Source organism: Erythrolamprus reginae, chromosome 7 (assembly GCF_031021105.1).
Source record: "Erythrolamprus reginae isolate rEryReg1 chromosome 7, rEryReg1.hap1, whole genome shotgun sequence".
NCBI classification, from domain to species: Eukaryota; Metazoa; Chordata; class Lepidosauria; order Squamata; family Dipsadidae; genus Erythrolamprus; species Erythrolamprus reginae.
In genome coordinates, this window is record NC_091956.1 from 80,139,510 (window position 1) to 80,255,388 (window position 115,879).

A 115,879-nucleotide genomic window follows, 5' to 3' on the forward strand; every position below is an offset into this window, starting at 1 on the left:
TCAAGCATGTACTAAAACACGGATGATTACTTTTTGTGAACACAAATCAACTGCTGAGGTTTCTGGATGGGCTTTTCCAAATCAGCTGCATGAAAGTTAATATAGGCCACTCTACAAAAGTACCTAATAAATTACGGCCCCAAATGTTTAGATTATCTCTAGCCCATTTAATACTAATATTACAACAGCTTTTCTCATTTGCAGAATAACAGCACGTCTCTGGATCATATGCCAGCTTTGTTAGAATTTTGATTTTAAAATAATATGCCTTACATTAAGGTTGCATATTTATATTTATTTGTGTTAGTTTATATATTTTCTTTATTTCTTTTCACTGCACCAAAATCTTTTGGTTTGGGAACTGCTGCTCTTATGACTAGGTATGTATGCACCTGTGTATTGCTATATGTATTTCCTAGCATCATACCTCCAAATTGTGATTGTATGATATTGTATGACTAAACATGAGCAGAGGACAGCACAGGTAGTAGGGATTTGAATGTCATGACAAAAATTGCCTGGAAATTGCCATTCCTTTTCTTTTCTTGATAATCTTGCCCTTCAGTTAGGATACATATAATTAGCTGAGAGTGAGGTCTGAACCGTCACTGCAATGAAACACCCTTGGCTTATGTCTTTGTTCCCACGTAATGCATATAAGGAGACATGAGCAAAAAATATTGATCACTTGCAAAGAGAAAGTAGAAAAGAAGAAACTGCCTTCTATTAAGATTGCTCAGTGCAAAGGTTGTGTGCAAATTCATCAGTAAATATTACCTATGCTCATAATGATAGTTTGCAATAAGAACCTCTGTGGTTTCATAACATGTAATTAGCCAATTTTAATGCTAGTTCAGGTTTTTCAGATATGTTCAAATGTCTATGTGTATGGGAGGATATTCTGGATAAAGAACAATCAGAACTAAAAGCAAGTCAATTCTCTTTTCCTCTTAAATTTCTCTCAAAATCTGTTCCAGACAAATTTTCTGAAAGAGATATTCATGTAATACAAAAATAAAAACAGTTTGATCATATGAGCAAACTTTTGCTCATGAAACTTTGGGTTTCACCCTCTTTTAGTTCTTACAGAATCCACTGTTAATTAAACCTGTGTAGATTTACTTTTTTCTAAAAGCTATACTTATTTTTCCATTAGAATAAAGTGAAATAATGGAGATCTCTTACCAACAGATATTTCTTATCTATTTGCTAACCTTTCACGTAGCAATCTGACAATCTTCAGTTTGTTCATACGATTTTATAAAACTCGATTAAATATGCAAGTTTCAGTTGGCAGGAGCACTTTGTGAGTATAAATAAATTTATTTTCAAGTAAATACATTTAGAATTTGTTTGATCTGTTTTGTCTGCTTTAAAAATCTAAATGAACTTCAGTGTTAATTCTTGGGAGACCTGATAATGTTTTCAAATCAAGCTTAAAAATCTGTCAAAGATGCCCAGTAACAAAAATCCTTTAAAATTTAGAATGGCATCTTTCAAAATAAATCTTATTTTATTTATCTGTACATTTATGGTTAGGAATAATGGTAAGGAATAAAGAAAATAAAATTTTAATTTGTAATGTACCTAATATCAGGCTTATATCAAAATAAAACTATTTTCAGTGTGAATAGTCTCTATCTAATTTTTCGCCTGAACACATTCAGATACTAGCACAGTACATGGGAGCAACAGTACGGAAACTGTTTGTAAACTTCTCTTAAATCCTACATCAGAATTTACCATTCATGATGTTTGAACCAAAACTGTAAGTCTTAAGCCATCGAGTTAATGTGGTTTTGACATACTATATCAATATAAACATATTTATCAAGTACAGTTTAATGTGTTGGGCAAACAAGTCTTATGCTTCTAATCAGATTCCTTTTATTTATTTATTATTTATTTATTTATTACTTAGATTTGTATGCCGCCCCTCTCCGAAGACTCGGGGCGGCTCACAACATGTAGAAACAAATCATAAGTAAACAGACCAATTTAAAAATATTTAAATATTTAAAAAACCCCATATGCTAACAGACGCACACACAGACATACCATGCATAAATTAAACATGCCCAGGGGGAGATGTTTCAGTTCCCCCATGCCTGACGGTAAAGGTGGGTTTTAAGGAGTTTACGGAAGGCAGGAAGAGTAGGGGCAGTCCTAATCTCCGGGGGGAGTTGGTTCCAGAGGGCCGGTGCCGCCACAGAGAAGGCTCTTCCCCTGGGGCCCACCAACCGACATTGTTTAGTTGACGGGACCCGGAGAAGGCCCACTCTGTGGGACCTAATCGGTCGCTGGGATTCGTGCGGCAGGAGGCGGTCTCGGAGATATTCTGGTCCAATGCCATGAAGGGCTTTAAAGGTCATAACCAACACTTTGAATTGTGACTGGAAACTGATCGGCAGCCAATGCAGACTGCGGAGTGATGATGAAACATGGGCATACCTAGGTAAGCCCATGACTGCTCTCGCAGCTGCATTTTGCACGATCTGACGAGATTGAAAAATGAGATATTTTTAAAGTATTCTTAGTTTATATTTGAGTTAGTCATGCTATACTATAAAGACAGTTTATTGCCTTTACAGAAGAAAATTTGATTAACAGAATACCTATTGAGCTGCTTTTGCATAGCTAGTTATGCATTTGCTCCCCAATTGCAAATAGTAAGTTGCATCCTTGGGGTCCCCCCCCCCTTCTTATCAACACAAGTGGCCTTTTTTTCCTTTTATGATTACCTGAACTTCATTGCACAACTATCAATCAATGATGCTTTCATTTGAAAGAATAGCTATCCCAAATTATTGAGCAGAAAACATTTCTTTTTATGCTTACAAAATGTATGTATCACGATTATTTTAGCAAGCCTTTATTATTTTAACTCTATTGCCCGGTTGAAGGACACTTAAAAGTCTCTTTCTCCCTGGCTGCCATCTGCTCTTCCCTCCTGGCATGCCCCCAAATTTGACTTGTTGGGGCATCTCTGGCTTTAATATTGGGCTGCTGTTTTCTATTCACCTGTGAATATGCATCATCAAATAGGGGCTCTGAACAATACTTGCCATTCTTAACTTTTGAATTTGGTTTTGGAGTCTTCAAAATTATAACACAGCCTAAGCAGAGAACAGCAAGGTGGGAGGAAGGGGGTGAGGGTGCAGTTTCCAAATGTAAACACCACACCATTACAAATCCCGTGTCAAGGCCATATAATTCTTTTTATTACAGTTAGCACATGCATTTTTAGAAATTACATGTTTTAGACCTGTGTTTCCCAACCTTAGCAACTTGGAGATATTTGGACTTCAACTCCCAGAATTCCCCAGCCAGCATTCACTGGCAGGAGGATTCTGGGAGTTGAAGTCCAAATATCTCCAAGTTGCCAAGGTTGGGAAACACTGTTTTAGACAACCCTGCTGTGTATATGTATACTTCTGTATTTTTCAACTATTAGAAAATAAATTATTTCGTTATATATAAAAAAAGATGTGGAATTCAAGCAAAGCTGGCTGAGGAATTCTGAGCGTTAAAAGTCCACAAATCTTAAAAGTTGCCAAGGTTGGAGAGCCCCGGTTTAGACAAGACAAATCTTTTCAGTGAAGTCTGTGACAACTTGTTCTTATTTCATGTATTGGGGTATTTTGATTTTGTAATCATTTTATTGTTGTAAGCCGCCCTGAGTCCGCTAGAAGGGCGGCCTATAACTTTGAAAAATAAAGAAATAAAAAATAAACTCGCCACGACCAGCTCGCTGCAGGACAAGAGTTGCATTAAATATCAAAGCAAGGGCGGAATAGAGTCATTAAAGAAAAGGAGGCAAAAGGAGGGAGGGAATGACAAGTGAATGGCAAAAAAAATAAAATAAAATAAACCCGTTTTTCTATTGATTTTAAATTAAACAAAATGGTTAAATTGTCCCACGACGAGTTATCTCGCGGTTGAGTTAGCCGTGGCGAGTTTGTCCTGCGCCAAGTTGCCCGCGGCGAGTTTGGCTGTGGAAAATTGTCTGGTTCCTCATCCCCACACAATCTCCTCGAACGCCTCTTACGCTCCCGCCTTTTTTTTTTTTTTTTTTTTTAAAGCAACGTCGCCCGCGCGGACTCTGGCAACACCATGAGTCACGTGACAGACAGAACGCGTCTTCTCGCGCGCGCTCTCAGGACCCCGACGCTTTTTAGCATCTCTATCAACGGCGGGGGGGGGGGGCGCGCTGACCGGATGTGATGAATCACGTGAGAGAGAGAGGAAAGGGCGTATTCGAGAGTCACGTGACGGCGGGCAACCCGGAAAACCACTCACTCGGGTGCTGTAATAAGGTCGGTCGGTGTAAGCGTCAAATGCCGGAAGAGAGTGGAGGTTGGTAATGCCGGGGGGGGGGGGGGGAGAGACGTGTGTGGAGCGGTCGCCATTATTCTGAATGCCCCCAGGGAGGCGTCGGGGCGTGTCGTCCTTCCTGCGTGTTTAACTTCGGTATTAGAACTCCTGATCGTGTCCATATTTCGGGGGGTGAGAAACTTCTCCAGCCTCCTTTTCTGGCTTTCCCGGGAGGACAAGTGTAGTTTAAAGGGGCTTCCTTTCGGATCGGAACCGGTAAATACCCGACGTCCTCATCGCTCCGAAAACCTCGTTGCTCCTTCCCAAGATATGAAGATGGTCTTTCTCATTCTGTGCATCCGTTTCATTTATATATGTATGTATGTACATATACATATATAGAGAGCTAAAACAGTTTAAAAACCCTTAATATAAAAAGCAGTCATACATCTCATACAAACCATACATAAAACGAAACGGCCCAGGGGAATCAATTTCCCCATGCCTGACCTCCGGGGGGAGTTGATTCCAGAGGGTCGGGGCCACCACAGAGAAGGCTCTTCCCCTGGGTCCTGCCAGACGACATTGTTTCGTCGACGGGACCCGGAGAAGGCCGACTCTGTGGGACCTAACCGGTCGCTGGGATTCGTTCAGCAGAAGGCGGTCCCGGAGATATTCTGGTCCGGTGCCATGAAGGGCTTTATAGGTCATAACCAACACTTTGAATTGTAACCCTGGGGAGGGTGAAAATGAATTGTAAAGCATGGGGAGGGTGAAAATGCCCTCCCCAAAAATACCCTCCCTGAGCCTCCGTGAACTGAAAATCAGCTGGCCGGCGCACACATGCACACTGGAACTAAGCTTGGGCAACAGCTCACATCATCATTATTATTATTATTATTATTATTATTATTATTATTATTATTATTAGATTTGTATGCCGCCCCTCTCCGGAGACTCAGAGCGGCTCACAACAACAAAACAGTACAAGTCCAATGGTTAAAACAATTTTAAACCCTTAATATAAAAAACAATCATGCAACCTCTGACACACGAGCCATAGTTTCCCCATCACAGACTTATTGTCTTTCGAGACAGATGACTAAGCAATCTCTTTTTATTTTTGATTTTTAGTGTTGATATATATATATATATATACACACACACACATACATACATACATACATACATACATACATACATATGGTTTTTTTCTGTTGAATCATGGGAGGGAGCATATTGCTTCCTTTTTGCTGCTCTGCCCCTCCAGGGGCCATTCAAGGCAGTCAATATTTTTTTAATAGCCGACAAACTATATTCTATATGTGTAACATATTTTTGCTGATAATGGAAAGGAAGGGAGAAATGGATCTATACTAGTTTCCCTTCCTTTTCATTATCAGCAACAATATGTTCATATATAAATACATACATACATATACATACATATATACATATATGCTTGAAATAGGTGTATACTAGTCTCCCTTTTCACTTATCAGCATATGTATGTATGTATGTATGTATGTATGTATGTATGTATGTATGTATGTATGTAAAACAATTGTTGCCAACCTGCCTTCCATTGAGGACCTGTATACTTCACGAGTCAAAAAGAGGTCGAGGAAAATATTTACTGACCCCTCACATCCTGGACACAAACTGTTTCAACTCCTACCCTCAAATCGTCGCTACAGAGCACTGCACACCAAGACAACTAGACACAAGAAAATATTTTTCCCGAACGCCATCACTCTACTAAACAAATAATTCCCTCAACACTGTCAGACTTTTTACTAAATCTGCACTTCTATTCTACTAGTTTTTCTCATCATTCCTCCCACTTGTGCAGACAGGTGGAGAGAGGTGGAATACTTCTACATTTATAAATTATATATATTTGGTCAAATACATTTGACACAGAAAGATAAAAGAATAAATATAATTACACTACAACCCTTATTCTGGAATAGATTGATAAACCATTAAATTGACTCCCCTATTAAATTGTACACTTGTAGTAGCTTCTGGATATTGACATGTACAATAAACAATATTGTTTATGTTGTAGTCTTCTTTTACATCATTCAGTATTTTTCTATCTAGAAAGACAATGGTCCGGTTTATTTTAACTGGGGTCAAATATAGGCACTGTATACAAACACCAATCTTTTAGCTTCATAAAGAATCATACTTGAATATACAGGTATTGGTATTTAGTTTTATTATCCCTCCACATGAGCTTGTACAGTTGATCTCAGAAAAAGGTGTGTTTGAATTAAGGTAGTATTAACAATTATAATATACTGTACATACATTTTAAAAAGTTACCGTGACTAACAGCATAATGAAAACATTAACAAAGGGTAATTGTTTACAGGGCTGACAAGGATAAACTTAAGCAAAACAATACAGAATCTCAATGGGCTATCTAACCTCCCAAACTCAAATAATTTTGAATTATTTGAATCCAGATTGTTGTGCAGGCCAGTTTTTTTGTTTGCCATAGAAACAGCGAAGAGTCTGATATCACTTTAAAAGTGAACATATTATCTTTTCTAAACATATATCATTTTGTCTTTTCAGTGGGCTGGCAAGTTGTAATTTTTTGAGTATCATGGCAGATGTAAGTACGAATAACCTTTTAATTATTGGAAACTGTTTGTAACAAGTTACTGTATTTTTTGGCCTATAAGATGCTCCGGACAATAAGATGTCCATTAGCTTTAGAGGAGGAAAACAAGAAAAGAAGCCGGGGTGGCGCAACAGGTAGAGTGCTGTACTGTGGGCCACTGAAGCTGACTGTAGATCTGAAGGTCAGCGGTTCAAATCTCATCACCGGCTCAAGGTTGACTCAGCCTTCCATCCTTCCCAGGTGGGTAAAATGAGGACCCGGATTGTGGGGGCAATAGGCTGGCTCTGTTCAAAAGTGCTATTGCTAATATGTTGTAAGCCGCCCTGAGTCTAAGGAGAAGGGCGGCATAAAAATCAAATAAATAAATAAATAAAATTAATAAAACAAATTCTGCCTCTGCCTCCCAATATCCATTCATTATTGATCTGCCTATCATCCTTGCAGCAAATAGTTTCACCAGGTTATTGCAGCCCCAGTACGTGACTCATCAGGGCTCTGCTCCGTTGTGCCCACCACCGGTCAGCTGAGTGAGAGCTGGATCCTGCCCTCCCATAACCCTGCTGATTACTGGGCTGGCCAAACAGAAACACTGCCATTGCTCCCTTTTCCATGTCTACTGCCGCCGCCTGGGAATACTGGAGTTTTGCTGCTGAGCAGCTGATTGGCGATTGGATCAGCCTTCTGGAATACCACCAATCAGCTGTGCAAGGTGATGCCCCAACCTATAACAGCTGATCAGTAGTATTCCAAGAGGCCAATCCAACCATCAATTAGCTGCTCAGCAGTGAAGGTTCTAGCGTTCTCCAGCAGCAGCAATGACAGGCAACGGCATATGATGTTTCTGCACAAACCTCCCTCCAAGCCATAATTTTTATTTATTTATATTTATTTATTTACTTTGTCCAATACACAATGAGGGTTTTAGTGGGTATATACACATAGTAAAATACATGATGAAGGTTATAGAGGAGATACTCATAGTAAAATATATCTAAGAAAGAATAGAAAAGAAGATATAGGAATAGAACATATCAATGAAAGAATAGAAGAAGAGATACAGGAACAGAAGAAAGGTATAGGAGATATAGGAGAGCAATAGGACAGGGGACGGAAGGCACTCTAGTGCACTTGTATTCGCCCTATATTCGCTCTATAAGATGAACAGACATTTCTATCCACTTTTTGGGGGGAACAGGCGTACTATAGGCCAAAAAAATACAGTACATGCTGAACAATTTCTACTAATGTTTATGGAATATTTATTTCTCTTATTCTAGTCTGTAACCTATATTGAATTTATAATTCATGAGTAATTGATTTGGATAGGAGGAACAATCTGGCCATATGGCATCTCAGTAGTACAATTTTTTTTTTAATTTATTTATTTTGTCCCAATACACAATAACACACAATGAAGGTAATAGAGGACACCTTTGAGGAAATAGAATTAGAGAAAGAAGAGAAGAGAGAGTCTAGGATAAAATAATCAATGAGAGAATAGAAGAAAGATATAGGGATAGAAGAGAAGATATATGGGATATAGGAGAGACAATAGGACAGGGGTCGGAAGACACACTGGTGCACTTATGCACGCCAAGAAGCTCGGCATGAGAAGGTCAACTACTATTTACTTGTTTGCCTATAATGATTAAGCTTAGGATCCCCACAGTATTTAGGAATTACTGGCAATTCCTAGACAAATATCATCCTTCCTAATAGACAACAAAGCATCGTTTCTCCAAAATGTAGCTTAATTCAAATATTAAGGACTGTGTGAGCTCTTCTAAGTAACATGGCTAAAAAACCTGTTTGCTTTGTTTCCTTCTAGGATTTGAAAAGGTTCCTGTATAAAAAACTACCAAGGTAAAATACTCATTCTTTTTTATGCCATATTAGCATGTAAATTTATCAGTGTAAAAATGCTCTGCGTAATTTCAAAAACCTCTTGAAATGGTCTTGCTGTTCGGACTCGGAGCGGTTCACAACAACAAAACAGTACAAATCCAATGGTTAAAACAATTTAAAACCCTTAATATACAAAACAATCATGCAACCTCTGACACACGAGCCATAGTTTCCCCATCACGGACTTATTGTCTTTCTGGACAGATGACTAAGCGATCTCTTTTTATTTTTTTATTTTTAGTGTTGAAGGACTTCATGCTATTGTAGTATCAGACAGAGATGGCGTACCAGTAATTAAGGGTAAGGAATGATCAAAGGGGGATAAATTGGTGAATTGTTCCTCTGCACATTGATTACCGCATGCTTGACATTGAACTGTCTGCTGAAGAACGACACACCAACCAAAAGTGAAATGACAAAAGGAAGAAGTTTCATCTTATATCTTACCTCTTACATCTAAGTTTTAGTATGCAGCTTCAGCTTAATTCCAAACTGGATTTTTTCCCCCTAGTACTGTATAAGCTTCACAAGCATATACAGTGATCCCCCGATTATCGCGAGGGTTCCGTTCCAAGACCCCTCGCAATAATCGATATTTCGGGATGTAGTGATGCGGAAGTAAAAACACCATCTGCGCATGCGCGCCCCTTTTTCCATGGCCGCACATGCGCAGATGGTGGAGTTTGCGTGTGGGCGGCAGGGAAGACCAGGGAAGGTTCCTTCGGCCGCCCAACAGCTGATCTGCTCCGCAGATGGGGTTTCCCCGTTGCCCAGGCTGCGGAGCAGATCAGCTGTTGGGCAGCCGAAGGAACCTTCCCCGGTCTTCCCCGCCGCCCAGGCAAAGGGGAAACCCCAAGATTGCTTGCCGCTTGCCCGCCCGCCTGCTCGCTTGCCGCTTGCCCGTTCGCCTGCTCGCTTGCCACTTGCCCGTTCGCTCGCCCGCTCGGCTGCTCGCTTGCCGCTTGCCCGTTCGCCTGCTCGCTTGCCGCTTGCCCGTTCGCCTGCTCGCTTGCCCGCCTGCTCGCTTGCCGCTTGCCCGTTCGCCCGCCCGCTCGGCTGCTCGCTTGCCGCTCGAGAGCAAGAGGGGGAGAGATAGAGAAAGAGAGAGAAGGAAAGAAAGAGATGAGAGAAGGAGGAAGAGAGTGTGAGAGAGGAAGAAGCAAGATAGAGAAAGAGAGAGAAAGAAAGATGAGAAAGGAAGGGAGTGACGTCATCGAGTGGAAAAATCGCGATATAGCCTTTCGCAATGATCGGGATCGCGAAACTCGGGGGATCGCTGTATCTGCATTAATCATAATTTGGTTACTCCATTCTCGTTGGCCTTTGAGCAGGAAGCGTAATGCCGGTTCATCAGCCATGATGCACTTCCTTAATGTGACTTAGGGAAACTCTGACTTTGAGGAAATCATGTGCCAACTTTTTTTGTGGGTGCTTTGAGCTTGACTAACATTATCTCATGGTCTACGGAGGATGAGTGAAGGCAACTTGTACTAAAAACTAAGCTATACATCAGAGGTCTTCAAGGTCTACTTGGTCTGCACTAGTATTGCTACTAGTTTTTTCTCATCATTCCTATGACCCATTTCCTCCCACTTATGACTGTATGGCTGTAACTTGTTGCTTGCATCCTTAAGATTTTTATCCATTGAAAATTTTGAATCCATTGAAAATTATAAATCCATTAAAAATTGATAAAATTCTTCTACAGTACTACCGTACTCTATTAAAGAAACTGGTAGGATATCACATGTAGTTCCAGCTGAGAAACATTATAGAATGACTCTTTAATGCAAAGGGTGGGTTTTAAAAGTCCAAACGTTCCTCTACTTCAGTAATTTTCAACCTTTTTTGAGCTGCGGCACATTTTTTACATTTACGAAACCCTGGGGCACATTGAGAAGGGCGGGGGGGGCTAAAAAAGTTTGGCCAAAAAAATTCTCTCTCTCTCTTCCTCCCTTTCACTCTATTTCTCTCTCTCCCTCTTTCTCTCCCTTCCTTCCTCTCTCCATCCCTCTTTCTTTCTCTTCCTTCCTTCTTTTTTGCTCTCTTTCTCTCTCCCTCCCTACCTCCCTCTATGCCTTTCTCTCTCTCTCCTTCCCTCCCTCTCTTTCTCTCTTGCTTTCTTTCTCTTGCTTTCCCTCTCTTGCTTTCTTTCTCTCTTGTTCTCTTTGTCTCTCGCTCGCTTTCTCTCTCTTGCTTTCTCTTTCTTTCTCTCTCTCTCTGAGCTTCGCGGCACACTTGACCATGTCTCACGGCACACTAGTGTGCCGCGGCACACTGGTTGAAAAACACTGCTCTACTTCATGGAAATTCATTTTTCACTGGTGGTCTTGGAACGCATCCCCCGTGAAAAACAAGGGATCACTGTACATCAAATTTATCTACTAAAGCTTCTTCTAAAAAGAGGAAGAAGATTGTCAGATCTCCCAATTTCTTTTGATTTGTAACTTTAAAAAGTACTGGTTGACTATATATTTAGGATTTTGATCAATAGCCTCTCACAGAGGACTTCAGTGGGTCAGGTTTTGGAGCATACTGATGTAGAAGCCATTATATTCCTTGTTCTTCCTTGCTTTGGCCAGAGTTGTACTGTATTCACGGAAGAGCCAATCCTGATTCCCAAATTTTCTCCAAATGAGTGGGTCATTTTTCAAAAGTCATGCTGAATCTGCACACCCAGAGGGTGCCCAAGTTAGAAAAAACTGAGCTATGTTTTTGGACTGCCAGTATAGTGTTCCCTTGATTTTCGCGGGTTCGAACTTCGCAAAAAGACCATACCACGGTTTTTCAAAGATATTAATTAAAAAATACTTTGCGGGTTTTTTCCCTATAACACGGTTTTTCCCGCCCGATGACGTCATATGTCATCGCCAAACTTTCATCCGACTTTAATAAATATTTTTTTAATAAACTTTCATAAATAAGCATGATGAGTAATGATCTAAATGGTTGCTAAGGGAATGGGAGATTGTAAATTTAGGGGTTTAAAGTGTGAAGGGAAGGCTTGTGATACTGTCCATAGCCAAAAATGGTGTACTTACTTCCGCATCTCTACTTTGCGGAAATTCGACTTTCGCGGGCGGTCTCGGAACGCATCCCCCGCGAAAAGCGAGGGAACACTGTACTGCTTTTAAAACTCGCTAGATCTTGTCTGGGGTTTATACTGCTACCCAAGAAGATGCTGCTTTGCTTTTCTGTTTATTCTGTGAACAATTACAAAATGACTTTTTTTTCTAGTTGCCAATGATAATGCTCCCGAGCATGCTCTCCGGCCTGGCTTCTTGTCAACGTTTGCACTCGCTACAGATCAAGGCAGCAAACTTGGGCTTTCCAAAAACAAAAGCATCATCTGTTACTACAACACTTACCAGGTAAGAAATTAGCCAGCGAAGGTTGCTTGTTAAGTGAGAATGCCAACAGGTAAATAAGTGTAAAAATACTGCAAAAAAAAGTTTTGGAACTGGTTCAGTTCAGGTGCTACAGAAAGGCCTGTCCAAAATCTATCTATAATTTAATATAATATATGTTCTGTCAGGCTCTCTGGTAGAATCCTCCCAAAAATTCACAGGTACAAATTTCAGACACAAACATTTTAAAAACCCCATTATTAATCAGACACACATACAAACATACCATACATAAATTGTATAGGCCCGGGGGAGATATCTCAATTCCCCCATGCCTGGCGGCAAAGTTGGGTTTTAAGGAGTTTACGGAAGGCAAGGATGGTGGGGGCTGGTTCCAGAGAGTCGGGGCCGCCACGGAGAAGGCTCTTCCCCTATAAAACCCAAATACCATATTTCCTCAAAAATAAGACCCTGTGTTATATTTTTGAACCCCGTAAATAAGCACTTGGCCTTACCTGATTTCCAGCTCAGTCTCCCTAACCAGAGGAAATGGCAGGAACCAGCCGCGCATGCATTTAAATATTTTTGGAGAGGGCTTGTTATCAGGGGAGGTCTTATTTTCAGGGAAACCCAGTAAGTAAACTGACCATAACAAAACGCTGACATCGAATGTTGAAGTTGTATTTCTGTTCTTGTAGGTGGTTCAGTTCAACAAACTTCCGTTGGTAGTGAGCTTTATCGCCAGCAGCAACGCCAATACAGGTATATTTTCCAAATTCAAAAGTCCGGTCTATTCAGCATTTCAATACTTAAGAGTTAAAGGATACTGCCCGTGCCCATTTTTTAAGCTATATCTAATTTTTGCAAATAATTTTGAATTTAGTCGTTCCTATCATAAGGAGTAACAAACAGGAAAGCCTTGCACCAAAGTTTTCACATATTATCTTCGGTCAACCAAACATTTCCATTTTATTCCAATAGAAAGAGAAATTATATCATGCCAGCAGTGATACTTGTGGAACTGCTCCTTACCCAAGTAATACGTTCGTCCTAACACTGTAAAAAGTGAAGTAACTCCCACTTGTGCCAGTTATAGATTCAGTAGTGCCTGTATACAAAATCTTGGGCAAGGGTGGACATCTACGGGCTCTTTACAACCTGCGGATTTCAACTCCTAGAGTTCCTGAGCCAGCATAGAGTTGATTGATTGATTGATTGATTGGATTTGTATGCCGCCCCTCTCCGGAGACTCGGAGCGGCTAACAGTAACAATAAAACAGTGTACAATAGTAATCTAATACTAAAAACGATTAAAAAACCCATTAATATAAAAACCAGACATACATACATACATACCATGCATAGAATTGTAAAGGCCTAGGGGGAAAGAGGATCTCAGTTCCCCCATGCCTGGCGGCAGAGGTGGGTTTTAAGCAGCTTACGAAAGGCAAGGAGAGTGGGGGCAATGCTAATCTTTGGGGGGAGTTGGTTCCAGAGGGCCGGGGCCGCCACAGAGAAGGCTCTTCCCCTGGGTCCCGCCAAGCGACATTGCTTAGTTGACGGGACCCGGAGAAGGCCAACTCTGTGGGACCTAACTGGTCGCTGGGATTCGTGCAGCAGAAGGCTAATCTGGTCCGGTGCCATGAAGGGCTTTATAGGTCATAACCAACACTTTGAATTGTGACCGGAAACTGATTGGCAACCAATGCAGACTGCGGAGTGTTGGTGTAACATGGGCATATTTGGGAAAGCCCATGATTGCTCTCGCAGCTGCATTCTAATTGTGAGATTGCCCTTCTAAAACAATAGATTAAGATGGAATTTAAATCTTCCCTTGCTTGCTTTCATTCCTGCCTGAAAGACAAATGTTAATCTTTTATATCTCATCTTCTTTGCCTCTCTTTACGTAGGTCTGATTGTAAGCCTGGAAAAAGAGTTGTCTCCTTTGTTTGAAGAGCTGTGCCAAGTGGTGGAAGTCTCATAAACTCAGTAGTTATATCCAGAGCCCAGCAAGTCTTTAATATGAAACAGGGAAAGATTCAGTCAATTTTTCACACTGTATAATGAATGTCTTGGAGGAAATGTCACTTTCTCTTGTTATATGTTAAAAACTGGACTGAAACATAAGGTAAGATTGGGAATAAATGGGCTGTAGCTCTTCCTGTATATCTTAGGTTGCTGGGTGTATTAGTGAGCATAACAACTCCCATGGAGTTAACTTCATGCTAGCCCATATTCCGTAGTACAAAACATTTTTTTGTGTATAATATGCCATCCACAACTTTTTCACTCTACCAGGAATATGTTGTCTTCTCTAGATAAATGAAGACTAGTGCAAATATACATTTTTCAAATCTTCCTTTGTGCTTAGAAGAACGTCATTTTAGGGGAAATTTACGTTAATACTGCTATGCAATCAATGGTTCTTTGTTTGGATAACAGAATTTTAAATCTCAAGGTAGTTTATTTGTAAACAAGTAGCTACATGCTAGCTGTTTTCACAGTGTTCAAATTAATCAGTGCATTCTCTTTTCTGTATTCTTTGCAAAGCTGATGTTTTGAATACATGTAATTATGGTACTTTGCTGATTTATCTGGCTTTGTATGTTCCTAAGCAAATCTGAATAAAAGGAAGCAGGCAAGATGTACAGTCTGATCATTATCACGGAGTTAGATATTGCAAAGCAACATTATTGCTGTCTTTAATCTCAGTGTGTTGACTTATTTATTGATTTATTTATTAATCAGATTTGTATGCCGCCCCTCTCCGTAGACTCGGGACGGCTAACAACAACAATAATACAATGTAAACAAATTTAATATTTAAGTTAATTTAAAAAACCCAATTTAAGAAACCATTCATACATACAGACATACCATGCATAAATTTTATAAGCCTAGGGGGAAGGGAAAGTCTCAATTCCCCCATGCTTGACGACAGAGGTGGGTTTTAAGGAGCTTACGAAAGGCAAGGAGGGTGGGGGCAACTCTGATATCTGGGGGGAGTCAGTTCCAAAGGGTCGGGGCTGCCACAGAGAAGGCTCTTCCCCTGGGTCCCGCCAAACGACATTGTTTAGTCGACGGGACCCGGAGAAGGCCAACTCTGTGAGACCTAACTGGTCGCTGGGATTCGTGCGGCAGAAGGCGGTCCCGGAGATATTCTGGTCCGGTGCCATGAAGGGCTTTGTAGGTCATAACCAACACTTTGAATTGTGACCGGAAACTGATCGGCAACCAATGCAGACTGCGGAGTGTTGGTGTGACATGGGCATATTTAGGGAAGCCCATGATTGCTCTCACAGCTGCATTCTGCACGATCTGAAGTTTCTGAACATTTTTCAAAGGTAGCCCCATGTAGAGAGCGTTACAGTAGTCGAACCTCGAGGTGATGAGGGCATGAGTGACTGTGAGCAGTGACTCCCGGTCCAAATAGGGCCGCAACTGGTGCACCAGGCAAACCTGGGCAAACGCCCCCCTCGCCACAGCTGAAAGATGTTTCTCTAATGTGAGCTGTGGATCGAGGAGGACGCCCAAGTTGCAGACCCTCTCTGAGGGGGTTAGTGATATATATAGTACTGTTGTCTTGGAGTAAAATAAAACACCTAACTCGGAGTATTTTTTTAAAATAAGATAAAGAATTTTGAAAGTGGAAGGTATAAAAACCAGAATACATAAAAAGGAAAATTCTACATATGGATAAAAGTCACTTTGACAGGACATTAGCAGCTACATATATGTTTCCTATGTAACAAATCATCTTCAAGTGAAAAACAGATCAGGCGTACCGTGGAGTCTAGATCAGAGGATTGTTTATCAATCATGGCACCTTTCAGGTATGTGAACTTCAACTCCCAGAATTCTCTATCCCGTTGGCCATTGTTGAGAAATCCAGAATTTGAAAGACAGCTGGGGATTGCCAAGATTACAAGTAGTTGATAATAATTAATAATAATAATTTATTGGATTTGTATGCCACCCTTTCCGCAAACTCGGGGCGGCTAACAACAATGATAAAAACAGCATGTGACAATCCAATAATAAAACAACTAAAAACCCTTATTATAAAACCAACCATACACACAGACATACCATGCATAACTTGTAATGGCCTAGGGGGAAGGAATATCTCAACTCCCCCATGCCTGGCGGTATAAATGAGTCTTGAATAGTTTACGAAAGACAGGGAGGGTGGGGGCAATTCTAATCTCCGGGGGGAGTTGGTTCCAGAGGGCCGGGGCCGCCACAGAGAAGGCTCTTCCCCTGGGGCCCGCCAAACGACATTTAGTCGACGGGACCCGGAGAAGGCCAACTCTGTGGGACCTAATCGGTCGCTGGGATTTGTGCGGTAGCAGGCGGTTCCGGAGGTAGTCTGGTCCAAACCCATGTAGGGCTTTAAAGGTCATGACCAACACTTTGAATTGTGACCGGAAACTGATCGGCAGCCAATGCAAGGTAGCCCCATGTAGAGAGCGTTGCAGTAATCGAACCTCGAGGTGATAAGGGCATGAGTGACTGTGAGCAGTGACTCCCTGTCCAAATAGGGCCGCAACTGGTGCACCAGGCGAACCTGGGCAAAGATCCATTCTAACATTTATATATTATGATTTGGAAATTGTTGCATTTGAGAAACATTGAACCAAGAGAATACACAAATACCCTTTTTTTTAAAAAAAATCCAGTACTGGAAATCTCATTCAAATTAAGAACATTGCCCTAACCGTAGCCTCAGAACCCCCATTGAGAAAGGAGGATTAGTTACGCAAAGCTTGAAAGTATTTGTATTGTCATTATTGTCTTAATCACTGCACAACTACAATCGTGTTTTCTTTTTGTTCCTGGTTTATTAGAAATTTTATAATAAAAATATAAAATATGATACAATTGTTCCCAATACACGTTTGTGTCATCCTTCATTCACTCTTGTTCTTGCAAACTCTGACAACAGTATAACATTTTGAAATGTTCCTATTGGTAAACATAAAAATATTAAATAATAAAACATATGAGAAAACATGTTTTACAAGATTAAAAAATACAAGAAAATGTTAACAAAAGTCAAAGCCGTAGTTGGCTGTATATATTTTGGAACTCTTAAAATGGTATTAATTCTAAATAGTAAGTAATGGAAATTAATTAAATATTAATTCAACAAGAACGCCAATTTATTATGTATTGTGTTGTATTATATTTCTTGTTGCGCTACTTTTTTAAAAACTCAAGTCTGTGGTCCAAAATTATATTCTGTAGGTTTGAGTTAGTGGCATAGAATATCACAATATGTCAAATGCACACACAAACAGAAAATTTTATTCCATCCTTCCAAAGACATTACAGTTGATAACTGGAGGTAATAAAATGCTATGCAGACTTATTATTTGATTCTGCAGGTCTCTTGCGATCTAGCAAAGGAGGTGTGATCTCGCATGACTTTATGCTTAAGTATTGTTGTGGTTAGCTCTGGCCCTGCTCCTGCCCCAAGGACTGTGGATGTGGGGGAGACATCCACATGCTGCAGGCCTGTTTTGCCCCCGGTGGAATCTGATGATGAAGGCTCCTCTGACCAAGAAGACATGAGTGACAGGGACGAGGAGAGTGTGGCAGACAGCTCAGAAGGAGATCAATTCTCTAGCTCCTCCTTGGATTCGGAATAAGAGTTAATCATACAGCCACGCATGCGGAGAGCGATGCATAGGCAACAACAACTGAGAGATTATTATCAAAGAAGATGAGGCCACCTGTGGTTGGGTGGGGCTGTGGTCATTAGTGAGGCTGCTATAAATAGCAGCCTGTGGGTTTGGCCATTGTGGAGGATTATTTGATCATTGTGTTTGGTGCCTGCTTTGCTAACTTCGACCTTGGTGTCTTGCTTTTTCCCCGCTTTGAAACTAAAGCAGATTGTGTGTTTTACTTTGTGAAAGAAGAAGGGCTGTGAATTGCCTCACAGCTGCAAGCTAAGTATCTCAGAACTGATAAGGGACTTGTACCAATTACCAGTTTGTTTGGAGACAAGTGCTCTTTGCTATACAAAAAGAGTGCTCTGTTTATTTGCATTTTCAGTATGAAGAACATTGTTTTGAATTTTCAAACGTGTGTGTGTCTGAAATTGTGCATTTTTTTGGGAGGATTCTACCAGAGAGCCCGACAGAACAAGTATACTGAATATTTGCAGAAAATCTATTGCTGAACCAGGAGATATGAACACATGTATTAAATGTGCATTCAGCCATAAAGCTTCCAATAGGTACCAATTTCTACTATAGGGAAAATATATTTAAACAGTGTAACTGAAGCTACATCTTACCATCTACGTACTGTATGTCTTGAGACATGTGCAATTTATTTGTGTCTTGGAAAACAGCTCGATCAATTTGTCTGCATGGAGAATATCTTCACTGTGGCATTTTGAGACTTTGCAGTAAATTTAAAGGAGCAGCCATCGGTGGCAAAATACAGCCACTAATAAATGAGGGCCATAGACACAGAAAACAGCCCTTAGAAAGCACAGCTTTCCCAGTCCAGAATTGACTTCTAAAGTAGCATCTTATGTGTCACAATACAGTGGTGCCTCTACCTAAGAACGCCTCTACTTAAGAACTTTTTTAGATAAGAACCAGGTGTTCATAGAAGCATAGAAGTCTGGCGGCAGAAAAAGACATCATGGTCCATCTAGTCTGCCCTTATACTATTTTCTGTATTTTATCTTAGGATGGATATATGTTTATCCCAGGCATGTTTAAATTCAGTTACTGTGGATTTATCTACCACGTCTGCTGGAAGTTTGTTCCAAGGATCTACTGCTCTTTCAGTAAAATAGTATTTTCTCATGTTGCTTTTGATCTTTCCCCCAACTAACTTCAGATTGTGTCCCCTTGTTCTTGTGTTCACTTTCCTATTAAAAACACTTCCCTCCTGGACCTTATTTAACCCTTTAACATATTTAAATGTTTCGATCATGTCCCCCCTTTTCCTTCTGTCCTCCAGACTATACAGATGGAGTTCATGAAGTCTTTCCTGATACGTTTTATGTTTAAGACCTTCCACCATTCTTGTAGCCCGTCTTTGGACCCGTTCAATTTTGTCAATATCCTTTTGTAGGTGAGGTCTCCAACCTGGAAGCTCTGAAGAGGAACCATTTTCTACTTAACAAACTTGAGCCTCCGAAACTGTAACCAGAAAAGGCAGGGAGAAGCCTCTGTGGGGCCTCTCTAGGAATCTCCTGGGAGGAAACAGGGCCTTCACCCTCCCTGTGGTTTACCCAATTGCATGCATTATTTGTTTTTACATTGATTCCTATAGGAAAAATTGCTTCTTCTTACAAACTTTTCTACTTAAGAACCTGGTCATGGAACAAATTAAGTTCGTAAGTAGAGGTACCACTCTAGTTCTCAACTTATGACCACAATGAATTTCTGTTGCAATACAAAACAGTTGTTAAAAGTGGGTTGCACCACATTTTATACCCTGTTTTGACAGAATTCCTAAGCAAACCACTGCAGCTGTTAAGTTGCTACCACTGGTTGTTAAGCAAATCCGGCTTCTTCCATGGACTTTGCTTGTCATAAGCCAGCTGGGAAGGTTACAAATGATGATCACATGACCCCGAGACAATGCAGTATCACAACTCCATGCCAGTTGCCAAGCGCCCAAATTTTGATCACGGGACCACAAAGATGCTTCGATTGTGTGAGAGCCGGTCGCGAGTCATGTTTTTCAACGTTGTTTTTAACTTTGGTCACTAAACGAATGGTTGTAAATTGAGAACTACCTGTATTCCCAATATTTAAAAGAATACCTTGTCCATAGAAATGTCCCAGTAGCAGTAGATTATCTATTAATGATTGCTCGTCAGCCGTTCTGAGAAAATGATTTTGAAGTGTTAACAGACAGTTTGCAGGTAATGTGTCTTAATAGACCAGAGCATAAATGGTTTGAAGCATACAGAACAGCAGCCAGGGATGAGTGGGTTTGCAACTAGTTCAGGTTCATGCTATGAAACTTAAGTACTTTGCCTGAAATTGCTTATATGCCAGTAACTACTGGGCGTATCCAGAATAATGCAACGTTGAATAGGTGAATATCCATCTTTTGCAAAGTAATGATCTTCTGCTTTAACAGCATGTTCAGGAATTTCCTAGAAATAAGTTGTCAGTAAGTCGGCAGCTGCAGAGCTTAAAAGCCTCTGATCTGATCTGGTGCAATACTTCTTAACGTTGAATAACGAATCTGAATATGAACCGACGTTGGCTTCTACACAGTTAGTATTTGTAGCCAAAATTACTATGGCCTGAGTGTGACGTCATTCTGGCGTTTTTTTCTTATCTGGGACTAGAGAAAACATGTAAAGGGGAGAAAACATTAGTTGTTGAAATGAATTTGTAAATAACAGTAAATTAAAATACCATGAAATTTAACAGCTTCTGATATCCTCTGCATATAGCTAGGCTATATCTCCCATCATCGCTAATCGGTTCACTACAGCAGTGTTTCCCCAATCTTAGCAACTGGAAGATATCTGGACTTCAACTCCCAGAATTCCCCAGCCAGCATTCGCTGGCTGGGGAATTCTGGGAGTTGAAGTCCAAATATCTTCAAGTTGCCAAGGTTGGGAAACACTGCACTATAGTATACAGTGTTCCCTCGATTTTCGCGGGTTCGAACTTCGCGGAAAGTCTATACCACGGTTTTTCAAAAATATTAATTAAAAAATACTTTGCGATTTCCCCCCCTATACCACGGTTTTTCCCGCCCAATGACATCATATGTCATCACCACCTTTAATAAATATTTTTTTTAATAAACTTTAATAAAGAAACATGGTGAGTAATAATCTAAATAGTTGCTAAGGGAATGGGAAATTGCAATTTAGGGGTTTAAAGTGTTAAGGGATGGCATGTGATACTATTCATAGCCAAAAATAGTGTATTTACTTCCGCATCTCTATTTCGCGGAAATTCAACTTTCGAAGGCGGTCTCGGAACGCATCCCCCACGAAAATCAAGGGAACACTGTATATCATATACAATAACTATCCTTGTGGTGTGACCAGAACAATCTAGAACTGAACACACTCAAAACCGTAGAAATGGTGGTAGACTTTAAGAGAAACCCTTCCACCCTTCCACCACTCGCAATACTAGACAAGACAGTATCAACAGTAGAGACCTTCAAATTTCTAGGTTCTATCATATCTCAAGACCTAAAATGGTCACCTAACATCAAAAACATCATCAAAAAAGCACAACAAAGAATGTTCTTTCTGTGCCAGCTCAGGAAGCTCAAACTGCCCAAGGAGCAGCTGATACAGTTCTACAGAGGAATCATTGAGTCTGTCATCTGCACCTCTATAACTGTCTGGTTTGGTGCTGCAGCCCAACAGGACCGACACAGACTTCAGAGGAGAATCAGAACTGCAGAAAAAACAATTGCTGCCAACCTGCCTTCCATTGAGGACCTGTATACTGCACGAGTGAAAAAGAGGACGGAGAAAATATTTACTGACCCCTCACATCCTGGACACAAATTGTTTCAACTCCTACACTCAAAATGTCGCTACAGAGCACTGCACACCAAGACAACTAAACACAAGAACAGTTTTTTTCCGAACGCCATCACTCTACTAAACAAATAATTCCCTCAACACTGTCAGACTTTCTACTAAATCTGCACTTCTATTCTACCAGTTTTTCTCATCATTCCTATCACCCATTTCCTCCCATGTTGACTGTATGACTGTAACTTGTTGCTTATATCCTAAGATTTTTATTAATATTGCTTCTTCATTGCTTATTTGACCCCTATGACAATCATTAAGTGTTGTACCACATGATTCTTGACAAATGTGTATTTTATTTTATGTACGCTGAGAGCATAGGCACCAAGACAAATTCCTTGTGTGTCCAATCACACTTGGCCAATAAAAATTCTATTCTATTCTATTCTATAAGCCAATACGGATAGTCCTTGACTTACAACGACAATTGAGCCTAGAACCTCTGTTGCAAGTGATAATCCCAGTGTTGTTGCAACTTTGAACGGTCACTAAATGAACGGTTGTAAGTCAAGGACTACATGTATATAAGCAAAGAAAAAGAGTAGGGAATGTTTACATTTCCATGAGTGTGTGCTGCAATTTTCTCTCTTTAAATATTTCCAAGGCTGCCATTGTGGGATTAAATTAGAGAAACCAGCCCTGTCAGTATGAACTATTATTTGTCACTATATTGCTACCCATTTAATTCTAATCAAAACTGCTGTGGTTGATATTTCCTTACCAGTTTCCACTGCAAAATTTTAATCCACTCATCTGCTTCGACTCCAGTCTTTGCATACAGATAATACGTCCGCATTGGAAATACTAAACTGTAAAAAATATAAAATGATAAAACATTCTGTGTCACAAATATAAGGAAACCATCGTCGCTCCCAATTTTCAATTTTCCAGATTCCTAAGAGGTCAGTAAGGGGCGAGTACAAGTGCACTAGAGTGCCTTCCGTCCCCTGTCCTATTGCTCTCCTATATCTCCTATTCCTTTCTTCTATTCCTATATCTCTTCTTCTATTCTTTCATTGATATGTTCTATTACTTTATCTTCTTTTCTATTCTTTCTTAGATATATTTTACTATGAGTATCTCCTCTATAACCTTCATCATGTATTTTACTATGTGTATATGGATACAGTGGAACCCCGACATAAGAGCTGCTCTACTTAAGAGCAACTCGAGATAAGAGCTGGGAGGGGAGAGATATTTTTGTTCTACTTACAAGCCCAAATTCGAGATACAAGCGCCAAGGAGCTGTCTCCTGAAGCCAAACGCTAACTTCCGCGTTCGGCTTCAGGAGACAGCTGCGAAGCGGCGCGCGTGTTTTAAAAGGTTGCAGCCGGCCTGGGGGGCTCGGGGGGGTGCTTGCAGCTTTCTTTCTTGCTCTTTTTCTTTCTCTCTTTTACCTTCCCTTCCTCTATTTCTTCTTTTCTTTCTCCTTCCCACCTTCTTCCCTCCCTCCCTCCACTCATTCCTCTCTTACTCTCCCCTTTCATAAGTTTCCTTGCTTCCTTCCTCTGTTCCTGTCCCTTCCCCCTTTCTTTCTTTCTTTCTTTCTTTCTTTCTTGCTCTTTTTCTTTCTCTCTTTTACCTTCCCTTCCTCTATTTATTCTTTTCTTTCTCCTTCCCACCTTCTTCCCTCCCTCCCTCCCTTCACTCATTCCTCTGTTACTCTCCCCTTTCATAAGTTTCCTTGCTTCCTTCCTCTGTTCCTGTCCCTTCCCTCTTTCCTTCCTTCCTTCCCACCCTCCGTCCATTCATTCACCCATTCCTCTCTTGATCGCTTAAAGCCGGTCCCTGGTGCAAAAAGGGTTGGGGACCTCTGTCCTACAGGATTGGGTGGCAGAGAAGTTGAACATATGTAAATTTAAAAGTTTAAGAAAGATTACAAGTTAAGTGAAAGAAACTTCATTATTCATTTATATGTACATGTACATTTCTTCATTAAAAACATGTCTTTCTGCATAATTTAGACTAACTTTGTGAGTTTTTTGAGGGCTGGAACCAATTAAAATTATTTACATTAATTCCTATGGGGAAAAGTCGTTCGAGATAAGAGCTGCTCGACTTAAGAGCCCAGGTCCGGAACGAATTAAACTCGTATCTCGAGGTACCACTGTATATACCCACTAAGACCCTCATTGTGTATTGGACAAAATAAATAAATAAATAAAAATAAATAAATTTCTCCAAAGAAACGAGCTGCAAATATTATTTGACTCATTTAAAAAAAGAAATCCCACTTTTCTTCTTAGAAGAAATCGAAAGTAATTGAGGTATTTCAAATTTGACCAAAGCCTTATGACACTGATGGCAAACCATTTTTTCCTTAGTTGCTGAAAGTGTGTGCACACACACTATCACGCTTGTATGAGTTCCCATAGACATAATTCAATGTCTGGGGAGGGCAAAAATTGCTTCCGTCACTCCTCTAGAGCAGAGTTTTTCAACCAGTGTGCCACGGCACACTAGTGTGCCGCGAGACATGGTCAGGTGTGCCGTGGGGGAAATTAGCGCAGGAGATTTGAGCTGCGAAGAAGGAAGCTCAGCTTCCAGTCTCGCAACTTTTTGCTGAAAGAAAGCAAGAGAGAGAGAAAGAAAGAAAGCGAGAGAGAGAAAGAAAGAGAGAAAGCAAGAGAGAGAGAGAATGAAAGCAAGAGAGAGAAAGAAAGCAAGAGAGAAAGAGAAAGAAAGCAAGAGAGAGAGAAAGAGAAAGAAAGCAAAGAGAGAAAGAGAAAGAAAGAAAGAAAGAGAGAAAGAAAGAGAGAAAGAAAGCAAGAGAAAGAGAGAGAAAGCAAGAGAGAGAGAAAGAAAGGAAAGAAAGCGAGAGAGAGAAAGAAAGAAAGCAAAGAGAGAGAGAGAAAGAAAGCAAGGGAGAGAAAGAGAGAGAGAAAGCAAGAGAGAGAGAAAGAGAAAGCAAAGAGAGAGAAAGAAAGAGAGAGAGAGAGAAAGAGAGAGAGAAAGAGAGAGAAAGAAAGAAATGGTTGCTTGATCCCCAAAGGGGCCCTGACTCCCAGGTTGAGAACCACTGCTTTAAACAAAGACAACACAAAGTTGTATTTAAGCTTCAACTTACCAAAAGCAATTCACTTTTTCTTGGGAATAGTCAAACTGCACGGCTGAGCATTCCGTTAAATCAAGTGCTCTGATTGGCTCTGTGGACTTGAAAAAATGTTATTTTTGAAACAATTGCTCTGGGTTATCATTTCAGATGGTTAGCCACCTCGCCCCATCACAGACATCAGATAAGAACCAGAACAGTAAACAAGATTCTACAGAGAAAGATTATTTTGCATTCACTAGGAAATTTGATTTAATACAGTTTATCCTGCTATAGGGCTATAGGGCTCTTCTGAGTACATTTCTATAAAGGAGGGGCAGCCCACATTTTTGGGGCATGCTTTAAAAATTTGTTATTGGCCTCCTAAACCCACAAGATCTGCATTACTGTATTGGGGCTGTTGAGCTTAACATCTTGCTCCAATCATAGATGTGATTGTGACAGTTGTTGAGTGGATGCTTTTTATACTATTGGTGTTTTAATCCTTAGTTTTAGTGTTAGATTGGGTTTCACTCATCATATTGTATTATATTTTATTCTTATTGTTATAAGCCACCTGAGTCTGTGGAGAAGGGCGGCATAAGTCATTGCTCACAGGGAGTCATTGCTCACAGTCACTCATGCCCTCATCACCTCGAGGTTCGATTACTGCAACGCTCTCTACATGGGGCTACCTTTGAAGAGTGTTCGGAAACTTCAGATCGTGCAGAATGCGGCCGCGAGAGCCATCGTGGGGCTTCCTAGATTCGCCCACGTTTCTGCAACACTCCGCAGCCTGCACTGGCTGCTGATTGGTTTCCGGTCACAATTCAAAGTGTTGGTAATGACCTTTAAAGCCCTACATGGCATTGGGCCAGAATACATCCGGAACCGCCTTCTACCGCACGAATCCCAGCGGCCCATAAGGTCCCATAGAGTTGTCCTTCTCCGGGTCCCGTCGACCAAACAATGTCATTTGGCGGGCCCCAGGGAAAGAGCCTTCTCTGTGGCGGCCCCAGCCTTCTGGAATCAACTCCCCCCGGAAATTAGAACGGCCCCCACCCTCCTTGTCTTTTGCAAATTACTCAAGACCCACCTTTGACACCAGACATGGGGGAGTTAGGATATTCCTTCCCCCAGGCCATTACAAGTTATGCATGGTATGTTTGTGTGTATGTTTGGTTTTTATAATAAGGGTTTTTAGTTGTTTTATTAAATTGGATTTTTACATGTTGTTTTTTATCATTGTTGTTAGCTGCCCCGAGTCTGCGGAGAGGGGCGGCATACAAATCCAATAAATAAATAAATGAATGAATGAATGAATGAATGAATGAATGAATAAATAAATAAATAAATAATAACTAACTAACTAACTAACTAACTAACTAACTAACACCAACTATTGCGGTGATACCAATGGAGCAGGGCAACCTCATTTTATTTTGCAAAGTTGAGGCATGCATAGCAAATATGATTAAACCATGACACCTTGAAAGGACTATTTTGGTGTCCAAAATGCATAATTACAACGCAGAAAGTATTTTTTGCCAATAAATTTCAGGAGAGAATTTGGAAGCTAGGCAGAAATGTGCAGTTTGCATTTCCTTACTCCTTGCTGTAAAAGAAGCACAGTCATTGATAGAACAGAGGTGGCATTAAGTGTAGCCCACTAACTGAATTGATACACCATGGAATAAAAATGGCAGTGAGTACGAAGCCCATGTTGCTTGGCACTCAGTTTCTCAATAGCTATTTTGGGAACCTGTGACAAAGAGTATTTCCAGTATTTTGTTGATTGCTTTTGCTTTAGCTCTCACAAGGAACAGAGTAAAACACAACTCACCGTCTGATCTTTGTAGTATTTCAGCTCATTCCTATGCAGTGTAAACCACCTAGTTTTCCAGTTCTAGAAGAATCAAGAGAAGGGAAATTGAAAGAAATTCAACACGAACGAAGCAACAAGTACTGGGATGTATTGCCCACAAGATCATATGCTGCAACGTCCTGCCCGTCAGCGACTACTTCAGCTTCAACCACAACAACACAAGAGCACACAACAGATTTAAACTTAATATTAACCGCTCCAAACTTGACTGTTAACCGCTCCAAACTTGACTGTAAATAATACGACTTCAGTAACCGAGTTGTCGAAGCGTGGAACTCATTCCCGGACTCCATAGTGTCATCCCCAAACCTCCAACACTTTACCCTTGGATTATCCATGGTTGACCTATCCAGATTCCTAAGAGGTCAGTAAGGGGCGAGTACAAGTGCACTATTGTGCCTTCCGTCCCCTGTCCTATTGCTCTCCTATATCTCCTATACTTTTCTTCTATTCCTATATCTCTTCTTCTATTCCTTCATTGATATGTTCTATTCCTATATCTTCTCTTCTATTCTTTCTTAGATATCAATCATCCCTATCACCCCTGGATTCTGAACAAGAATTTATGACACATCCACGCATACATAGAGTGATGCATAGGAGAGAACAACTGAGGGATTATTACAGGAGATAAGTGAGGCCACCTGTGGTTGGGTGGGGCTGCAGTAATTAGTGCTACAGATAAAAGAGCAGCCTGCTGGTTTAGCCTCATGGCAGTTTATCTGATTCATAGTTTCGTCAAGATCCTGGTTTTTGCTGTTCAAGATTGTGTGTGGACTTTCTGGACTTTAGAATTGGACTATTGGGTGAGAAACTGGATTGCATTTCACCTGTGCCTTGTGTGTACCAGAAAATCCCTTTGACATTTAAAAAGTGAGCTGTTTCTGGTTTTCTGTTGATAAAGACTTTTGGGTTTTCCTTTTATCGTGTGGTGTGTGTCTTCCTGGACTAATTACCCTGTAATTACGGGCGGTTGAGCCACGCCGGCAGAACAGAAGGTACCAGGTTAGAAAAGGCTCCCTGAGATGAAGTTTAAGTCGCACTGGGGGTGGGGGAGAGGAAATGCTATGGTAGGATGGCTCAGAAGATGGTTCTAGAGGTCAGGAAGACCAAACAAGCAGATTTAGTAAGTGAAAAGGAAAGAGGGTGTTGCAACCTCCTACCCAACATGAGATGTGAACAGGAAAAGGCAACGGATGAATCTTCATGAAAAAAGGGAAGTGTGAGTGAGGCCATACACACACATTTATACGTTTACTGGCAAGGCTACCCATAGCTTTTCTCTAATCTTAGAACTGCGGCGCCTAAAACACAATTTGAGTATTGCCCACAAGATCATATGCTGCAACGTCCTTCCGGTCAACAACTACTTCAGCTTCAACCGCAACAACACAAGAGCACACAACAGATTCAAACTTAATATTAACCGCTCCAAACTTGACTGTAAAAAATATGACTTTAACAATCGAGTTATTGAAGCGTGGAACTCATTACCGGACTCAATAGTGTCAACTCCCAACCCCCAACACTTCTCCCTTAGACTCTCCACGATTGACCTCTCCAGGTTCCTAAGAGGCCAGTAAGGGGCGTACATAAGTGCACTGATGTGCCTATCGTCCCCTGTCCAATTGTCTTTCCTTATCTCATGTATCATATATATTCTCTTCTTATCTATCTATCTATCTATCTCTCTCTCTCTCTCTCTCTCTCTCTATCTATCTATCTATCTATCTATCTATCTATCTATCTATCTATCTATCTATATTATATATATATCATATATATTACTGGCCTCTTAGGAACCTGGAGAGGTCAATCGTGGAGAGTCTAAGGGAGAAACGTATTATGTTTGAATCTGTTGCATGCTCTTGTGTTATTGCGGTTGAAGCTGAAGTAGTCATTGACCGGTAGGACGTTGCAGCATATGATCTCTGCTCTACAACAAGAAAAATGCATTTTTAAATAAATATAAAATTTGCTAAATGAGCCATCAAAAGGAGCTTCATATGGTTCTCTAATTCAGTGTTTCCCAACCTTGGCCACTTGAAGATATTTGGAATTCAACTCCCAGAATTCCCCAGCCAGCGAATTCTGGCTGGGGAATTCTGGGAGTTGAAGTCCTGATATCTTCAAGTGGCCAAGGTTGAGAAACACTGCTCTAACTCATACAGCTTTCATTAAGATAGTATTCCCCCAGGAACGTTGGACAATAACTCCCATCATAACCATACTGGAAGGGGAGTATAGGGGTGACCCTCCAATATGCCTAGAGGCTGCTGAAAAACAATACAGCGATTGTTAAGATATTATACAAACAGGTATTCCAGATCCTATTTTGACCACACATGTCCAATACAATTTTCAAGCACTGCTCCTTAGCATGTTTGATTTTTTAATGTATAAGGTGAAAAAAACAATAGAACAATTTTTAGGTTGCTTACCTTAACTATTTTGCCTTGCTTTGTTAGATAACCTTCTTTGGTCCCTAACTGTAATGAAAGACAGGAAAGTTTATTAGGATGGTTGAAAAGGATGGGACCAGAATACCTCCGAGACCGCCTTCTGCTGCACGAATCCCAGCGTCCAGTCAGGTCCCACAGAGTTGACCTTCTCAGGGTCCCAGCAACCAGACAATGTCGGTTGGCGGGACCTAGGGAAAAAGCCTTCTCTGTGGGGGCCCCAGCCCTCTGAAATCGGCTCCCCCCAGAGATTCACACTGCCCCCACCCTCCTTGCTTTCCGAAAAAGCTTAAAGACTCATCTATGTCGCCACGCCTGGGGTCATTAGATCTTGCCCCTGACCAACGAGTGTTTTAGTATGTTTCACGGAGTGAATGGTAATGAATGCTTTCAATTATATTAGAATTTTTTAGGGTTTTTTAATTATATTAATTGGATTTAGATGTACTGCTATGTTTTCTTTGATATGTTGTGAGTTGCCCCGAGTCCCCGGAGAGGGGCGGCATACAAATCCAATAAAAAAACTCCTTAAAACCCACCTCTGCCATCAGGCATGGGGGAATTGAGACATCTCCCCTGGGCCTATATAGTTGATGCATGGTATGCTTGTGTGTATGTTTGCTTTTAATGATGGGTTTTTTTGTTTTTTTAAATTATTAGATTTGTTGTACATTGTTTTATTGTTGCTGAAGCCGCCCCAAGTCTACAGAGAGGGGCGGCATACAAATCTAATAGATAAAAATAATAAAAGTGCTATTGCTAACATGTTGTAAGCCACCTCGGAAGGATGGAAGGCTGAGTCAACCTTGAGCCGGTGATGAGATTTGAACCGCTGACCTGCAGATCTAGCGGTCATCTTTAGTGGCCTGAAGTACTGCACTCTACCCATTGCTCTACCGTTTTCAGCCTGGATGCTTTCTTCACCTCTGTTCAAAATCTTGTCCATAGTTAAAACTATAGAAAGCTTTCTTTTCCCTCCAGCCAATAGTCCAAATAGGAACTCACCGATGGAGCACTGGGAATGAGGTCAAATTCTGTTCTTCCTGTCTGCATAGCCGTGTGGACTCGCACCGATTCATAAATGGATGGCTCTTCTACTTTCTTGGGATAGGGATGCTTCAATACAATCAAAGTCCCTGTAAGAAAGAATGAATTCATAGCCTTTCCCCTTACATAACAGGATATCTCAAAGGTGCCATTTCAAGAGGGAATTTCTTGTTTTTCTCTTTCGCTTCTCACCCAGGTTCATAAACTTAAGGCACTTCATAGGTAATATCTCTGCCGCACGAATCCCAGCGACCGGTTAGGTCCCACAGAGTTGGCCTTCTCCGGATCCCGTTGATTAAACAATGTTGTTTGGCGGGACCCAGGGGAAGAGCCTTCTCTGTGGCGGCCCCGACCCTCTGGAACCAACTCCCCCCCAGAGATCAGAATTGCCCCCCCCCCTCCTTGCCTTTTGTGAACGTCTTAAAACCCACCTCTGCCGTCAGGCATGGGGGAATTGAGACACCTCCCCCGGGCCTATACAGTTTATGCATGGTATGTTTGTGTGTATGTTTTTTGCTTTTTAATAAGGGATTTTAGTGATTTTAAATCATTAGATTTGTTATTCATTGTTTTATTGTTGTTGTGAGCCGCCCCGCGTCTACGGAGAGGGGCGGCATCCAAATCTAATAAAATTAAAATTAAAATTAAAATTAGAATTAAAATTAAAATTAAAATTAAAATTAAAATTAAAATTAAAATTAAAATTAAAATTAAAATTAAAATTAAAATTAAAATTAAAATTAAAATTAAAATTAAAATTAAAATTAAAATTAAAATTAAAATTAAAATTAAAATTAAAATTAAAATTAAAATTAAAATTAAAATTAAAATTAAAATTAAAATTAAAATTAAAATTAAAATTAAAATTAAAATTAAAATTAAAATTAAAATTAAAATTAAAATTAAAATTAAAATTAAAATTAAAATTAAAATTAAAATTAAAATTAAAATTAAAATTAAAATTAAAATTAAAATTAAAATTAAAATTAAAATTAAAATTAAAATCCCATCAGGATAAGATCCACATTTTGAAGACAGCAAAGTTCACATTTTGGATAGAGAGGACTGCTGGTTTAAAAACGGGGTTAAAAAGGCCATCTATTATTTATTTATTTATTATTTATTTATTATTTATTATTTATTATTTTTTATTTTTTTATTTATTTTTTTATTTATTTTTTTATTTATTTATTTATTAAATTTGTATGCCGCCCCTCTCCGTAGACTCAGGGCGGCTCACAATAGTACTAGAAAAAAAACCCCCAATGTACAATACAAATCTAATAATTAAAACCAAAAACCCATAATTTAAGAAACACGCACACAACATAGTATGTCAAAATTGAACAGCTCTCTCTTAACGGGAGGAGGGGGGATATGATATCATCTACTGTATCTCCAGTTTACAACACAGTCCTTTGAGCAGTTCCAAGAAAGCTTCTTGAAAAAGCCCCTTTGAGACAACGATGACCTAGATGACTGAGAATCTCCTTAGATTTGTAACAGGATGTGCACGCACACAAACACACACATATAATCTTAGAAAGCCATTGCAACATATCCCTTACTGTATTTACCTAGATCTAATCTAGAATCCTGCTCTATAAAAATTAAACACTTGTACCAAAACATATTTGTCTATTTTTGTTTTACATTTCTCCCTTTATCTCAGATTCATCAAAAACCTACTGAGATCTCCTTCCTGGGCTTCGCCCTCACCGATCTAAAAAAAATACAATTTTCAAAATATGTCGACCTACAGGGAAATATAGGGGCCGTCTTCCCAGCTAAATAATAAATAAAGCCCCAACTAGATGCAGTACATAGATATCTTACCTTCTCTTAAATCTAAACAAGTTTCTGGTTGAAGCAGAGCCTACCAGTCTTAGAGTTGTCAGCTAGTTTAAGAATTGAACAAGCATCCCAGAAAAAGGTAGTGACCAGCCATTTCTAGGTTTTATTTATTTTTATTTATTTATTTATTTTTGTCCAATACACAATGAAGGTTTTAGTGGGTATATATATCTATATACACATAGTAAAATACATGAAGAAGGTTATAGAGGAGATACTCATAGTAAAATATATCTAAGAAAGAATAGAAAAGAAGGTATAGTGATAGAACATATCAATGAAAGAATAGAAGAAGAGATATAGGAATAGAAGGAAGGTATAGGAGATATAGGAGAGCAATAGGACAGGGGACGGAAGGCACTCTAGTGCACCGGGCCAGTTTATCTCAGGGACCGCCTTCTGCCGCACGAATCCCAGCAACCAGTTAGGTTACTGAAAAGTCATATTTTTTACAGTCAAGTTTGGAGCGGTTAATATTCAATTTAAATCTGTTGTGTGCTCTTGCGTTGTTGTGGTTGAAGCTGAAGTAGTCGCCGACAGGCAGGACGTTGCAGCATATGATCTTGCGGGCAATACTTAGATCTTGTTTAAGGTTGTTGCCAAGAAAACTACATGGCATCTCCATGAAATCACCGGCTGAATTTGACTCAAAGGATGCCTTGCTTATTATAGAGTCCTTGAAGTTCTCTAAGCTTGGTTCTTTACTTGCAGAAATTTTGTTACCTGACTTCTGCAGTACTTGTGAGTGTGGACTTTGTTGCCTGTTTAGACACCGTAGTTTGCTATGGCAATGTTTGGCAGGGGCGGGGAGGAGGGGGTGCTCACCTTAGAAGTTCCTTAATTAGGGTACTGTTTTCTGCTTAATTGTCTGGTGTTACTCCCTGCTTATCTGGGTGAAGATGTTTCGGGTCCTTACTTTTTTACTTACTTTTTTCTTTCGAACGGTGTGTAAATTGTGTTTATCTGTATGTATCTGTCGATGACTGATTTGTCTCAACGTGCAGGAATCCCCTATCATTTTTGGATTTATCTTGGTCTGGGAATGATGCTTACAGCCTCAGTTGAAACTAGGGTTGATACTGTCCATGTGTTGTGAAACTAAGGAATTGTCAGGTTTTTGCTTATTTTTTTAAAATAAATATTTAAAACGTTCCTTTTTAAAGTGCTTTTAAATATTGCTTCATGCTATAAAGGTTGGGGTTATAATGGAATCCTCAAAATCAAATGAAACAGGTGAGGTTTCAAATAAAATGATCCATTATCTGTAATTATGAAAGAGTTTTATTCCAGATAGTTCTCTGACCTATGGAAAGAGAAATATAGTCTATTGATATACAGTGTTCCCTCGATTTTCGTGGGTTCAAACTTCGCGAATAGCCTATACCACGGTTTTTAAAAAAATATTAATTAAAAAATACTTCGTGGGGGGTTTTTTTAATACCATGGTTTTTCCCACCCGATGACGTCATCCATCATTGCCAAACTAATAATTTTTGCAAATAAATAAGAAAAAAATAATTATTGTTAATAAATAATTATGTTTATAAATATCAGGATTACTAAGTGTCTTATTCAATGGTGAATACCAGTAATAATGGTGAGTAAATTGTTGTTAAGGGAATGAAAAATGGTAATTTAGGGGGTTAAAGTGTTAAGGGAAGGCTTGTGATACTGTCCATAGCCAAAAATGGTGTATTTACTTCCGCATCTCTACTTCGCGGAAATTCGACTTTCGCGGGCGGTCTCGGAACGCATCCCCTGCGAAAATCGAGGGAACACTGTAATCCAAATATGGATCAGTCACCAGGACCAGAATTTTTGTCTTCCTAGCTTTCTTATTCATGCTAGAGTCCATCTTCAGGGAACTGAAGTGACTGACACAGTTTGGATCCTGTAACATTATCCTTGGACCCTTACTAAACCTATGCTATGGAGTTTTCATTGATATGTTCTATTACTATACCTTCTTTTCTATTATTTCTTAGATATATTTTACTATGAGTATCTCCTCTTAGTTTTTGTGATGTTGCCTTGCTAGACCAGGTTAGAGAGAAAGAAAGAATAGGAGTAGGAGGAATAGAAATGCCCCGCAGAAAGTCCTCTCCATTCTGCCCAAACACACGAGGAAGATTTTAAAACAAAATAGTACAAAAATACGAGACCAGCTTTCACCATTCTGAAATACTAAATAGAACTAATTAGATACTTCACCAGAAAAGCCCTTCACTCCTCCATTCGAAACAGAATCCCCTACGAGACTAGACTTTCAATCCTGGGCCTAGAAAGCCTAGAACTAAGACGCCTTAAACAAGATCTAAGTATTGCCCACAAGATCATATGCTGCAACGTCCTGCCTGTCGGCGACTACTTCAGCTTCAACCACAACAACACAAGAGCACACAACAGATTTAAACTTAATATTAACCGCTCCAAACTTGACTGTAAAAAATATGACTTCAATAACCGAGTTGTCGAAGCGTGGAACTCATTACGGGACTCCATAGTGTCATCCCCAAACCCCCAACACTTTACCCTTAGATTATCCACGGTTGACCTATCCAGATTCCTAAGAGGTCAGTAAGGGGCGAGTACAAGTGCACCAGAGTGCCTTCTGTCCCCTGTCCTATTGCTCTCCTATATCTCCTATACCTTTCTTCTATTCCTATATCTCTTCTTCTATTCTTTCATTGTTATGTTCTATTACTATACCTTCTTTTCTATTATTTCTTAGATATATTTTACTATGAGTATCTCCTCTATAACCTTCATCATGTATTTTACTATGTGTATATAGATATATACCCACTAAAACCCTCGTTGTGTATTGGACAAAATAAATAAATAAACAAATAAACAAACAAACAAACAAACAAACAAACGCACAAGCGTGCCTCCCACCCCCTGTCCTATTGTCTATATCTCATATATCGTATGTACTATTCTTCTATTCTCTTCTTCTTATACTACTCTCATAATATACTTCTATTCTCTAATTGATATATGCTATTCCTAAATTTTCACTTTGATTCTTTCTCTAATATATTTTACTCAAGTATAACCTCTATAACCTCCATTGTGTATTATTGTGCATTGGATAAAATAAATGAATAAATGAATAAATGAATAAATGAATAAATGAATGAATGAATAAATGAATAAATGAATAAATGAATGAATGAATGAATGAATGAATGAATGAATAAAAAAAAGTTTGGGCTGTTATGGTAATTGTTTTTTCTGGTGTTAACTTTCCTTTTCAATGATTTCCTTTATGTAGAAAAATAGCATGGAAGGGTTTATAGGTATTATGAGGTCTAACACATATCTCCCAGCTGGTGGCACTTTCCATTTTAAGAACATGAAAGGAGTTTCACAGAGCCAGCAGAATCTGGTAAACCATGGGCCAAGTCCATCATTCAACACTGGAGATCAAATTCACTGTTATATAGTGTGAATTTCTCCGCTGTTAACAGATATAACAGATGGCAGGATAGCCAGTGGTGAAGGAAAACCACAATAATGTACAAGGTGCAATTGAAATACAATGATACCTCGTCTTACAAACTTAATTGGTTCCGGGACGAGGTTCGTAAGGTGAAAAGTTTGTAAGACGAAACAATGTTTCCCATAGGAAACATTGGAAAAGCGATTAATGCGTGCCAGCCCAAAACTCACCCCTTTTGCCAGCCGAAGTGCCCGTTTTTGCGCTGCTGGGATTCCCCTGAGGCTCCCATCCATGGGAAACCTCACCTCCAGACTTCCGTGTTTTTGTGATGCTGCGATTTCGCTGAGGCTCCCCTCGCTGGGAAACTCCACCTCCGGACTCCCTTCCCCAGTGAAGTGCCCGTTTTTGTGCTGCTGGGATTCCCCTGCAGCATTGCAAAAACACGGAAGTCCGGAGGTAGTAGATGCTTGGAACAAACTTCCAACAGACGTGTTTGGTAAATCCACAGTAAGTGAATTCAGTTACTGAATTTTAACATGCCTGAGATAAACATATGTCCATCCTAAGGTAAAATACAGGAAATACTATAAGGGCAGACTAGATGGACTGTGAGGTCTTTTCCTGCCGTCAATCTTCTATATTTCTATGTAAAACTACAATATAAAATCTTTAAATAAAATTCTCCTAAAACAATATTTCAAAAGAAAGAGAAAAAGAAATTTTTCCTTACCTGTCTCGCTCCCTATTAAAGGCTGATTCGCAAAATGCATGATCAGGTCTTTCAAGTCTGAAAATTCGTTGAAGCCAAATTTGTATGAATTCCCCGTGTATTCCACATGAAAATGCTTTACGGAATCCTTTGCTCTGAAATAAAATATAGGAAATGGTTAGCTATACAAAGCTGCTTGTTCCAGAAGACTTCTGCTCCGGCAATCTCACACTACTCACAAGAGCATACAAAACTTTTGCCAGACCCATCCTTGAATACAGCTCATCTGTCTGGAACCCATACCACATCTCAGACATCAACACCCTTGAAAACGTCCAAAGATATTTCCCCAGAAGAGCCCTTCACTCCTCCACTCGAAACAGAATACCCTACAAAAATAGACTAACAATCCTGGGTCTAGAAAGCTTAGAACTATGACGCCTAAAACACGATTTAAGTATTGCCCACAAGATCATATGCTGCAACATCCTACCATTCAATGACTACTTCAGCTTCAACCGCAACAACACAAGAGCACGCAACAGATTCAAACTTAATATTAATTGCTCCAAACTTGACTGTAAAAAATATGACTTTAACAATCAAGTTGTCGAAGCGTGGAACTCATTACCGGATTCAATAGTGTCAACTCCCAACCCCCAACATTTCTCCCTTAGACTCTCCACGATTGACCTCTCCAGGTTCCTAAGAGGTCAGTAAGGGGCGTATATAAGTGCACAAGTGTGCCTTTCCTCCCCTGTCCAATTGTCTTTCCTTTATCTCATATATCATATGTATTTTCTTCCTTTCATATTTTTTCTCCTCTATTTTTACATATTATCTTTATATATATTACTTCATGTCTATTCTCTTCCATATGTATTGTGTATTGGACAAATGAATAAATAAAAAATAAATAAAAATAAAATAAAAGAGTTAGCAACATGAAACTCCCTTGTTTTCATAAGCAACTTATTCAGGTTTTCTGCCTGTGATGGCATCATTGGGGAAAAAAATGGAATTGGCAAATATAACAGCAATGCCCTATTACTACTGAAGACATGTGAACAGGGGTGGGGAGCAGGCAGGATGGGGTGGAACACAGTGGAAATGAAGACTCGTGCAGCTCCAGCTGATCGACGGCTGTCACTTCCTGTATTATTGGTCTCGGCTCGGCTCTCCTTTTTTCCCCTGCTGCTGCTACTGCTGCATCTACGCTCCTTGCTTTTTTCTTCTTTCCTCCTTCCTGATCTCTCGTACGAGTTTCCCTCTCTCCTGCCCGGCAGAACAAACTTAATATTAACCGCTCCAAACTTGACTGTAAAAAATATGACTTCAGTAACCGAGTTATCGAAGCTTGGAACTCATTACCCGACTCCAAAGTGTCATCCCCAAACCCCCAACACTTTACCCTTAGACTATCCACGGTTGACCTCTCCAGATTCCTAAGAGGTCAGTAAAGGGCGTGCATAAGTGCACTAGAGGATTGTACAGGATTGCAGGAATCCTGGTTGAGTACCAAAGCAGATGAAATTCAGAAGTTTGCTGCCAGAGAGAACGTTGTTGTTGTTGTTATTATTATTATTATTTATTATTATTATCATTATCATTATCATTATCATTATCATTTATTAGATTTGTATGCTGCCCCTCTCCGAAGACTTTGGGCGGCTCACAACAGTAATATAAAAACAATATAACAGTGAGACAAATCTAATATTAAAATAAAACATATCTAAACCCCCAACAATTTAAAAACCATACAACACATACATACCAAACATAAAATATAAAAGCCTGGGGGAGGATGTCTCGGTTCCCCCATGTTAAATGATTTTATGAAGCCCTCGGATTCGTGTATGGACCTCATCCCTCAGGCAGCTTGCCTCTACTGGACACAGCTGGTGCAACTCTCATCACTGAAAAGCCCCTGATTCTACAGCATTGGGCCGAGCAATTCCAATCTGTATTGAACCACCCATCTTCCATCAACAATGAGGCAATCGACAGAATGCTCCAGATGGATATCAATCACAGCTTGGACTTCCCACCATCAAAGACTGAAACTCTACAGGCCATCAACCAGCTGTCCAGTGGCAACGTCCCAGGATCTGATTTACTTATTTATTTATTTTTATTTATTAGATTTGTCAGCTGCCCTTCTCCATAGACTCGGGGTGGCTCACAGCAACAATAAAACAATGTACAACAAATCTAATAATTTAAAAACACTAAAAACCCCATTATTAAAAGCAAACATACATACAAACATACCATGCATAAACTGTATAGGCCCGGGGGAGATGTCTCAATTCCCCCATGCCTGACGGCAGAGGTGGGTTTTAAGGAGTTTGCGAAAGGCAAGGAGGGTGAGGGCATGAGTGACTGTGAGCAGTGACTCCCGGTCCAGGTAGGGCCGCAACTGGTGCAGCAGGTGAACCTGGGCAAACGCCCCCCTCGCCACAGCTGAAAGATGGTTCTCTAATGTGAGCTGTGGATCGATAAACTCCCCCCAGGGTTATGGATGGACAGATGGAATTGTCCCTGAGAGGCAGAACCCACAGCCACTCCGTATTATCCAGGTTGAGTTTGAGTCTGTTGACACCCATCCAGACCCTAACAGCTTCCAGGCACCGGCACATCACTTCCAGTGCTTCGTTGACTGGACATGGGGTGGAGATGTACAGCTGGATATCATCAGCATGTGATGCGATACCAGCAGAGATCTATAAGGATGGTGGTGCAGTGCTTGTTGGCAAACTCTTTGGTGTCTTTATCAACATAAAGAAGACCAAAGTGATGCATCAGCCAGTTCCAAAAGCCAAATACCAGGAGCTCATCATCACAGAAAAAGGGACAAAAGCTACAAGCAGTGGACCAATTTACAAACCTTGGCAGCACCTTCTCTGGTGCAGGGACTATTGACATTGAGGTCAACTGCAGAATGGCCAAGGCAAGCTCTGTATATACTAATGACCAACGCGTGGAACCGATGTAGAATAAGCCTTGTTACAAAGCTCAAAGTCTGCCAAGCAGTACTGATAACTGTTGTATGCTGATGAGACTTGGACATGCTAGGCAATCGAACCACTTCCACATGACCTGCCTCCATAGAATTCTGAGGATCTGGTGGCAGGATAAGGTGCCAGACATTGAGGTCCTCTCCAAAGCAGGCCTGCCATCAATTCCCACCCTTCTGATGAAAGCCCAGACATGCTAGGCAGGCCATGTTGCTAGGATGCCAGACCATCACATCCCTAAACAGCTCATCTATGGTGAGCTGTCTAAAGGAAAGTGATCACATGGGGGACAAAGGAAGCATTACAAAGACACATTGAAAACCTCCTTCAAGTCCCTAGATATGACACCACTTCCTGGGAAACCCTGGCAAAAAAATCAACCAACATGGTGCATGTATGTTTATTGATTGATTGATTGATTGATTGATTAATTGATTCTGGGAGTTGAAGTCCAAATATCTTGAAGTTGCCAAGGTTGGGAAACACTGGAGTATAGAGTACAGTAGAGTTGAGTAGAACAAAACAGAACAGAACAGAATAGACCAAGTGTGATTGGACACACAAGGAATTTGTCTTTGGTGCATATGTTCTCAATGTACATAAAAGAAAAGATTATCTGTCAAAGTTAGCCTCTGATAGCGCAGACCATTTTTATCATTGAGCAACAACACACTGTTCCGACCCGAGTCGATGAAAGATTGATAGATGAATGTTTTATGATGAATGTTTATATGAAGGTTTTATGATGTTTGTTTGTTTGTTTGTTCGTTCGTTTATTTATTTATTTATTTATTTATTTATTTAAAAAACCCTTATTATAAAACCAGACAGACATACAGACAGACATACCATGCAAAAATTGTAGAGGCCTAGGGGGAAAGAATATCTCAGTTCCCCCATGGCTGGCAGCAGAGGTGGGTTTTAAGGAGCTTACGAAAGGCAAGGAGGGTGGGGGCAATTCTAATCTCTGGGGGGAGTTGGTTCCAGAGGGCCGGGGCCGCCACAGAGAAGGCTCTTCCCCTGGGTCCCGCCAAACGACATTGTTTAGTTGACGGGACCCGGAGAAGGCCCACTCTGTGAGACCTAAATGGTCGCTGGGATTCGTGCACCAGAAGGCGGTCCCGGGTAGGGAAAATTTTGGAATTTCACCCCTGGTTTTCACACTCAAATAACACCTCTTAGATATGAATGAATGAAACATTCCCATTGAATACTTTGTTCTGTACAAAGTTGAATGCGCACAACAGCAGGTGAAATTGATTGATTGTCAATCAGTGTTGCTTCCTAAGTGAACAGTTTGATTTCACAGAAGTTTGATTTACTTGGAGTTATATTGTGTTGTTTAAGTGTTCCTTTTATTTTATTTTTTTGAGCAGTATATATGACAGTAGTGGGAAAGACATCAGATATACTGAATTCAAAAATATGAGCAGGCTCACATGAAAATAATGTAAGAGATGTTCGTAATACTATACCTTACAGAAAGTGAAAAAAGTGTAGCCCTGCCATTGCTTTTTCGTAGGAGATAGCTTCCATCATTGCCATTGGAAAGAAGAAGAGCCTCTGCTGCATGACGTGTGAGATTGTCGTGATACCACCTAAAGAGACACCAAAGTTTGCATTGCATTAAATCCATGCCTATTGCAACAAGAGTGAAGTCCCATGCAGTTGGTCACGAAAGCAAGAATGACATAGGTTTCAATAGCATGACTTTAGCAGCCACAATAGGGAATTTCCAATTCCCCTTTATCAGTTAATTCATTAGAGTGGGGAAATCTCAGAACATTTCTTCTCAGGTTTGTTGACATTTGGATTTAGCTCCTGTTTAAGAAATGAATTGTCAACAGATTTGTTTCTTAGCCCTTGGCTCTTTATAATTGAAATTCCTTCTGTTAGTTTCCCTAGAATCTCTCAGGAAAGTTGAGGAAGCAAAAATGTCATGAAAATCTCATAGGTGTCAAAACAAAGACTTTAGAGCAACAACAACAACAACAATAATAATAATAATAATAACAACAACAACAAAACAATAACCATAACCGTAACCATAACCAGTGTTCCCTCTAATTTTTTTGGGGGGGGGGCGGAAAAGTATAGTGTCTGAGCGGCAGTCCCTTCGGGACTGGGTGGCACAGAAATAATAAATAAACAAACAAACAAACAAACAAATAAATAAATAAAAAACCCACCCTGTTTTGCCTCAGAGAATTTCAAAATAAAATACTGTACTGTGTGTCTATAACAGTGAGCTCATAATAGGGCAACTCTATCAATATCAAAATACCACTTAAATAGTTGAGCTAGTTTCAAACTAGATTTTGATTTTCTTTCTCTCTTCCTTACTCCCATTCTTTTTCTTTCTTTTTTCCTTCCTCTCTTTTTTCTATCTGTTTCTCTCTCCTTCCCTCTCACTCTTTCCCTCTCGGCTTCTGTGCAGGTTTGAAAAACTCTGAGTTGATGATGATTTTTAAGTGAGCCATGGCTCACTGCTCAGCTTAGAGGGAACTATGACCATAACCATAATCATAATAAGCAGTCCTTCTGCCAAGCAATAAGGCCAGCCTATTCAAGTGTTCTTAAGTGTTGGAAACCATCACAGTGACTTTCTAAATCGCTATTTCCTGAAGCCATCTCTCCAGGAAGTCTGCTTACTGGTCAGCTTCCTCTTTTAGAGAAATGAAGCAATCGACGTACACGCAGATACATATTACAAATGCTGAAATCTCAGACCAACTTGCATGCAGAATTCATACAAGTCAGTTTGTAGGCAGTTTGCGTGAGAAGTCATGGTTAAAAATGAGCATTATGAAATGGGAAGGGGGGGGTGTTTTCCACTCTTTTTGTAGTTCACTAGGTGAAAGTAATAAAGTTATGTGTTAGAATCTCAGATGTTGCCCAAATTGAATGCAAAGTTTCCTAAGAACATTGGAAGAAACATGCCAAGGGGAAATGTCTAGAAGTAATGCAGAAAGAGGAATAGAGTAGAGTAGAGTAGAGTAGAGTAGAGTAGAGTAGAGAAGAGTAGAGTAGAGTAGAGTAGAGTAGAGTAGAGTAGAGTAGAGTAGAGTAGAGTAGAGTAGAGTAGAGTAGAGTAGAGCAGTGTTTCCCAACCTTGGCAACTTGAAGATATTTGGACTTCAACTCCCAGTATTCCCAGTATTCCAGCGAATGCTGGCTGGGGAATTTTGGGAGTTGAAGTCCAAATATCTTCAAGTTGCCAAGGTTGGGAAACACTGGAGTATAGAGTACAGTAGAGTTGAGTAGAAAAGAACAGAACAGAATAGAATAAACCAAGTGTGATTGGACACACAAGGAATTTGTCTTTGGTGCATATGCTCTCAATGTACATAAAGAAAAGATTATCTGTCAAAGTTAGCCTCTGATAGCGCAGACCATTTTTATCATTGAGCAACAACAAACTGCTCCAACCTGAGTTGATGAAAGATTGATAGATGAATGTGGTTTTTTCTGTTTTTTTAAATAATATTTTAATTGGTTTTGCAAATTCGTATATAACATAAAACAAACATAAAACCGTGCATAGATGAATGTTTTATGATGAATGTTTATATGAAGGTTTTATGATTGGTTGATTGGTTGGTTGGTCGGTCGGTCGGTCGGTCGGTCTATCTATCTATCTATCTATCTATCTATCTATCTATCTATCTATCTATCTATCTATTAATTATGCCGCCCTTCTCCTTAAACTCAGGGCAGCTTTCAAGATGTTAGCAATAGCACTTTTTAACAGAGCCAGCCTATTGCCCTCCACAACCCAGGTCCTCATTTTACCCACCTCGGAAGGATGGAAGGCTAAGTCAACCTTGAGCTGGTGATGAGATTTGAACCGTTGACCTACAGATCTAGCAGTCAGCTTTAGTCGCTGAGTGTTTTAATTCATGGGGTTTTATTGACTGTATAATGTTTTTAAGTTTATATGCCACCCTGAGTCCATTGGAGAAGGGCGGCATAAAGGAATCTAATAAATTCAATTCAATCAGGTCTCTCTCCTGCAGAATTGAATATTTGGGGCAGGCCATCAAACACTATCCCCTGTGCAAAAAGGAAGGAGGGAGGGAGGGAGGATTGTAAGCTGTTTGGGACATTAATGTTAGTAGGGTAAAGTGGACAATTGGACAAGGCCCGCCAGAGAACATCCATCAGAGCAAACAAAGCAGTTTCTGTGCTGTAGCCAGGCCTGAATCCTGACTGTTGAGGGCCTAGATCAGGGGTAGGGAACGTTGGCTCTTCTGTGACTTGTGGACTTCAACTCCCAGAATTCCTGAGCTAGCATGATTGGCTCAGGAATTCTGGGAGTTGAAGTCCACAAGTCATAGAAGAGCCAACGTTCCCTACCCCTGGCCTAGATAATCGGCTTCTTCCAAGGACCACTGCAGCTGGAGCGCCACCACCTTCTCAACAACCTTCCCCATGAAGGGAAGGTTGGAGACTGGGCGATAGTTGTTAAGAATGGCTGGGTCCAGGGAAGGTTTCTTGAGGAGGGGGCACACAAGTGCCTCCTTGTAGGGATCCGGGAAGGACCCCCTCCCCAGAGAAGCGTTGACAATCTCCTGGACCCAGCTCCATGTCACCTCCCTGCTGGCCGAAACCAGCCAGGAGGGACACGGATCCAGCAAACAGGTGGCGGAACTCACAGCTCCAATGGCCTTGTCCACTTCATCAGGTGTCACCAGATCCTTCAAGTTGAACTGGGACTACTAATCTTACTTTACCCACAAAAGCTTGCTGTGTGACTTTAGGCCAATCACTCTCTCTTAGCCCAGCCCATCACAAAGAGTAATTGCTGTGGGGTAAAGAAAAGAAGGAAGATATGTTGGATGTATTTGCCACTCTGAGTTACTTGTAAAAATAATAAACACAGGATACAAATAAATATATATAAATTAAGGCTGAAATAAACCTACACCAACTACTCCATGGAAACCAAGCTACCGTTGTTTATGTGTAATAATACTAAAATTAGAAACTGCTCCAAACTCTGTCTATCCAGCATGCATAAAAAGATCAAAGGGTCATCTTGAAGAACACCTGTTGTTCCAAGTAAGCTCACTAAGTAAGTGTCAGAACAAGTTGAAGAGCAGGTATCTGATGAATGGATACTCTAAACATGCATTGATCTAATATAGTGGAAAAGACAGGACTTTAAGGTTCGTTTCCTGATGTCCTTCGTGAGACTATAATACAATCGGACTTGAGACTTGCATGATTAGATGTAATACGACGAGAAGGCAACTGAAATAAGATCACTTGCAAAATGCAAATACAGTGATACCTCGTGTTACGAACTTAATGGGTTCCGGGATGAGGTTTGTAAGGTGAAAAGTTTGTAAGACAAAATAATGTTTCCCATAGAAATCAATGGAAAAGTAATTAATGCGTGCAAGCCCAAAACTCACCCCTTTTGCCAGCCGAAGCGCTCGTTTTTGCGCTGCTGGGGTTCTCCTGAGGCTCCCCTTCATGGGAAACCCCACCTCCAGACTTCCGTGTTTTTGTGATGCTGCAGGGGAATCCCAGCAGGGGAATCCCAGCACTGCAAAAACGGGTGCTTCGCTGGCAACAGAAGTCCAGAGGTGGGATTTCCCAGCGAAGGGAGCCTCAGTGAAATTGCAGCATCGCAAAAACACGGAAGTCCTTGAAACCCCACCTCTGGACTTTCGTGTTTTTGTGATGCTGGGATTCCCCTGCAGCATCGCAAAAACACGGAAGTCTGGAGGTGGGGTTTCCCATGGAGGGGAGCCTCAGGGAAATCCCAGCAGCACAAAAATGGGCACTTCGCTGGCAACAGACATTCGGAGGTGGGGCCTCCCAGTGGCGGCGGCTTGGGTTTGTAAGGTGAAAATAGTTTGGAAGATGAGGCAAAAAAAAATCTTAAACCCCATGTTTGTATCTCGAAAAGTTTGTATGACAAGAGGTTTGTAAGACGAGGTATCACTGTACAGTACATTCCTCTCAGTTTCACTTGTACACAAATGTATATAAATTAATGCCCTAACAATTCAAAGTGTGGGTTATGACCTATAAAGCCCTACATAGCATAGGACTAGATTATCTCCGAGACCGCCTTCTGCCGCACAAATCCCAGCGTCCTGTGAGGTCCCACAGAGTTGGCCTTCTCAGAGTCCCATCGACCAAACAATGTCGGCTGGTGGGGCCTGGGGGAAGTGCCTTCTCTGTGGGGGCCCCAGACATCTGGAATCAGCTCCCCCTGGCGAGCCACACTGCCCCCACCCTCCTTGCCTTCTGAAAGAGTTTAAAAACACATCTTTGCTGCCAGGCCTGGGCTTATTAGATCTTCCCCTTGACCAACGAATGTCGTTAGTATGATTATTGAATGAATGCAAATGAATGTTTTAATGTTAGAATTTTAAAGAATCTTTTTAGTACTGTATATTAATTGGATAAACTCTATTGTTATATTTTTGGTATATGCTGTGAGCCGCCCCGAGTCCATAGAGAGGGACGGCATACAAGTCCAATTAAAAATATAAATAAATAAACAAATTAGATAGCATTAGATTAGAGCTGCGATTATATCTTAGAAACATAGAAGTCTGACGGCAGAAAAAGACCTCATGATCCATCTAGTCTGCCCTTATACTATTTTCTGTATTTTATCTTAGGATGGATATATGTTTATCCCAGGCATGTTTAAATTCAGTTACTGTGGATTTATCTACCACGTCTGCTGGAAGTTTGTTCCAAGGATCTACTACTCTTTCAGTAAAATAATATTTTCTCATGTTGCTTTTGATCTTTCCCCCAACTAACTTTAGATTGTGTCCCCTTGTTCTTGTGTTCACTTTCCTATTAAAAACACTTCCCTCCTGGACCTTATTTAACCCTTTAACATATTTAAATGTTTCGATCATGTCCCCCATTTTCCTTCTGTCCTCCAGACTATACAGATGGAGTTCATGAAGTCTTTCCTGATACGTTTTATGCTTAAGACCTTCCACCATTCTTGTAGCCCGTCTTTGGACCCGTTCAATTTTGTCAATATCTTTTTGTAGGTGAGGTCTCCAGAACTGAACACAGTATTCCAAATGGGGTCTCACCAGCATTCTATATAGCGTAATCATAAACTCCCTCTTCCTGGGAGATTATCTTAACTTTATTTAAAGGCAGGGACAACATGATCTGAAGAGAGGAGTTGTTGTTTTTAATTTATAGTCAGTCACCTGATTTAAAATGAAGCTTGAGTGGCTTACAGCCTTAAAAAATTGGATTTCGCCACTGGATGAAGAGCTTCTCTGTGGGCCTTCTCAGGGCCTTTTCTGTGAAAAGGGCTTAAAGCAGAAGAAAAATGGATGGTCAAGCTGATATTGCCTAAAACCGGACACAGTCCTCCATAGGGAAGTTATATGAGAGAAAAGAGAGGCAAACCGCTCTTTAATGCTGATGTCTAGTGAAGTAGGTTATAATGAAAATGGAAAGCGAAGTTGGCAATTATGACAAAGATGAATCGTTGCACATTTTAATCACAGCTGTCTTTGAATCTATTACTAAGATGTCCCATGATTCATTCTTAAGGTTTACTTTCTTTTCAAGTGCTTTTGAAACTCACTTGCAAAATAGTGCTTTGCAGTGTCATGGGCCCATTGGCCTATTGCTTTAGGATTAATTAATACCTGTCTCTGTCACTTCACATGTAATGCAGTATGTAAGAATACAGAGATACCTTGTCTTACAAACTTAATTGGTTCCAGGACAAGGTTCTTAAAGTGAAAAGTTTATAAGACGAAACAATGTTTCCCATAGGAATCAATGGAAAAACAATTAATGCGTGCAAGCCCAAAATTCACCCCTTTTGCCAGCCAAAGCGCCCGTTTTTGCGCTGCTGGGATTCCCCTGAGGTTCCCCTCCATAGGAAACTCCACCTCCGGACTTCTGTGTTTTTGCGATGCTGCAGGGGAATCCCAGCAGGGGAATCCCAGCATCGCAAAAACGAGCGGAGGTGGGGTTTCCCAGCAAAGGGAGCATCAATGAAATCGTAAACACAGAAGTCCTTAAAGCCCCACCTCCAGACCTCTGTATTTTTGCGATGCTGCAATTTCACTGATGCTGCAGGGGAATCCCAGCAGCGCAAAAATAGGTGCTTCGCTGGCAATGGAAGTCCGGAGGCGGGGCATCCCAGCGGCGGCGGTGGGTTTGTAAGGTGAAAATAGTTTGTAAGAAGAGGCAAAAAAATCCTAAACCCTGGGTTTGTATCTCGAAAAGTTTGTATGGTGAGGCATTTGTAAGACGAGGTATCACTGTATATGTTTTATTTTTATTTATGTATGTATGTATGTATGTATGTATGTATGTATGTATGTATTTATTTATTTATTCATTCATTCATTTATTTATTTATTTATTTATTTATTTATTTATTAGATTTGTATGCCGCCCCTCTCCATAGACTCGGGGTGGCTAAAAACAGTAAAAAACAATATAAACAAATCTAATATTAAAAGTAGTTTAAAAACCCCAATTTAAGAAACCAATCATACATACAAACATACCATGCATAAATTTTGTAAGCCTAGGGTAGAAGGGAATATCTCAATTCCCCCATGCCTGACAACAGAGGTGGGTTTTAAGGAGCTTATGAAAGGCAAGGAAGGTGGGGGCAACTCTAATATCTGGGGGGAGCTGATTCCAGAGGGTCGGAGCCACCACAGAGAAGGCTCTTCCCCTGGGTCCCGCCAGACGACATCGTTTAGTCGACGGGACCCGGAGAAGGCCAACTGAGCTGGCATTTTCACTTCATGTCTGCAATGGTTCCGCTTCTCTTGCAGAACAACGTTGTATGCCTGTTAGCACTCTACAACCCCATCATTGCAAAAGCCATTAATCTTCTAACGAGCTTTTCGTTGGACATATCTGATTCACTTGTGAGATTTTTAGGCTGTGAATCTATAGGTTTAACCAGACAACCAGAGTATTATTATTATTATTATTATTATTATTATTATTTAATTAAATTTGTATGTCTCTGGTGTGCCTGCGCAGGAAGCAAAACCTCACGAGGGGACACACACACACACATGTGTCAGAGACCCAAAGCTGCGCACACAACTCCAGTTTTACTACTGGTGCGGCGTCCTCATCTGTACCAGTAGGCACCCGCTACTGGTTTCACCAGGAATGTTCTTTATGCACAGTTGCACTAATAGACATTCTGGGAAAGCTCTCAAGGAACTAATGGTCCTTCAAGTTGAATTAGCTGCTTCAATGCTTTTTCCCAGCATTGTCTTGCATGCGCTAACATGCATTTAAAGAACCCCTTTCTATGTTTTGGATAATTACAGTCTACCGTGTATTTATACTACAAGTAGCCCTTGTTTCACGACCACAGTTGCTAAATGAAATTGTGACTATGCTTCTGATCTTGTCTCGGATTTGCTTTGCTTTATAAACCTGCAACGGCCATCCTGTAAGTGCAAGAATTGGTTGCAAACTTACTTTTTCATTTAATAATAATATTTATTTTATTTTACTTTACTTTACTTTACTTTACTTTACTTTACTTTACTTTACTTTACTTTACTTTACTTTACTTTACTTTACTTTACTTTACTTTACTTTACTTTACTTTACTTTACTTTACTTTACTTTACTTTACTTTACTTTACTTTATTTTTTTATTTGATTTGATTTGATTTGATTTGTATGCCGCCCCTCTCCGGAGACTCGGGGCTGCTAACAGCGACAATAAAACAGTGTACAATAGTAATCTGATATTAGAAATGATTAAAAACCCATTAATATAAAAACCAAACATACATACATACATATCATGCATAGAATTGTAAAGGCCTAGGGGGAAAGAGGATCTCAATTCCCCCATGCCTGGCGGCAGAGGTGGGTTTTAAGTTGCTTACGAAAGGCAAGGAGGGTGGGGGCAGTTCTAATCTCTGGGGGGAGTTGGTTTAATAATGATAATAATAATAATAATAATAATAATAATAATAATAATAATAATAATAATAACAACAACATTAATAATAATAATAATAATTTATTAGATTTGTATGCCGCCCCTCTCTGAGGACTCGGGGCGGCTCACAACAATAAAACATCATATACAAATCCAATGTTAAAACAGTCTTTTAAAAAAAAACCTATTAAAAACAGTCATGCAGCCCAAACACACCATCCATAAAATCAAGACAGCTAAGGATATATCAATTCCTCCATGCCTGGCAACATAGATGAGTTTTCAAAAGTTTGTGAAAGGCAAGGAGGGTGGGGGCAGACTTAATCTCCGGGGGGAGCTGATTCCAAAGGGCCGGGGCCGCCACAGAGAAGGCTCTTCCCCTGGGTCCCGCCAGACGGCATTGTTTCGTCGACGGGACCCGGAGAAGGCCAACTCTGTGGGAACTAATCGGTTGCTGGGATTCGTGCACATTTACTTTAGTAACTGTGCAAACAGTGGCTAAATTAGACAATCACAAAACCAGATCTATTCAGATTGGCTGGTCTCTACAGGTAGCTCACCAAAGTCATTAGCCATTTGCCAATGTCTTCCACAGAAGCAGATGCCCTCCAGCATATAAATAATCACTTTTGTGCAAGTAGGAGATGGAGTCAAGACACTTCATGTATAACAAAGACCTGAGATCCAATCCAATGTACTCACATATATTATTATTATTATTATTATTATTATTATTATTATTATTATTATTATTATTATTTATTAGATTTGTATGCCGTCCCTCTCCGCATATAGAGATGCAAAGAAACATAATAAAGCAGTGATAGCGAACCTATGGCACGGATGCCACAAGTGGCCCGTGGAGCCATATTTATTTATTTTATCTATTTATTTATTTTGTCCAATACACAATAATACACAATGAAAGTTATAGAGGATATAGTAGAGAAGAAATACGAGATATAGGAGAGACTATAGGACGGGACGGAAGGCACTCTAGTGCGCTTATGTACGCCCCTTACTGACCTCTTAGGAATTTGTATGCCGCCCCGAGTCTACGAAGAGGGGCAGCATACAAATCCAATAAATAATAATAATAATAATAATCTGGAGAGGTCAACCGTGGATAGTCTAAGGGCAAAATGTTGGGAGTTAGGGGATGATACTACAGAGTCCGGTAATGAGTTCCACGCTTCGACAACCCGATTACTAAAGTCGTATTTTTTACAGTCAAGTTTGGAGTGGTTAATATTAAGCTTGAATCTGTTGTGTGCTCTTGTGTTGTTGTGGTTGAAGCTGAAGTAGTCTTTGACAGGCAGGCCATTGCAGCATATGATCTTGTGGGCAATACTTAGATCATGTTTAAGGCGTCGTAGTTCTAAGCTTTCAAGACCCAGGATTGTAAGTCTAGTTTCATAGGGTATTCTGTTTCAAGTGGAGGAGTGAAGGGCTCTTCTTGTGAAGTACCTTTGAACATTTTCAAGGGTGTTAATGTCTGAGATGCGATATGGGTTCCAAATGGATGAGCTGTATTCGAGGATGGGTAGGGTTAGGGTTGCCTTAGCTCAGCTCCAACGCACATGCGTGTGCCAGCCAGCTGATTTTTTGCTTCCACAGAGATTCTGGGAGGGCATTTTTGGTTTCCAGGGAACTTCCAGAGGGATGAGGGAGGGCGTATTTATCCAGGGAAGCCTTTGGAGCCTGGGGAGGGCAAAACACAGGTCTACTGGGCCCACCAGAAGTTGGGAAATGGGCCATTTCCAGCCACCAGAGGGTCTCTGGGACACAGGGGAAGCTGTTTTCACCCTTCCCAGGCATTGAATTATGGGCGTGGGCACTCATGCATGTGTGATAGCGCACTCACACACCCTTTCGGCAGCCGAGAGAAAAAAGGTTCGCCATCAATGCAATAAATAATGGAAATGTTAAATAAAATTCAATATGTTGGACTGACATTTGACCCAGGATCCAGTCCGCTTCCATCCACAAAAGCCGATTTAGGTGACTCTGGGTCAGGCTCTCTAACACATTTCCCCATCCATGTCTTCATCGTTCTAAGCATGTTTCTGATAGCATGCAGAACAATTGTCTGAATGGGTTCTATGAGAGGAAGCTTCAAAAATGCCAACCCACCATTCCTGTAAGAAAGATCTGTGAAAAGGAACTACAAGCCAGAAGCCCAGTTCCTCGAAATGAGAAAATGAACAGCACAAGCTTTACACAACTTCAGAAATTCGAACATGAAATTTACCACTGTGAGGCCAGGAAATTCTAGAGATGGTCTTTTGTCATAGAGTCCTCATGGGGAAAGGCTTATTGTCTTAAGATCATTTCGAAATACAGTGATACCTCGTCTTACGAACTTCATTGGTTCCAGGAGGAGGTTCGTAAGGAGAAAAGTTCATAAGACGAAACAATGTTTCCCGTAGGAAACAATGGAAAAACGATTAATGCGTGGAAGGAAAAAAAATCACAAAAACGGCATTTCGCTGGGTGCTGCCGCCCGGCTGTCACCTTTTGAAACAGCCAGGGGCTTCTCGGCGTTCTCCCAAACCCAAACCCGAAAAGTTCGGCAAAAGTTTGGGTTCAGGAGAACGCCAAGAAGCGCCGCCGTCCCGTTGTCACCTTTTGAAACAGCCAGGGGGCTTCTCGGCATTCTCCCAAACCCAAAACTGAAAAGTTCGGCAAAATTTCGGCAAAAGTTCGGATTCGGGTTCGAGAGGCTGCCGAGAAGCACCGCCGCCCAGCTGTCACCTTTTGAAACAGCTGGGGGTCTTCTGGGCATTCTCCTGAACCCGAACCCAGAAGTTCGGCAAAGTTCAGGTTCGGGGTTCGGGTTCGGGATGCCGCCGAGAAGTGCTGCTTCTCGACGGCCTCCCGAACCCGAACTTTGCTGGTTCGGGTTAGGGAGAACGCCAAGAAGCCCCCCGGCTGTTTCAAAAGGTGACAGCCGGGCAGCGGTGCTTCTCAGCCGAACTCCGAACTTTTGACGAACTTCCGGGTTCAGTGTTCACGGCGGTGGGTTCGTAAGGCAAAAAAAGTTCGTAAGAAGAGGCAAAAAAATCCCGAACACCGGGTTCGTATCTCGAAAAGTTCATAAGACGAGGGGTTCGTATCATGTGGTACTACTGTAATAGTGAAAAGAATGGCCATACTTGTTTCTACTAACCACTTCGGCCAATATTAGAAAAAAAATACACATTCCAAATGGGGCAAATTCCAAAACATAATTATGTCATAGCAAACAGGGACAAAGTGACTCTTCTGTGCTATCTTAATCTTTACATAGATTTTGACTTTAAGATCATACAATGAAACTGCATCGAAAATCAGTTTAAGTTTAAACCTAGCCTAAGTTTTTAAAGAAGATATTTCCACCTACAAAGAGAGTTGCTGTAAGAGCACGTACAGTATTCTAAGTAGGAAGCTTTTATTGTATTTCCTTGTAAAACTACCATTATGACCATTAGTTTTCCAAGGAAAACTTTTGTTTAACCTTGCAAGAAGTAAATTGCTGATATTTTTGATCATGGGCTAATGAGTTTACCTGACAAAGATTTTTTTCCCCACATGATAAAAAATTGTTACGTGCAATTTGGAAAGTACTTAATTACTCGATTAGTCAGATTACTTGCTCAGATGTGACATATGTTTACTTGGAATAAAATAAGTGAAGAGGAAACTTTTAGGATTAATGTTGCAAGAATAATTAACTAGCGGAACACAACTTGACTTTTCACTTAGTATATTATCTAGATTTAACTTTCATTTCTGTTAATACTAAAACTTCGTGTAATCCTCGATTTATAAGATTTCATTTAATGACTGTCTGGCGTTAAACAGAACTGAAAAAAGTGATTTACTACCAGGCAGCTGGATTCCTCCCGGTTCGGACCAGATTTCCCGAATCGTTAGTGACCTCCTGGTGACGTGACAATAGTGTCACGGATCCAGTTCTGTCTGGGCTGGGCTGTGGCTTATTGTCTTAAGATCATTTCAAAAGAATACTGAAAAGAATGGCCAGAGAGCATCATAAATTCATCCTCAAATCACTCAAATCCTAGATTTTTCCTAATGAAAAACAAATCACAGAGCTCCCAACTTGATCCACAGTTAGTTGGCTGGTTCTAACAAATATATTAACCGTAGATGTTAGAACTGTTCTCATGAAGTCCTTATTAGTTTCCAGATATAATGTGAACCTACTCTATCTGATTATATAGCAGATGGGTAATAGATTTGCTTATAGGCATCTACCTTGGCAAAACCTCACACACATGAATGCATCAATGCATTCGGAGAACTGATGCCTGCAGTTCTAGCTTACACAATACATACAGGAGTCTAGAAAAAAATTGCTTAATATTCTGCATCTTTAAACCATCATTTGGAAAACGGATAAGGGGTAAATCATTGCATTTAACTTCCAAGAACACTTTGCAGATATTAGTTGCTGCAAGGACTTATCAGATTTCCCTTATTTAGGAGAAATCGCAATTCTTTCAGTAATACCATGACAATATCATACTACTCAGAAAAAAGCAGAACCACAAGATCAGTGAGTTCGTGCATGATAGGGGCTCCTATTAGGTAATACTGTGGCATCACTACAGACGCAATGATGTCTTGTTATTATGAAGTAGTCTCTCTCTCTCAATCTGCAGCTTTAACACCTTTTTGAGAATCAGAATGGCATTAGATACCACATCTCGGACATCAACACCCTTGAAAACGTCCAAAAACATTTCACCAGAAGAGCCCTTCACTCCTCCACTCGAAACAGAATACCCTACGAAAACAGACTTTCAATCCTGGGCCTAGAAAGCTTAGAACTACGGCGCCTAAAACACGATCTAAGTATTGCCCACAAGATCATATGCTGCAACGTCCTACCGGTCAATGATTACTTCAGTTTCAACTGCAAAAACACAAGAGCATGCAACAGATTCAAACTTAATATTAACCGCTCCAAACTTGACTGTAAAAAATATGACTTTAACAATCGAGTTGTCGAAGCGTGGAATTCATTACTGGACTACATAGTGTCAACCCCTAAGCCCCCAACATTTCTCCCTTAGACTCTCCACGATTGACCTCTCCAGGTTCCTAAGAGGTCAGTAAGGGGCGTACATAAGTGCACCAGTGTGCCTTTCGTCCCCTGTCCAATTGTCTTTCCTTTATCTCATATATCATATATATTTTCTTCCTTTCATATATCTTCTCTATTTTTACATATTATCTTTATATATATTAATTCATGTCTATTCTCTTCCATATGTATTGTGTATTGGACAAATGAATAAATAAATAAATAAATAAGTATTCCATTACATAGACATAGAAGACTGACGGCAGAAAAAGACCTCATGGTCCATCTAGTCTGCCCTTATACTATTTCCTGTATTTTATCTTACAATGGATATATGTTTATCCCAGGCATGTTTAAATTCAGTTACTGTGGATTTATCTACCACGTCTGCTGGAAGTTTGTTCCAAGGATCTACTACTCTTTCAGTAAAATAATATTTTCTCATGTTGCCTTTGATCTTTCCCCCAACTAACTTCAGATTGTGTTCCCTTGTTCTTGTGTTCACTTTCCTATTAAAAACACTTCCCTCCTGAACCTTATTTAACTCTTTAACATATTTAAATGATTCGATCATGTGCCCCCTTTTCCTTCTCTCCTCCAGACTATACAGATTGAGTTCATTAAGTCTTTCCTGATACGTTTTATGCTTAAGACCTTCCACCATTCTTGTAGCCCGTCTTTGGACCCGTTCAATTTTGTCAATATCTTTTTGTAGGTGAAGTCCCCAGAACTGAACACAGTACTCCAAATGTGGTATCACCAGCGCTCTATATAAGGGGATTACAGCAATAGTAAACAATCCCAAGGCCTTTATGAACGTCAAACTCCTTATTTGAAGTTTAAATAACTTCTCCACGACTGCAGAAAATTGGCAACTTGTTTTCCCTCCAGCCTTTGTCAGAAAACACATAACATTCATAACATACCCATTGTTGTAAATTAAAGTAAAAACCCAACTACTTAAAAAGGTGAGGGGAGAGGACTATAAACAGCAAAATAATTGGGATTGACTCCATCCACCACAAATGTGGTTTAACGTGCCCATTGATGCCCTCAGGTCTTTAAAAAAAAAATCCGAAACTCACTCGATTCATCAATGACCCACCACTGTTTCAGTAACTGTTGCATCTTGTTTTATGACATCAACAAAAGATTTTTCAAGTTAAATAAACGTTCCTCTAGCAAACCTCTTCTCTTGCTCAGAGCAATCACTGTCATTTCCCAAAGCATGTTCTCCATCCCTTCTGCATTCCTTAAAGCTTAGAACTTGTTTTTCTAATATCAAAACCAGTTGATTCTACAATTCTAAGTACATGCCCTGTTGAAAGAAGAAGGAAGAAAGGAGGAAACTGATTTCCTTGACTATCTGTCAAAACTCCAATCTTGGATAATAATAATAATAATAATAATTATTATTATTATTATTATTATTATTATTATTATTATTATTATTTATTGGATTTGTATGCCGCCCCTCTCCGTAGACTCAGGGCAGCTAACAACAATGATAAAAACAACATGTAACAATCCAATAGTAAAAACAACTAAAAACCCTTATTATAAAACCAAACATACACACAAACATACCATGCATAACTTGTAATGGCCTAGGGGGAAGGAATATCTCAACTGCCCCATGCCTGGCGGTATAAATGAGTCTTGAGTAGTTTATGAAAGACAGGGAGGGTGGGGGCAGTTCTAATCTCCGGGGGGAGTTGGTTCCAGAGGGCCGGGGCCGCCACAGAGAAGGCTCTTCCCCTGGGGCCTGCCAAACGACATTGTTGGATGTTGGATCAGAGCTCAGACTAAAAGAAGAAGATAGGGGGTGGATCACTGGGAAAGGCCAACCGGATAATGTCAGCCAGCTTTCATAAGTTGTTATTATTATTATTATTATTATTATTATTATTATTATTATTATTTATTGGATTTGTATGCCGCCCCTCTCCGTAGACTCGTTACCCAGAACCCTCCCAAAAAGAATGGAAAGACCCACAAACTACTGTAATTATAACTCCTGGTCTTACTCTAAGTTCTGGAGCTCTTCTTCTGCTTGTCCATGGATGTGCCGGTGGGTCATCCTCCTTCCGTCTTCCATCTCCACTATGCCCATCCACCACAGTTGTCGCAGCTCCTTTTCAAAGTACCACCGGCCACCGAAAGAAAGATAAGAGTGATGACAAACAGGTCGACATCCTTTTGTTCCTTGCTGCTCGTGATAAACAGCCCCAGCACCCTGTAAGACGAGCAATTCTCTCTGGAGTTTGAGCTTAGTTGAATGAGGAAGTGAAAACAGAGTCCCTCCCTGTCTTTGACGAAATGCCCTCTCCGGCCTCTCCAGCTCAGTGCAGGGAAAAAAGGGGAAGCTGCCTAGAGAATGCAGCTAGGGCTGTTTCATCTCTCCCTCTGCCCTGCATCACACACCCGCTGTTACAATAAACAGACAGGTTTAAACTAACAAGTGTTATTTGGGGAGGTTACGCAGCCTAAAGGGAAAACACCTATCGTATACCACTTCTTACCTGTTTGTGGACAGCAACATGGGTTTTCTTATACACTGCTCAAAAAAACCTCCAACAACAACAAAATATAACTCCAAGTAAATCAAACTTCTGTGAAATCAAACTGGAAGCAACACTGATGGACAATCCATTTCACCCGCTGTTGTGCACATTCAACTTGGTACCGAAGGAAGGATTCAATGAGAATATTTCATTCATTCAGATCCAGGATAGAAACATAGAAACATAGAAGACTGACGGCAGAAAAAGACCTCATGGTCCATCTAGTCTGCCCTTATACTATTTTCTGTATTTTATCTTAGGATGGATATATGTTTATCCCAGGCATGTTTCAATTCAGTGACTGTGGATTTATCTACCACGTCTGCTGGAAGTTTGTTCCAAGGATCTACTACTCTTTCAGTAAAATAATATTTTCTCATGTTGCTTTTGATCTTTCCCCCAACTAACTTCAGATTGTGTCCCCTTGTTCTTGTGTTCACTTTCCTATTAAAAACACTTCCCTCCTGGACCTTATTTAACCCTTTGACATATTTAAATGTTTCGATCATGTCCCCCCTTTTCCTTCTGTCCTCCAGACTATACAGATTGAGTTCATTGAGTCTTTCCTGATACGTTTTATGCTTAAGACCTTCCACCATTCTTGTAGCCTGTCTTTGGACCCGTTCAATTTTGTCAATATCTTTTTGTAGGTGAGGTCTCCAGAACTGAACACAGTATTCCAAATGTGGTCTCACCAGCGCTCTATATAGCGGGATCACAATCTCCCTCTTCCTGCTTGTTATACAGGATGGGTTATTTGAGTGTTCCCTTTATTTATTTATTTGTTTGTTTGTTTGTTTGTTTTTTTATTGAGCAGTATATTTACAGTTTTCTTTTTAAGAAAACAATAACTGAATATTCATGGAAGGTACAATATCATTCTAGATTTTTTTTTAAAATCAAGATGTGCTTTTACTGTAGAGTAACAGCAAGACTGTGTTGTAACTTTTATGTTCTCTCCCACCACATTTTTCCCGCTTTCCAAAGTTTTGGACTTTCATCTGAATATAAAGCAACAGAAAGATTTATTCTTCCTTTTTTAATTTTCTGGCATCCTTGGAAGTGGGGAAAGCTTAATTTAAACCCCTGTGAAGCATGATGTAAAACTTTCCACCCTGTTTTACTCTTCCTAACTACCTTCCATGCACAACTGCAGTAAGGTCAGAGAGACAATTCCTTACAATCTTGCAAAAATGAACAATGAAAAAATGAAGCTTAAAACGAAGTTACAAGTTTTGTTAGATTTGGTTTTCTTTACACACACACACACACAAACACACACACACCAAGACCAAAATAACCAGCCAGATTGTATCAGGGTTGCTGGGTTTTTGGCTGTTTGTTTGTTTGTTTGTTTGTTTGTTTGTTTGTTTGTTTGTTTGTTTGTTTGTTTGTTTGTTTGTTTGTTTATTTATTTATTTATTTATTTATTTATTTATTTATTTATTTATTTATTTATTTATTTATTTATTTATTTATTTATTTATTTATTTATTTATTTATTTATTTATTTATTTATTTATTTATTTATTTATTTATTTATTTATTTATTTATTTATTTATTTATTAGATTTGTATGCCGCCCCTTTCCGTAGACTCGGGGCGGTTGCATGTTATATCAGCTAGGTTCAGAGATGGCACTAGATTCTGCTGACTTTGCAGATTTGGACAGCAAACTAAAATAGACACCAGGACAAAGAATCAATCCAGTAAAGTGATTTTAATTGGGAGTTGACTTTGCTCTTGTCACTTACTTTTTTCATATTTTTTCTGTTTAATACTGGAGGAAGCATATAGGCCTCTGGTTTCTTTGAGAACATATTATTATTATTATTATTATTATTATTATTATTACTACTACTACTACTACTACTACTACTATTATTATTATTAATTAATAACAGAATTCCCTACGTAACTAGTCTTGCAATCCTAGGTTTAGAAAGCTTAGAATTACATCGCCTTAAACACAACCTAAGCATAGCCCATAAAATCATCTGCTACGTCCTTCCTTTCAGTGACTACTTCAGCTTCAACCACAACAACACGCGAGCACACAACAGATGCAAACTTAAAGTAAACCGTTCTAAACTCGACTGCAGGAAATACAACTTTAGTAACCAAGTAGTTGATGCATGGAACTCACTACCAGACTTTGTAGTACCATCACCTAACCCCCAAAACTTTACCCTTAGACTATCCACTGTTGACCTCTCCCGATTCCTAAGAGGTCAGTAAGGGGTTTGCATAAGTGCACCAGCGTGCCTTCCGTCCCCTGTCCTAATGTTTCTTTTTTTTACTAGTATCATGTATATAAATATTATGATATCTTTATATATCACCAATACTGTACATACTTGACAAAACAAACAAACAAAAATAAAATAATCCAACTTCCTACTACACCATTAAGCAAACTATCTCAGTTTGAGTCCTGTATGAATGTATTCATCCTGCTCATATAACCTAGTTAGATAGACTCTATTATAGATTATATAGTTGGGCCCTTCTATCTTAGTTTGTTCCTTTGACACCTTTTTGTTCAAATGTAACAAATGTCACATCACCATCAGAATACCTTTCCTGTTGTAAGAAGTCTGTTTACTCATTGTATGAATTGCCTGTGTACCATTAAGTTGGTTCTAAGTAGATGGATGTGAAAATGGTACTTCTTATAAGTAGGTGATTTCCAAAGAGGAAGTACTAAATATGGCGAGGGCCTTTCAATGTGTACATATTGAATTACTTTTTATTGGTAATCAAAGCCTCAGTTTACTTATCTTACTACTAGTTTATTGTTTGCCTGAACTCTACCAAAGGCTGGTTAGATATCATTTCCAACAAAACAGATGATATGTTTTTTTCTCTCTTCCATTCAATAATGTTCAGTTTACAAAGGAACTGTAAAAGAGAGAGAGAGACACACACACACCAAGGATCTGTGTTCACAATGACCTACACCAGGGGGGACAAACTCAATTTCATACAAATCTAAATAATTAATAAATAAATAAAAAATAAATTGAGGGTGCATCAGGGCTGTGTTTTTTTTGGGGTGGGGGTAAAAAATTTTTTAATTTTTCTTCTCCAATCATGTGTGCAGAAAAAAAGATACCATTAATTTTAAATTACATTACAATATATCATTTTTGCAAATGTCAAATGGTAAGGAGGTGGCATTGGTTAACCTATGTACATCAGGGCTGTGTTTGAACATAAGAACATAAGAAGAGCCGTGCTGAATCAGGCCAAAGCCCATCGAGTCCAGCATTCTGTGTCACACAGTAGCCCACCAATTGTCCATGGGGATCTTGAGCAGAAAGAGAAGGCAAAACCCTCCCTTTCCCTTGACCCCCAACAAATGGTACTCAAGGGAATCCTGCCTGCCTCAATCAACATAGAGATGGCACTTGTACATCCATTTCAATAACCACCGATACACTTGGCATCCATGAATCTGTCTAATCCTGCCTTGAAGCTATCAAGGCTGACAGCTGTCACGAGTGCCAAAGCCCATTGCAACAACATCGCCAAGAAGGCTTTAAGAGTTGTTAATCTAATCCTACGTAGCTTCCGCTCAGGCAATCTCACACTACTTACCAGAGCTTATAAAACTTTCGCCAGACCTATCCTAGAATATAGCTAATCTGTTTGGAACCCATACTGCATTTCTGACATTAATGCCCTCGAAAATGTCCAGAGATAATTCACCAGAAGAGCTCTTCACTCCTCTACCCGTAACAGAACACCCTACAAAACTACATCCTGTACATCCTGGGTCTAGAAAGCTTAGAACTAAGACGCCTCAAACATGATCTAAGTATTGCCCACAAGATCATATGTTGCAGCATCCTGCCTGTCAAAGACTACTTCAGCTTCAACCACAACAACACAAGAGCCCACAACAGATTCAAGCTTAATATTAACCGCTCCAAACTTGACTGTAAAAAATACGACTTTAGTAATCGAGTTGTCGAAGCGTGGAATTCACTACCGGACTCCGTAGTATCGTCCCCTAACCCTCAACACTTTACCCTTAGACTATCCACAGTTGACCTCACCAAGTTCCTAAGAGGTCAGTAGGGGGCGTGCATAAGTGCACCAGAGTGCCTACCGTCCCCTGTCCTATAGTCTCTCCTATATCTCCTATATCTTCTCTTCTATCCCTATATTTCATTTCATTCATTTCATTTATTTGATTTGTATGCCGCCCCTCTCCAGAGACTTGGAGTGGCTCACAACACAAAACATGATACAAAGCCAACAATAAAAAAGCAATTTAAAACCCTACGTATAAAAAACAATCATACATCTCAGACAAACCTTGCGTAAAACGGGAAACAGAGTCAATTTCCCCATGCCTAACGGCAGAGGTAGGTTTTGAGGAGTTTGCGAAAGGCAAGGAGGGTGGGGGCAATCCGAATCTCTGGGGGGAGTTGATTCCAGAGGGTCGGGGCCGCCACAGAGAAGGCTCTTCCCCTGGGTCTCGCCAGACAACATTGTTTCATTGACAGGACCCAGAGAAAGCCAACTCTCTGGGACCTAACCAGTCGCTGGGATTCGTGCAGCAGAAGGTGGTCTCGGAGATATTCTTTTTCTGCTATTCTCTCATAGTTATATTTCACTCCTTTATTTTCTCCTCTATTCCCCCTTTAATACATTCTACCTGATTATATCCTCTATAACCCTCATTGTGTATTGTTGTGTATTGCACAAAACAAACAAATAAATAAATAAAATAAAATAAATTGTCTCTCCTATACTTCTTTATATTTCCTTCTTCTATTTCTATATATTTTATCCCCATATCTTTTCTTCTGTTCTTCCATTGATATAATTTACTAGGAGTATAACCTCTGCAACCTTCACTATGTTTTGGACAAAATAAAATAAAAATAGAGGCTTAGCGGTGTCTCAATATCAAGATGGGTTTTATTTTCCTACGTTCTACAATCTCCTTTCCCTTTGCGAATGCGATAGCGACTTCCTCAGGAAGATCAAGCTCCCCCAACACAATCAGGGGAAATAGAAGTTATTGCATGAGCGATTCAGCAGAGAAAACTATTGGTGCAGATTAGTCAGAAGGAAGAAGTAAACAGGCCATTTCGAGCACACAGGATATAAAAATAGCTGCCACACAACAAGTTATTTATCTGACAAGTCTGCTAAGGGTATGGCAAAAATGCTATGACCAGTAGTGGGTTGAACCCAGCTGTACCGTGTTGTACATCTGGGTTTGGGGTTCCAGTAGCGTAAATGGACATGTGTGCTCATCTCCACACCTCTGACTCACGCGCCCACACAATCGCATGAGATTTGGCTTATGCACATGCGCCGGAAGAGAAATCTTGCACGAGGATGTTCGCACACACCGCACGAATCCCAGCGACCAATAAGGTCTCACAGAGTTGGCCTTCTCCGGGTCCCGTCGACCACCAGGGGAAGAGCCTTCTCTGTGGCGGCCCCGGCCCTCTGGAATCAACTCCCCCCAAAGATTAGAACTGCCCCCACACTCCTTGTCTTTCGTAAATTACTCAAGACCCATCTATATCGCCAGGCATGGGGGAGTTGAGACACCTTTCCCCCAGGCTATTTTTTATATTGATGTTTGGGTATGTGTTCTGTCGGGCTCTCTGGTAGAATCCTCCCAAAAATTCACAGGTACAAATTTCAGACACACACACACACACACACGTTTGAAAATTCAAAACAATTTTCTTTATGATGAAAATTCACTTAAACTAAGCCCTCTTGGTATAGCAAAGAGGACTCGTCTCCAAACAAACTGGTAATTTGTACAAGTCCCTTATCAGTTCTGTGATACTTAGCTTGCAGCTGTGAGGCAATTCACAGTCCTTCTTCTTTCACAAAGTGAAACACACTTTGCTCTGGTTTAGTTTCAAAGCAGGGAAAAATCAGCACACAAAAAGTCAAAGTCAGTAACGCAGTCATGAAACACAACAATCAGATAATCCTCCACAAAGGCCAAACCCACAGGCTGCTATTTATAGCAGCCTCACTAATGACCACAGCCCCACCCAACCACAGGTGGCCTCATTTTCTTTGATAATAATCTCTCAGTTGTTGTTGCCTATGCATCGCTCTCCGCATGCGTGGCTGTATCATTAACTCTTGCTCCGAATCCAAGGAGGAGCTAGAGAATTGATCTCCTTCTGAGCTGTCTGCCACACTCTCCTCCTCCCTGTCACTCATGTCTTCTTGGTCAGAGGAGCCTTCATCAGCAGATTCCACCGGGGGCAAAACAGGCCTGCAGCATGTGGATGTCTCCCCCACACCCACAGTCCTTGGGGCAGGAGCTGGGCCAGAGCTAACCACAACAGTATGTATATGTTGTTTTCTTTTTTAAATATGATAGGGTTTTATGTGCTTTTTAATATTAGATTTGTTTTCGCTGGAATATTGTTTTTATTATTGTTGTGAGCCGCCCCGAGTCTTTGGAGAGGGGCGGCATACAAATCTAATAAATTGAATTGAATTGAATTTCACCCATTTGGGGCATTTTCTTTTGCTTTCGGGCATGTGCAGAAGCAAAAATATCAGGAAAAATCACCGAAGTCTCACTCATGCATACGTCCTCATGTGAGATTTAGCTTCTGGTGTAGGCACAAAAGCCAAATCTCGCGATAGGACACACATGCGTATGCGCCAGTCTCCAGGAGAGTTCTGGTAGCAGCAAATGGTAGGAACCCCCACCTGACTATCACCATGGTGGAATGCTCAATGCTCTAGGGCAATGTTTCCCAACGGGTCCAAAGATGGGTTACAAGAATGGTGGAAGGTCTTAAGCATAAAATGTATCAGGAAAGACTTAATGAACTCAATCTGTATAGTCTGGAGGACAGAAGGAAAAGGGGGGACATGATCGAAACATTTAAATATGTTAAAGGGTTAAATAAGGTCCAGGAGGGAAGTGTTTTTATAGGAAAGGGAACACAAGAACAAGGGGACACAATCTGAAGTTAGTTGGGGGGAAGATCAAAAGCAACATGAGAAAATATTATTTTACTGAAAGAGTAGTAGATCCTTGGAACAAACTTTCAGCAGACGTGGTTGGTAAATCCACAGTAACTGAATTTAAACATGCCTGGGATAAACATACGGTATATTATTATTATTTACTCAGCTACTGTTTACCTAAGTTAATTAACATTCTTATGTTTGTCTACAGTAAAAGTATAGGGGTCAAATAAGCAATGAAGAAACAATCAATATTAATAAAAATCTTAGGATACAAGCAACAAATTACAGTCATACAGTCCTAAGTGGGAGGAAAAGGATGATAGGAATGATGAGAAAAACTAGTAGAATAGAAGTGCAGATTTAGTAAAAAATTTGACAGTGTTGAAGGGATTACAGTATTTGTTTAGTAAAGTGATGGCGTTCGGGAAAAAACTGTTCTTGTGTCTTGTTGTTTTGGTGTGCAGTGCTCTGTAGCGACATTTTGAGGGTAGGAGTTGAAACAGTTTATGTCCAGGAGGGGTCAGTAAATATTTTCCCCGCCCTCTTAGAACTGTCATTCCATCGCTTGGACATATAATTCTTAATGTTCAGCATATAATTTCTCCATGTACTAGTCAGGGCACCCTTTCAAACGTGATTATGTGATTTTATCTCCTCTTATTTTGGAAAGAGGCCACATAACCACTACTTGCATTTATGAAATCTGAAACCAAGAAGGGAACAAATGGGAATTTGAAATACCACCGGCATTTCCAAGTCACTGGCAGCTTGATTTGTTGCCAAACGCTTATTTAAAGTACCAAATGCTTTTCCTGGTCTTTTCACAAAAGATTTCTAAGATGAAAAGGGCCTGCATTCCATAAAGGAAATCAGGAATTCAAAAGACCCTCGTATACTTCATATCTCTATTCCCCCATCGTCCCCTGGCAGGACTTCTGGCCCTTCACAGTGGTTGATATGAATAATGAATCTCTGTTCTGCTGTCTTCCATTTTGGGTTAAGGTATTTGGGCCATGATAAAAACCAATACTTTGTCACATTAACACCTGGCTGCTCAGCCTATCAGGGTGGTTGTTATAAATAGAGATCCTCTCGAGAGGTGTAGTCTTACCTGGAACAGCCATGTAGGAATATTAAAAGCTACAATTCGTGCTTGTCTATTACTTGGCACTTCTTACTGGTTTTCTTTTTCCCTCTGTGGAGAAGAAAGAAAAATGTTTGTTGTACTGTCCTGAGTTACAATGTGTACATAAATACACACTTCGATCCAGAACAAATATTATCTTGTATTTCTCCTCTTGTGATCACTAGAAGCATTTATTGACCATTAGAAATATTCTGAAGAATAGCGAATGATCTACAGCAGTGTTTCCCAACCTTGGCAACTAGAAGATATTTGGACTTCAACTCCCAGAATTCCCCAGCCAGTGTTTGCTGGCTGGGGAATTCTGGGAGTTGAAGTCCATATATCTTCTAGTTTATTTATTTTATTTATTTATTTTGTCCAATACACAATGAGGGTTTTAGTGGGTATATATCTATATACACATAGTAAAATACATGATGAAGGTTATAGAGGAGATACTCATAGTAAAATATATCTAAGAAATAATAGAAAAGAAGATAAAATAATAGAACATATCAATGAAAGAATAGAAGAAGAGAGATAGGAATATAAGAAAGGTATAGGAGATATAGGAGAGCAATAGGACAGGGGACGGAAGGCCCCTTACTGACCTCTTAGGAATCTGGATAGGTCAACCGTAGATAATCTAAGGGTAAAGTGTTGGGGGTTTGGGGATGACACTATGGAGTCCGGTAATGAGTTCCATGCTTCGACAACTCGGTTACTGAAGTCATATTTTTTACAGTCAAGTTTGGAGCAGTTAATATTAAGTTTAAATCTGTTGTGTGCTCTTGTGTTGTTGTGGTTGAAGCTGAAGTAGTCGCCAACAGGCAGGACATTGCAGCATATGATCTTGTGGGCAATACTTAGATCTTGTTTAAGGTGTCTTAGTTCTAAACTTTCTAGGCCCAGGATTGAAAGTCTATTTTCGTAGGATATTCTGTTTCGAGTGGAGGAGTGAAGGGCTCTTCTGGTGAAGTATCTTTGGACATTTTCAAGGGTGTTAATGTCTGAGATGCGATATGGGTTCCAAACAGATGAGCTGTATTCGAGGATGGGTCTGGCAAAAGTTTTGTAAGCTCTGGTATGTAGTGTGAGATTGCCAGAGCAGAAGCTACGTAGGATTAGGTTTACAACTCTTGAAGCCTTCTTGGCTATGTTGTTGCAGTGAAACACTGATCTACAAGATCCACTATATTACCTTATTTTTTAGGAGGGAGTGCCCATTTCTTACCCAAATCTTATTAAAACATTTCACCTTAAAAAAATATAGTATTCTGTGCTGCATTACTTTGAAGCCTTGAATAAAAAGCAAACAGCCAATCTTATACTGACCATTACATAAAATTCCATTTCAGACCACTTATAACTCTGAGGTTTTGAGAACATACACTTGCATTTTCCAACAAATTGATTGCTGATACTATAGTACAGTGATGGTGAATCTTTCCGAAAGAGTATGTGTGTTCATTATCATATATGCGTAAGTGCCCACAACCACAATTCAATGCCTGAATTATCAACCACCCTTCCTCCTATGTATAGATTAAGATACGATATGAAAAGTAGTTTTTCTTTTGCTTTCTTTCCCCCCCCCCCCACTCTTCTTTTTTCACCTACAAAAAGATATGGACAAAATTGAACGGGTCCAAAGACGGGCTACAAGAATGGTGGAAGGTCTTCAGCATAAAACGTATCAGGAAAGACTTCATGAACTCAATCTGTATAGTCTGGAGGACAGAAGGAGAAGGGGGGACATGATCGAAACATTTAAATATGTCAAAGGGTTAAATAAGGTCCAGGAGGGAAGTGTTTTTAATAGGAAAGTGAACACAAGAACAAGGGGACACAATCTGAAGTTAGTTGGGGGAAAGATCAAAAGCAACATGAGAAAATATTATTTTACTGAAAGAGTAGTAGATCCTTGGAACAAACTTCCAGCAGACGTGGTTGGTAAATCCATAGTAACTGAATTTAAACATGCCTGGGTATCCATCCTAAGGTAAAAATACAGAAAATAGTATAAGAAACATAGAAACATAGAAGACTGACTGCAGAAAAAGACCTCATGGCCTATCTAGTCTGCCCTTATACTATTTTTTGTATTTTATCTTAGGATGGATATATCTTTATCCCAGGCATGTTTAAATTCAGTTACTGTGGATTTACCAACCACGTCTGCTGGAAGTTTGTTCCAAGGATCTACTACTCTTTCAGTAAAATAATATTTTCTCACGTTGCTTTTGATCTTTCCCCCAACTAACTTCAGATTGTGTCCCCTTGTTCTTGTGTTCACTTTCCTATTAAAAACACTTCCCTCCTGAACCTTATTTAACCCTTTAAGATATTTAAATGTTTCGATCATGTCCCCCCCTTTTCCTTCTGTCCTCCAAACTATACAGGGCAGACTAGATGGATCATGAGGTCTTTTTCTGCCGTCAGTCTTCTATGTTTCTATGTTTCTTAAATAAACAACAATACTTAATTTAATTGAGGAGTTTAGGAATGGTTTTCAGACCATTAGGTAGGTAAATTGCCCACTCCTGCAATTCCACTTCAATCCAATCTGGTCCAGACTTGATCAGATCCTGATCCTTTGGTTATTTATCATTTCATAGGTGATAACAGCTGTTCAAAGGCTCCACATGGACAACACGTCCATTTTCTGCCAACAAGTCAACCAGTCCATCAAGTTGGTGGGGTGTTTTTTTTTTAATAGATGGCATCTATTCATAGCCGATCTCTCGGCCCACTTCAGAAGAGATATAATTAGCCTGTATTAAACCCCATTCAAATAAACAAATCACAGATGGAGCACAAGCCAGTTGCAACCCAAATTAGTCCAACTGAGCAAAAAAGGAAGGGAGTCTTTTATTTTTTTATTTATTTTATTTATTTCGTCCAATACACAATGAGGGTCTTAGTGGGTATATATCTATATACACATAGTAAAATACATGATGAAGGTTATAGAGGAGATACTCATAGTAAAATATATCTAAGAAATAATAGAAAAGAAGATAAAGTAATAGAACATATCAATGAAAGAATAGAAGAAGAGATATAGGAATAGAAGAAAGGTATAGGAGATGTAGGAGAGCAATAGGACAGAGGACGGAAGGCACTCTGGTGCACTTGTACTCGCCCCTTACTGACCTCTTAGGAATCTGGATAGGTCAACCGTAAATAATCTAAGGGTAAAGTGTTGGGGGTTTGGGGATGACACTATGGAGTCCGGTAATGAGTTCCACGCTTCGACAACTCGGTTACTGAAGTCATATTTTTTACAGTCAAGTTTGGAGCGGTTAATATTAAGTTTAAATCTGTTGTGTGCTCTTGTGTTGTTGTGGTTGGAGCTGAAGTAGTCGCCAACAGGCAGGACGTTGCAGCATATGATCTTGTGGGCAATACTTAGATCTTGTTTAAGGCGTCTTAGTTCTAAACTTTCTAGGCCCAGGATCTTGCCTCCCCTTAACCTTTAATCTCACTGTTAGAGATTGGGAAGCCTTTACTCCTGCCTCGGGCAATGATATTTAGTTTGTTCTGCTCATCAGGGAAGTGTTTGTTTTCATTATATTTGTAATACTCCATGTGGCTATGGCAACATTAATCCGATCACATTACAATTCCTTGCTAGAGTTCTTTATTTAAAGTATGCTTGGCCTATTTGTTTTCACCACTGTGGTGTTCTTTTGTTCAATCCACTACTCTACCCCTATTTGTGTCATTTTATCTCTCTCTCTATATATATATCCAAGTATCAATGGGAACAGTGGGGGCTCTATATGAAGCTCCTTCTCCTGCCATTTTTACCCTATTTTTTTGAAGCAAGAGGCAGATGGAAATCATAATGCAAATCTAATAACCTGGTGTTCTTGTCGGGCTCTCTGATAGGAGCCTCCAGAAAATTCAAGGATACAAATTTCAAACACACATACGTTTGAAAATTCAAAACAATGTTCTTTATCACAAAAGTCAAAATAAACTAAGCACTCTTTTTGTATTGCAAAGAGCACTCTTCCCAAAACAACCAGGTAGTCTGTACAATTTCCCTTAAGCAGTCATTAAGTACTGAGCCAGCAGCTTTGGGGATAAAGAACATTGTTTTGAATTTTCGAACGTGTGTGTGTCTGAAATTTGTACCCTTGAATTTTCAGGAGGCTCCTACCGGAGAGCCCAGCAGAACAGGGGGTAGCAGTGTTGTCGATGGTGTTGAAGAGTTTTACACCATCGGCAAAGAGAACACAGTTGCCTGTAATGTGATCGGAAAGGTCATTTATATAGAGCAGTGATGGCGAACCTATAGCACGGGTGCCACAGGTGGCATGCAGAACCATATCTGCTGGCACGTGCGCCATTGCCCTAGCTCAGCTCCAGTGTGCATATGTGTGCCAACCAGCTGGTTTTTGGCTCACACAGAGGCTCTGGGAGGGCATTTTTGGCTTCCAGAGAGCCTCCAAGGTGATGGGGAAGGCGTTTTTATCCTCCTCCAGCTCCACGGAAGCCTTTGGAGCTTCGGGAGGGTGAAACACGAACCTACTGCGATAGGGAAGGAATGGAGATTTTGCAGTATCCTTCTCCTGCCACGCCCACTAAGCCACGCCCACAGAACTGGTAGTAAAAGAAATTGTAACCCACCACTGTTGTGTACCATGACGGTGAAATTATCTTGGTTTATGCATTCCATCTTGTTTGAAAACGTAAGAAGTTTAGATACAATAGCCTGTACAGTGTTCTCTCGATTTTCACTTGTTCGAACTTCGCGAATAGCCTATACCACGGTTTTTCAAAAAAATATTAATTAAAAAATACTTCGCGGTTTTTTTCTATACCACGGTTTTTCCCGCCCAGTGACATCATATGTCATCGCCAAACTAATAATTTTTGGAAATAAATAACAAAAAAAATAATTATTGTTAATAAATAATTATGTTTATAAATATCAGGATCACTAAGTGTCTTATTCAATGGTGAGTACCAGTAGTAATGGTGAGTAAATGGTTGTTAAGGGAATGGGAAATGGTAATTTAGGGGTTTAAAGTGTGAAGGGAAGGCTTGTGATACTGTCCATAGCCAAAAATGGTGTATTTACTTCCGCATCTCTACTTCGCGGAAATTCGCCTTTCGCGGGTGGTCTCGGAACGCATCCCCCGCGAAAATCGAGGGGACACTGTATATACCCTCTTTAGCAATTGTGCTAGCGGATAAAGCCTAGGGGTTGGAAATGAGTAATACAGTAATACTGTATTACTATACGGTACAACAGAAACGAGAACTATCAAATAAATCAATCCTCCTACCTTTCTTTCTTTTTTCTTTCCTCACAATATGAGACTGCTGTAAACCAGTGCAACTTGGCAGGCGGTTTCTGGCAAATCTACAACTAAATACTTTACAGTAATCCAAATCTGATTTATGTGAATAATATCCTCATAGGGCTCAATACTGGCAGGTATTTGCTTCATATTTTTTCAAGTGATAAATGTCGGTCTATATATTTTCATACGTAAATGACCACACCAATACAGCACAGTTTAAAAATCCAAAACAGCCAAGATTTCTCTGAGTGATGCAAAATAATATAGCAGTTAACATCAAATGGAAATGTGAACTTGGATAGAAGGTTTATTTAATATCAGGAATGCAAATTATTTCCAAGCTCAGTGGCCTGGGGGGGAAAAGGAGGAACAATGTCTTAGACTAGAAACATAGAAACATAGAGTCTGACGGCAGAAAAAGACCTCATGGTCCATCTAGTCTGCCCTTATACTATTTTCTGTATTTTATCTTAGGATGGAGCTATGTTTATCCCAGGCATGTTTAAATTCAGTGACTGTGGATTTATCTACCACGTCTGCTGGAAGTTTGTTCCAAGGATCTACTACTCTTTCAGTCAAATAATATTTTCTCATGTTGCTTTTGATCTTTCCCCCAACTAACTTCAGATTGTGTTCCCTTGTTCTTGTGTTCACTTTCCTATTAAAATCACTTCCCTCCTGGACCTTATTTAACCCTTTAGCATATTTAAATGTTTTGATCATGTCCCCCCTTTCCCTTCTGTCCTCCAGACTATACAGATTGAGTTCATTAAGTCTTTCCTGATAGGTTTTATGCTTAAGACCTTCCACCATTCTTGTAGCCCGTCTTTGGACCCGTTCAATTTTGTCAATACTGTATTACCGAAAGAAGCACAAGCTTCATCATTGGTGGAAAGCCATAAATCAAAGATTAAAAATGTTTTTTCCCCTCTCATTTTAATTTGAATATCTATTCACAATGACAGTTTTAGTTATTTGTATAGAAACATAGAAGTCTGACGGCAGAAAAAGACCTCATGATCCATCTAGTCTGCCCTTATACTATTTACTGTATTTTATCTTAGGATGGATCTATGTTTATCCCAGGCATGTTTAAATTCAGTTACTGTGGATTTACCAACCACGTCTGCTGGAAGTTTGTTCCAAGGATCTACTACTCTTTCAGTAAAATAATATTTTCTCACGTTGCTTTTGATACAATTTTTTTTTGCTATCCAAACATACCACCTGTCCCAGGTACTGTGAAATTCCTTGTTCACCCATTTTGAGACTGTCAGAAATCACTACCCCTAAATCCTTCTCTTCTGAAGTTTTTGCTAACACAGAACTGCCAATGCAATACTCAGATTGAGGATACACTATTGAATGCACTATTGAAATTGCAGTTTCCCCTTAGCATTGGCTGAGATTCATTTCTGTAACCTTTTGCAATTTGTCAAGGTTGCTCTGCTTGATCTGCATCGAGTCCCACAGTGAAGAGACTGAGTGATTACTTTGCCACATGGCCAAGTGGCACATCAGTTCAAGATGAGTTGAGAGTAAAAATACATGCTCCATCAGAAACTATCTGCCCATCGCTTGGAATGAGTCTGGGTTCATATGTCCTGGCCTTGGCTTACTTTACATTTTAAAGGCAAAGGGGGAAAGGTGATGGGAAGTATCAACTTATACATTTCAACCCTGCAAATCCACCTGAACCATGCTAAAAACATTATTTAGGTTCAGCCTTTTAGCCCAGGTTGTGCTGACAATGCACACTACGTTGTTCTATAACACAACAAAGGACTTTTAGAATAGAATAGAATAGAATAGAATTTTATTGGCCAAGTGTGATTGGACACACAAGGAATTTGTCTTGGTGCATATGCTCTCAGCGTACATAAAATAAAATATACATTTGTCAAGAATCATGTGGTACAACACTTAATGATTGTCATAGGGGTCAAATAAGCAATGAAGAAGCAACATTAATAAAAAATCTTAGGATATAAGCAACAAGTTACAGTCATACAGTCAACATGGGAGGAAATGGGTGAAAGGAATGATGAGAAAAACTAGTAGAATAGAAGTGCAGATTTAGTAGAAAGTCTGACAGTGTTGAGGGAATTATTTGTTTAGTAGAGTGATGGCGTTCGGAAAAAAACTGTTCTCGTGTCTAGTTGTCTTGGTGTGCAGTGCTCTGTAGCGACGTTTTGAGGGTAGGAGTTGAAACAGTTTGTGTCCAGGATGTGAGGGGTCAGTAAATATTTTCCCCGCCCTCTTTTTGACTCGTGCAGTATACAGGTCCTCAATGGAAGGCAGGTTGGCAGCAAATGTTTTTTCTGCAGTTCTGATTCTCCTCTGAAGTCTGTGTCGATCCTGTTGGGTTGCAGCACCAAACCAGACAGTTATAGAGGTGCAGATGACAGACTCAATGATTCCTCTGTAGAACTGTATCAGCTGCTCCTTGGGCAGTTTGAGCTTCCTGAGCTGGCACAGAAAGAACATTCTTTGTTGTGCTTTTTTGATGATGTTTTTGATGTTAGGTGACTATTTTAGGTCTTGAGATATGATAGAACCAAGAAATTTGAAGGTCTCTACTGTTGATACTGTGTTGTCTAGTATTGTGAGAGGTGGAAGGGTGGATGGGTTTCTCTTAAAGTCTGCCACCATGAAGAAAAGTCACAAAAGGGTCATGGGGCAGAGTGGACGAATCAAACGGCACAACTATCATATGAAGGAGTAAACACTACAATTCTCTATATATCTCTGTTCAATGTTTTTATTTGAAGGTTGAGGGTTCAGTGTAGTTCTTTTAAATGTCCTTCACTTCAAAGTTTTTTCTCCATTGAATTTATTAAGTTCTTGATTTGGTTTCCTAAGTAGCAATCAGTCACTCCATGTTTATGTACTTAAACATGATCTAAGTATTGCCCACAAGATCATATGCTGCAACGTCCTGCCTGTCGGCGACTACTTCAGCTTCAACTACAACAACACAAGAGCACGCAACAGATTCAAACTTAATATTAACCCCTCCAAACTTGACTGTAAAAAATATGACTTCAGCAACCGAGTTGTCGAAGCGTGGAACTCATTACCGGACTCCATAGTGTCATCCCCAAACCCCCCACACTTTACCCTTAGATTATCTACGGTTGACCTATCCAGATTCCTAAGAGGTCAGTAAGGGGCGAGTACAAGTGCACTAGAGTGCCTTCCGTCCCCTGTCCTATTGCTCTCCTATATCTCCTATACCTTTCTTCTATTCCTATATCTCTTCTTCTATTCCTTCATTGATATGTTCTATTACTATACCTTCTTTTCTATTATTTCTTAGATATATTTTACTATGAGTATCTCCTCTATAACCTTCATCATGTATTTTACTATGTGTATATAGATATATACCGACTAAAACCCTCATTGTGTATTGGACAAAATAAATAAATAAAAATCCTAGCAGCTGCTATCAGCACTGATAGGTTTAGGATGTAGAACTAGCCTTCATATTATCCCAGCCATGATGCAAAAAAGTACATGGGCATAGCTATTTTAATGAAAAGAAAGACCAGGGCAGACATGATAGCAGTGTTCGAATATCTCAGAAGTTCAAGCCAAGTCTCCATTAGCTACAAAAAACTAATCCTGTAGAAATATAACCTGAAAAACCCTAAAAAAAAGGTACTTAGGCGTGGAATACTATACATTCTGAACTTTTGTAGTGGATCTAAACTGATATGTCTATAAATATACAATATATATACAGTATATAAAACCCTTTTCTTTGAGGAAATTATACGAAATAGTTGAGTAAATAGGACTTTTGGAATTACATTTTGTTTTGTTTTTTAAAATTCTGTCAATCACTTATTAGCATTTATATTTTTTTGCTGCTGCTGTTGTCGTTGTTTTGGAAAACCAACTGTTTAATATGGTCTTTCTGTTTCCAATATAGCCTCTTGTTACTCTATTCTGTTTTTTTATTTTTAATTGTAATTTTTTATTTATCATTATTTATTTTCCATTAATGTTATTAGTGTTATTTTATTTACAAATCAAAGTGGAATCTGTTCACATATTAGATTCTTATTTCTACCAAAATACTGTTCAATGAAGCTAAAAATTAAAAATAAAATAGCAAAGCTATGCTTTAAATTCAACACTAAAAATGATTGACTAAGAACAACAATAATAAATCTTCTCTGTTAGTATAGACACATGAATCATAGATATAATTACATGAACAAATCAGCACATTGAATTAATCCTTTAGATTTGGATTATAGTAATGAAACATAATCAAATGCAGCAGCCACACAAGTTTTTGCCTATTGCTTCTTTTTCACCTTCCCCCAACCTTGAATTAATTAATTAAAAAAGAAAATTTAATGACATTCCTAATATTAAAGCCACTGTTATCTTTCTTTTACTCAAGTTACAAAATGAAGCTAATTTAACCATCTTTCTTTCTGTTATTTCTACCGTATTATTTTATTTTTGTTAATTAATAAATCATTTACTTTATTAATTCAATAAATTATTTTATTAATTAACAAAATAAAATAGTAATAGTCATCTCATCTATAAAATATTAAATAAAATCAGGGTTACAGAAAATTTTCAGAAGTACACTGCTCAAAAAAAAATAAAGGGAACACTCCAAGAACACATCCTAGATCTGAATGAATGAAATATTGTCATTGAATACTTATTCTGTACAAAGTTGAATGTGCTGACAACATGTGAAATTTATTGTCAATCAGTGTTGCTTCCTAAGTGGACAGTCTGATTTCACAGAAGTTTGATTTACTTGGAGTTATATTGTATTCTTTGAGGGTTCCCTTTATTTTATTTTTTTGAACAGTATATATGCTCGTGAATTTAGCAAAACAAACGTAACACATTCTCTCTCAATTAAATGATAACTAAAATTCTATTGTTATCAAAAAGAATCCTTGTTTTTATTCTTGGACAATCTGGGTATTTCATGAACCATTGAGAATCTAGCTTTTGATGTGAAATCATGTAATTGTGTCACTAAGTAAAATGGTACAGACTTTTTATTTCAAAGTATGCACTCCTGCACAACTGTGAATGTATTTCCTGGAATTTCAATAAGAAAAAAAAATTGGCAATTGCCATCATAACCCTTAACTTTTTCTGCAGCTTACATAGATGAACTCTTATTAAATATGCATACAATCACAACACATTATTTTAATATCTTTTGTACATCTACAATATATGGAATGTAAGGGCATTATAAACACCACAAAAGCTGTGCTGATTTGTTTACTTGTAGTTAGACCAACAATTACCATTTTTTAAAAAAAACAACAACTGGCAAAATGTTGTCTGAGAAACTATAATGCTTCCAGTATAGATTTTCATAATAAATCCTTAATAGACGTATCATTGTGCAATAGTGTAATTTCCAATACAGTGTTCCCTCGATTTCCGCAGGGGATGCGTTCCGAGACCGCCCGCGAAAGTCGAATTTCCGCGAAGTAGAGATGCGGAAGTAAATATACTATTTTTGGCTATGAACAGTATCACAAGCCTTCCCATAACACTTTAAACCCCTAAATTACAATTTCCCATTCCCTTAGCAACCATTTAGATTATTAAACAACCATGTTTATTTATTTAAGTTTATTTTTAAAAAATATTTATTAAAGGTGGATGAAAGTTTGGTGAAGATATATGACGTTATTGGGCGGGAAAAACTGTGGTATAGGGGGGGAAACCGTGAAGTATTTTTTTAATTAATATTTTTGAAAAAACGTGGTATAGACTTTTCGCGAAGTTTGAACCCGCGAAAATCAAGGGAACACTGTATTCCCAATTTAGCCCACAGGATAAAAGTTAGACTGTATAAAATTAATGTTGGTGGGTAATGATTTCTGACAGTCTCAAAATGGGTGAGCAGTGTGGTCGGGCGGTAGGAAAAGCAAGTAGGATGCTTGGCTGCATAGCTAGAGGTATAACAAGCAGGAAGAGGAAGATTATGATCCCGCTATATAGAGCACTGGTGAGACCACATTTGGAATACTGTGTTCAGTTCTGGAGACCTCACCTACAAAAAGATATTGACAAAATTGAACGGGTCCAAAGACGGGCTACAAGAATGGTGGAAGGTCTTAAGCATAAAACGTATCAGGAAAGACTTAATGAACTCAATCTGTATAGTCTGGAGCAGTGTTTTTCAACCAGTGTGCCGTGGCACACTAGTGTGCCGCGAGACATGGTCAGGTGTGCCGCGAAGCTCAGAGAGAAAGAAAGCAAGAGAGAGAGAGAGAGAAAGAAAGAGAGAAAGAAAGCAAGAGAGAAAGAAAGCAAGAGAGAGAGAAAGAAAGAAAGAGAGCTAAAGAGAGAGAGAGAGACAGAGAACAAGAGAGAGAAAGAAAGCAAGAGAGAGAGAGAAAACAAAAGAGGGCAGTAGGGAGGGAGAGAGAAAGAGAGCAAAAAAGAGAGGAAGGAAGAAAGAGAATGAAAGAGAGATGGGGAGAGAGAGAAAGAAAGAGGAAGGAAGGGAGAGAAAGAGGGAGGGAGAAAGAAATAGAGTGAAGAGGAGGAAGAGAGAGAGAGAGAATATTTTTGTCCAAACTTTTTTTAGCCCCCCCCCCCCCCGCTCAATGTGCCCCAGGGTTTCGTAAATGTTAAACATGTGCCGCGGCTCAAAAAAGGTTGAAAATCACTGATCTGGAGGACAGAAGGAAAAGGGGGGACATGATCGAAACATTTAAATAAGTTAAAGGGTTAAATAAGGTTCAGAAGGGAAGTGTTTTCAATAGGAAAGTGAACACAAGAACAAAAAGTATATTTTGGATGTTCATTAATCGTAAATAGATAGGGAAACCGTATCTCTTTGAGGCTCTGCTAATAAATTGGAACGCTGAGGAATACTTTGTCTTGGACTCTGATTTACCGTATTTTTCAGAGTATAAGATGCACCTTAGTTTTGGAGTAGGGAAATAGGGAAAAGAATCTGCTTACCAAGTATTCGTCTGGCTAGCGTCCTTAGTCTGGTCAGCTTCAGCATATTATTTTATCCCCTGGTTAGGGCTTTAAAAAAAATTATTTGGAGAGAGTAACAATGAAAGATCTTGCAAGACAGTAAGAGCTGGGAATATCATTAGCACCTGGAAAGAAACATTTGGAACAAGTAGAGCAATGGAAAAAACCCTGCAAAGACTTAGGGCTTGGAAAACATTCTTCGCAGAGAGTAACAGTGAAAGAGCTTGCAAGCCAGTAATAGCTGGGAATATTGTTAGCACCTGGTTAGGGATGGAAAGAAACTTATTCAGAGCAAGTTAGAGAAATGAAAAAAACCCTCCAAAGACTTAGGGCTTGGAAAACATTCTTTGCAGAGAGAAATAATGAAAGAGCCTACAAGGTGTTCTGTCTGGGTGCCCCCAGACTTCAACACCAACTGGAAAAAACAGCCAGACACGCTGGTACAAACAAAGGCACTTTATAGTTTGAAAAATAAACACAGAGAAAAACCTGTTCTTCCCAACAGGCAGGCTATGAGGCTTCACAGCAAAGTCCTGACGGCCAGACAATACAGCAGACTTCTTGCTGGCACACCCACCACTGTAGAGAATAAGACCCACACCTTTTCCCCCCAAGGTTTCAGTAATCAAAGTCACAAACCAGAATTCCAAGACGCCAAAGATCACAGCCAGGTCCCAGGACTCCCAAAGATAATACTCCACAAGCCAGGAAGGGTGGGTCTGCCTTTTCAGCCTTTCCGGAGAGCACCACACCCAAACCCAGCTGTTGCCTCTTTAGTGCTGAAAGTACCTGGCTAATTGTCCCCTTCGTTGTGTTGCTCTTCTCTGCCGGAGATCGATGATTGCTTGTGCATTTTCATCTAAGGAATCCAGGCTGCTTGCTGGGGAGAGCTCCCCCGAGGGGGACTCTGGCTGTCCTCCCTCTCCCTCAGCCTGAGATTCCTCCTCCCCGTCTGCCTGAACCTCCTGTTCCTCATCCTCCCCCTCTGAGCAGGAAGCCGGCAGAGGATCAGCCGTTCCCTGAGGGGCCTCAGACGGAATCACAACACAAGGTAAGAGCTGGGAAGATTGTTAGTAGCTAGTTAGGGCTGGGGGGGGGGAAGCTACATTCACAGTATAAGACACACCCAAATTATCAGCCTCTTTTAGGGAGGAAACAGGTGTGTCTTATACTCTGAAAAATACGGCAATTTTTGATGCTATTTGGAACCCTGAGAGAATGTTCAGATTAATTTCCAAATCTCCATGATCTACTATTAAATATCCTTGTATTCCATGTTGTGTCCACAATTGTAATATTGAGTAGTATTCTGGTATAAGATAGATAGTGTTCTGTCTGGGTGCCCCCAGACTTCAACACCAACTGAAAAAAGCATCCAGACACGCTGGTAAAAAGCAAAGTCACTTTATATCTTTGAAAACAAACACAGAGAACAAAAACTGTTCTTACAAACTGGAATGCGATGAGGCTTCACAGAAGAGTCACGACGGCCAGACAATACAACAGGCTTCTTGCTGGCACACACACCACTGTAGATAATAAAACCCACGCCTCCCCCAAGTTTTCAGCCTTCGAGGCCACAAACCAGAATTAGGGACGCCAAGAATCGAAGCAAGGTCACAGGACTCCCAAAAGATAACTCTCCACAATACAGGAAGGGCGGGCCTGCCTTTTCAACCTTTCTGAGGAGAACCACACCCAAACCCAGCTGTTGCCTATTAGGGATGGAAATACCTGGCTAATTGTCCCCTTCGTTGGGATGCCCTTCTCTGCCTCATATCGATGATGGCTTGTGCGTTCTCATCTAAGGATTCCAGGCTACTCGCTGGGGAGAGCTCCCCCCCCCCGGGGGTCTCAGGCTGTTCTCCCTCCTCCTCATCCTGACATTCCTCTTCCCCGTCTGCCTGGGCCTCCTCCTCCTCCTGTTCCTCGTCCTCCCCCTCTGAGCATGGAGCCGGCAGAGTTCCAGCCGTTCCCTGAGGAGCCTCAGACTGAATCACAACAGATAGTAGATGATAGACAGATAAGAAAGCTGTGGAAGATAGAAACAAGTGGAAGACTTTGATGTAAGGCAAAGGTACAGAATCAGAAGCATTTTGGCTTAAAAAAATAGATAAATAAAGCAGCATTACTTATATATTACTGCACCCTTGCACTTTGTCTCTCACAAGGAGTATTGATCACACAGCTGAAACAATGTGACTACTTGCTTACAACCCTGTTTTTCCTAGGTGTGCACTCACTTCCTCTTTACTCTCACGGCAGCCAGCACACTGCACATTGTACAAAGCACACGCACAGGAAATTGTAACATGTGAGCCTGCTGTAACACACAGGTTGCAAAGTCCGGAGCCTGCCCCATTTCCACCCCCTAGAAGGCTACTCAAGGGTGACTCACGGTGTTGCAAAAAGCTGCTGTTCCCCTGGGCTTCTTATAGATGGAGATGATTTTGTCCTGTTTCTTCCTCTGGCTCCTCCCCCTTTTCCCCTAATCCACTTCAGCCTGTACTTGGCAGGGGGCTAGTCAGAAGTGAGGTCAGGCTTTATATGCCTTTGCCAGATGCCAGACCCTGCACCGTGGTACTTTCCAGCCACAACAGGTGTCTCCTCTTTCAATCTCTTTCACATTTCAACAGCAGAGGAGAACACTCACTGACTTTTCTTTTTTTATTTTTTTCCTTTAAAAAAAAAAAAATTCTTCCCTCCAAGAAAAGCAAGGTATTAAATCTGCAGGGGTGCGATAGCTCTGCAGTTTAAGAGAAAGATTGCCACGGATCAAAACGCTGTTTTTCTTTCTTTGAATTGTGGGATTGGAAATGCATCTTCTCTATTGCCATTTTTTGGCATTTGTATCAACAGCCAGTGTTTCTGCATCTCCATTACATAGAAACATAGAAGACTGACGGCAGAAAAAGACCTCATGATCCATCTAGTCTGCCCTTATACTATTTCCTGTATTTTATCTTAGGATGGATATATGTTTATCCCAGGCATGTTTAAATTCAGTTACTGTGGATTTACCAACCACGTCTGCTGGAAGTTTGTTCCAAGGATCTACTACTCTTTCAGTGAAATAATATTTTCTCATGTTGCTTTTGATCTTTCCCCCAACTAACTTCAGATTGTGTCCCCTTGTTCTTGTGTTCACTTTCCTATTAAAAACACTTCCCTCCTGGACCTTATTTAACCCTTTAACATATTTAAATGTTTCGATCACATCACCCCTTTTCCTTCTGTCCTCCAGACTATACAGATTGAGTTCATGAAGTCTTTCCTGATACGTTTTATCCTTAAGACCTTCCACCATTCTTGTAGCCCGTCTTTGGACCCGTTCAATTTTGTCCATATCTTTTTGTAGGTGAGGTCTCCAGAACTGAACACAGTATTCCAAATGTGGTCTCACCAGTACTCTATATAAGGGGATCACAATCTCCCTCTTCCTGCTTGTTATACCTCCAGCTATGCAGCCAAGCATCCTACTTGTTTTTCCCACTGCCCGACCACACTGCTCACCCATTTTGAGACTTTCAGAAATCATTACCCCTAAATCCTTCTCTTCTGAAGTTTTTGCTAACACAGAACTGCCAATGCAATGCTCAGATTGAGGATTCCTTTTCCCCAAGTGCATTATTTTACATTTGGAAACATTAAACTGCAGTTTCCATTGCTTTGACCATTTATCTAGTAAAGCTAAATCATTTACCATATTACAGACCCCTCCAGGAATATCAACCCTATTGCACACTTTAGAGTCATCGGCAAATAGGCAAACCTTCCCTACCAAACCTTCCCCTATGTCACTCACAAACATGTTAAAAAGAATAGGACCCAGAACAGACCCTTGTGGCACATATTCTTCCTCCATACTCAGGGTCCTTGGTTTCACATGAGATACAAGAGTTTCCACAGTCTGTGTTGATTTGGGGAATTGATGTCACCTTTTAAGTTGCATTACTGAAATAAATGAACTGTTGCATGATATTCTAATTTTTCAAATTTCACCTGTATTTACTGCTGTTAAACATTTCATATCCCAATCAGCATTTTGACTCAATTAATTTACAATAGCAATAGTATTAGACTTTCTAAGAGAGTTAACTAAATAGATAACTAGATAGTAAGAGAGAGAGAAAGAGACCGCCAATTTAGAAATGCTTAAGGAATAAATCTAATTATAACTCAATATCTATGGGGTACATGTGTGTACGGGCATATGTGTGTGTGATTATGTATCTCTCTCGCAACAGATTGCAAACAGTTCACAATGATATTCATTACACTGATCTATATATAGCAAATCCAGTTTCATGAGGCTTTGCTCTGGGGCTTTCTAAAATTTATCCTTTCAGCACTGCATGATGGAGAGCACTATTTTCCCCACAAGTCAAGGAAGAAATATAAGATTGATTTGTAGCACATGAACTGTAGGTATTATAACCAAACTAAAACCAAAAATAGTTGAGTAGCTTTTAACCTGGTAAATTCTAACTTTGCTGAATGTGAAATGTTTTATGGTGGAACATTAGTTGATGGGTCTCCACCTTTAATCCTCTCTTCTAAAAATTTATGTTGATTGCTGAAGTCAAGGGTGTTTATGTCGAAGAACAAACAGATTTATGATCCCTGAGTCTTAATATCACTTCTTCCTAGCTCCTTCTTAGCATAGCAGCAAGAAAAACTATGCCTCTGAATTATACTAGGATGACTTTATTCTGTTTAATATGAACAGTAATCACTTTATTTATTGTTTGTTTAATCACCCATTTCTTCAGATACATGCTGCAGTGGTACTACATCACTACATATGCATCAAACATGTATTTATTTACTTATTAATTTATTGGATTTGTATGCCGCCCCTCCCCGTAGACTCGGGACGGCTAACAACAATAATAAAAACAGTATGTAAATCCAATACTACAACAACTAAAAAACCCTTATTTTAAAACTAATCATACCTACAAGCAAACATACCATGCATAAATTGTAAAGGTCCAGGGGGAAAGAGTATCTCAGTTCCCCCATGCCTGACGGCAGAGGTGGGTTTTAAGGAGCTTACGAAAGGCAAGGAGGGTGGGAGCAATTCTAATCTCCGGGGGAAGTTGGTTCCAGAGGGCCGGGGCCACCACAGAGAAGGGTCTTTCCCTGGACCCCACCAAACGACATTGTTTAGTTGACAGGACCCAGAGAAGGCCCACTCTGTGGGACCTAACTGGTCGCTGGGATTCGTGCAGCAGAAGGCAGTCCCTGAGATAATCTGGTCCGGTGCCATGGAGGGCTTTATAGGTCATAACCAACACTTTGAATCGTGACCGGAAACTGACCGGCAAGCAATGCAGACTGCGGAGTGTTGGTGTTACATGGGCATTTTTGGGAAAGCCCATGATTGCTCTCGCAGCTGCATTCTGCACGATCTGAAGTTTCCAAACACTTTCAAAGGTAGCCCCATGTAGAGAGCGTTACAGTAGTCGAGCCTTGAGGTGATGAGGGCATGAGTGACTGTGAGCAGTGACTCCCAGTCCAAATAGGGCCGCAACTGGTGCACCAGGCGAACCTGGGTAAACGCCCCCCTTGCCACAGCCGAATGATGTTTCTCTAATGTGAGCTGTGGATCGAGGAAGACACCCAAGTTGTGGACCCTCTCTGATGGGGTCAGTAATCCCCCCCCAGGGTAATGGACGGACAGATGGAATTGTCTTTGGGAGGCAAAACCCACAGCCACTCCATCTTGTCTGGGTTGAGTTTGAGTCTGTTGACACCCACCCAGACCCCAACAGCCTCCAGGCTCCGGCACATCACTTCCACTGGTCTATGGTCCCTTTGCTAAGGCTTTATTATATCTATTCAAGTTAATAAAGCAAAGGGACCATACACCATATAGGTACTCCTCAACATACACCTGGATACTTAACAACCATTCCAAGTTGGATAGATTTAATAAAGCCTTGACAAAAGGATCACATTCTATGGTAATCTACCCTAATATCATGTCGTGTCAATATTAGCAGATAGATCTTCTCAAATGTTTTGGTCTATAGGCCAATTGAGGTCATATGACTATTTTATTTATTATCTCAGTGCTAAAGAAGAAACATTAAAATGATAGCTTTATCAGAAGTTATTGAGATGAACAGCACTTTTCAAAGTCTCCAGTAAAACTAACAGATCATTCCATTTATAAGATCCCATTGAACTCATGTCTGTGGTTTATTTGGTTCTGAGTCATCTCGAAAAGGGCGGCATAGAAATCTAATTAATAAATAAATTAGAAACAACATGTTGGATTTAGTTGCCGTGATTGATAACCCATTGATTATGATTTAGTCTGATGTCCCAACCAATAGAAACATAGAAGTCTGACGGCAGAAAAAGACCTCATGGTCCATCTAGTCTGCCCTTATACTATTCCCTGTATTTTATCTTAGGATGGATCTATGTTTATCCCAGGCATGTTTAAATTCAGTTACTGTGGATATATCTACCACGTCTGCTGGAAGTTTGTTCCAAGGATCTACTACTCTTTCAGTAAAATAATATTTTCTCACGTTGCTTTTGATCTTTCCCCCAACTAACTTCAGATTGTGTCCCCTTGTTCTTGTGTTCACTTTCCTATTAAAAACACTTCCCTCCTGAGCCTTATTTAACCCTTTAACATATTTAAATGTTTCGATCATGTCCCCCCTTTTCCTTCTATCCTCCAGACTATACAGATTGAGTTCATGAAGTCTTTCCTGATACGTTTTATGCTTAAGACCTTCCACCATTCTTGTAGCCCGTCTTTGGACCCATTCAATTTTGTCAATATCTTTTTGTAGGTGAGGTCTCCAGAACTGAACACAGTATTCCAAATGTGGTCTCACCAGCGCTCTATATAGCGGGATCACAATCTCCCTCTTCCTGCTTGTTATACCTCTAGCTATGCAGACAAGCATCCTACTTGCTTTTCCTACTGCCCGACCACACTGCTCACCCATTTTGAGATTGTCAGAAATCACTACCCCTAAATCTTTCTCTTCTGAAGTTTTTGCTAACACAGACCTGCCAATGCAATACTCAGATTGAGGATTCCTTTTCCCCAAGTGCATTATTTTACATTTGGAAACATTAAACTGCAGTTTCCATTGCTTTGACCATTTATCTAGTAAAGCTAAATCATTTACCATATTACAGACCCCTCCAGGAATATCAACCCTATTGCACACTTTAGAGTCAGTCATTGGCAAATAGGCAAACCTGTATTTATTTGTGTTCAAAACCAGTTTTTGTGCGTTGCATATGCATGAAAAGTTGTCTCCTTGAACTTCAGTAAAGCCATTTATTTCTATCATTACTTTATACCAACGGCAGTGTAAATTCTTGGCGGGCGTTGCACAGATTGTTTGAATGTCATAGTGACAGGTGCTCATTTCTTAATCTGGTAAAAAGGTAAAGCGCTTCTGCTGTCTTTATATGGCGTTTCTTCCTGAACTAAAGACAGCCGTAAAAAGGAATGTGTAGAAGGTTAACCGTTTCATAACTCCGTCTTCCCTCCGTCAGCGTATTTTCTAAGAGCACCTGGCCTGACGGCGTGACTTGATTAAGGAGAAAGGCAGCACTTTTTAAATGTGTTATTTCACAAGTACTTTTGCTCCTGACGCTAAGAGGGTTCGGTTACATGAACATACATTGCGCAGTATAATACTTTGCCAGAACTTGATCCGTATTCATCCTGAAGAGGAAACGCAGTCTCCCATTCTAAGGGGCCGTTTAAATCCTTTAAATCCTTTTAATCTCACTCAGGTTAAGGTCTTGAAAGTTGTCCAGGTTTATAGTTCCACTTCTTGGAAGAGGGTCTTGCTTGCAGCGAAAGACAAACTTTAGAAGGTTAATACTTAATAAGAATAAAATAACATGTGTTGATCAAGATGTCACCCAGATAGCTACAGGATTTTATTTTTTTTTTACTTCCAGACAGGCTGTTAAGGTCATAAATGTATTGACTGTGATGTGTAATGATTAGGATTTCTTAAACAGAGAGAATAATCCAAACAAAGTTATTTGTTTGGATTATTTATATTTATTTATTTATTGGATTTGTATGCCACCCCTCTCCGTAGACTCGGGGCGGCTAACAACAGTAATAAAAAACATCATATAAATCCAATACTAAAACAACTAAAAAAAAACCTTATTGTAAAAACCAAACATCCCTACAAACAAACATAACATGCATAAATTGTGAAGGCCTAGGGGGAAAGAATATCTCAGTTCCTCCATGCCTGATGGCAGAGGTGGGTTTTAAGGAGCTTACGAAAGGCAAGGAGGATGGGGGCAATTCTAATCTCCGGGGGGGAGTTGGTTCCAGAGGGCTGGGACCGCCACAAAGAAGGCCTTTCCCCTGGGCCCCGCCGAACTACATTGTTTTGTTGACGGGACCCGGAGAAGGCCCACTCTGTGGGACCTAACCGGTCGCTGGGATTCATGCGGCAGAAGGCGGTCTTGTAGATACCCTGGTCCGGTGCCATGAAGGGCTTTATAGGTAATGACCAACACTTTGAATTGTGACCGGAAACTGATCGGCAACCAATGCAGACTGCAGAGTGTTGGTATTACATGGGCATTTTTGGGAAAGCCCATGATAGCTTTCGCAGCTGCATTCTGCACGATCTGAAGTTTCCGAACAGTTTTCAAAGGTAGCCCCTTTATATGGAGAGGGGCGTCATACAAATCTAATAAATAAATAAATAAATAAATAAATAATTAATAAACAAATAAACAAACAAACAAATAAACAAATAAATAAATAAATATATTGCTAATTTCTGAACGATATATCAGATTGAAAATGAGACAAATTAGATAGTAAAATACCACCATATTAATGTAATTGTGATTATCACTGGGGAACAGCAATTTTGTTGTCTTAAATCTGTGACTTGTTTACAACTAACGTTTGGCCTCTGGATCCAAAAATAACCACAGGTTTTGTCTATCACATCAACTTTTTAAGATACAGGACACCCTCAAAAGTCAAACAAATTGTGCATATAAAGGAAAGGAAAAAGGTACCGAATATGCAAATTTACAAAGAATAATTTTATTCATACAGAGGCTATAATAGTTATTGCAAGTTAAATTGTGTTTGTACAAATAGTTGGGTTTTTTTTTATCGAATAGTAATTATACATATTAAGGAAAAAAATTGCTTATAGCTTTTTCTGGTGTTTAATCTGAGGACATTCTCGCTTGATGCTCTGACAATAGTCAGCCATCATATATGTACATCCTATCTACCTTGATACTGTTGTGATTCCGTCCGAGGCCCCTCAGGGAACGGCTGATCTTCTGTCGGTTTCCTGCTCAGAGGGGGAGGATGAGGAACAGGAGGTGCAGGCAGACGAGGAGGAGGAATCTCAGGCTGAGGAAGAGGGGGAACAGCCAGAGGCCCCCGAGAGGGAGCTCTCCCCAGCAAGCAGCCTGGATTCCTTAGAGGAAAATGCACAAGCAATAATCGATCTGCGACAGAGAAGAGCAACACAAAGAAGGGACCAATTAGCTAGGTACTTTCAGCACTAAAGAGGCAACAGCTGGGTTTGGGTGTGGTGCTCTCTGGAAAGGCTGAAAAGGCAGACCCACCCTTCCTGGCTTGTGGAGTATTATCTTTGGGAGTCCTGGGACCTGGCTGTGCTCTTTGGCGTCTTGGAATTCTGGTTTGTGACTTTGAATACTGAAACCTTGGGGGGAAAAGGTGGGTGGTCTTATTCTCTACAGTGGTGGGTGTGCCAGCAAGAAGGCTGCTGTATTGTCTGGACATCAGGACTCTGCTGTAAAGTCTCATAACCTGCCTGTGGGGAAGAACAGGTTTTTCTCTGTGTTTATTTTTCAAGCTATAAAGTATTTTTGCTTTTACCAGCGTGTCTGGCTGTTTTTTCCAGTTGGTGTTGAGGTCTGGGGGCACCCAGACAGAACAGATACCATGCCTCTATGACCTTCAAACCTTGGTGGTATCACTCACCCTGCTCATCCCTGACTGCACCAAGATTTTTTGGGAAGTTAGCAAGTTGACTATGTAAAACCAAACTAAATCAGCTAGCGGTACCTGAACACACTTGTAAGTGGATCACAAGCTTCCTAACAGAGAGGAAGCAGCAGGTGAAGCTAGGAAAAATCACATCAGATACATGTACAGGTGCCCCCCAAGGCTGTGTACTCTCACCACTTCTCTTCTCACTATACACTAATGACTGCATCTCAAACGATCCACCTGTTAAACTACTGAAGTTTGCAGATGATACAACAGTGATCGGACTCATTCGAGACAATGATGAATCCGCATACAGACGGGAAGTTGAACAACTATCCTTGTGGTGTGACCAGAACAATCTAGAACTGAACACACTCAAAACCGTAGAAATGGTGTTAGACTTTAGAATAAACCCTTCCACCCCTCACAATACTAGACAACACAGTATCAACAGTAGAGACCTTCAAATTTCTAGGTTCTATCATATCTCAAGACCTAAAATGGTCACCTAACATCAAAAACATCATCAAAAAAGCACAACAAAGAATGTTCTTTCGGTGCCAGCTCAGGAAGCTCAAACTGCCCAAGGAGCTGCTGATACAGTTCTACAGAGGAATCATTGAGTCTGTCATCTGCACCTCTATAACTGTCTGGTTTGGTGCTGCAACCCAACAAGACCGACACAGACTTCAGAGGAGAATCAGAACTGCAGAAAAAACAATTGCTGCCAACCTGCCTTCCATTGAGGACCTGTATACTGCACGAGTCAAAAAGAGGGCGGGGAAAATATTTACTGACCCCTTGCATCCTGGACACAAACTGTTTCAACTCCTACCCTCAAAACGTCGCTACAGAGCACTGCACACCAAGAGAACTAGACACAAGAACAGTTTTTTTCCGAACGCCATCACTCTACTAAACAAATAATTCCCTCAACACTGTCAGACTTTCTACTAAATCTGCACTTCTATTCTACTAGTTTTTCTCATCATTCCTATCACCCATTTCCTCCCGTGTTGATTGTATGACTGTAACTTGTTGCTTATATCCTAAGATTTTTATTAATATTGCTTCTTCATTGCTTATTTGACCCCTATGACAATCATTAAGTGTTGTACCACATGATTCTTGACAAATGTATATTTTATTTTATGTACGCTGAGAGCATAGGCACCAAAAAAAATTCCTTGTGTGTCCAATCACACTTGGCCAATAAAATTCTATTCTATTCCATTCTAAAACCCTCATTATGTATTGGACAAAATAAATAAATAAATAAATAAAAAATAGTTGACATCTGAGAGCTAGTTTTGTTTCTTGTGCAAAGAATTTGGCATTTCTTAGTAAATTTCAATTTAGCCCATTTTTCTAACACATTCAGGTCATGTTTTATTTCTGTATTTGTACTGCCCTACCCAATTGCATCGTTTCCTGATTTGAAAAGCAATATTTTATTTTTACTTTTCAAACTTCTTCATCCGGGTCATAAATAGGAATGTTGAAAAATATAGAACCCTGCACTGAACTTTTTGCTACTCCATTATCTTTTATTATCTTTTTTCAGTTTAATGAGTTATCTTTCCCCATTATAACGGCTGATATTCTACATTAATATCGCCAAAAAAGCCTCTAGAGTTGTTAACCTGATCCTACGCAGCTTCTGCTCAGTCAATCTCACTCTACTCACAAGAGCCTACAAAACTTTTGCCAGACCCATCCTAAACTACTGCTCATCTGTCTGGAACCCATACCACATCTCAGACATAAACACCCTTGAAAATGTCCAAAGATATTTCACCAGAAGAGCCCTTCACTCCTCCACTCGAAACAGAATATCCTATGAAAATAGACTAACAATCCTGGGCCTTGAAAGCCTAGAACTACGGCGCCTAAAACACGATTAGAGTATTGCCCACAAGATCATATGCTGCAACATCCTACCAGTCAATGACTACTTCAGCTTCAACCACAATAACACAAGAGCACGCAACAGATTCAAACTTAATACGAACCGCACCAAACTTGACTGTAAAAAATGATTTCAACAATCGAGTTATCGAAGCGTGGAACTCATTACCTGACTCAATTGTGTCAACCCCTAACCCCCAACACTTCTCCCTTAGACTCTCCACAATTGACCTCTCCAGGTTCCTAAGAGGCCAGTAAGGGGCGTATATAAGTGAACTGGTGTGCCTTTCGTCCCATCCAATTGTCTTTCCTTTCTTTCACCTATCTTATATATTCTCGTCCTTTCATATATCCTCTCCTCTAAGTTCACTTTCACCCTCTTTTATATTATCACACGTCTATTTTTCTTCCTATGTATTTGTGTATTGGACAAATGAATAAATAAATAAATAAATAAAATTAATGTTTTTTAAAAAGCCAAAACAATATACCATTTCAACACTAGAGGGCTGTTTTGCACAGGTTAACAGTTCAAAGTACCATCTGTAATTAGCTCAGGCCATAAATAAAATGGACACTTCAAATAATAAAGTAACATTACAAACTGTCATTCATTAAACATCGTTGCGTTTTACCTGGGATATTAATGGGGAATGTTTCTACAAGTGAAGATTTTGCTGGAAATACTTTAAACGGTGCCCTTCGCTGATTTTCTCCCTGAGAAATGCTTTCCTCCTAATGAACTTTCCCTCTCACTTGAAATAGCTCTTTTATAATCAGATCCTGGAGTGTGAAATTGTGATGCTTTCTCCTTTCTCGTCCTCCGAGGCTGAAATCCCTCCCTCCTGATCTGAGATGCAGATGGTCTGAGAAGTGATTCATGATTCAAACTGATTCCCAAATTTGGGTATCCTGTATGGCTGACTGATGCGTTATGAAAGTTGTGTGATTGGCTCACTGCCTTATTCTGATTGAATATCCAGTCTGCAATATAATCAGAGCATGGGTTTTTCTTGGAAAAGCTGTGTTCATTCTAACCAGAACTATATTTTATTTAGTTGTGGAATCTTTCTTAAATATCAAACTCTTTATGTTACCAAAATACAAAAATAACATAAATTCTAACCTTTTAAAATCTTATCTTCAAATCAATCACATCTACCACAGAAGAAAGTTAGAAACTCTCAATTTGGTAGTTTTCTTTGCATTTAATATATTTCAATTATGGTGTTTTTTTTAACTGTCAGACATACCGGTATATTGATGAACATAGAAACATAGAAGACAAACGGCAGAAAAAGACCTCATGATCCATCTAGTCTGCCCTTATACTATTTTTTTGTATTTTATCTTAAGATGGATATATGTTTATCCCAGGCATGTTTAAATTCAGTTACTGTGGATTTACCAACCACGTCTGCTGGAAGTTTGTTCCAAGCATCTTCTACTCTTTCAGTAAAATAATATTTTCTCGTGTTGCTTTTGATCTTTCCCCCAACTAACTTCAGATTGTGTCCCCTTGTTCTTGGGTTTACTTTCCTATTAAAAACACTTCCCTCCTGAACCTTATTTAACCCTTGGGCATATTTAAATGTTTCGATCATGTCCCCCCTTGCATGAACCTTCATGTAACTCAGTATACGGTAGTTAATTTGAAATTTCATAATCCCCTCTTCAAGATTTCAATCCATTTACATCCTAGCTATTTTCCATAACAGCATCTTAAAGGGGAGGAAAGCCATTGCTAGCAGGAAAGAAAAATGCTTCTTCTACATCTACCTCCCTTTTTTTATGTTTGCCATTGATTTATTCTTTTCCAATCATGAATATACTTTCAAAGAATCCTATCTAGGGCAAATCTATTGCATAACAACCTTTGTCTTTAGGTAAACCTAAGATTGGCATCAGAGTCCCTCATTTGGGATTTCAGAGGTTTTCATTCTAGCATTCCAGGTACAGTACTGTATTTGTTTGGTTTTTAAAAAAAAATTAGGGTTTTAAAAATTATTTTAAATATTAGATTTGTTATACGTTGTTTCACTATTGCTGTTAGCCGCCCTGAGTCTGCGGAGAGGGGCGGCATACAAATCTAATACGTAAATAAGTAGCTAGGCATAAGAGACACAACTTTTATTAGTAACAGTTCTGAAATTATATACTTTTTTAGGCAGCCGACAGCCTGATTCTCACATGCTAAACTGTAATCTTGTTTATATTTGTTTTTCAGTACAATGGTGTGCAAATCAGATCACTATCCACTAGAGATTAGCACTAATATGAACTTATTTATATTTCACACATGGGTTTTCTTTCCCTGGTGCTTTAAGAGGCTTCTGGTAATTTAAAACTGTTTTACAAATTATTTTAATGTTGATTTAAATTTTTTTACCTCTCTTTAACTATGGTGGATATATCAATGGAATTAAAATTAAAATGACAGAATTTTGAAACTGATTAAGTAATATTCCTATTGGTAATACTTTTATTAAGACACAAAAAGATAAATATTAGGTTTTTATTAAAAAAAACCAGAGTTGGATTTTTTCTAACTAGACTTCCTTTACAGTATTTTATTGCACACGCTTAATTCTACTTCAACAATTTCGTAACAAAGATATGCATTTTGATATATGAGCCCTTCATGATTGGGCAGCTTAGAAGTCAAATAAATAAATAAATAAATATTTAAGTATTTAAACGTAGAAGAATGAGGCAAAAATATATTAGTGGAGATCAGCGATTCCTGCAATGAATGACAGTCAAACACATTTATTTTTACTATGTACAAATGTGGTAGTTTAAAATAGTACTTTATTCACCCGGTTGAAATGACACACAGTCTATGTATAGATAATGGTTTTGACCCAGCAAGCTATACTGATCTGATAAAAATGCTTCAGAGTTTTCTTACCCTGAACAAGTCATTATGAAAATCAAACCAGTTTAGTTATTTTCCCATGGCTTGTTCTCCATGTCCTTCACATCCTTTTAAACATCTCTGAAGATGAGAAGAATTTTTTTTTCAAGATCTAAGGTGCTGATTAATATCACTTGGACTAATACTACAAAAATCAAAAGAAAGGTAAATGGGTTTTTTTTTCCAGATTGGTTGTTTCTTCTGTACTGTAATAGTATTAGACTTCACTGTAACAGATAAAAGTCTATTCAACTTAACATTAGAGAAGCTTGAGACTGTATAATTATCAAATGGAACTTTTATTATGACTGATATAATTAACTATTATATAATTATAATTAATTGAGTGCGGTTCTAAAACAACTTAATAAAGAGATCAAAGCAAGTTAAAATTAGTTTTATTTCTCTATTTCATGATCTATTAAGAATTGTTTTTAAAAAAATAGAATTTATTAATTTCCAGTCTTTTGCAAAAACAATAATACAATAATAAAATAAATACAATAAGTGTTCTATTGGAAGTATTTTTGTTGGAAGAATATTTATATGGTGCCCCACTACTCTTCTTTTTTTTTTTTAAGGAAAGGATGGGGAACTCTCTTTAAATGCTTTCGTATACAATATAAATAATGTTTCATAAATTGGGAAAAAGTGTTTTTTTAAAAATTACCAGTAAAAATATAACTGAAATCACTTCCCCAGGCCTATATTGTTTATGTATGGTGTGTTGTGTGCATGTTTTTAAATTATGGGTTTTTAGTTTAAATTATTAGATTTGTCCACTATTATTGTGAGCCGCCCCGAGTCTACGGAGAGGGGTGGCATACAAATTTAATAAATAATAATAATAATAAGTCATTTGAAATTCCTAATGTCTTATTAAGATTAAATTCAGGTGTTTTTTTTTTACCCATTTAAATATTATCTAGGTATTGTCTTCTTAAAAATACTGCTCTGGCAATAAAAGGTGCTTTCCACGTAGTGCTCTTTCCTTTTCATTACGCAAAACCCAATAATCTTTTAAAACTATTACATGGATTAATCCCTCTCACACCCTTACATCTTCCTTAACTAGAAGAATAAGAAATTTCCATATGCTTTCTCTTCGTTTTGAGTTGTCTGGGGAAGTTGAGTGGCAGATGCTGTTAAATGCTGCTACTTCTGTTACCAATGGCATTCAGAGTGACAGCTCTTCATGCCAAACTAACAACTGTACTTCATAGCTCAGGAATAAGACACTGACAGCCACGGCAGCTTCCCATCACCCCATCTCCACAGAGACAACCGCAGCCACACAGCACTGTCAAGCGACTCTCCAGGGTCTACAGCCAAACTACAAGGAACAACAATTAGGAACCACTGGGGGACACGTGTGTATGTGTGAGTGTGTCTCGCTTGACTTTGGTCCCGGGTCCAAATCTTGTTGCTCCCTTCAATCATCTTGAAAGCATTCACCATGGAAGTGTTTAAAGAACCGCCTGCTGAAGAGAGGGTCATTCCACAAGAGAATGCTGGAAAAGGCAACGGCCAAACGTTCACGTGTCATCCTCGAGAGCCATCAGTTTCCCCAGCTGAAGAATCAAAATATGTAGAGATTTACGATTACCCTGGAGGGACGGGAGAGAATCCCCAGACTCTAGAACGGAATGGAAGCAAAGTGCCCTTTCTCAGGACTAAAAATGGACCTTGCGAGATCAGTGAGATTAACAGATTGGCTAACAAAATCTTGGCAGACAAATACGCGAATCAAGAATCTCTGGATTATACATCTGAAATGGAAGGCACTCTTTCCCCCGTGGGGATGAAAGCTGATGAGGTTGGGGCAAGGATCCCTGGCATCAGTTCAGAAGGGTCCCCTAGTATCTCCAACGTCCAGCTTTACACACACGGCTGCCCAGAATCATCTTCATCGTCTTGTCCATCTCCTGTACAAAACACAAGAGATTTTCCAAAAATGGATGACTTAGAAAGAGGGGGGAAAACCTCCTCTTCGTTTGGGTATGACAGCGATGAAGATGAGGAAGCAGACTGCAAGGAAATCTCCCTGAGCAGTGAGAGAGGAAGAGGCAGGCAGGCATCACAGCTGTTGCCACCACAACCCAGCTGTGCCGGTGAAAGTAGCAATGATGAAGCCCATTATATTACCACCCATGAAATACAGCTTAGTGAAGTAGATCACGACATGGATTTTGACTATGGATTAGCTTCTCGGTGGGACTTTGAGGATAACAATGTCATTTACTCCTTTGTGGATTACGCTTCCTTTGGGAGCGAAGAAACCCTCGCGGACACACAAACAGAAGAGGATAATAGCTGTTATCTCAGCACGACCACCAGTGATCCTAATAATCAGACGGACAGTATTGATAATACCAGCAGTACAGAGATAGTCAGCATTAATTCTGAAAACGATACTCCGAGCACAGACAAATGCGCCAGCTCGGAAGAAAGTCAGTCCAAGAACCCCTGCAACATGAGTGAGAATTCTGCAGGCCAGATACACCTATCAATCAAGCCAACTTCCAGGGCTATAAATGAGCCTAGCAACCAGCATGAAAAGCAAAACATTATTTACGCTGCCAAGCATGAAGGCGACATGAGCCTCTGTGTCTCCACAGCTCACGAACGAAATTCAAGTTTCAAACAAGATGTGTTCCATGACTATGCAAAAAAGTTTGTCGCGGTTCCTGCACATTTGCAAACAAGGTGCGCGGCTATAAAAGCAAGAGAATTGGGTGGATATTCAAGTGGCGCCTCGAGCGTGGTAAGTGAGTTGGATGATGCAGATAAAGAAGTAAGAAGCCTGACAGCCAGGGCGTTTCGGAGCTTAGCTTACCCCTACTTTGATACCCTGAACTTGAGCTCCAGCGAGTCTTCCACGTCTCTTTCAGATCACAATCTAGGAATCAACCGATGGTCAACCTACTTGGATTTAAAGTGCAGCAGCCTTGGGCAGAAAGCAGAGCAGAACCTTTTCAAAAGCAGCACTGCTTCTGCTGGATGGAGAAGAAACCCTGGGACTAAAACAGCCAGTGACCATTTCTACATTCACTCCAATAAATCACAGACTAAAGCATTGGAATTTGTTGTCAGTAAACTTGATGGGGAAATCACGCATGTTGAAACACCGCGTTGCTTTGAAAAACAGGTCCAGGCAGGCTCCCGAGTGGTTACTTTGCTGGAGACTTTGAATTTCAGCAGCAATATTAATGCAGGTGTCCCCAGACCTGCTAAACCACCTGAAAATGCTGCTGCTGCTGAGTCAAGTTGCACAGATGAAGTTGCAGAAACACTGCAACAGGGCAATGAAACCTGCAAGCAGCCTGGAGCGGTTGCAGAAACAATGGAAGGAGCGCAGAAGTCGAAATATGCATCCAGCCTCCTCAAAAATGTTATTTCAAAGAAGATGCAACAGGAACATGAGTTTAAGATGGAAAGGGGGGAGATCACAGACACCACATACTCCGGTATGTCAAATTCTTCATCTTCTAAAGAGGTAGATAGCACTGCCAAGGAGAAGTTCAAGAACGGGGCATTGCAGAGACAAAATTCAAAATATTCAGAATGCAGCTCTGATTGCACTATTGTAACAGCAGACGATTTGGGGGAATGTTTGGATAGTAAGTCACCAACCTCCAAGCCCTCTACTCCACGGGAGGCCACTATTAGCCTAAACCGGAGCCTCTCAGAAACATTTTTAGAAGAGGCGTGTAAAATAAAACGAAGTGCCTCCGAAACACTCAAGGCAACTTTCCTCCGTAGCCAGAACAGTGCATTTAGAACATGGAAAGAAAAAGAAGCGGAGAAAAAAGAGGAAAAAGTCCCTGTGGGGAAACTGAAAATAGGAGTGAGAGGTGATTGGAAGGCCGATATGGGAGAAATCGCAGCTAATAAAGCAACTAAAATGTCTCGCCTTTTTGTTCCAAACATTCAACAAACTGTCAAAGATAATAATAACTTGCATGTGACAAAATACTGTACAGCGACAACTGCAGCAGCTCAGACTGCTGTTGCCACCACAGTGATAAAGCCCAAACCTCCAGAGATCAAGATACGCTTGGGAAGTGTGGAGCAGAGCAAAGATAATCATTTCAATATTACTAAGCTTCTCAGCCCCAAGATAGCTGGAAATGCCCCCAATTTCTTCAAGACAGCTGTGGATACCAGATGTCAACTGCAAAAACAAATAAAAGGGGAGATGATCATGGACAAACTGCCTCAATTCCAGGTACGTGATGTCAGAGAGAATAAGTCTAAAGTCCAAGGGCCTATCCACCAGGTGAGAGATGTCAGGAAATTAATCAAGAGTAGTTATGGCCTTGAGTCAGCGGACAACCACAGTGACAGAAGTAGTGTTAACTCTGACCAGGGAAATTTTGACCAGAAATCCAAACAGCTGATGTCAATAGGCATTCCTAGATCTCTGTCTCCCATGGTGATAACTTGTCAGGCAGTGAGTAACAGTAAAGAGGACAAGATGAACAAAGCTCACGAGATGGGTCCCAGAGTAAGTAACGGAGGCAAGATGCTACCTCCCAATCAAGAAGGAACTATCCTGGTGCACAGGACCTCAGGAAGGCTGCCAGTAGCCACCATTGCTCCCAACAAGAGTGACCCTCGCCAGCCTGCGGTGTTGAAGATAGTCTCCAAAACATCTGTGCCCTGGAGGCAGCAGCCACATCCACCACCACCGCCGCAGCAGCCAGTGACAACTGAGAAAAGCAATAAAGTGGTACCACTGGTGGTGGATGAAGAAGAACTTCCCAAAGAGGAAGAGGTGGCCAAGACATCCGTCTCAGCAAACCATAAGGCTCTGCAAAAACTGACAGCAGCAGTGCGGAGTATGGAAGAGCTGTACAGTTTCAATAAAAACGAGTGGAAACGAAAGAGCAACCCATTGCCCATAACTGGCAGCCATGTCCTCTCCCTCATTGCCAGCGAAGAGCAAACCACCACGGGAGGCACCAACACAGCCCGGGAAAGCTCAATGGTGGTGGCCAAGGCTGAGGACCAGGAGGGAGCGCAGACGGTGGGATTAACAACTTCTCCCAGCGGATCCGCGCCTGAGCGCCAGGCCCGTGGCAGGTTCACCAACCCAACCAAGAAGGTGGAGAAGGTCTCAGCCAAGGCAGCGGCCTTTGAGAGCCTGACCCGACAGCGGGCGTGGGGCTCAGGCCTCTATGGAGAATCTGCCCCGAGGAACCCCGGGCCTGTTGAGAAGGAAAGAGTCCCCGCGGTCCCCAGGACCACCTTGACTTTCAACGCTCAGGCCCAGAAGGCCAAGCAACCCCCACCACCCGCCCCTGTGCTCTCGTCTCCTTCTCCGCCCCGAGGCCTCAAAGGCCAGGCCAGGCCTCGCGCCATCAAGTTGTTTGGCAACCGGCAGCCAGGGAGCCTGGTGGAGGCTGACAAGAGCCGCAAGCCCGTCTTTCCCGACTGTGGGAACTACTTGGCCATTTCGCTCAAGGAGCCGTCGGCTGAGCAACCGGCGCCGCCGTCTTTAGGCCCAGGAGGAGAAGCAGCAAGCGGCAAGCGCACAGGCCTCGTCGCCACTGCTTCACCCGCTGCCGCCCAGCCTCTCAACCTGGCCCGGTCGGTGGCCGGCTCCAACGCCACCCAGGTGACTCGGCAGCAGTCCGCGGAGGAGCGCCCCGGTCCCTCCGCAGCCCCTGCTCCGCCTCAGCCTGTGGCCCAGCTGCTGCCGTCCTTGCCGCCGCCTCAACAACTCCAGGCCGCGGCGGCTCCGTCGCTGGAAATGTCCCCGGCGAACATCTTCCCTCAAGCTCTCTCCCTCGCGGCGGCGGCGGCCGCCCTGACAGGCGCGGCTCAGCCGGCGACGCCTTTGCTTTGCTTCTCGCCGCCCATGGCCGCCGAGCCCGCCGCCTTCCCACCGCCTCAGACGCAGCGCAAGTTGCTGCTGGACCTCAGTACGGGCCAGTGCTACTTAGTGGACGCTCCGCCGCAGCCCCAACCCCAGAAGCGGCGCCTCTTTGACCCCGAAACAGGGCAGTACGTGGAAGTCCCCTTGCCGGTGCCGGCGCCGCCACAGCCGCCGGCCTTGGCCCCCATGACCCTCCCCATGTCGTCCCTGGCGCTGGGAGCGGCCGCTGGGGCCTACAGCGCCCCGGCCGCGGCCTATATGTTCTACCCGGGCTTCTTGCCGGCGGTTCTGTCCGCCAGCGCGCTGCAGGGCCAGCTCGCCCAGCAGCCCCCCGGAGAGCAGCTGTCCCGGAGCGCCACCAGCTCGGCCGCGGAAAGCCCGTATTACATGCCCACGGGCACCCCGCAGCAGCAGCAGCCGTGTCCGCAAGCGGCTCCCGGCGACGGGAAAACGCCGCTCATCAGCATCACCTCGCAGCCGCTGGGCCCGCGGATCATCGCGCCTCCGTCCTTCGACGGCACCACCATGCGCTTCGTCGTGGAGCACCGGTGATGGAGAGATGCTGCTGCGGCTGCTGCTGGTACGACGGGTGAGTTGCCTGGCTCTTAGGATCAATGATCACGACAGATTTTGACCAATTCTCTTTTTTATATGATCAAAATTATCGAAAAATTATCCAAAAAAATTATCCAATTTTCAAAAGTCTGACAAATTATCACAACCTCATGATTCTTGACAAATGTATCTTTTTCCTTTATGTACACTGAGAGCATCTGCACCAAAGACAAATTCCTTGTGTGTCCAATCACACTGGGCCAGTAAAGAATTCTATTCTATTCTATTCTATGGTGGCATTCCTTGCGAAAGGTTGCATCAAGAGAGGGGCATCAAGATGAGCGAGAGGGGGAAATGAGCCTTACGAAATACATTAATGTTTGCAAGGAACCAGCTATGAGCAGAGAAAGCTCTTTTGCCATTTACAGGTTGTTTTGATTATTATTATTATTATTATTATTATTATTATTATTATTATTATTATTATTATTATTATTATTATTTATTGGATTTGTATGCCGCCCCTCTCCGCATAGAGGTAGAGGTAGCAAAAGATAGAATAGAATAGAATAGAATTCTTTATTGGCCAAGTGTGATTAGACACACAAGGAATTTGTCTTTGGTGCACATGCTCTCAGTGTACATAAAAGAAAAGATACATTGGTCAAGAATCAAAAACCATTAAAGTGTAATATCTACCTTCATCTTGCTAAACAGATTTTTGTGGTTATTAGAAAAGCTCCAATAGCAGTGAGAAAGTTGTGGGTTGAGAGAAGATGCTGTCTAGGCCAGTGTTTCCCAACCTTGGCAACTTGAAGATATTTGGACTTCAACTCCCAGAATTCCCCAGCCAGCAAATGCTGGCTGGGGAATTCTGGGAGTTGAAGTCCAAATATCTTCAAGTTGCCAAGGTTGGGAAACACTGGTCTAGGCCACCAGAAATAGAGGCACCCCTTAATCTATTCTGTTTCTGGAGGAGAAATGATATTAAAGAACAATGGGAAATGGAGAGTAACTTAGAAGGGAAAGTAAATTCTTCCTTGCCTCCTCTGTAATAATAATAATGATGATGATGATGATGACGATGACGATAATTTATTAGATTTGTATGCCGCCCCTCTCCGAATAACGCCTTGCAGATAAGGAATGCTTCCAGAGGAATAGCTCCTAAAGGCATTTGTGCAGTTATTCTTTTTTCCCTTTCCCTCCTTTTGATCTTAGGTGGGGAACTGAAGAAATGAGAATTGTGCAATTATTGCATATACCCACATTATTTTGGATTTTGAAAATGGGGAGGGAGCAAAGGAAATACCGGTACATGTAACTTTAGGTCTCAAATTCTTGCAGCTTGGTTACTGTAGTAATCAAGATATAGTGGTCATTTTGTTTATCAAAACATAGCCAGAAATGATAAAACCTGGTTAAATTACAAGTGAAAGACAAATATATTCCCTTCCTTCTGTCCTTCCATAGTTTTGACTCCTATAAACTGCCTGATCAAGTCTCCACTGTAGTTTCTTGGCAAATTTTCTTCATGGGGCTAAGAGAGAATGTCTCCACTGTCTTCTTCATAGGTCCAAGGTCACCCAGCTGGCTTTGTGCCTAAGGCAGAACTAGAAGTGATAGTCTCCCCATTTCTAGTCTGGTGTCTTTAACAAAAACCTTGTTGGCAGCTTCTATGTTTATGGAAACATTATTTCGGTAACATACAGTTTGATGTGCCAATAAGACATTAATCTTAACATCAGCATGGATATTCATCAATAGGCTTGCATTCAGGGCAAAAACAAAAGTAATGGGAAGAAGTTACATACCAGTATTCATGAACACATGCATAATGGTGTTCAAACAATTTATACATTTTCAGAGTATATTCCTAAATACAGCTGTGACGTGTCTGATATGGGTTTGTATATAATCAAAGAACTGGGAAGTGACATTTGTAGCACTCTATGCTCTCTGCAAAAATTAAAACCGAACCCTTATTCAAAAGCAGTCTCTGCTTTCAGAATAGTCAATAGGGTTAATTTTGTAATACTTTATACTTGTTTTCAAGGTATTCTAGACCTTGTTTTGACCAAGAGAATGGAAACTTATTTTTTATTTATTTGTTTATTGCATTTATATGCTGCTCACTCTATAGCGGACTCTGAGCGGCTGAAAGTGAGAGAAATAGAGAAAGAGTGAACAAATATTTTCATGGTTTTGATAAGGGGAAAACGCTATAAATTAGAATAGCGTGCCGAGTTCTCAGAGAGAGGCGGGATATAAATCCAATTACAATGTTCCCTCGATTTTCGCGGGTTCGAACTTCGCGAAAAGTTTATACCACGGTTTTTCAAAAATATTAATTAAAAAATACTTTGCAGTTTTTCCCCTATACCACGGTTTTTCCCGCCTGATGACATCATATGTCATCACCAAACTTTCGTCCACCTTTAATAAATATTTTTTAAATAAACTTTAATAAAGAAACAGAGTGAGTAATAATCTAAATAGTTGCTAAGGGAATGGGAAATTGCAATTTAGGGGGTTAAAGTGTTAAGGGATGGCATGTGATACTGTTCATAGCCAAAAATAGTGTATTTACTTCTGCATCTCTACTTCGCGGAAATTCAACTTTCGCAGGCGATCTCGGAACGCATCCCCCGCGAAAATCGAGGGAACACTGTAATAATAATAATTAATAATAATAATAATAATAATAATAATAATAATAATAATAATAATAATGGGAAATGAGATGAACCTGATCAGTGGCCTTTTTCTGAGAGCAATTTACAGGAGACACAAGATGCAAGTGAGAAAGAAAGACCATGAGAATGCTTTGACATATCACGGAAATAGTGAGACTGTACAATACCACCTGCTTCAAAATATACACATCAAAGAAATGCTGCCAGCCACTGAGCCTATTTCAACACTGATACATGAAACCATTCATTTTCATATTGGAGTTCCAAGCTTTTTTCTAGTAAGGCTTGAGCAGACACTTAGAAGAAACTCCTTGGGGGAAAATGTTCCAATATGTACTGCAGATAAGAAACGGAGCTCAACTTGTGGGTTTCTTTGTCACATACTGAATAGAATAGAATAGTGTAAAATATAATATCTCTAATATAAAATGTAAGAATACTGCCTACAAAAAATTAGTTTTAGTTTAAGTATTTTTTATTTATTTATTTATTTATTTTGTCCAATACACAATGAGGGTTTTAGTGGGTATATATCTATATACACATAGTAAAATACATGATGAAGGTTATAGAGGAGATACTCATAGTAAAATATATCTAAGAAAGAATAGTAATAGAACATATCAATGAAAGATATGTGGTGGTACGTGGAATCATATTTGCTGCCACGCAAGCTGTTTTTTTATTTATGTATTTATTTATTTAGTCCAATACACCAGTGTTTCCCAACCTTGGCAACTTGAAGATATTTGGACTTCAACTCCCAGAATTCCCCAGGCAGCATTTGCTGGCTGGGGAATTCTGGAAGTTTAAGTCCAAATACTGTATCTTCAAGTGTGTGTGTGTGTGTGTGTGTGTGTGTGTGTGTGTGTGTGTGTGTGTCTATATATATATATATATATATATATGTATATGTATATACATACACACACACACATAGTAAAATACATGATGAAGGTTATAGAGGCGATACTCATAATAAAATATATCTAAGAAAGAATAGAAAAGAAGGTATAGTAATAGAACATATCAATGAAAGAATAGAAGAAGAGATATAGGAATAGAAGAAAGGTATAGGAGATATAGGAGAGCAATAGGACGGGACGGAAGGCACTCTAGTGCACTCTACATTACTAAATACTCATGTCAAGCTATTTTCGCATCAAGTCATTTTTAAACTGCTGACTAGGTTATCTTGTTCTGCAATAACCTAGAGGGGATTTTCAGCAGAGGAAAGAGTTAAGTTTTCCTATTTATTAGATTTGTATGCCGCCCCTCTCCGTAGACTCAGGGCGGCTCACAACAGTAATAACACAATATATAACAAATCTAATAGTTAAAAGTCACTAAAAACCCCTTATTAAAAAGAAAACATACACACAAACATACCATGCATAAACTGTATAGGCCTGGGGGAGATGTCTCAGTTCCCCCATGCCTGGCGATATAGGTAGGTCTTAAGCAATTTACAAAAGACAAGGAGGGTGGGGGCAGTTCTGATCTCCGGGGGGAGCTGGTTCCAGAGGGTCGGGGCCGTCACAGAGAAGGCTCTTCCCCTGAGTCCTGCCAGACGACATTGTTTAATGGCAGGAAACAAAGCGCCTGGTGTACTGCCTCGCTGCTACCTCAGGACATACAATCATTTTTTAAGCACTTTGGGTGGACGGGTGAGAGATAAAAGGAAAGTTCTTGGTTCATTTCAAATTGCATTCAGACTCTTCATCCAAAATAAAAAACTATTTCATTTCTCAGCCCCTAACTACTTTTCTTAAAAGTATTGGAGCATGCAAAATACCGGAGCATTTTGCCACAGTTACCTTGTTTGCATGTTATGTGTATCTGATCAGCAAGTCTTACAAATAGAGGGAGAAATTGGATGCAATGGTTTTAAATTTGCTTTAAGAAGTATGCTTTTGAGAAATATTTTCACGTAACTGTTTTAACCGAAACATTAAAATAAAGTTTTTAAATTATATGATAGAGTTTGACGAAACTATTACGTCAAATATTAAAACGATAATGCCAAGGATCTGCTTAAATTTTATATAGAGACGTTTTTTTGGTAAAATAGCCACTGAGAGCCTTTAGCATAATATGAACCATTCTAAGGATCATGAAGATTATTATTATTATTATTATTATTATTATTATTATTATTATTAATATTATTATTATTATTATTATTATTATTATTATTATTATTATTATTATTGGATTTGTATGCCGCCCCTCTCCGTAGACTCGGGGCGGCTAACAACAATAATAAAAACAACATGTACAATCCAATAATAAAAAACAACTAAAACCCTTATTATAAAACGAAACATACAGACAAACATACCATGCATAACTTGTAATGGCCTAGGGGGAAGGGCTATCTCAATTCCCCCATGCCTGGCTGTATAAATGAGTCTTGAGTAGTTTACGGAAGACAGGGAGGGTGGGGGCAGTTCTAATCTCCGGGGGGAGTTGGTTCCAGAGGGCCGGGGCCGCCACAGAGAAGGCTCTTCCCCTGGGGCCCGCCAAATGACATTGTTTAGTCGACGGGACCCGGAGAAGGCCAACTCTGTGGGACCTTATCGGTTGCTGGGATTCGTGCGGTAGCAGGCAGTTCCGGGGATAGTCTGGTCCAATGCCATGTAGGGCTTTAAAGGTCATGACCAACACTTTGATAGAATGAAGGTGAAGAAATTACTTAAAGTTATAAATTCAAAGTTCAAGAAAGGTCACAGGACATCTCGCACTGATATAACAATTTTGTTAAATCAAACATTTAACGTCTCTGTTTATGCTTTATCTTACAGGCACAAAGAACAAGAATTCGTCTCCCTTAATTTCAAATGTACTTGGCAATTCTAAATTTTTGTTTAAATAGCTCTCCTCTGATGTACTTCTCATGCATTGCTTTGTGCAAAACATGTGTTGCATTGCTTTCATGTTTGGATAAGCTGTTTCCTCATTTTTTTTCCTCTATGTAGAAATTTAATTATTCAAATATAAATGATTGAATTGTGGTATTTTTGTAGATTTTTAAATATAGAAACTAGTAACTAGTGTACTGTGCAACACAGAGATAAATATTGTGTTGCCTCAAAAATGAGACCCTGTCTTATATTTTTTTTAACCCTGAGATAAGTGCTTGGCCTTATTGCCCAATTGGGTTCATTATTAGCGGATGTCTTATTTGGGGAGATACAAGTTACCTACAAATTCATATATAGAAGAAGGAGCCCTTATTGCTTTCAAACAAATGGAGAAATAAAATGCTGGTATAGCTTTGCAGATACCTATTTTAAAAATAGCTTGGAAAGCTTGAAATATTACTCCAATCCTTTTCTCTGTTTTAAAAAAGTGCCTATAGGCTTGTTTATATACATAATGTATATGTATGTGCAGTTTATTCTTAAAGTTATTTTAATACATTTTTGATATCTCCATTATTTTGGAGAAAACATTTCTAAAAGTAAAAGAAGTAAAAAAAACTTTTTGTCTTAGTTTTGCTAAAATATTCAAATATATCCAGAATTTACCAATAATATCCAATTCTGTTAGGCTTACATAGTTCCTATTGAAGTTAGTTTTAATTTGGATTTAATCTTCAATAGCAGCGGAATTGGGATCTCATTACATAATAGGTATGGAGAAAACTAATTTGAGTTTAGTTCAAACTAACCCCAGGTTGGTTAAATCTAATCAGCTATGGATAGCTGTACAGTACCTATAGTTATCAGAAAAACACCAGCTCCACAACAGTCCTCAAAAAAAGTTTTGAAAAATGCCCAAATCCTGCAAGTTCTGTGGTAATCCATGAAACTTCAGGGACTGCAAGATTTTTCTGGCAAAAAAGAGTGCTTTAAATTTTAGAAATTTTCAAATCTTGCAAGATTTCAGGCAATTTGAGTGGGGACAATTCCACTGCACAAAACTGGTTAGGATATTTTTGGAACAAAAAAAGATGGATGAATCCTGAGTTTAAGTGTATTGAAGGTCCACTGAAAATTAGGTTCTTTTATTTAAGCTCCTTTGAATATGAAGCCTAATTCTGTGGATGTTTACTTGGATTTTAATCCTTTTGTTTAATGAGGCTGACTGCCAAATGCATGTATATGATTCAGTTCCTATTATTTATAGAGTTCGTTGAAATAGAGTTAACAAAGTATATATTTTATTTAATGGCTTCCCCTTAAAACCGATTGGGAAAATAACTGAAAATGTAATTCTATATGCTGCTTTAAATTATATTCAAATGAATCCTTTAGCTGCACTTTTTTGTTTCAATATCAGAAATCTATAAAAGTGATACAAGTCACTACACTTTCTTGGTGCCTTCAATAATTGTGGAGCAAGCAGTAATTCAGCTGGCAAACTTTTATTTTATTACTTCATCTCCATATAGGATAAATTGTGCTTGTGTGATTGTTATGCAGCTCCTCCCAAAGAGTGTTAACATTTTTTTTACAAATATGTGAATTTCAAAAAAGTTATTTTAGAAAGTACAGTGTTCCCTCGATTTTCGCGGGTTCGAACTTCGCGAAAAGTCTATACCACGGTTTTTCAAAAATATTAATTAAAAAATATTTCGTGGTTTTCCCCCTATACCACGGTTTTCTCCACCCGATGATGTCATATGTCATCGCCAAACTTTCGTCCGCCTTTAATAAATATTTTTTGAAATAAACTTTAATAAATAAACATGATGAGTAATAATCTAAATGGTTACTAAGGGGATGGGAAATTGCAATTTAGGTGTTTAAAGTGTTAAGGGAAAGCTTGTGATACTGTTCATAGCGAAAAATAGTGTATTTACTTCCGCATCTCTACTTCGCGAAAATTCGACTTTCGCGGGCGGTCTTTGAACGCATCCCCCGCGACAATCGTACACTCTACTGTACTGTACTTTGAGATTTTTAATTTAGCTATTTCCAGTAAGTATTCTAATCCACTAATGAACATTTGGCATCAAATTACAATTTAAAATATTCCTCTTGAAACATTGACGGGAAAAGAATGAACATTTTAATGAGCTTTTAAAATGGAGAATCCTCATAGGAGATTTGTTTGATGCAGGTATGACAATCTTAACTACAATTAAGAAATCCTGAACAAATTCAGAATTAGGTTTAAATACAAATGATACAAGTACCAAACTATATCTGGTACAATATGAAATATAAACTTTGAGTGTGTCCCCAGAAAGCCCTGAAAACACAGTGTTGTGTCTTATTAGCTAAAGAATGAAATAATGTAATGCAAAAGTAAGGTTCACATGTTTATTTGTATTTTGTTTTCAAATTAATTGCTTTTTAAGGAAAAACGAATGTATACAGTAGTATTGTTTTAATAGTACTACCCTGCTTTTCTTTTGTTTCTCCTGAAATGTGTGTGTTGCACAAAAGATTTGTGTAAGCAACTTCATGTACTATTTTCAGACTGCCCGCCAGTATGTGTATAAAATTATCTCAGTTATATCCGCATAGAAACACAAGTAATAATACCATGGGGTTTTTTTCTTCTTGGTGCTCACAATGAAGTTTTGATAGTTTTCAAGAGGTAACTTTTCATCCTTATGTGTGTCTTCTCAACACAAACTAGTACACAGCGAATGGTTAGAGCTCCAATTGTATTGATAGATGCTCAGGGTTATATTTTTATCCAGTGTACTTGAAAGTCAGAGTGAAATTACATTTTATTTGAAAAGAGGGCCATCAACAAAAGAGCAATTTGTGTCGGGTACTCCCTTTCCTTTCTCCATAATTTGTCATTCACATACCTCATCTTTTACATGGTGCATTTTTTTTCTCATCTTTCACTGTTTAGCAGCAGCGTTGTGGAATCAGTATAATCAAATAAGTGCTTTTTATAACATACATTTATGTCTATTAAAAATGATGATAACGTATACACTATTTTTAAATTTTGAAGAGACGTATATAAAAATCTTTTCTCAGGGCAAAACTCTTCAGAACAGTACCAAAGAAGAAAGTGCTCCAGCATTTCAAATAGTTTTCAGTTTATGTTACCGAATGAACCAATGAGTTTCTTATTGTAGAATCAGTAGTTGTTATTTGCATCAATGACTATTAAAAAACAAGTATTTTCATGATTTCAAAGAGAATCAATTCTATAAACCGCCTTCTGCCGCACGAGTCCCAGTGACCGGTCAGGTCCCACAGAGTTGGCTTTCTCCGGGTCCTGTCGACTAAACAATGTCATTTGGCGGGACCCAGGAGAAGAGCCTTCTCTGTGGCGGCCCCGACCCTCTGGAACCAGCTCCCCCCAGGTATCAGAGTTGCCCCCACCCTCCTTGCCTTTCGCAAGCTCCTTAAAACCCACCTCTGTCGTCAGGCATGGGGGAATTGAAATTTTCCCCCCTTCCCCCTAGGCTTATAGAGTTTATACATGGTATGCTTGTTTGTATGATTGGTCTCTTAAATTGGGGTTTTTTAGATTACTTTTTAATATTAGATTTGTGACATTGTTTTCTTTATTGTTGTTAGCCGCCCCGAGTCTTCGGAGAGGGGCGGCATACAAATCTAATAAATAAATAAATAAACTTCCACTAATTTAATAATTTTATTAAAGCTTGCAACAGTAAAAACTAACACAAACTGAAAAATAGAAAAGGAAAAAAGGAAGATTAAAAGGTGCTAAAAAGAAAGACATAGGAAGAAATAGGAAAAAAGAATGAGTATAGGAAAGAAAAAGAAACATATAAGGAAGTTATAATAACAATTTAATAACTTATTACCTTCTCTTAAAATACAGCAAATTATTTATTCTTCCCAATCCCATTAATTTGCTACAGACAAATAGTTAAAGCCTTATCATTACAGTCTTGATGTCTGCAAAAGTTCATTAAGGATGATCAGAGATAATAACATCTGTTTTAATTTGAGCAACATTGACCATATAAATCAACTTTATATTTTGTTTACTTCTAATAATCTTAATCTAGAGTCTCTTCAAATAATGTACTGGGAGTTGATTTATTTTTATTTTATTTTTCTTCGTCCCTTTTCACAAAATTTTTCAAAACTTTAGCAAGCTTGTTCTGATACAGAAAATTATCCAGGTCATTCTCTTGGTTTGTTGCTTGTATGTTTCTTTTAGTTTTGGGGACATCCGCTGGTTTCTTTTGTATGTCCAGTGTAACATTAATTCCGTGTCATTCTTGTAGCCTATCGTTTTAAAGTCCACTTTCATCTCAGTCTTCATCTTATTAACTAGAACTTGTTCCTCTTGTACAATATCTTTTCAACATAGTCTTATATCAAATTTAGCCCAGTTGTAACTTTCTAAAATATAATTTTATTCATGCTTTTGAGGTTTGTTTTCAAAAATTCATTTAAGTCCTTAAACTTATAATTAAAACTTTCCACTTAAAATAAAACTTTCCACTAAGAAGTGACAGAAACTCATCTGTTGCAGTAAAACGTGTCAATCTAAAGGTTTCTAATAACCGAGTAGCAGTTAAGAGGCAATTTCCAATAATGTTTCAAAGGTACCACCAGAGGCGGATTTCAGAAGGTTCTAACCAGTTCTGGAGAACTAGTAGTGGAAATGTTGAGTAGTTTGGAGAACTGGTACATACCACCTCTCACTGGCCCTGTCCCCATCTATTCTCTGCCTCTTGAGTTTCAACTGGTTGGGAGGAAATGGGGATTTTGCAGTAACCTTCCCCTGGAATGGGATTGAAATGGAGATTTTACAGTATCCTTCCCTGGCCACACCCACCAAGCCACACCTACAGAACTGTTAGTAAAAGAAAATTGAAACCCACCACCAGGTACCACCATGGCTCTGAAATGCTCTAAGATCTAAGTATTGCCCACAAGATCATATGCTGCAACGTCCTGCCTGTCGGCGACTACTTCAGCTTCAACCACAACAACACAAGAACACACAACAGATTTAAACTTAATATTAACTGCTCCAAACTTGACTGTAAATAATATGACTTCAGTAACCGAGTTGTCGAAGCATGGAACTCATTACCGGACTCCATAGTGTCATCCCCAAACCCCCAACACTTTGCCCTTAGATTATCCACGATTGACCTATCCAGATTCCTAAGAGGTCAGTAAGGGGCGAGTCCAAGTGCACTAGAGTGCCTTCCGTCCCCTGTCCTATTGCTCTCCTATATCTCCTATACCTTTCCTCTATTCCTATATCTCTTCTTCTATTCTTTCATTGATATGTTCTATTACTATATCTTCTTTTCTATTATTTCTTAGATATATTTTACTACGAGTATCTCCTCTATAACCTTCATCGTGTATTTTACTATGTGTATATAGATATATACCCACTAAAACCCTCATTGTGTATTGGACAAAATAAATACATGCATGCATACATACATACATACATACATACATACATACATACATTTTTACCCGAGATTGACTTTTACAGCATTACTTCTTCAAGTATTAAATTCTCCTTTGATAATTACTTCTGAGAGCTGTGTTTTTGTTTAGACTGAAAAATGCCTTTGCTGTATGAATTGGCTGGCCAAAGTATTACTCCTTCTTCCGTTGCAACAGCACCAACATTTTGGCTGCCCAAGAGGTAAATTAGCTTACTAGAACTTAGTAATTCTAAAATGCTTTTTCAAACTGGACGATGATGGTGGTATGGTTTTCCTCCTATTTCTGGATAAAAAGAAGGTCGGTGTAGATGAATTTAAGAAAGATAAAGAAAGAGCAATGGTTATGAAAGAGATGGTTAGTTGAATGTCTGAAATGAGTGCAGTTGAATAAAACATGGAGGGCATAATGCATTTGAAGATTGTTTTAATAAAATAGTGCCACTTGTGCAATGTGTAAGGAAAACTATCTAAAAGAAAATGACTATGCTGCTTTCAACATAGATGACGCTATAGCAACTTCTTGACTGAAGTCTGAAGTGATCTTCTTACAGACTGCTAGAATTGGAAGACATCAAACCTAGCTAAGGTAGTCTGGAAATTGCACTACATATGTATTGCACATAGCAAAGATATAATTGTATGAGGATTGCAAGAATATACATGTATAATAAACTGTCCATTAAGAAGCAACCTTTTTAAGCAAATGAGCAAGGATTTGTATATTTTTTTGAATGTTACGACAAATAAAATGTATTTTTCAGTAAACGATATTATAAACAACCTCTCAGTATTCTGCCTGGATTATTTAAAAATATTGCATTAGAAATCTATTAATTTGTAATGCAGGGGTAAATATTGTTATGTAAAATAAAGAATAGACTCGTATGAGCCGGGGTGGCGCAGCAGGTAGAGTGTTGTACTGCAGGCCACTGAAGCTGACCTGTAGATCTGAAGGTCAGCGGTTCAAATCTCATCAATGGCTCAAGGTTGACTCAGCCTTCCATCATTCCGAGGTGGGTAAAATGAGGACCCGGATTGTGGGGGCAATAGCCTAGCTCTGATAAAAAAAGTGCTATTGCTAACATGTTGTAAGCCGCCCTGAGTCTAAGGAGAAGGACGGCATAAAAATCAAATAAATAAATAAATATAAATCAATTAAGATTCCCTATCTTTGCCAAGGGGAACTAAAAAGACACTATAGTTATTAGAAACAGAAACATAGAAGACTGACGGCAGAAAAAGACCTCATGGTCCATCTAGTCTGCCCTTATACTATTTTCTGTATTTTATCTTAGGATGGATATATGTTTATCCCAGGCATGTTTAAATTCAGTTACTGTGGATTTATCTATCACGTCTGCTGGAAGTTTGTTCCAAGGATCTACTACTCTTTCAGTAAAATAATATTTTCTCATGTTGCTTTTGATCTTTCCCCCAACTAACTTTAGATTGTGTCCCCTTGTTCTTGTGTTCACTTTCCTATTAACAACACTTCCCTCCTGGACCTTATTTAATCCTTTAACATATTTAAATGTTTCGATCATGTCCCCCCTTTTCCTTCTGTCCTCCAGACTATACAGACTGAGTTCATGAAGTCTTTCCTGATACGTTTTATGCTTAAGACCTTCCACCATTCTTGTAGCCCATCTTTGGACCCGTTCAATTTTGTCAATATCTTTTTGTAGGTGAGGTCTCCAGAACTGAACACATTATACTCCATTTCTTAAAATATTGACTATTTGTTAACACAACACCATCCTCTAAATTTTATACTACCACACCCTTAATGAAGGCGGAATGGATAAAGAAACCACAAAATGGGGAAATGAGTACTAAGGAATGAGTTGTATAATTTAGAATTGTAATTTATTCTGTTTTCTGAAAAGAACACGTAGTTGTTGCTTTGTGCTATCCTTCCAAAAGAAGTTGCACTAGGTTGATGAAGTTCTCTTGAACCTCCAAAGGTCTTAAGATCTTTTACAGGACATTGAAAGATATATGTAATGCAGAGGGTAAAGTGGCTTACGGATAAACAAAGATTTGCAAAGGCTCTCTGTTAAAGGCTGCAAAGATTGAACACTTGCCTCAAATTACCGGTCAATGACTACTTCAGGTTCAACCGCAATAACACAAGAGCACGCAACAGATTCAAACTTAATACGAACCGCTCCAAAGTTGACTGTAAAAAATATGATTTCAACAATCGAGTTATCGAAGTGTGGAACTCATTACCGGACTCAATTGTGTTAACCCCCAACACTTCTCCCTTAGACTCTCCACGACTGACCTCTCCAGGTTCCTAAGAGGCCAGTAAGGGGCGTACATAAGTGCACTGGTGTGCCTTTCGTCCCCTGTCCAATTGTCTTTCCTTTCTTTCTCCTATCTTATATATTCTCTTCCTTTCATATATCCTCTCCTCTAAGTTCACTTTTACCCTCATTTATATTATCACATGTCTATTTTTCTTCCTATGTATTTGTGTATTGGACAAATGAATGAATAAATAAATAAATTTAGAACAGGATTCTTTTGAGCTTCTTGGAAATACTTTGAGCTCAAAAAAGGTGATCGAATGTAACTTCCAAAAACTTAAAAATGCCCCACAGCTCTTTTGCACTTACAAGAAGTATTTTTCATATTAACGGGCATTTCACACTCCAAATTGGAGTTGTTAAATTCAGTTTCTGTATCGTTAGCCAACGAATTAGCCACAAAGTTTTCTTTTTTTCTTTTTAAGTGGTAGATAGTAAGGACAGCTCTTGCCACTGATTTCCGTATTGTCCTTTCCTAGTATAATTACTGAAAAACCAACACAGCATAAAACAAAACCTGCACAAAATAATGAGAAGCCAAAGAGTAATACAGTGACACCTCATCTTACAAACAACTCGTCATACAAACTTTTCGAGATACAAAGCTGGGGTTTAAGATTTTTTTGCCTCTTCTTACAAACTATTTTCACCTTACAAACCCACTGTCGCCGCTGGGATGCCCCGCCTCCGGACTTCCGTTGCCAGCAAAGCGCCCGTTTTTGCGCTGCGGGGATTCCCCTGAGGCTCCCCTCCATGGGAAACCCAACCTCCGGACTTCCATGTTTTTGTGATGCTGCAGGGGAATCCCAGCAGCGCAAAAACGGGCGCTTCGCTGTCAACGGAAGTCCGCAGGTGGGGTTTCCCAGCGAGGGGAGCCTCAGTGAAATCGCAGCATCGCAAAAACACAGAGGTCCGGAGGTGGGGTTTTGAGCACTTCGGTGTTTTTGCGATGCTGCGATTTCACTGATGCTCCCTTCACTGGGGAATCTCAGCAGTGTAAAAACGGGCGCTTCGGCTGGCAAAGGGGGTGAATTTTGGGCTTGCACGCATTAATCGCTTTTCCATTGATTCCTATGGGAAACATTGTTTCGTCTTACAAACGTTTCACCTTAAGAACCTTGTCCCGGAACCAATTAAGTTTGTAAGACAGGGTATCACTGTATTTTTCCTATTTATTTTATATGTCCCAAATGACAGAATACCTTGAAACAGATATCAAAAAGCATAAAACTATCAACCTGTTGAACCGACCTTTAGGCATAATTAATGCCAATGCCCAAATTTAACATCTCCACGCTTGCCTGTATTCCTGGTATCATTAAGCCATCCATTGAGAATGGTTTTATTCATTTACTTCACTGCTTTATATTCAAGGAAATGCAGTAAAGCACAACATGAAATGAAGATCAACATTAGTTTGATGCCTCTAAAATCACAGTAATATTTCGATGATCAATCAAGAGATAATGCATTGCTCATGTAACCAATACAATTTTTATCAAACCCATCTCACTGATCAAAGTCCAGTGCTCTTCTTTTTAAATAATTTGAAATCTTGTGGCCAACATACTGTAGACAGCAAATATAAATCATGTAAATCAAATCACACTTATTAAATCAAAGCTTCAATATTTTGGGTGGATCAGATGTATATTTATTATTATTATTATTATTATTATTATTATTATTATTATTACACAGTAGCAATAAAAACATTCAGTCGCTTCTGAATAATTTACCCAGTGGAGTGTTTGATAATTACATGGGAAGAAAATATCTTGTGAAGAACAAATTCTAAGCTTTCCTAATACCTAGTTAGGAACTTGCAAACCCCTTGTGTGAGAAATTGATTTTCAAAAAGGTAAGGAATAAGATGCAATCCCGTACCAGAAAAATCCCTTTGACGTTTAAAAAGGGAGCTGTTTCTGTTTTTTCTGTTGATAAAGACTTTTGGGTTTTCCTTCTATCGTGTGGTGTGTGTCTTTCTGGACTAATTACCCTGTAATTACAGGCGGTTGGGACACGCCGGCAGAACAACTGATGATATGGTTTTAATGGTTAAAATGGAACAGATCAAGTGAGAAGACATACCCAGATACTCTGGTAAGGTATGGCAACTACAGTCAAGAAAAAACACTCAGTAGAACAAAAATGCTTACTAGTGGTTATGATTGTGTCTTACCAGCTATGCCACTACATATGTGGAAGGTCATTTGCTTACTAGTGGTTATGATTGTGTCTTACCAGCTATGCCACTACATATGTGGAAGGTCATTTTATTCATGTATGCTGCCCTGAGTCCGGCTGATAAATCTAATAAAATGAAATAAAAAATAAAATAACATTTTTCTATGCTCTCAGCTGATCTTCATAGCAGAACAGGGATTTAAAACAGTAGGAGGAAGCAATGTATGACCTATGGCAGTGTTTTCCAACCTTGGCTAATTGAAGATATTTGGACTTCAACTCCCAGAATTCCCCAGCCAGCATTTTCTGGCTGAGGAATTCTGGGAGTTGAAGTCCAAATATCTTCAAGTTGCCAAGGTTGGGAAACACTGACCTATGGCACTAAACCGTTCTTTTATGAGCACCTGAACTCTGAGATGAAAATTTGGCAGTTTCCACGTGAAACTGGCATAAATCTGTGCATAGGTATGAAATAGACTAAAATTACTGCTTGCAGTTTTAAGACTTTTATTATGCGGCAAAGTCTACAACATTAAAAATCCCACCCTTTCTCCCCTCTTAAAAATCTAGCCCTAGTGATTTACATGATTTTTAAAAAAATTATTGATTGTATTTATATGCGGCTGATTCCAAAATGGACTCGGAGCAGCTAACAAGTGGAATAAATACAATATTATTAAAACACAATCAAAATTGCATCATAAAATCAGTAATATAATAACAATAAAATAATATATTTAAAAGAACCATATACACACAGCAGTCAATCGAATTCCAGGCCTGCCGGAAAAGCCAGGTCTTAACGGCTTTCCAGAAGACCAGGAGGGAGGAGATAGTGGGAATCTCTGGGGGCAGTTGATTACAGAGTCGGAGCCATCACAGAGAAGGCTCTTCCCTGAGGTCTCGCCAACCAGCATTGTTTGGCATAGGGGACCTGGAGAAGGTCAACTCGATGGGCCCTTACTGGCTGTAATGGGGTATGCGCTTAGAGGCAGTCCCGCAAATAGTCTGGCCCTGACTATGACTGGTTCTCTGCTCATTGTAATCCTATCAAAACCCCTCCTTTGCTATCCCCGAAAGCTTGAGTGCACCTGTTATAATGGGCAATTTAATCTTTATAGGCTGGATTTGCTCATCTTGCTAATTTAAACGAAAAAGGGTACTACGTTTGTAAGGTCTGCATGTTATAAGAAACTCATCAGTGACTTAATATGTTGTATAAACTGACCATCATATTCAGCCATGAAATGATTTAATTTGGAGAGGCATTACATAAAGTGTACTTTTGTTAATCTAGATCTAGAACATAGCTTGTATGACCTCAGTTACAAAGCTCCAAAACCATTCAAGACTTTGGCGGGAAAAAAGTAACAGTCCTGGAGCAAATATATATTTTTTGGTTACAAATACAGTGTTCCCTCGATTTTCGCGGGTTCGAACTTCGCGAAAAGTCTATACCACGGTTTTTCAAAAATATTAATTAAAAAATACTTTGCGGGTTTTTTCCCTATAACACGGTTTTTCCCACCCGATGACGTCATATGTCATCGCCAAACTTTCGCCTGCCTTTAATAAATATTTTTTAAAATAAACTTTAATAAATAAACATGGTGAGTAATAATCTGAATGGTTGCTAAGGGAATGGGAAATTACAATTTAGGGGTTTAAAGTGTTAATGGAAGGCTTGTGATACTGTTCATCGCCAAAAATAGTGTATTTACTTCCACATCTCTACTTTGCGGAAATTCGACTTTCGCGGGCGGTTTCGAAACGCATCCCCCGCGAAAAGCGAGAGAACACTGTATACAGTGTGACAGTACAGTCTCAG

At 39.8% G+C, this 115,879-nt stretch overlaps 3 protein-coding genes across 4 annotated transcripts; 2 read left to right on the forward strand and 1 right to left on the reverse strand.

Moving 5' to 3' along the window:
• The first annotated feature begins 4,196 nt into the window (after nucleotides 1–4,196).
• LAMTOR3 (late endosomal/lysosomal adaptor, MAPK and MTOR activator 3) lies at nucleotides 4,197–14,845 on the forward strand. 2 transcript variants are annotated; one of them, XM_070757954.1, is made up of 7 exons: nucleotides 4,197–4,356; nucleotides 6,901–6,940; nucleotides 8,778–8,812; nucleotides 9,096–9,154; nucleotides 12,092–12,225; nucleotides 12,900–12,963; nucleotides 14,112–14,845. In XM_070757954.1, the coding sequence occupies exons 2-7, from the start codon at nucleotides 6,932–6,934 to the stop codon at nucleotides 14,183–14,185; spliced, it is 375 nt and encodes a 124-aa protein (XP_070614055.1). In that variant the 5' UTR covers nucleotides 4,197–4,356; nucleotides 6,901–6,931; the 3' UTR covers nucleotides 14,186–14,845. The 2 variants fall into 2 exon arrangements, with proteins under 2 accessions (XP_070614055.1, XP_070614056.1); XM_070757955.1 differs by having other exon boundaries at nucleotides 4,224–4,316.
• A 2,177-nt stretch (nucleotides 14,846–17,022) lies between these two features.
• On the reverse strand, nucleotides 17,023–56,507 carry DAPP1 (dual adaptor of phosphotyrosine and 3-phosphoinositides 1). Its single transcript, XM_070757953.1, has 9 exons — nucleotides 56,261–56,507; nucleotides 40,677–40,799; nucleotides 36,203–36,336; nucleotides 30,132–30,262; nucleotides 29,109–29,156; nucleotides 26,626–26,688; nucleotides 24,819–24,904; nucleotides 22,473–22,560; nucleotides 17,023–20,526 (listed from the first exon to the last, which is right to left on the reverse strand). The coding sequence occupies exons 1-9, from the start codon at nucleotides 56,344–56,346 to the stop codon at nucleotides 20,479–20,481; spliced, it is 807 nt and encodes a 268-aa protein (XP_070614054.1). The 5' UTR covers nucleotides 56,347–56,507; the 3' UTR covers nucleotides 17,023–20,478.
• A 36,998-nt stretch (nucleotides 56,508–93,505) lies between these two features.
• On the forward strand, nucleotides 93,506–104,577 carry C7H4orf54 (chromosome 7 C4orf54 homolog). Its single transcript, XM_070756688.1, has 2 exons — nucleotides 93,506–98,519; nucleotides 103,986–104,577. Exon 1 carries the CDS (start codon nucleotides 93,506–93,508, stop codon nucleotides 98,480–98,482), a length of 4,977 nt encoding a protein of 1,658 aa, XP_070612789.1. The 3' UTR covers nucleotides 98,483–98,519; nucleotides 103,986–104,577.
• The last annotated feature ends 11,302 nt before the right edge of the window (nucleotides 104,578–115,879 follow it).

Coding starts and splice junctions, on each gene's coding strand:
- C7H4orf54 (XM_070756688.1), top strand. CDS start 93,506: ATGGAAGTGTTTAAAGAACCGCCTGCTGAAGAGAGGGTCATTCCACAA.
- DAPP1 (XM_070757953.1), bottom strand. CDS start 56,346: ATGGGCATAGTGGAGATGGAAGACGGAAGGAGGATGACCCACCGGCAC. Junction 30,263..36,202: donor TTTAATAGGGAGCGAGACAG/GTAAGGAAAAAT, acceptor TCTTTCTTACAG/GGACTTTGATTGTATTGAAG. Junction 24,905..26,625: donor AATACTACAAAGATCAGACG/GTGAGTTGTGTT, acceptor CATTTTTTCAAG/TCCACAGAGCCAATCAGAGC.
- LAMTOR3 (XM_070757954.1), top strand. Junction 8,813..9,095: donor CTGTATAAAAAACTACCAAG/GTAAAATACTCA, acceptor TTTTATTTTTAG/TGTTGAAGGACTTCATGCTA. Junction 9,155..12,091: donor TGGCGTACCAGTAATTAAGG/GTAAGGAATGAT, acceptor TTTTTTTTCTAG/TTGCCAATGATAATGCTCCC.